This window comes from Schistocerca piceifrons, chromosome 1, assembly GCF_021461385.2.
Source record: "Schistocerca piceifrons isolate TAMUIC-IGC-003096 chromosome 1, iqSchPice1.1, whole genome shotgun sequence".
NCBI lineage: Eukaryota > Metazoa > Arthropoda > Insecta > Orthoptera > Acrididae > Schistocerca > Schistocerca piceifrons.
The window spans coordinates 398,494,415-398,634,398 of NC_060138.1; the positions used below are offsets into that span (position 1 = coordinate 398,494,415).

Here is a 139,984-nt window from a genome sequence, read left to right on the forward strand (position 1 = left end):
GTGTGATCATTGCTTGTACAGCCCTCTCGCAGTGTCCTGAGCAAGTATGGTGGGTCTGACACACCGGTGTCAATGTGTTCTTTTTTCCATTTCCAGGAGTGTGTGATCAGAAGATGGGCAGCTAGCCTGAAACCGGTCATTGAAAATAAAAAATAGCGATCAAAGATTGAAATGCCATATTTTTATTTAAAGAACGATCGCGAAAATCCCATTAAGACAATCATGTCTAGTTTTGATACAGTTAAAAACAATCGCACAACCCGCTTGCTCCTGTCCAGAGGTTAACACGCAGCGCCCCCATCCCCATGCACACCGCCAGCGCCGACATAAAGAGGTTAGTGGACGCGCATGTATGCCAGAGTGCACTACCCGCGGCCATGGAGGGCATCCGGGGATGAATGCAGTGGTAAGGATTCGGATGCTTTCAGTACGTCCAGTGGAAATGTCAATCATATTGAATCTTCTCTCACGTAACACACATATGTCTGCTTCTGTCACGCTCATTCAGCACACTGGTCACTTCGCCAGCTCTCGTTCCTGAGGGCAAGATCAGATAGGTAAGAACATTCTTTGTACACGTCAAAGGCTGAGGTTACTTCCGGTTGCCGACTCCTCATGATCGCCCTTTCAGGGAGCTGTGGTGCAGTGCGAAACAAGCAGCTGCAACTTGGGCGTATACAAGCACAGTAGTTGTAAACTATTCCACCCTAACATAAACCCACCAGTTTAGAAAATGTACGAGTAGTTTACCCAATCCGAGGCAACGATGTTATTGACCATAGACCTTGAATTTCTCACGCGAAAACTAGAATCCTCCCGGTTATACGAGTTATCTTTGAAGTTAGAAGAAATCAGACCAAACACTCGTGTTCACGTTGCTAAAGTATCGTTACTTGTCTAAAAAATCCCGTAGAGGACTGTGACAGAGACTAAGTATTCTTTCATCAAGTAGACAAATATCTTTCCTTATCTGCCATGTCATGTATCACAGGACTAGAATATCAAACTCATTTTTGGCTCATGGCAGAGTGCTAAGAACTACCAGTGTTACAGGATGCCCCCTCACTTTCGAACTCTCTCTTAAGGTGACCAAATGTCTCGCCACATACGTTGTCTCCTAAGGTAACAGCACAGAGCAGTTGTAAATATAAGTTTTATACTACGTATCACTTCATGAATTCGGTAGCACATCTCATTTTATTGCGATGGTAGCCTCTCCCTGAATAGATTGACGACTGAAGTATCATTAAAACATATCGCCGAAAAAAAAAGCCACAAGTGAAGAATCATATAGATGATGTCCTAGCCATCACCCACAACCGCTAGGCGATATGTCACTGATATCAGATTGATGGGCTAAATAATTAAATTGATCATGAGAATGAACTTGCTTGGAGAGAAATTTTTCTTCATCAGTAGTCGGACCACAAACAGGGTAGGACAAATGGGAATCCCTGGACGGAAGACGTTTTCGAGGACCACGGATTAGAACCGCCATTTGAAGCTGACCACAGAAGGATTCTACTGCTGGCAACATATATAAAACATAACGACCACGTCATTAGAAACACGATCACAGCGACTATGTTACCGTTACCCTGTATAAAAACCGGTCTTGGTTCTACTGGTATACACGGGAGTCTCTGTCAGTGTAACGCTTCCTGGTAGAAATGCTGTGTGAGATTTGGTAACAAGTCTTTCCATTCAACAACATACCTGCGTTGGATGCTACAGAGATGTCTTTTAATGATTAGAGCCACTAGTGAATCATATTAGTGGCACTCTCATGTCTCATAATTTGGCACATTTTTCGAACCTATCTGCCAAAAAACTCCAACGTGGTTTTAGGTAGTGCCCACGCATCTTGTAACTGTTTCTGAGTCTCTCCCCGCCACCACTACAGCTTTGCACTTGTGATCGTTCCCGTTTACGTCGGAACTGAGCAAAAGTCAGAGAACATTATACCCACCACTTTCTGCAATTCGTGTACAAACAGGGTACGTTGAGTTAATGCAACAGGATTGTGTTTGGACCACTCGATGGAAATGGGAACATGTTATCATAGCTTCGCCAAAGATGTACGATGTCAAAGGTCCGCGCCAAAACAAAGCTTTCTCCTGCAACGGGAAGTAGTACAAAAGAAAGTCGAACCGTTACAGTGTTGTTTCTTAACGGAAATATTAGGATCACTCCAAATCATATAAGCATGGCAGTCCAAAGCCGATCTGCGTCCCTCAGGGGCCTTTCGCGTCTATCACCTAAACATTCTATCATCGTTATTTTGTACCATCGAACAGAGAAAAACAATAAACTACAAATGCTCTGCTAACTTCATCCAACAGAGGACCCGATAAGATTTTTACCACAACTCTCTCTTTCGATATATCGAAAACAAATACCGCCTGTGTGCTGGCATCGAGCATACGTCGTGATCCTATTAAATGCACAGGTATTGATCCACTCAGTAATCGAAGTCGCCTGCACAGACCAGTGTAAAGTTTCATTGTCTGTACTGTCGGAGGACCATATCCCACATACTATCAATTGCAAGGAAGGGACCCCGTTTTGTTGTTTGATACATTGCTTTTTTCTGCTGTAACACGCTTTGTACACCACCATACATTTTGCTTTTTCTGACACAACTTCAGGTATGTATCAGGCTGTAAACTGACATTAAAACGTTTATGTCCATTGGCTCTCACAGAAACCTGGACATAGCATGGTGTAAATCTTGTTGCTGCTGCTCCCACAGCTCACACACACACACAGTCACAACATAAGGAAACTGGAAGAGTTTTTCAGCATTGTGGAGAGTTTCCAAACTGCTGTCCTAAGGTGATTGACGACCTCTAAATTTAGACTTATATTTCACTGTGACACGATAGCTGATGGCTCGGTGTTCCTAACACAGCAACATTGCTCTCCTTTGATGTAGGAAGTATGTATAGTTGCATCTCTGTTAATGATACCACAAAAATAATTGAAGAAAACCTGAAAACACACAACCAGCTACCTCATGATCACACAGATGAAACCATAAAAATTATTACAGTTAATAACACAAAAAATTATTTTGAATTCAATCAAGAATACTACATACAAGAAGAAGGGTTACCCATGGGTTCACATTTCTTAGGAACATAGCCAAAATTTTCATGAATCACGTTGTTGTTGTTGTGGTCTTCAGTCCTGAGACTGGTTTGATGCAGCTCTCCATGCTACTCTATCCTGTGCAAGCTTTTTTATCTCCCAGTACCTACTGCAACCTACATCCTTCTGAATCTGCTTAGTGTATTCATCTCTTGGTCTCCCTCTACGATTTTTACCCTCCACGCTGCCCGCCAATACTAAATTGGTGATCCCTTGATGCCTCAGAACATGTCCTACCAACCGATCCCTTCTTCTGGTCAAGTTGTGCCACAAACTTCTCTCCTCTCCAATCCTATTCAATACCTCCTCATTAGTTATGTGATCTACCCATCTAATCTTCAGCATTCTTCTGTAGCACCACATTTCGAAAGCTTCTATTCTCTTCTTGTCCAAACTATTTATCGTCCATGTTTCACTTCCATACATGGCTACACTCCATACAAATACTTTCAGAAATGACTTCCTGACACTTAAATCAATACTGGATGTTAACAAATTTCTCTTCTTCAGAAACGCTTTCCTTGCCGTTGCCAGCCTACATTTTATATCCTCTCTACTTCGACCATCATCAGTTATTTTGCTCCCCAAATAGCAAAACTCCTTTACTACTTTAAGTGCCTCATTTCCTAATCTAATTCCCTCAGCATCACCCGACTTAATTAGACTACATTCCATTATCCTTGTTTTGCTTTTGTTGATGTTCATCTTATATCCTCCTTTCAAGACACTGTCCATTCCATTCAACTGCTCTTCCAAGTCCTTTGCTGTCTCTGACAGAATTACAATGTCATCGGCGAACCTCAAAGTTTTTATTTCTTCTCCATGAATTTTAATACCTACCCGGAATTTTTCTTTTGTTTCATGTAGAAAAACTAATATTTGAAGAAATAATAACAAAAAATAAGCTACAACGTCATCTACTGGTACAGATACATAGATGACATAATACAGACGGTAGATGAACCAAAAAACAAAATACAACAACTAGACAGACATAAATACTAAACACAAGAACATAAAGTTCACAATAGAAGAAGAACAAGGAAACACTCACAACTTTTTAGACTTAACCATAAGAAAAGACAATAATAAACACACATTCGACATATACTGAAACCAAGTGACATTGTCTTAAATGAAACTTCAAACCACCCACAGAATCAAAAATAAGAAGCAATCAGATACATGTTAAACTGGCTGAAGAGGATCCCCATAAACACTTATAATTACCAAAAAGAGTTAGCCATTATGAAAAAGATAGCATTAAAAATGGACACAAAGAAACAATGGTAGACAAGCTACACAGAAAAATAAAGGAACAAACAAGGAAGAAAACTAGCCAAACCACACTAATTCGTACAACTTGCACTACAACAAAAAAGGCATACAATGACCTACCACAACAAATTCACTCATAAAATAGGAAACATATTCAAAAAATAAGGCATAAACATTGCTTACAAAACAAACAATTCCATATAAAAGCACATCCCAAAACTAAAATCAAAACTAATCAGATACAAACAATGTGGTATCTATCAGCTCAGTTGCAGAGTTTGTGAGAAGATATACATTGCAATGACTGGCAGGACATTTGACACAAGAAATAAAGAACACACCACAGCATTCAAATATGGTACAAGTCATTCAACATTTGCAGATCACCTAAAAGAAGATCACTATCGATCAAGCAATATTGAAAACGATATGAATATCATAAAAGTCAGTAAAGACAGACACCGCCTTCCTTTCCATGAAAATTTCCACATACAAAAAGCATTAACTCAAAACAAACAATTGCTCAATGACCAGATAAATATTGGAAACCAGACTCTGTATAAAATAATTGATGAAATCACATGAAAAAGAAAAGAGCCTTTGCCATCCTTCACCCCCTCCCACTCTCCCACAACCCCCCCCCCCCCCCTCAGTCTCACAGTTACATTTTTACATTTCACCTTTCGCTCCTCACCTTGTCCTCTAACGACACTCCATCACATTGCTTGGGCGCTAATGACCACTGTAGTTGTGCGCCCTAAAACCACAACAAAAAAAACACATTGCTTTATACTTATGCCCATTGATCATGGTTTCTCCTGCCAAAAAAAAAAAAAAAAAATATCTCCATCGCTATTCCTTCTCTACTCTTACACAGTATATAAATACATATAAACATACTTAAATAGAATTACACACACAATAATCTAATTTAAAAAACAATATTTGTAGGTCAAAGACAAAGTAGTGGAAAGGTTATATTGGCAACACTACAAAACACAAACATCAACACATAATGAATAGTGCTGCAGAACATCTAAAAAGGAGACGAAAATTATCAGTGTCTAACACAGACAACAACAATGTGCTAGCAAACGGCATTTCCCAGTGTAAGCGAGAAAGCAGTCGAAACATCACCATAAGTACAAACCAACCTATTCTTAACGAACTGTTTTTCGATCTAAAAAGCAAATCATAATGGAAATCAACTTAATTACAGACCAATGGTGATGCTTTTCCTCAATAAAGCGAAACGCGTCTGATGAAAAAATCACGCATTTTTGTAGTTGCAACGACAGATCCAAAATACCCTCATGAATGAAAAGAGACATACTCTGTATGACTTTCATTTTTTATTATGATATATATATATATATATATATATATATATATATATATATATGTGTGTGTGTGTGTGTGTGTAACTAAAGCATTCTTCATATTCATGTTAACTGCACACCTTTCAGAACACATTCACCTTGATTTATTTTTTTATTTAAATGTGACTTATAACATGATTCATGTATTTATATATGTTTAGTCTTAAACACTGACATGCTTTTAACAGAAACACTTGCATGCTCATTTGCGAATAAGCATCACAAATAAAATTATGTGTTTCATGACATGCTATTGAACAATGCCTGTGACATGTTTCTGCTAGTGAATTTTTTAGAATTTTGTTTAATAATGAAGGTAGTAATCAGTAACATTTTCAGTCAGGTATATCCTCACACGAGGTTTGCTATATTTTCTATTTTATTGACTTTTATCATTAATTTTCCTTATTGGGGGATGTGTCTATATTTTCTTTGCTTGTATTTTAACATATATAATTGCTAAAGTCAGTTTCATATTTTATTGTGTTTTGTCCTAAGGAAGTGTGCATGATCTCAGTCCAAGTGACTGAATGTATGGTAGGTTGCGAGTGAGATAGCGCTCACAATTATATGTACTGAGTATGACTGCATTTTGCCTTTTATGTTTAATTATTAATGGATAGAATGAATGGGTAATTCACAGGAACCACTAATGAGATATACAGATGAGTGAAAGGTGAATAAATGTCAAAACTGGTGTAAAGGCTTGAGGGAATGTATGATCAGGACGAACTTACATTGTAAATACCATTTTAATGTGTCATGAATGAGTTTTGTACCCAGGGTATATTCATGGAATCAACTGCTTAGTTTTGTCAATGTGATGAGAAACAAGACAAGTTACACGGAAATACTTTTATAACGCTCCTCTCTAGAGCCTATGTGTTGGGAGAATAGCCCACGCGTGCACAGTGGTCTGAAGCGGGTTCAGTCGAGTATGTAGTTCTAATTTTCATCGACCAGAGTAGAGTAGCGGACAGAGACATTCAAGAAGCAGGTCAAGAGACTGTTTTGTGAACTGTTCTGTTTATTTCCTGGAGGCTTTTTTTGTTTATTTGTGTTTGTACAGTTTAGTATGTGTTTTTAGTAATGTGAGTGATGCGTGAGTGTGGTCTAAAGTAAATATGTACTTCATTGTTATACTGACAAATGCTGTATGAACTAGCTTGAGAAAATTTTAAGGCATCGTGAATACAGACGATGGGTAATTTTGTATCATAACACGTTAAGTAAGTTTATGGTAAAAGGAAAGCTAATTCGAGTGCAAATGAAAACATTTAATAACTAAAGTGTACATAAAATACCAGAATGTTACATATTTATTTCGGGAAAAAGTACAGTTCGAAAGTGTGTTATTTGTTGATCAGTTAGTCATGAAAAGTGTGGACTAACGCGGAAGAATAATGATTTTCTATTGGCCTTAAAGAGAACTGACCAATTAGAATGGAGTATTCTTCGCACGTCTTTCCTTTTGGACATGCAGAATGCTTCCAGCAGGCTAAAGTAGTAGGAGCACAGCCTTTCAGTGGTGTAGTGTGAGCTCTGAAGAAAGTTATAGTTTGCTGGGTTTAGTTGTGCCGCATTCTTGAAAAGTGCTTCAAAGTGAAGGCATATTTATTCCGGTGGTTCCTTTTTATATTTTTTTATTTTATTTTTATTTTTGAATGTAGAGATTTTTTAAGTAATTTTGTGTATAAGAAAAAACAGTAATTCCGCATGTCATATTGAGCAGATCGGTGACCAGAAACTTGAATGCATTAGACACCGATAAACTTAATACTGAGGTGAGCATTTTCATTTAAGAAGAATGTGTGTTTAGTAGCTGTTCAGATTTCGGGAAATACGTTACCATAAACCTGCTAACGTGAATGAAAGGGTTTGTGCATTCAAAATTAAGACACTTTCCCGATTCTTAGAATAGTTACGTTGTATGCAGCCTGGTGCGAGTCGCAGTACGGTGGGTTTCTGCTCGGCTTCACTACCGGGGATCTGCTGCAACTAGTTCACAGGTAGGTGCAGGTAAAATCCCAAAAAAGAACTGGAGAACAGGGGAAAGAAAGATTGAGATTAGGTTTCTATAGGTTACCAAAGAAATCATGTTTCCTTTTCAAATCATGTCCAACTTTAAGCTTACCTGAAAAAATTTATTGTTGGTGTCATGCCGAAATCCTTAGTCTAACATCAACCACACAAATTTTTGAATATAGTCAGCGTGTGATCAAAAGTGTCATGCTGTTCTCAGCCTAACACTTTTCATTCACATCTGACACCTGTCAAAGTCATGTGTAGGCCGATCAGCTCGTTATATTATATTCAAATGACGAGGATTATGATAGTGATTGTGTAGGTCAAGTCACCTTTATTATCCTGTCTTCTGTCTGGTAATTGGGATCAGTGCATAATGTTTTTGCTTACAGGCTGAGACTGTAAATAGCCATTGCTAAGTGAAGGGCAGTAACCGGCACACCCTGCCATGCAGCTACCAAGGGGCCCTTGGAGCGGCTCAAAAGTGGGACGCTGACTGAGGGCAGAAACTGACTGAGGGCAGAAACACTCGTGGCTGTTCAAGGCAGGCACTCTGAGACCTACATTACCCTTCTGGTGCTACCTTGACAGATTCAGAAATCTTCCCACGACGAATATGTAAAGCGCAGAACAGCACGTGCATGTAGCGTATAGGCTAAAAGAGATAGCCCATGACTACTCGCCTCCCTCAGTAATGGATGTTTTACAATGTGTCTCTTCCGCCAATGGGCTGTCTGCGGAGGGCATTATGTATTGACCAGCAAGTTCACGAAAGGTGGGTGGGATGATAGAAAACTTTCCTATTGCATTATAGCGAAAGCAAAGACTAGGGTGTTCTGAAAATCACAGCAAGGAAAACGTAAAAAACAGACAATCGACTAGCGCCAAGCCAACTATCGCTCATTACTGTGCGACGTTTTTCGAAGGAGTCTCTGAGGAAATCAAGCGCAGGAGATATATACATACTCGTAGAAGACCACATACTAGTGGCTGGGATGTTTAGCAGATGGCACTTGGACAGCAGACTCCGATAGTCAAGTGGAGTTCATTTCCTGAACAGACTGAGGCAAGACAGAGAGAGAAAGGCAGATTGCTTTCAGATGTTGCATTGCTGCCGTGGAGACTCATGGAAAGGGCGAGCTTCAGCGACATCCACCTGCAACGGTCTTTGTTCTCGTGCACAAACAAATAATGGTGAGAATATCTAGCGGCATCGGCTGGTTATTACGGGATGAAATTAGATTAGATTAGATTTACTTTCATTCCAATTGATCTGTAGTGAGGAGGTCCTCCAGGATGTAGAACATGTCAGAAAAACAACAATACATGACAAATATTTACAACTAAAACAAATAAGCTAATGTACCATTCCGCAGGTCCCAGTTGGAATGATCGTCATTTTTTAATGAACACTATATGAAAGAGTCATTTTACAAATACTAATGCACTGAATTTAAAATAAAAAAGTTATTTATAAGGTAATAAACGTGTAATACAACTACTATAATACTTATTTACAATGAATACATTACACACACACACACACACACACACACACACACACACATATATATATATATATATATATATACATATATATATATATATATATATATATATATATATATATATTTAAAATGAACTCATTACTGCACTGAAATTGTTCAGAAGTTATATTGTACTTTATATATATACAAATCAGTTGGTTTTACTGAGAAATTCATCAATGGAGTAGAAGGAGTTAGACGCCAATAAATCCTTTAGGTTTCTCTTAAACTGAATTTCATTGGTTGTTAAGATTTTTATGGCTGCTGGCAAGTTATTGAAAATGTGTGTTCCTGAATAATGCACACCTTTTTGTGCAAGACTAAGTGACTTTAAATCCTTGTGGAGATTATTCTTATTTCTAGTATTGATTCCACGAATTGAGCTGTTGGTTTGAAAAAGTGATATATTTTAATGACAAATTTCATTAAGGAATAAATATATTGGGAAGCAGTAGTTAGTATCCCCAGTTCCATAAACAGGCTTCTGCAGGGTGTTCTTGAGTTCACACCACATATAACTCTTACTGCACGTTTTTGTGACTGGAAAACTGTAGCTTGGCTTGAGGAATTACCATAAAAAATAATCCCATGTGATATTATGGAATGAAAGTAAGCATAGTATACCAGCTTTTTCATTTTTATACCCCCTATGTCTGACACAATTCGCATTGCAAATAGAGATTTGTTAAGACGCTTCAGCACTTCTGTAGTGTGCTCCTCCCAGCTGAATGTATTGTCAAGCAGTAATCCCAAGAACTTAACACTGTCCACTTCTTCTATCTGCTTGTCATCATATGTTAGGCATATACTCGTGGGACACCCCTTACAAGTTCTGAACTGCATGTAGTGCGTTTTTTTCCAAGTTTAGTGACAAAGAATCAGCTAGGAACCAGTGATAAATGTCCACAAATATTTTATTAGCTGATCTTTCTAAGACTACACTTGATTTGCTATTTATTGCGATGTTTGTATCATCAGCAAACAAAACAAACTTGGCATCTGATAAAATTACTAATGAAAGGTCATTGATATACACAAGAAAAAGTAAGGGCCCCAAAATGGAACCTTGTGGGACCCCACATGTAATTAGTTCCCAGTTGGATGATGCCTGATAGCTTGATAAATGTTTCTTTCCTATTAATATCCTTTGTTTCCTGCCAGAGATATAAGATTTGAACCATTTTGCAGCATTTCCTGTTACACTATAATATTCCAATTTATTTAAAAGGATATTGTGATTTACACAGTCAAACGCCTTTGACAGATGACAAAATATACCAGTTGCCTGAAATTTTTTCTCTAATGAATTAAGCACACTTTCACTGTAAGTGTAGATAGCCTTCTCAATATCAGAACCCTTTAGAAATCCAAACTGTGACTTTGACAGAATGTTATTTGTGATAAGATGATTATAAAGCCGACTGCACATTAATTTTTCTAAAATTTTTGAGAATGCTGGCAACAGTGAAATTGGACGGAAATTTGATGCTATTTCTTTATCAACCTTCTTAATCAGTGGCTTAACTTCAGCATATTTCAACCATTCAGGAAATATTCCACTGATAAACGACTGGTTACATAGATAGCTTAATATTTTACTTAGCTCAGAATCACATTCTTTAATCAACTTTGTTGATATTTCATCATAACCACTAGATGTTTTTGATTTTGAAGATTTTATGATGGACATTATTTCTGCCAGAGTAGTGAGGGTCAAATTCATATTGTGGAAGTTACTTGAAATGTCTGGTCTGAGGAATTCCATAGCAGCATCTGCCGAAGCTGACAACCCCTTCTTTTCAGTAACAGTTGTAAAATGTTTGTTAAACAGTTCTGCAGCACTATACACATCTGTCACCAATGTATCATTTACTCTTGGTACTATTTGTTCCTCTTCATGTCTGGTTCTACTGGTCTCCTCCTTCGCTATATCCCATATTGTCTTTATTTTGTTATCTGATATGATTATCTTTTCCTTGTAATATATTTGCTTTGATGTCTGTTTTACAGTCTTTAATATTTTGCAGTATTTCTTGTAATGTGCTATAGCATCAACATCGGAACTGTTTCGGATTAATAGATAGAGTTTTCTTTTTGTTTTACAAGATACCCTATTTCTTGGGTAATCCATGGCTTCTTTGTAGACTTTGCTCTAACCTTGGTAAGTTTTGGGGGAAAACAGTGTTCGAATGATGTAAGCACTTTATTAGCGAAAGTGTTATATTTTTCATTCATGCCATGAGCACTGTAAACATCAGTCCAGTGAATGTCTCTGAGGAGTGTCCTAAAATAATCAATTTTTGGCATATTGATTACCATCTTGAGCTCAGATTTAACAGAATTTATATCCTGTTCAGTATTAACATTTAACAGAAGGAACTGCATGTCATGGTCTGAGAGGCCATTGACTATTAGTTTTGTGATATAATTTTGTTCATTGGACTCTTCTATAAAGATATTATCAATGGCTGTTTGTGAGCAATTGCCTACCCTAGTATGGAACTTTACAGTGGGAATTAAGTTGAATGATAGTGTTACTAACTCAAATAAGTTCTTATTGGGAGAGTCTTTAAGGAAATCTACCTTGAAATCACCAGCAACCACTATTTCTTTGTTGTTGGTTGTTAAATGGGCCAGTACAGTTTCAAGGTTGTTTACGAACAGATTAAAGTTACCTGCAGGTGCTAGGTATACACTTAATATTATGAAGGATTTTTTGTGAAATTCTACTTCTGTTGCACATGCTTCCATATGCTGTTCTAGGCAAAGTTCATGAATGTCTATGTTCTTAAATTTATGACAGTTCCTGGTGAATATGGCAAATCCTCTTTTCTCCATTTCTGATCTACAAAAGTGAGATGCTAACCTAAACCCTGTAACACTTAAAAGTTCTATACCAGTGGTCACATGATGTTCAGAGAGGCAGATTATGTCAGCTGGGTTTGAAGACTCTAATTCATCTATACAGATAGTTAATTCATTAATTTTATTTCTCAGTCCTCGAATATTTTGATACAATAAAGATAGCTGACTTTAAAATTGGGTAGAGTTAAAATATTTGCTGACTGTTGAAAATTCTTAACCAATAGCTGTTTACGCTGATGTAATAAGCTAGAATTATGTTTTTTGGTTTCTTTCTCAAACTGAAGGTTTGTCTAAGTTCTAACATCTCTTAAAATTTGGTTTCTTTCTGTCCTCCCTACCCTATAAAAGGGTCTTTTCTGAACCCTATAACCACTGGTATTTTACCACTCATGATAGTGCCTCCCCCCTTTAACTTTCCTGCTATTTTCCCAGCCAATTTACCCTTCCCCTTCCTGTTGAGGTGAAGGCCATACCTAGTATAACCGTTTGTGGATGGTTCAGTAAATTCAAGCTGGCTTTTCATGACTAGGTGGACAGGATCACTTGCATGTAATCTCAGTTTCTCTTTCCGGCACGATTATGCAATCACTGGTTTCATTCCGTGGCTGTGTTGTATAGTATTAATACACTGGGGTGACAAAAGTCATGTGATAGCTATATGCACTTGTGCAAACAGCGGTAGCATTTCATACTCAGGGAATGAAATGGCGGTAGATTGGGTGAGCTGTAATATTTTATACTCAGGAGATTGATGGTGAGAAAGCTTCCGACGTGATTATTGCCGCACTACGGGAATTAACCAACTCTGATAGCGGAATGGTAGTTAGAGCTTCGCGCATGGGTCAAATAATGTGCCGAGAACACCAATTTTCAGGCATTACCTTTCACCACTGACAACGCATGGTCGACGGCGTTAACTTAACGGCCGAGGGCGACGGCGTTTGCATAGAGAAGCAACATCGCGTGAAACAACCTCAGAAATCAATGTGGGGCGTACAACGAACGTATTCGTTAGGACAATGCGGTGAAATTTGGCGTTAATGGGCTATGGCAGCAGACGACAGACTTAGGTGATCTTCCTAACAGGACGGCTTCGCCTGCAGTTTGTCTCCTCGGCTCGTGACTGTATCTGTTGGACCTTAGACGAGTGCAAAACCATGTACTGGTAAGACGAGTATCGATTTCAGTTGGTAAGAGCAAGTGTGGCGCAGACTTCGCGAAACTAACTACCCAATCTGTCAACAAAGCACTGTGAAGCTCCATAATGGCGTGGGATGTGTTTCCATGGAATTGACTGAGTCCTCTGGTCCAATTGAACCGGTCAACGACTGGAAATGGTTATGTTTGGCTACCTGGAGACCATTTGCAGCCAATCATGGACTTAATGTTCCCAAACAACAATGTTATGTTGCCAGACCACAAATGTCCACGATTGGTTTGAGGAACGTTCTGGACAATTGGAGTGAATGATTTGGCTACCCAGATCGCCTCACTTGAATCCCATCGAACATTAATCGAGAGATCACTTTGTGCACAACATACCATACTGGATCACTTTCACAATTATGGACGGCTGTAAAAGGATAATGGCTCAATAATTCTGCAGGGGACTTCCAAGGATTTATTGAGTCCATACCACGTCGAGAAGTTGCACTACGCTTGGCAATAGGAAGGCCGACACGATGTTGGAAGGTATCTCATGACTTTTGTCACCTCGTTATATAACACGAAAGGAAGTTGATCTGTGCAAACCATCATTATCTGTTAAGTTAGCTTTGCCAACCATACCAGCGCATATTATTACACAATTTCATGCCTCATTTTGATGTTTTTGTCCACTCCATTTAGAATTTTGTAATAAATATTCTAATTTTCCTGAACCAAGAGTTTGATTTATTAATTAGTAAATCCATTTTGTGAATTTAGCTACTAGTAAGTTAAATAAATACTGGTACCTGGAATTCAATGGTAGGGCATTCTTTTAAATCAGTTGCGTTGATTAGATTCATTGCATAACTAATATTAAGAATTTGAAGTTCTGGCGAGCGATGTGTCTGCTGCAGACATAACTAAATGGAGATCAACTTAGGTGGTGGTGGTGGTGGTTGTTGGGATGTTTAAGGGGGACTAAACAGCGAAGGTCATCAGTCCCCCATTCCAAAATCAGGCGAGCCGAAAATCTACAGAGCAGATAAAAACCAAAGGGGGAGGAGACGTCCCCCCAGGCGCTAAAAGAACACAAATGCAGCAAGAAACACTACAGACAAGAACAGGACAGAGGAACACCAGACAGAAAGAAACAGAAGAAAGGAGGATGGCCGGAGACTGGTTGACTGACCACGAGAAAAAAAAAAAGGGAAAGAGTCAACCATCTGACGGCACACCAGAACAGCAACAGACACAAGGACAAAAGACACAGAAAGGGAAAGGCGCAGGACCTCCCTAAATCGAACCATAAAAAGGACTACTACGGATAAAATGTAAAACATTGTCAGCCATGGAGGCTTCGTCGGATAAAACCAAAGCCAAAGTGCCCGGGAGATTAAAAGATTGTCGGAGTGTGCGCAGTCGAGGACACTCCAGCAAAATGTGGCCGACCGTCAGCCGGGTCCCACACCGACACAAGGGGGGATCCTCCTGACGCAACAGATGGCCGTGCGTCAGGTATGTATGGCCGATGCGCAGCCGACACAGAACTACCGAGTCCCTGCGAGAAGCCCGCAGGGAGGAACGCCACACATCGGTCGTCCCCTTGACAGCCCGCAGTTTATTCGGGGCTGTCATGCCACGCCACTCAGCAGCCCACATCCCAATCAGCTTACGGCGCAACACCAGCTGCTGGTCGCGAGCCGTAAGGCCGACCTCCAAAGCCGGGGCGTCGATCGCCCCTTTGACCAGCCTGTCTACACGTTCGTTCCCTGGGATGCCAACATGACCGGGCGTCCAAACCAAGACCACCGAACGACCAGAACGGGCAATGGCGGAAACAGACTCCTGAATGGAGGACACCAGAGGAGAGGAGGGATAGCAGCGGTCGATGGCCTGAAGGCTGCTCAGGGAGTCACTGCAGATGACGATGGACCTACCTGAGCAGAAACTCATATGCTCAAGAGCGCGCAAGATGGCCACCAGCTCTGCAGTAAAAATACTGCAGCCAGCTGGCAAGGAGCGTTGCTCAACATGGGCAGAGTGAGCAAAGGTGTAGGCAGTGCGACCATCAACCAGGGAACCATCAGTGTAGACAGGCTCACAGCCCGGAAATGATTCGAGGAGCGCAAGAAAACGGCGACGGAGGGCCACAGGCGGAACCGAGTCCTTAGGGCCCTGTGCCAAATCCAGACGGACAGACGGCCAGGACAAACACCAGGGAGGCGTAGGTGTACGGACCCGGAAGGGAGGCAGAAGAGGGAATGACCCCAGTTCTGACAGCAGGGACTGGACACGGACAGCGACGGAAAGCCCAGACCTAGGTCGCCGTTCGGGCAGATGGAGGACCATGGCAGGGAAAAGCAGGCGACGATTGGGATGGCCTGGCGAGCAATGCACGTGGACAGCATAGTCGGCGAGCAGTCGATGGCGGCGAATCCGCAGCGGGGGAACCCCGGCCTCCACCAGTAGACTATCCACGGGGCTTGTACGAAAAGCGCCAGTTGCAAGCCGGACCCCACAGTGGTGTATGGGGTCTAACAACTTCAACACTGAGGGTGATGCAGACCCATAGGCCAGGCTCCCATAATCAAGCCGAGACTGCACAAGAGCTCTGTACAATCACAGCAGCGTGCAGCGATCCGCACCCCAAGATGTGTGGCTAAGGCAGCGGAGGGCGTTGAGGTGCCGCCAGCATTTTTGCTTCAGCTGAGTAATATGAGGAACCCATGTGAGCCGGGCATCAAACACGAGTCCCAAGAAGCGGCAAGTGCCCACCACTTCAAGCAGGTGGCCGTCGAGGTAAAGTTCAGGATGAGGGTGGACCATCCGACGCCTGCAGAAGTGCATAACTCGAGTCTTGGCTGCAGAGAACTGAAAACCGTGAGTCAGAGCCCATGATGCTGCCTTCCGAACGGCTACCTGCAGCCTGCGTTCGGCGACTCCCGTAGTCGTGGAGCTAAATGAGATGCAGAAGTCGTCGGCATGCAAAGAAGGAGACACCGACGACCCCACGGCTGCAGCCAGACCATTAATGGCCACTAGAAATAAGGACACACTCAACACCGAGCCCTGTGGGACCCCATTTTCCTGTGTATAAGAAGAACTAGAGGCGGCACCGACTTGCACCCGGAAAGAGCGGTGCAATAGAAAGGTTTGAAGAAAAGCCGGGAGCCGACCACGAAGACCCCACCCATACAACGTGGCGAGGATGTGATGCCTCCATGTGGTGTCATACGCCTTCCGCAGATCGAAAAATACAGCAACGAGATGCTGACGTCGGGCAAAAGCCGTACGGACAGCAGATTCCAGCCGCACCAAATTGTCCACTGCAGACCGGCCCTGACGGAAGCCACCCTGGGATGGAGCGAGGAGACCGTGCGACTCAAGGACCCAACACAAACGCCGCCCCACCATACGTTCGAGCAATTTGCACAAAACATTGGTGAGGGTAATGGGACGATAGCTGTCCACCGCCAGTGGGTCCACACCGGGCTTCAAGATGGGGACAATAACACCCTCTCGCCATTGCGACGGGAACACGCCTTCGCTCCAAATGCGATTAAATATCGCGAGAATGTGTCTCTGGCAGTCCCTGGAGAGATACTTCAGCATCTGCGCGTGGATGCAGTCCGGGCCTGGTGCTGTATCAGGGCAATCGGCGAGGGCAGCGAGGAATTCCCTCTCGCTGAAAGGAGCATTGTATGTTTCAGAACGACGCGTGTGGAATGAGAACGGCGTCCGCTCGGCTCGCTCCTTTAGAGAGCGAAAGGCCGGGGGATAGGAGGCAGTCGCAGAGCTCTGAGCAAAGTGCGCGGCAAGCCGTTCAGCAATGGCGGCAGCGTCCGTGCAGACAGCGCCGTCCAAGGAGAGCCCAGGGACACCCATAGGGGTCTGGTATCCATAACTCCGCCGGATCCGGGACCACACGAGTGAGGGGGAGACATGGGAGCCCAAGGATGAGACATACCTCTCCCAGCACTCCTGCTTACGCCGTGCAATAAGACGACGGGCCAAGGCACGGAGCCTCTTAAAGGCGATGAGGGTCTCGAGAGACGGGTGCCGCCTATGCCGCTGGAGAGCCCGCCGATGGTCGCGAATAGCCTCAGCAATCTCCGGCGACCACCAGGGTACAGCCTTCCTCCGAGGGAGGCCAGAAGATCGGGGGATGGCAGCCTCGGCCGCTGAAATGATGGATGTGGTTAAAACACGGACCACCTCGTCAATGTCACCCTGTGGGGGAGACTCAGAAGTAAAAGCCGGCCAGTCTGCCCTGTGGAGAGCCCAGCGGGGCAGGCGCCCAGAAGAACGACTCTGGGGTAGTGACAAATAGATGGGAAAATGGTCACTACCGCACAGGTCAGGGTGCACCCTCCAGTGGAGGGATGGGACAAGTCCGGGGCTGCAAAGAGAGAGATCGATGGCCGAGAACGAGCCATGGGCAACACTGAAATGCGTGGGAGCACCGGTGTTCAAGAGGCTAAGGTCGAGCTGAACCAACAAATGCTCCACGGCCCGACCGTGGTCATCAGAGACAGTCCCACCCCATAGAGGGTTGTGGGCATTGAAATCGCCCAGAAGCAGCAATGGTGGCGGGAGTTGAGCCAGCAGTGCAGCCAAGACATGTCGGGGGAGCTCCCCATCCGGAGGAATGTAAACAGAGCAAACAGTAATAGCCGGCCCTGGCAGCAACTGCCTCTAAAGGCGTCTGAAGGGGTACTGGCGAACTACAGACAGAGTGGTGAACAAAGAGGCAAACCCCACCTGACGCTCGATGACAGGCAGCACGGTTCTTATAGTATCCCTGATAACCGCGAAGGGCGGGGGTCCGTAGTGCAGGAAACCAAGTTTCCTGCAGAGCAATGCAGAGAACAGGGGAATCACTCAGAAGCATCCGGAGCTCAGGCAGGTGGCGGAAATAACCGCCGCAGTTCCATTGGAGAATGGAATCAGGAAGAGACTGGGAGGGCGTGAATGCGACTAAGAGGCAGACAGCGCTTCAGAGCCAACTGCCGCCACTGGGGGAGAGTCAGCTGAGTCCATAGGAGAGGCCCCCAAGGGTTCCGTGAGGGCGAGATCCGCGGCAGAGGGGAGGATTTCCACCTCATCCCCGGAGCCAGGATTATGTACAACAGGCAGTGCTGAAACCGCCGGAACGTCCTTCTTCTTGGACACATTCCGTTCCTTCTTCTCGCATCTGCCCTTAGGGTGAGAGGGCTGGGAGAGCTTCTCTGAAGAAGCGTCGGAGGCTGACGACGACGCAGAAGCCCTACGATCAGCAGGTGGCGGAACCTTCAGCCACTGGCTGACATCTGGCTGGGAAGGAGAAGAAACGGAGGAAGGGAGAGCCCCGAGGGACCCCTTCCGCGAGAGAGGAACCGGCGGAGGCAACGCCGCCGGAGAAGGAGGGGGAGGAAACGAGCCTCCCGGGTGTGGAGCAGATGTCACTCCCGAAGTAAGCTTGGGGGGAGTGACAGAAGAGGGTTTGCCCCCAACTGCTAAGGGGGCAACAGAGGAAGGCTTGCCCCCAGGCACGAGGGGGGCAGACAGAGATACAAGGCCCCGAGGGCCCACTGAAGGCGGCACAGATGAGGCGACAACCGTCGCTCGCGTGGGCGACGATAACGTGGCTGCAGCATAAGATGGTCGAAGGGAAGCAGGATACAACCTTTCATATTTCAGTTTTGCCTCTCGATAAGTAAGCCGGTCCAGGGTCTTAAATTCCATGATCTTCCGCTCCTTATGAAGAACGGGGCAATCCGGCGAGCATGGAGAGTGGTGCTCCCCACAGTTGACACATACAGGCGGGGGCGCACATGGAGAATCGGGATGAGAGGGGCGTCCACAATCTCGACATGTAGCGCTGGATGGGCAACGGGAGGACATATGCCCAAACTTCCAGCACTGGAAGCACCGCATCGGGTGAGGGACGTATGGCTTCACGTCGCAACGGTAAACCATTACCTTGACCTTCTCGGGCAAGACATCACCCTCGAAGGCCAAGATAAAGGCACCGGTGGCCACCCTGTTTGTCTTGGGCCCTCTATGCACACGACGGACAAAATGGACGCCACGTCGTTCCAAGTCGGCTCTCAGCTCGTCATCGGATTGTAACAAGAGGTCACGATGATAAATAATCCCCTGGACCATATTTAAGCTACTGTGGGGAGTGACGGTAACAGGGACGTCATCCAGCTTATCGCACAAGAGCAACGCTCGTGACTGGGCTGGGGAGGACGTCTTGAGGAGGATGGACCCATTCCTCATTTTAGACAACCCCGCCACTTCCCCAAACTTACCCTCCAGGTGTTCCACAAAAAACAGAGGCTTCGTCATAAGAAAGGAGTCACCATCAGTCCTGCTGCAGACAAGGTATTGCGGTACGTAAGGCTACTGCTTGGCACTAGATCGGCGTCCCTCCCATGGCGCAGCCAACGAGGGGAACGACTGAGGGTCATATTGTGCAGCATCAAAGTCGACTCTACCACGCTTAGAGACGCTGGTGGCCGTGCGACCACCAGCTTGGTGTGATTTATTGCGCTTCATTGCGCCACATCCGCCCAGATGCCACCTACTCCGAACGAGGGCTCTCCCCAAGGGCGTCACCCAGCCAAAGCAACGGGTACCTGGCCGATATCCCGTTGCCTGGAGTCCCCGTGCCCCAGACAAGATGGGCACATACTCCTTGGCATGCATGGGGAGGAAACAGCTCTGGCATCTGTAGTGCGATCCCTGCGTGGTCAGGGGGCTACCATCAAGAGGGTACATGACGACCCCACCACAACGGACTGGCTACCGTGCTGGATTTTAGGTGTTCAAAGGGTCCACAGTTGTCGTAGGCGCTAAGAAGAAGAGTGCGCACAAGGCGAGAAGGAGACAACCCAGAAGATGTTGGGCGTAGTCCCCCCCCCACACGACAATAGGTAACATGCAAGGTGGTGGAGCATGATGGACCAATAGAAAAAACACCACGTAAGGTGTCCTTCCCCAAATGGCACGCACTAACAACAGAAATTTGGAAAAAAAAAAAACGCAGGTCAAACCCAAGAGGGGACCATCACAGAAGGCCGAAACGGTTGAGACTCCTTTTAGACGCCTCTTACGACAGGCAGGAATACCGCGGGCCTATTCTTACGCCGAATCCGCAGGGGGCATCAACTTAGGTCTCACACTGGCAATTTGCAAAATGAAACTTAGTGGTTCAGCTATTGCAATGTCAAAGAGTGAGACATAGCAGTTCATACGTTACTCACTTGTTATTGAGCTTTGCAGTACTTGGAGAAGAAGAAAATATTTTCCACTCGTTTTGGGACATAGGATACTTTAATGCCTAGAATACTTACCTAATGTGTTGTATGAAAGCGGCAACAAAAAAAGTAACGGTTGATTTCACTTCTTTTAAACATGACCAATTGTCACAAATTGACTGTACCTTGTTCTGCTTCACATTTCTTTGTTTCACAGCTGTCCAAAGAAGACTACAAATCAAATTTCATCTAGAGCTGTGACATTTTCATACAGTGTGAAAGTAAATGGAATGGAAGTCATGATTTGCAGCGAGCATTCCTCATGGTTCATGGCTTACAGAATCACACAAGAAGATTGAGGAATTTGCAACAGCAAATGAAGCTGGGTCGCGCATTTCCAAAAGAAGATAGGAGAGGTTTGTATATTACATTTTACTATAAGGTATCCATTTTAACCAAATAAAATAATGTTGAAATATAATAATAACACAATGTAATGTATTAAATCATGTGCTCTTTTCTTTCAGGCAAACATGGCAATCAATCACATGAATTTCAAGACGAAGCTGTGCAAGGTGTCAGAGACTTCCTCAGTGGGACTGATGACCTTCGCTGTTTAGTCCCCCTTAAACATCCAACAACCACCACTTCCTCAGTGCCATACATAATGTGATCTCACAATTGCATCCTTATTTCTGGACAAATACTCTGAATACAGCAAGGAAAAGGGTGTCTCTACTGTATCAAAAACCAAATTCAGGGCAATTCGTATGTCCGAATTTAACAAAATGCTTCACACTGCCGAAAAACAACACCTGTTCAACATGCGATGCCTTTCTAACGGCGACGAGTAACCCAGAATTGTGTGCAGAAGAAATTACACAAAGGAAACAACATTAGTTACATCTAAATGTGGGCAAAATATGATCATTTCTTTGACTTCTCTGGCTAAAGAGAATGTGAAAGAGCAGCACATAACAGCAATGAACATGCAACAAAAGTTTCCCATGCCAAAACTAACAATTGGCCCAGAATTCTAAAAGAGAAAAATATGGGCGTATAACTATGGTATCCACGATTGTAGCTCAAATAAGGGATACAAGGGAGTGAGAAGAACGGAGGAAGGGGTGCAGATGAAGTTGGGAGCTGTTTATTAATATACTTGGAGCTAACGAACACTCAAGCCAAAAATTCCACATAATCACAGATAATTGTAAGGGTCAGGCAAAGAATTGGTCTCTTATTAACCTGGAAAAACTTCTCGTTGCCACCAAAATATTTGAATCTGTACAGCACTATTTCTCTGTGGTATGGCATAATAGACTTCCTTGCGATCGTGATTTTGGTCGCATTGAAATTTATGCGAGAAACAGACGGCCAATAGTATACACGCCAGATGAATGGGCAGAAGTAGTCAAATCTGCTAGTCCAAAAAATTTCATTGTGACTAAAATTCACAGAAAAGACTGCAGAAGCTTGGGTGATCTGAAGTCATTAATCTCGATACCCATCCTATTCACATCTGGAGATCACAATCGCTTTAGTAAAGCGACTCAATTTATGTTTGAGTATAAAGATCCCTTCACACTAAGTGTGAAGCACTGTTAGATATAGGAACCTTCATGACAGTGGATCTACATAGCAAGAGGAAAGGAAGACCTGCTGAACCAGATCTATTCCAGCTGCCAATAAAATATAGAAAGCCACTTAAAATTAATCAAAAACAGACTGATGACATACTGTCTCTTATGGCATACATACCTGCAGCATATCAGAACTTTTTTCGTTCATGTGCTGGAAATATGTGAGGGAAATGTTCGCTGATGATGTAGAAGAACTTCCTTGATTGCACGTTTACAGTGTAAAACATAGTATTAGACTGACTTATCTGTTATGTATGTGTGTACGTGAAAGTACAAAAATTGTTAAAATTACTACTTGTTACATAATTCTCAAAGTAAAAGATTAAAAACATATTGTATGTCCTAAATTATTTTCAGGGAGACAGTCATAATCCAGTTTCGACCATAACATAATTAAAATGAATCTCAAATTAATATTACATAACAGAAAGAAGATTGTGTATTTTACAGAAGGTTCACAATGTATTAAAGTATAATTAAAAGCAAAAAGGAAGTGCCTATTTTATTTTCAACATTTTTTTTATACTTCCATGAAACTAAAGTCGCTGTATCTCAAAACTAGTTGAATGTGGCTTATGACTATATCTCTCCGACCCCTTTAATTATTTTTTTCAGAAATTGGCTCCAGGCAATATTTATGTGGCATTAATCCAGTGCACGTAACAAAATTTTGCACAGGTCTTGGATGGTTCTATGAAAGCAACTGCGATCATCGGCCACCTATTCCCATGGAATACATGCAGCACAATAGGCAAAATCCCATACAATTATTCTGTGAGCAGGCTCACATTTTTTCTACTAACTACACTTTCTTCTTGTTTCTGTTGTTATTTATTTTGTTATTATTATCTTTTTACTAGATGAAGCAGAATGTGTATTCATTATCTATGGCCTCTTACTGATCACTACAAAATCCGAGATGGTAGTACCTGCTGCGGCAGATGATTGATATCAAATACACCAATGATATGACAAATCACGATCATGTGTAACTCCAACTGAAGTGGTAACAGATGAACCATTCACGTTGTTTGTTTGAGGGAGAGAGATTGTCATTCTTGAGTACCATTACATTCCCTGTTGCATAATCCTACTATCGAATTTTAGTACAGCGCCATATTATACCATCTGTGTTATTCGCTCCACTGCCGCACATGTAAGGGTATCACATACATGTACAGTGATTCCAGAATGAAATTTTCACTCTGCAGCAGAGTGTGCGCTGATTTGAAACTTCCTGGCTGTGGCTAAGCCATGTCTCCACAATATCCTTTCTTCCAGTAGTGCTAGTCCTGCAAGTTTCACAGGAGAACTTCTGTGAAGTTTGGAAGGTAGGGTTGGTAGAGCACTTGCCCACGAAAGGCAAAGGTCCCGAGTTCGAGTCTCGGTCCGGCACATACTTTTAATCTGCTAGAAAGTTTCAAATCAGCGCACACTCCGCTGCAGAGTGAAAATTTCATTCTGGAAACATCCCCCAACCTGTGGCTAAGCCATGTCTCCGCAATATTCTGTCTTTCAGGAGTGCTAGTTCTGCAGGGTTTGCAGGAGAGCTTCTGAAAAGTTCGGAAGGCAGGTGACGAGATACTGGCAGAAATAAGGCTGTGAGGACGGGGCGTGAGTCGTGCTTGGGTAGCTCAGTTGGTAGAGCACTTGCCCGGGAAAGGCAAAGGTCTGGAGTTCGAGTCTCGGTCCGGCACACAGTTTTAATCTGCCAGGAAGTTTCAAGTACAGTGCTGTATGATGTACATCCTGCAGGGGTGAAACACTGCCTTATCGAACGGGGCCTTGCAGGTGGTTTGATGGCTGATGGACCGGCTGTGAACGTCACGTCCACACATCATGAAGAGACCCTCCCTTGCATGGTATTTGTTTAAACAAAGACATGAACGTCTCTATCCAATTCCTACTACACAGTACGCAGTTTTCAACTTAGGGCAAGTCAGCTGCAAGCTTTGAGTGGCAACCATAAAAGCTGTGTAAATGATTTCAGAAGGTTGACAGGATATTGTTCAAAATTTTGATAAGCTGGACAGGTAACATTTTAAACTTATTTTAGGTAGACTGAAATATCATAGAAAAACGTGATTTTTTAAAATTTGCCATTCTATACTTAGGGCTGGATTATAAACCTAGAACACATGAAATCTAAGAAACAAGCTGATTGCACCATCATCTTAGAGTCCACTATCTGGAATTTTAACATCATAGGGTTGAGAAAACTCAGGAAATCTGACAACCATGCACACTGCACCAGTATATCAGGGTCTTCGATCTTGAATTATGACATCATTGGTTTGAGGAAAACCCAGGATATCAGATAACCATGCAAGCTACACAAATATCCCTGTGTCAACCATCTTGGATTTTCAACAAATAAGATAACTGCACAACTCAGGTTTCTTAACTTCCCATCATTTTTGAATTTGCCATTGTTTTATATATAAGGAAATTGGGCTATTTTCAATTATCTGCCGAATTTTGAATTTCACGCCATTTTATTCATAGAGCAATTGGTCATTGTCAAAAAGGTTTGCGGGAGAGGAATTGGAATGGGGGGGGGGGGGAGGGATGAAACCTGGCATAGTTCCATCGTGATACCATAGGAAATCTGACGACAATGCACATTGCAGCAGAACGATTCTTGCCATATTACCTGGAACTGCATGCAGTGGATATTTGGAGTGGAGTACCTTGTGAAAGGGCACTGCTCACAGCAGCACAGCCTGAAGGAGCCAAACAACACAGAAAGCGGGCAGCAGCTGCAGGAGACATATTGCGTGGTCCCCCACTCAGTGATGGCATAGTTCAGCCTGGAGGTGGTTCCATGATGTTTTGGGGATGTTTACCGTGCCATGACATGGGTCAATTCATTTAGGTTACTACGAACGTGAACGAGGATGTTTATTATTACATAGTATGTGACCAACTGCTGTCCTTTCTTCTACATCTTCATGATGAGTATGCTGTGAATACACTTGTCTTTCGCCATAAAAACAGCAGTGGTCACAGGACTGCACACATACGTCCCTGACTTGGAGAACAAAGAAGCCCCCTACCGCACTTCGAGTGGCCCTTTAAATCATCTGACCTTGAACACACAGTTAATTACGGGGACTATCCGAAAAAGCAGTGAAACAAAGCAGTCCACATCCCTGCAATTTGGTAGCTCTCAGGAATCTGATAATCAGTTAGTGGCTTCCGCTAGATATGGCATACAAGAAGAAATCGTTGGACTGTCTTCCTCGCCGAATTGAGGACATTATCAAGTTTGGAGGTGGTGTTAGCGTGGTGTCTCCTGGGAGTGAGTAATGTTTTGTCCATCCTGCTCACCGGAGTGCCAGTCTTCTGCGTCTGCCAGGCGCGCGGTGCGCGGTGTCACGAGGCATTATGTGTCAGGCTGATGTCTCGGCAAGTCTCCGGAGCTACTGGTTTGGCGCCGGAAGCATTTGTGGCGGCGGCCCGCGGAGCGCCTGCAGCGAGCAGTGCGCATTTAACGGAGCGTTCCGTCGCGGGCCGCCACTGCGCCTCCGGAGCCTGCAGTGCAGCCATGGCCAGGCGCCGACCATCATTCGCCTACAGCGCGTGCGCAGTCGCCGTCTTCGCAGCCATAGCAAGCGCCGGTGAGTACACACAGCCGTTGTTTCGTTCACAGTGGCGTGGTCCCCCCGTTCAGCTGGGAACTATGCCGTACTTTCTTGCTGTACAATACACTCGGCGTACTGCTAGTAATTTGCCTTGGGAAACTGGATCTTGATGTAAACAAAGCTTAAATAAGAAAGTAGGTACGCAAACCGATGCAACTGTGGTCATACGTATTATTACGCCGTATACGATAATTTAAATTTACACTCAACAAAGTGACTGTGAGGGCCGAAACATTCGAATAGTTGTCCTCTAGTATCGTGAAACCATTTTTAGAATTTACTGTAGTTATTATTTTTTTATTATGAAATGATCGTATGGCATTGTTGGCCGAGAGGCCCCATGCGGGGAAGTTCGGCCTCCGTATTGCTAGTCCTTTTTAGTTGACGCCACTTCGGCGACTTGCGAGTCAATGAAGATGAAATGATGATGAAGAAAACACGACACCCAGTCATCACGAGGTAGAGAAAATCCCTGGCCCTCCCGGGAATCGAACCCGGGACCCCGTGCGCAGGAAGCGAGAACGCTACCACAAGACCTCGAGCTGCGGACATTTTTGATTATTATGTTACCCTTTGTGTACTTGTCCAAAGTGTTTTTAAATAATGATTCTCACTGTTCTGGACTACTGTACGTATAGCAACGAAAGCGTTACGCTTTGAGGCATGTTTATTTGAATCTGCTGGATGCCAGGACTGCTGTTGGTTCAAAGTACAGCTCACACACAACGAAATTTATGTCTTTAACCTTGTTTTCAGTTCCATGCTAAATGACCTTCTTACGGGAGAAAAATAAACATAGAAAAACATTTCAACTGTAGCTAATTCTTTAGCCACTATAATACTACAGGCCAGACGCTATTGTACCTTGCAGACGTTGCGACATTTATACTCTTTTAATCATCATCCGCATAAAACTTAGCTTAACACGGCGCAGGATCTATGCGTAAAATGGAAGTATTACGCAGTACACTTGTGGTTGGTTTCCTCGAATTCATTTATAAGTGTTCTAGGCAAGCCAACAGTTGACCTTATGCGTGCAATTTCTTACACAATAATTTGTATAATGAACACGAAAAACGCTTCACATGTTAGACATTTAGCGATTTGAACCAAGTCGTCTTTACTGTAACACTATTTCAAATATATGTCTGAGCTGATGACAGGGACAGATTTGTTGCATCTCCTTCGACTGAAGAGGCTCTAAACATATGATGTTCTTCCTTCTTATGATTTCAGGTGATTGCGCATTTTTTTTCCTTTCTATATGTTTTGCATTATATCGAAAGTAAAATAAGGTGTAATGAACTTTTCTAATGGTGCGAACAATTCACGAAACTGATTAACACCAGAAAAAAGTTGTAGTAACGAAGTTACCTGCTTGAGAAGAAAAAGGTTATCCATAGGTAAAGTGAACAATCACCATCTGAACTACTGACGTCTTTAGCCAGTAAATGCATTCTGCAGCAGTCTGTTATCCATATCCATATCTATATCCACACGGAGGTGGACTGGAATAATGTGGCAATTGGAGTGTTTTACAGCGCAGATAAATATTCGTTTTGTATAGCAGGCGCAGAAAAAGATACATTTTATCTAAGCTGCATATCTTGCCCCCAATCGGTTGGAGTGACAGCTGTCTGCCAGGTTGACGATCGAAGGAACACTCGTGAAATCATTTACCTTTAATCGTTCAGAAGGCTGCTACTGAAATAAGATTAAAATGATTCAAATGGCTCTGAGCACTATGGGACTTAACATCTATGGTCATCAGTCCCCTAGAACTTCGAACTACTTAAACCTAACTAACCAAAGGATAGCACACAACACCCAGTCATCACGATGCAGAGAAAATCCCTGACCCCGCCGGGAATCGAACCCGGGAACCCGGGCTGAAATAAGACTGAAGGAAAAGTCTAACTAAAACATCTATCCATTATGGATGTGGAACACTACGAATGTGATGCTAAAGGTTCCCTGAAAGTACTGCAACCTGCCCCTTTTGTTTTGTTCTTCAGTTTTTATTGTTTATTAACGGATTAGAATCGCCTAGCGATTCATTATCAACTGTTACATATTTATTGCATGTTTGCAGCACTGTGGGAGTCGTGTAGAGTTATTTGTCTCTGTTAGTTTGTTCTTGGTGCACATACTGTTTTGGAAAACATAACGTATGTTTTATAGTGATGTTAATTTTACAGCACTTTACAAATTTAGCCACAGGTAGCAACCTCCACATGCTTTACAAAACGTAAATAAACCAAAGACCAAAACTAAATACGCTCAAAGTGCTGTAAACATGCAATAAATAAGTACCATTTGATGTCGAATCGCTGGGCGATTCGAAATCGGTAATGGAAAATAAAAATTGAATGATAAAACAAAAGGCAACTCGTTGCAGTAATTTTTTGGAACCTGAAATCTAAATAGGCTAATCAATGTAAGTTGAAATCAACCAACGTGTAGAAATAATTTCAAAGCTGATACCAAATCAAAACATCCTGTGCGAAAACTACCAACTACTAATTTGAAGATGCTGATATTCGCACAGTTTGATGAGTTTTTAGAGCAACGTATTCTTTCTTCCTGTTATCTTTTTCACCTAAGGTTCTATATGATGCCCTTTGATAGTTCAGAAATGCGAATAAAGTTTTCAGTTATAATGAAGTAGAATGTCTAAATACAGTAAGTAGCTGCAGATGGATAATTAACGCTACAAGGCTGGAAACCAGCATATCTCATTTAAAATGCATTCGTGAGGTTTCCCATCTGAACTATATGGGAACCCAAAACAGTCTTTAGAATAGAGATATTTATTTTCAGTCTAAGATGTCTATTTGGTGGGCCGCGGACTCGCAGTTTGGTGCACTCTTGTTTTCTACTAAGCATCTTTGTTTCGGCAGACTTGTGAGCCTTCCAGAGCATTGAAAGCATTTACTTTTTAAAGACGCATATAACTTCAGTGTTCAGTGTTCAGCATGAACTCGTAAAACGTAAGTCAATGTGTTAGCACAGAAGAGTTATACACAGCTGAAATAGTAGCATACGCTACCAGAGTTAACGGTAGACGTCAATTCGGGAGTAACAGTTTCCGTTGCTTGCAGATATGAAGACATCCACACGGAAAAGTAGTGGCGACTGAACCGTTACAGAACAGGATAGCACAAACGATGTGCATTTCTCAACAGCTCTGCTAGGCAACATTTGAATACACAGTGTTCGTTCAATCTGTATAAATATTTCGATAAATCGATCAGAACGTTATCACCAAATATCGCTACGGTTTTTAACCATAATGGCAACCATATACAAAGGCAAGAGGACACATTTTTTATTTCTGTTAAGTTCTTGCTGCCTTTACATCACTCTCATATAAACATTGAGCTAAAATAATTTGTTTTACATACGTATCAGGATGACAGACGAAAGCGGGAAAATTGCCCGTGAAAAGGCATGCCGCTAAGCTCAAGTTTCAGTTATATTGTACTTGTAGCCTGTAGTAGCACATCACATCAGGATTTTCCTTCACGTCGAGGAAAGACCAGTGATTAAATACGTGGATAATTTGGCTGCTCATCATTTCTATATATTCGCAATTTTACTACCTTAATAAATACAGAGTGTTCGGGAATTCCCATTAAAAACTTCTAGGACTTGTACAGGAGAGCGCGTACATTATATTTTGAATAGGAAGCCATGTTCGGAAACTTACCGTTTTCGTTCTACGATGGTTTTCATTCAGGTGTTTGACTCATCCACTTCTGCTTGATGAATTGAATTATCCATGATGCAACACAACTAAAAGGTAACATTTCGAAAGGAAATATAACGAAGCTTCCATTTATCACTTAAGCACATTTTTTGTTAAAACTTAAACATTTCGAGTTTACATTATTCGAAAACAAAAACAATCCAGCATACCGTACGTATAGAACGGCACCGATGCGTTACAGCAGCGACTCGATGTGAAGACCACCAACGTTTTTACAGACATTGTATCTACGAAGCATGTTCTGGTAGACACTCTCCATCCCACCAGGTGTCTCTTTAGTTTCTGGGGCAGCGGCCAGAACTCATCCCAGCGGATCTTCCTCGTTTCTACAGAAGTCTCGCAAATTAAACTTTGCCTACGACGTTAAGTGACACCAAGTGACTGACTGACTGACGTAGTACACGTCATACTGTCTACCATGCTGCATACCACGACAAGAAACTGAGATTTTTCTGCTGCCCTCAGCAGACGTGGACGCGTTACACGTCTGAACTGAAACTGTCGTTGAATGGAAACGGTACCTTTCCGGACATGGGTTCTTATTCAAAATACTATGTACTCACTTTCGTCTACAAGTCCTAGATGTTTGTAATGGAAATGTTCGAACACCTTGTATATCTTTCCTTATTCAGATGCAAAGGCTTGTTGACCGGAGCATAAATTCCTCTTGTAATTGATAAGTGTTTCTCTTTCCCACTGCAGTTTGTTACCGTGTCTGTTAAGAAGCGGACGAATGGCACACTGCACTCCGACCGTGCTGAATGTTTTCATGTAAATGTATATACTGAAAGCCATATAAAAGCAAGTGGTTCAGTTCGCGCGAGAATGCGAGCAGCAGAAGACAGATATCAGAGTAGGTTCGCTTATATATAACCAATAACGAATGATAGACACGTGAGTGCAACCAAGTTAAAAGCTATTGTTCATTTTTATAAGTAAATGCACTGATAGCCAAGTGCATCTATGTTCGTCAAAATCAGTACAGTCTTTTCAAGTAATCGTCTCAAGAGGGTTCTGTGGTTTCCGTTCCGTTGGCAGCCGCTATTGTCCCTATTCCTGGTGCATTCACTCTGTACATCTTATGCTTGCACTACGTGAGCTGATCACAAATTTTCTACTGCTTTTATTTCTATACCAAATATCGAAAGTAAGATCAGCAATGTTAATTCTCTGGACTTGCGAAAGAACTTGCCCCCTTCTAACAGACGTGTACCGCAAGTCTCTCGAGGAACGGAAGGTTCCAAATGATTGGAAAAGGGCACGGGTAGTTCCAGTTTTCGAGAAGGGTCGTCGAAAAGATGCGCAAAACTTTAGGCCTATATCTCTCACATCGATCTGTTCTAGAATTTTAAAACATGTTTTTTGCTTGCGTATCATGTCATTTCTGGAAACCCAGAATCTGTGCTGTAGGAATCAACATGGATTCCGGAAACAGCGATCGTGTGAGACCCAACTCGCTTTATTTGTTCATGAGACCCAGAAAATATTAAATACAGGCTCCCAGGTAGATACCATTTTCCTTGACTCCAGGAAGGCGTTCGATACAGTTCCACACTGTCGCCTAATAAACAAAGTAAGAGCCTACGGAATATCAGACTAGCTGTGTGGCTGGATTGAAGAGTTTTTAGCAAACAGAACATAGCATGTTGTTCTCAATGGAGAGACGTCTGCAGACGTTAAAGTAACCTCTGGCGTGCCACAGGGGAGTGTTATGGGACCATTGCTTTTCACAATATATATAAATGACCTAGTAGATAGTGTCGGAAGTTCCATGCGGCTTTTCGCGGATGATGCTGTAGTATACAGAGAAGTTGCAGCATTAGAAAATTGCAGCGAAATGCAGGAAGATCTGCAGCGGATAGGCACTTGGTGCAGGGAGTGGAAACTGACCCTTAACGTAGACAAATGTAATGTATTGCGAATACATAGAAAGAAGGATCCTTTATTGTATGATTATATGATAGCGGAACAAACACTGGTAACAGTTACTTAAGTAAAATATCTGGGAGTATGCCTACGGAACGATTTGAAGTGGAATGATCATATAAAATTAGTTGTTGGTAAGGCGGGTGCCAGGTTGAGATTCATTGGGAGAGTCCTTAGAAACTGTAGTCCATCAACAAAGGAGGCGGCTTACAAGACACTCGTTCGACCTATACTTGAGTATTGCTCATCAGTGTGGGATCCGTACCAGGTCTGGTTGACAGAGGAGATAGAGAAGATCCAACGATGAGCTGCGCTTTCGTCTCAGGGTTATTTGGTAAGCGTGATAGCGTTACGGAGATGTTTAGCAAAGTGGAAGACTCTGCAAGAGAGGTGCTCTGCATCGAGGTGTAGCTTGCTGTCTAGGTTTCGAGAGGGTGCGTTTCTAGATGAGGTATCGAATATATTGCTTCCCCCTACTTATACTTCCCGAGGAGATCACGAATGTAAAATTAGAGAGATTCGAGCGCGCGCGGAGGCTTTCCGGCAATCGTTCTTCCCGCGAACCATACGCGAGTGGAACAGGAAAGGGAGGTAATGACAGTGGCACGTAAAGTGCCCTCCGCCACACACCGTTGGGTGGCTTGCGGAGTATAAATGTAGATGTAGATGTTAACAGGATTATTTTTTCCTGAGCAGGGCGATTGGTATCAGTGTTAGAGAATATTGTTGCACATACTGTGATATAGAGCCACATAATTAGATCGTTATAATTGACTAACCTGGCAGTCCTTGATGAAACACTGTATGTTGTATTAACTGAATGAAAGACAGTTTTACCATTGTTTCGTAAACTTGATTACGTTTCTTACGTTTATTCAAAGTTACTGGAAACGCTATCTCAATTAATTTGATAAAATACGTATGTAACTATGTCAAAATTGTCTACAGGGATAACTTTCATACTTTAAAACAAGAATCGATAGACTAAGAAATTGACGTATTTTTCTTTGCTTGGTTCCCATCCATAGAATCTGTTGTTACTGCGAAATGAGCTTATAACCCGAAACATAGGTCGTACAGTAACAACAGAGTTTGTGAAACAATTCTAAAGAGATTTACGGTTTAGTCAATACAGTTACATAATTTAAATTAGCAGAAATATAGTCAAAAGCAATGGAGCTATCCTTTGCTAACTACTAGTACGAGAAGGATGATTCCAATGCACTGAGAGGAAAAAGACACAACAAATAAAAGAAGATTTTACTCTAAAGGAAAATAGCACAGCAGCCAATTCCCTTACATGGCACGAGTTTCAAGCATTATTTCTAGATAAATATTTAGCGTTCGAAGGTTATTACTTTAATCACATTCCGACATTCAGTGTCTACGCCTAAAACATTTTAAATGAGCAGCAAACACACAAAGAAATTTGAGTCTCATTTCTTCTCACACAGTGAAGCCACATTGGCATCTCTCGGCAGTACACGACGTGCGACTCAGAGTCGGTATCTCCGCTTTAGCAGGCTGTCTGCTTCGTTATCACCGGTGCTTCGCTTCGCAGTTTCCGTTCAGTGCTGTCACATGTTTTCAAAACGCGTTTATCGTGTGTCGTTTCTTGCCTCACACGTATGTCCGGGATGTGAGTCTCTTCCACTGAAGTTAACTCACTTTTTACTACACGCTGACAGCCACCATACGATGTAATGCTAACACAGAAACAATAGCAGTAAATACAGACTGTTACAAAGAGGTACGGCTAAACTTTCAGGAAACATTCCTCACACACAAAGAAAGAAAATATGTTATGTGGACATGTGTCCGGAAACGCTTACTTTCCATGTTAGAGCTCATTTTAATACTTCTCTTCAAATCACATTAATCATGGAATGGAAACGCACAGCAACAGAACGTACCAGCGTGACTTCAAACGCTTTGTTGCAGGAAATGTTCATAACGTCTTCCGTTAGAGAGGATACATGCATCCACCCTCCGTCGCATGGAATCCCTGATGCGCTGATGCAGCCCTGGAGAATGGCGTATGGTATCACAGCCGTCCACAATACGAGCACGAAGAGTCTCTACATTTGATACCGGGGTTGCGTAGACAAGAGCTTTCAAATGCCCCCATAAATGAAAGTCAAGAGGGTTGAGGTCAGGAGAGCGTGGAGGCCATGGAATTGGTCCGCCTCTACCAATCCATCGGTCGCCGAATCTGCTGTTGAGAAGCGTACGAACACTTCGATTGAAATGTGCAGGAGCTCCATCGTGCATGAACCATATGTTGTGTCGTACTTGGAAAGGCACATGTTCTAGCAACACAGGTAGAGTATCCCGTATGAAATCAAGATAACGTGCTCCATTGAGCGTAGGTGGAAGAACATGGGGACCAATCAAGACATCACCAACAATGCCTGCCAAACGTTCACAGAAAATCTGTGTTGATGACGTGATTGCACAATTGCGTGCGGATTCTCGTCAGCCCACACATGTTGATTGTGAAAATTTACAATTTGATCACGTTGGAATGAAGCCTCATCCGTAAAGAGAACATTTGCACTGAAATGAGGATTGACACACTGTTGGATGAACCATTCGCAGAAGTGTACCCGTGGGGGCCAATCAGATGCTCATAGTGCCTGCACACGCCGTACATGGTACGGAAACAACTGGTTCTCCCGTAGCACTCTCCATACAGTGACGTGGTCAACGTTACCTTGTACAGCAGCAACTTCTCTGACGCTGACATTAGGGTTATCGTCAACTGCACGAAGAATTGCCTCGTCCATTGCAGGTGTCCTCATCGTTCTAGGTATTCCCTAGTCGCGAGTCATAGGCTGGAATGTTCCGTGCTCCCTAAGACGCCGATCAATTGCTTCGAACGTCTACCTGTCGGGACACCTTCGTGCTGGAAATCTGTCTCGATACAAACGTACCGCGCCACGGCTATTGCCCCGTGCTAATCCATACATAAAATGGGCATCTGCCAACTCCGCATTTGTAAACATTGCACTGACTGCAAAACACGTTCGTGATGAACACTAACCTGTTGATGCTACGTACTGATGTGCTTGATGCTAGTACTGCAGAGCAATGAGTCGCATGTCAACACAATCACCGAAGTCAACATTACCTTCCTTCAATGGGGCCAACTGGCGGTGAATCGAGGAAGTACAGTACATACTGACGAAACTAAAATGAGCTCTAACATGGAAATTAAGCGTTTCCGGACACATGTCCACAAAATATCTTTTCTTTATATGTGTGTGAGTAATGTTTCCTGAAAGTTTGGCCGTACCTTTTTGTAACACCCTGTATAAACTATATCGATAGATAGATAGCTGAAAGTACAATAGTTTAGTGTACCCCGTGTACTGTCTGCTATTCCAACTGAGTTCATTTATTGTAAACTATCTCCCTTTGAGGGCCAAAAAAAGATGACTTCACTGCCCGAAAGCATGAGACATCTGATACACATCTTGCGGCGCAGAGATGGAATGATGTGTTATATTGGAGCCCCTCCCCCTTTCCAATAAGAAACCTTGGTTGCCATGTAACTGTTTGTAGCGTTGCCCGAGTTCTAGTTACGTCGGAAGATGATATTGTGGTTGTCAGTTGTAAAGCCAACAAATTTTAGTTTCGGCGTAGTAACAGACTGATCTGTAGCATAACTTAAATATTTATGTTCGCACCATATTAACTCACTCTGCCATATTTCATGCTCGTTTCGTTGTAAAACTAAAATTGCAAGATAAATTCAGAAAATCTGGGTTTGATAATGGACAAGTGTGTGTAACATGTATGTACCGTGCATAAATGACTAAAAAAAAAACGCAGGGGGATCCACTACATAACTTTTATCCAGTGATGGGTTTTATAGCTTTCCTATCAGCTAAGAAATATTACACCTTTATCCTTTCATTCGCCCCATGCACAGTAAAATGGAACGGATACAACGTGATTAAAATAAAAGATGCGAAAAATTTATTTCTGTACAGGAAGACTGTCTCCGGTTATTCTAGAAACAGCAACAATATAAGGAATGTCCCCGAAAAAAGGGAAAACCGTCTAGTGATAATGTAACTCTGGGACAAACGGCAACCAATAACTTTATTATGCTTGAAACGCTTATTTATCCAGTAGATAATATTATGAGCTTGTGGACTTTTGAAAGCTAGTTAATGAGTACATATTTCACATACACAGTGCAGACTGCCAAAAGACGGTGCAAGCTCTTTGTTTACAAATGAGCGAAACTTCGACAGGAAGTGCAGTGAGGTTTCGTGATAAATGCGTCAGTGGTGAGTCTCCTGAAGTAGTTTAGATATTCCTGGTACTATCTTTTCACCATTAGGCAGCAAACGCAGAATACAGCAGAACTCGTGTCGCTTTTCTATCACATACAGCTTCGGAAACGACGTGAAGTTCTTGTACAGACAGACGAGGTGTTAGTTTCTCATTTATCGTAGGTCCAAATATAGTTGAGTTTCCTTGTGACACAGTATCATTTTGGTACGCAGGTACACAGCGTAAATAGTCAAAATACATTATTTAAAAGCATCTGCAATTGTGGTGGAACTGAGGCCCACGAAGATAACTTCAGAAGAACGCGGGGTCCGGGGCTCGATTCTCAGCCAGGTTGGCGATTTTCTCTGCCCGGGGACTGAGTGTGTATTGTTCGCATCATTTCATGATCATCATCATTCAGGACAGTGGCTAGATTGGACTGTGCAAAAATTGGAGTGCGAAAAAACTGGGAATTTGTACGGTGGCTGATGAGCACTCCACAAACCACAAACCAATCATCATCAGCATAATCATCATCATTCAGAAGAAAGTGCTCGCGCTAATGAATCTTCGTTCTCTTCGCACACGACAAGAACCAGAGCACACGACGACCACCGCACAAAGTAAGGGACTTACTAAGTTTGATAACCACAAATAAAGATATACTAGCTCTTTTTAGCAGATTTCATGCACTGTGTACGTAAATTGTACCTCAGAGCAAAAACGTTGAATAATGCTATTATCTGGACACGTAGTGTTAAGTTCTTACAACAGAACATAGAAGCAACTCTTGTAGGCTCTAAGAGCACGGAGCATAAGTAGACGGCAGATAAAGTCGAGACATATACGCCACTTTATAATAGCAAACTAGGAACTGAAATGAGTCAAATAATTCTTAATTTTGTGTAGTAGCACCAACGTTGTGTTAACTTGTAAACATGTGGTGACAAATTGTAAGGTGTGCTGGAATCATTGGCAAGTTTCTCATCTCAAGTGTTTTCGACTCATAACTACACTCATGCTCATAAATTAGGAATAATGCTGATACATGGTGAAACAATGCTCTGGTGGGTGGTTTGCGGGTTTAAATCACCTCGAGGTGTGACCATGCGATGCATTTGACCTAAGGTCGTTGCACGGTGGCGCTGGCAGCAGTCCCCATAGGCAGAGGTGTGTTGGTGCATGTCACAGTAAGGTGCAGCGAGTAAGTGTACAGATATTTTCAGACGTGCTAATGGTGACTGTGTGTTGAAAATGGCTCAAAGAACACACATTGATGACGTTATGAGGGGTGGAATACTAGGACAAGTGGAGGCTGGTCAAACACAGCAGGTCGTAGCAAAGGCCCTCCGTGTGCCACAAAGTGTTATCTCAAGATTATGGCAACGATTACAGCAGACAGAAAACGTGTCCAGGCGCTACAGTACGGGACGTCCACAGTGTACAACACCACAAGAAGACCGATATTTCACCATCAGCGCCCGTAGACGGCCACAGAGTACTGCAGGTAGCCTTGCTCGGGACCTTACCGTGGCCAATGGAACAGTTGTCTGCAGACACACTGTCTACAGACGACTGAACAGACATGGTTTATTCGGCCGGAGACCTGCAAGGTGCATTCCACTGACGCCTGGTCACAAGAGAGCCCGTTAAGGCTCGTGTCAAGAACACAGTACATTGACTTTGGAACAGTGGTCCCAGGTTATGTTCACGTACGAGTCCAGGTATAGTCTGAACAGTGATTCTCGCCGGGTTTTCATCTGGCGTGAACGAGGAACCATATACCAACCCCTTAATGTCCTTGAAAGGGACCTGTATGGAGGTCGTGGTTTGACGGTGTGGGGTGGGATTATGATTGGTGCACGTACACCCCTACATGTCTTTGACAGAGGAACTGTAACAGGTCAGGTGTATCGGGACGTCATTTTGCACCAGTATGTCCGCCTTTTCATGGTTTCAGTGGCTCCACCTTCCTCCTGATGGATAATAACGCACAGACCCAACGAGCTGCCATCGTGGAGGAATTTCTTGAAACAGAAGATATCAGGCGAATGGAGCGGCCTGACCGTTCTCCAGGTCTAAACCCCATCGAGCACGTCTGGGATGCTCTCGGTCGACGTAGCGCTGCACGTCTTCAAACCCCTACGACACTTCAGGATCTCCGACAGGCACTGGTGCAAGAATGGGAGACTATACCTAAGCTGCTGCTGGACTACCTGATCCAGAGTATGCCAACCCGTTGTGCGGCCTATGTACGTGTGCACGGTGATCATATCCCATACAGATGTCGGGGTACATGCGCAGGAGACAGTGGCGTTTTGTAGCACATGTGTTTCGGGACTGTTTTCCCAACTTATCACCAATACCGGGGACTTACAGATCTGTGTCGTGTGCGTTCCCTATGGGCCTATGCTATTAGCGCCATCGGGCATGGGTGTGTGTGTTTGTCCTTAGGATAATTTAGGTTAAGTAGTGTGTAAGCTTAGGGACTGATGACCTTAGCAGTTAAGTCCCATAGGATTTCACACACATTAAACATTATTAGCGCCAGTTTTGTGTAGTGCCATGTTGTGTGGCACCACATTCTGCAATTATCCTTAAATTATGAGCATGGGTGTACATTACACATACAGTGGTAGTTGTTTGTTTGGCCAGGTAGTATATAATCTTTGCGATAAGTTCTAGAATGACAAGTTGTCAGCTATAGTTGACTCTTGCAGTCTAGTGACAATTACATCTAAAGCAACACTTCGACTAACATCTAAATTGTGATAGAGCATCCATTGGCTGATTCATACTGACTCTTTTAGGAACCATAGCTAGTTCTGCAATTCTCCATTGACATCTAGTCCCACAGGACCTATACAGTGAAGCTGTCATTATACCACTTAGATCATCACTTCTTTCTTGTTCTATGAAGTTAAATTAATAGTTAATTCGAGTAATTATTACTCACCCATGAAGCTTGTAACTCGTTACAGGGTGGCTTTGATAATGTTTTCAATTATACAGGACAATTCGATAAATAATTCAACACTTTCGTGACTAACAGTGAAACTCGAATCTGGAGGTAGGCGTCTCTAACGTTGCAGATTTAAGATTTTAAACGTTGACCAACTCTAAAGCAACTGATAAATAAACGAACTGCTGTGAAGCAGCAGTTACTACTTCTTCTAAGAAAAAGGCTTTTGGTGTGACGTGTGTGGTATCACTGATTATGACCGCACCAACTCAAATCGACAATTTCAAGAATAACATGATGTTTTGCGTTTTTAATCCATTCATCAATATATTACGTACCTCATGTGATGTAATTCTAATTTAAATGTCGAAAAGTATTTATTGACGTTGAGAAACGGTTATGCACTTAACCAATCCATCGCTTCACAACTTCCATTGTCATCCTCAGATTCTAGTACGCATAAAGAACAAAACTTTGAAGTAGCAGATTGACTGCACTATACTGTGCTTTCAGTGACAGATTATTACTGCTATATGTGGTACCGTATATGACACGACTCTTGCTGTACCTATAGTTTCTCTTCTTGCTCTTATCGTTTAGTAATTAGTTTTAATGGTTTCCTACATTTCACAATCAACGTCACCGCCGGCCGAAGTGGCCGCGCGGTTCTGGCGCTGCAGTCTGGAACCGCGAGAACGCTACGGTCGCAGGTTCGAATCCTGCCTCGGGCATGGATGTGTGTGATGTCCTTAGGTTAGTTAGGTTTAACTAGTTCTAAGTTCTAGGGGACTAATGACCTCAGCAGTTGAGTCCCATGGTGCTCAGAGCCATTTGAACCACCATCAACGTCATCCCGGTGCTAAACTGTTACCTTGAGCTGTCGCGGTAAGCATATATCTGACTTGTAACTTATATACATAGCGAAGAGTTTTTGCAGTTAATTTCACATGTTCTGATATGCAAATGTCCCATCATCAGAAAAGCTCCTTTATGTACAAGAATATAAAACCTCTGGAGAAACTTGAGATTACTTGATGATATAATAGTTCTGGTCTCGAGAATAATGTGGGTAAAAGTCCTCTATATACCTGTCGTAGTACACACTGAAGAACAGCCAAAGTGCGTATACTAGTTATGTAGATTCTGACCAGTAACGAGACAATTGACCATCACAGAATGTATTCAAAATAACCAAAGACAGCCGCAATGCACGCTTCCCCTCTGGTATGGAACGACTGCTGCATACGTGCTAGCATTTCAGCAGAGATTTCCGAGCAGACTGCTGTAATACGTCGTTGCATATTATCGATTGTAGTTAGTATATAATTTTAGACAGCGTCTTTCAGCTTTCGCCACAGAAAAGTGTCTATAGGCGTCAAATCCGTGGACCAGGCCAGTCAAGTTACAGGTCCACTGCGTCAATTCCAAAGATCCGGAAACAATTCGTGAAGACATGCTGTAGTACTTTGTACACTACGAGCTGAACAGCCATCACGCAGAGGAACGTCGTCTAACATCCGTCGGATATGGTCTGTTAGGAAGCTTCGATAGTTTTTCGCGTTCAATGTTACGTCTATGAAAAGTCGGCCTTTGAGCTCATGGTTCACTATCTCACACCACATGTTTACACTCCATGGACGTTGACGTTCCACCTGACGAAGCCAACGGAAATTGTCAATAAACCAATAGTGTATGTTTCAGCGGTTTAGTTGGCCATAGTTGGTACATATGACTTCATCAGGAAACAAGGTACATGAAACATCTGAAGTATCCTGACGTACAGAAGTTAACACGATTCTCGTAATGGTTTCCATGCAGCTCTTGATAGAGATGTGATTCGGATGGAACCTATGTATGCATGAGACACTTTGCTGCCTATTGCCACTTCTTCGTCCAATTGCGATGGACCTGACATGTGGATCAACCGCAACAGCCGCAAGAACATTAATTTCCCCCTCTTCTGTCGTCGTTTGTTTACTTCTGTTACGTAGTCTAGGTGTTACACTAGCACTTACACGTAACTAGTTGAAGAGATTGATAAATAATTGACAACATCGTTGACATTTATTGGGGTATCCTGCTGCATACACCGTACAAGAACGAACTGCATTCTTCCTACACTCTCCACACCCCATGAGCGTGTTGGTTCCTTCTACACTGCTAAATTCCATTGCCACCCTAAGACCCCCTGCTTGGACTGTCACACACCAAGTAAATAGCAAATAGCAATGCACCCAAGGAGTACACTAGCATACTGCAAGCAAACATAACAACATCCTACCTTGCAACTACGCAGTTTGAATGGAACAAAGAAGTATCGGTATTGGAAATTTCCAAAATACGATATCTCATAAATGACTCGCACTAGACGCCTGCAAAAAACCCTACTTTTAGTTTGTTAATGTCAACAGCCATTGTTACAATTAAAGAGAGTATTTTTGCCAAAACAACACCCTTTCTTATTATTATTACTCTCTGGTGATTTGCTAACAATATGAGCCCTTGACTACCGATCAATTCTGTGAAAACCGCATATCGATAGCACATTCCATTTCCGCAACATTTGCGGTGCTAGTTTTAGGTTATTCACCTTTATATAAAAAATAAATGGAAAGCAGTGTGAAATAACAGCTCACTTTCACTTTTCGCGTCCGAAGCCAGCTTGTACACAATGTGTGTGCGCCAGTCATTTTAAAAAGCGTGGTCAAAATTTGCCAAGACTTCGAAAAGCTTTGCTATGGAAATTCGGAGCTTCCTTTATGGCTGATTTTGTGAGCAATGTTTTAAGTTTTTTCTACAACTCCGCAGAAACCCTCACCAAAAAGCCAGGCTAGTTCTGTACAAAAACCCTAAGACTCAATTTTTATCACATAGGCAGAAAGTTCAAAAGAGAATTACTCTGAAAGTTGTACTGCCTGACCCGCCAGCGTAAGCACGAGTACGCAGAAACCATAGATAACCATCGCTCTCAAATCATTAATGGGCATGTGCGTTATCTCTCCCCCCCCTTTCTCTCTCACTGTCACACACACACACACACACACACACACACACACACACACAGTTCGTAAGTGGGGTATTACTGGAGAGGAGAAAGTGTGTGTTATTAACCACGCAGGCACAGTCTACTGTGCACTACTACCTGTTGCACAGGCAGCAGTGAGGGTGACAGACACTGACGTAGGGCAGCAGCTGAAGCGTCTAGAGATCGACCTACATATACAGGGTGTTACAAAAGGGTACGGCCAAACATTCAGGAAACATTACTCACACACAAATAAAGAAAAGATGTTATGTGGACATGTGTCCGAAAACGCTTAATTTCCATGTTAGAGCTCATTTTAGTTTCGTCAGTATGTACTGTACTTCCTCGATTCACCGCCAGTTGGCCCCATTGAAGGAAGGTAATGTTGACTTCGGTGCTTGTGTTGACATGCGACTCATTGCTCTGCAGTACTAGCATCAAGCACATCAGTACGTAGCATCAACAGGTTAGTGTTCATCACGAACGTGATTTTGCAGTCAATGCAATGTTTACAAATGCGGAGTTGGCAGATGCCCATTTTATGTATGGATTAGCACGGGGCAATAGCCGTGGCGCGGTACGTTTGTATCGAGACAGATTTCCAGAACGAAGGTGTCCCGACAGGAACACGTTCGAAGCAATTGATCGGCGTCTTAGGGAGCACGGAACATTCCAGCCTATGACTCGCGACTGGGGAAGACCGAGAACGACGAGTACACCTGCAATGGACGAGGCAATTCTTCGTGCAGTTGACGATAACCCTAATGTCAACGTCAGAGAAGTTGCTGCTGTACAAGATAACGTTGACCACGTCACTTTATGGAGAGTGCTACGGGAGAACCAGTTGTTTCCGTACCATGTACGGCGTGTGCAGGCACTATGAGCATCTGATTGGCCTCCACGTGTACACTTCTGCGAATGGTTCATCCAACAATGTGTCAATCCTCATTTCAGTGCAAATGTTCTCTTTACGGATGAGGCTTCATTCCAACGTGATCAAATTGTAAATTTTCACAATCAACATGTGTGGGCTGACGAGAATCCGCACGCAATTGTGCAATCACGTCATCAACACAGATTTTCTGTGAACGTTTGGGCAGGCATTGTTGGTGATGTCTTGACTGGGCCCCATGTTCTCCCACCTACGCTCAATGGAGCACGTTATCATGATTTCATACGGGATACTGGACCTGTGCTGCTAGAACATGGGCCTTTCCAAGTACGATACAACATATGGTTCATGCACGATGGAGCTCCTGCACATTTCAGTCGAAGTGTTCATACGCTTCTCAACAACAGATTCGGCGACCGATGGATTGGTAGAGGCGGACCAATTCCATGGCCTCCACGCTCTCCTGACCTCAACCCTCTTGACTTTCATTTATGGGGCATTTGAAAGATCTTGTCTACGCAACCCCGGTATCAAATGTAGAGACTCTTCGTGCTCGTATTGTGGACGGTTGTGATATCATACGCCATTCTCCAGGGCTGCATCAGCGCATCAGGGATTCCATGCGACGGAGGGTGGATGCATGTATCCTCTCTAACGGAGGACGTTATGAACATTTGCTGTAACAAAGTCTTTGAAGTCACGCTGGTACGTTCTGTTGCTGTGTGTTCCATTCCATGATTAATGTGATTTGAAGAGAAGTAATAAAATGAGCTGTAACATGGAAAGTAAGCGTTTCCGGACACATGTCCACATAACATATTTTCTTTCTTTGTGTGTGAGGAATCTTTCCTGAAAGTTTGGCCGTACCTTTTTGTAACACCCTGTATGCAACTGTTGCGAAGCAAACAGGTAAACAAAGGATTTGAAACAATGGTGTTCAACAGACAACAGCTAGTATTCTGTTCTGCAAAATTCACGTCGTAAGTAACCAATAAGTAGGCCCATGAATTATACCGTTGGCCACACCTCGACGTTGTCAGAACCCATATTGACATCGTTTAAGAATTAATCATGTTACGACCACAGAGAAGAATTTCCCGCATCCATCGGTGACAGTACTTGAGAAATACAAATTTTCCATACGAGGATGGTAAAAGGGATCGAAACGGAAAAGTTTTCACAGTAAAATACAACGAAAACCCTAGAATCAAAAGATAAATGGTTTCTCAACGGCGTCTTTCAGTTGGGTGAATTTTTTTGAGTGGAGAACCACTAACATGTCAGGGCTTATATGTGTAGCAAGTCGGTAATTACAAGCGTGATAGAAGACGGAAAATTCTGTATTAACTACTTCCTCATGTAAAGTTGTTTTAGTTTGAAAAGAAGAAATCTGGTAATTCTTCACAAAATTGTTTAGAAATTTACAAGAAAACTCATGCTATCGTTAGTGTGTCGATGTTGAACTTGCGTATTTTGTTTGCTCGAAGGGTATGGCATTTTATGTTGATGACACCAGATGAAGACGATAACAACAGACAGCTGAAGAAAGGTCAAGAACCTTAGGTGCACGGTTTTCGTGGAACCGTTTCCTGTAGCCGGCCACGCGAGGAAAAACAGCTCCGTGCGGCCAACTTGTACGAGCCAACCATCCAGCTTGCGGATGCGCGCCTGCCGCAGCTGAAACGGAAGTCGGAAGACCGCATCATTCCGCTCCGAGCACGCAACTACCGCGTTGTAACAAAAACTTAAAAAAAATTAAATTAGCCCAGCAGCCAAAGGATGATGGTCTGGCGACATCTAAATCTACATCTACATCTACATCTACATCATACTCCGCAAGCCACCTAATGGTGTGTGGCGAAGGGTACTTTCCGTACCACTGTCTGATCTCTCCAACGCTGTTCCACTCGCGTATAGTGCGTGGGAAGAATGATTGTCGGTAAGCCTCTGTACTGGCTCTAATTTCTCGCATTTTCTCCTCATTGTCAATACATGAGATGTATATGGGGAGGAGTGGGGAGTAATATGTTGTCTGACTCCTACTGAAAAGTGCTGTCTTGAAATTTCAGTAGTAAATGTCTCCGTGACGTACAACGTCTCTCTTGTAACGTCTGCCTGTGGAGTTTGTTTAGCACCTCTGTAACGCTCTCTCGCCAGCTAAAGGATCCCGTGACAAAACGCTCCGCTCTTCGTTGGACCTTCTCTATCTCCTCTATGAGTCCTACCTGATAGGGGTGCCAGACAGACGAACAATACTCAAGAATGGGGCGATCAAGCGTCTTAGAAGCAGCTTCCTTCGTAGGTGAGTTACATTTACGATGAATCTGAGTCTTGTGTCTGCTTTTCCCACTATATGTTTTATGTGGTCATTCCACTAAAGGTCCCTCTCGATGGTTACGCTGTCTCCAACTGTTTGTCATCAATAGTGTAGCTGCACAGTAGTGGACTTCTTTTCCTATGTATGCGCAATATATTCAGCATTTTCACACATGTCATTGCGAAAAGTTAAAGAAGCGATAAGTGGGACAACAATTTCAGGACTCAATAAATATTGAATCCCAAACTTCTGAATTTTTAGTTTGAAACATGCCCACTTATCCACAGATCCCAAAATTCTGTGGTCATCACCTTAGCAACAGATAAACAGTCTCGTCTTCATAGGAGTATTCTCTCCGACCTTCTTCTGTTTTGAGTTTTACTTGGAGTTTTGAGCGTGATGATGTATCCATGTTTCCTCTTCCTAATAAGTTCAGCTCTGAAATATTCATGGTTACTATTTTGTCATTAATCAGCAAATGAATGGTTCAGATTTTCCGTGTATCTGAGATACATTCGTCTTGTGATCGTCAGTTACCTTATGAATATTTTCAGTGGTTTACTTTCTAGTTGTCTCGATTCATCGGCCAGAAACCATAGGTATAGTTCTTTCCTAGAAATTCGTCTGATTATAGAATCAGTCGTCCTATGTAATAACACTAAGTACAAGGGACGAATCGTGCTAATTTTGCCTCAGGGTGTAATGCATATATTTCTCTAATAATATGCTTGGAAGTAACTGTGACACAGTTCGGGATGAGCCAGTGCTGTGTTGCGTACTGTTTATGATATTAGTACAATATCAGCAGCATACAGTGAAGTTAAAACGTCAAAAGCTGCTGCTCTGCACATATATACACTCCTGGAAATGGAAAAAAGAACACATTGACACCGGTGTGTCAGACCCACCATACTTGCTCCGGACACTGCGAGAGGGCTGTACAAGCAATGATCACACGCACGGCACAGCGGACACACCAGGAACCGCGGTGTTGGCCGTCGAATGGTGCTAGCTGCGCAGCATTTGTGCACCGCTGCCGTCAGTGTCAGCCAGTTTGCCGTGGCATACGGAGCTCCATCGCAGTCTTTAACACTGGTAGCATGCCGCGACAGCGTGGACGTGAACCGTATGTGCAGTTGACGGACTTTGAGCGAGGGCGTATAGTGGGCATGCGGGAGGCCGGGTGGACGTACCGCCGAATTGCGTCTCCACAGTACATCGATGTTGTCGCCAGTGGTCGGCGGAAGGTGCACGTGCCCGTCGACCTGGGACCGGACCGCAGCGACGCACGGATGAACGCCAAGACCGTAGGATCCTACGCAGTGCCGTAGGGGACCGCACCGCCACTTCCCAGCAAATTAGGGACACTGTTGCTCCTGGGGTATCGGCGAGGACCATTCGCAACCGTCTCCATGAAGCTGGGCTACGGTCCCGCACACCGTTAGGCCGTCTTCCGCTCACGCCCCAACATCGTGCAGCCCGCCTCCAGTGGTGTCGCGACAGGCGTGAATGGAGGGACGAATGGAGACGTGTCGTCTTCAGCGATGAGAGTCGCTTCTGCCTTGGTGCCAATGATGGTCGTATGCGTGTTTGGCGCCGTGCAGGTGAGCGCCACAATCAGGACTGCATACGACCGAGGCACACAGGGCCAACACCCGGCATCATGGTGTGGGGAGCGATCTCCTACACTGGCCATACACCACTGATGATCGTCGAGGGGACACTGAATAGTGCACGGTACATCCAAACCGTCATCGAACCCATCGTTCTACCATTCCTAGACCGGCAAGGGAACTTGCTGTTCCAACAGGACAATGCACGTCCGCATGTATCCCGTGCCACCCAACGTGCTCTAGAAGGTGTAAGTCAACGACCCTGGCCAGCAAGATCTCCGGATCTGTCCCCCATTGAGCATGTTTGGGACTGGATGAAGCGTCGTCTCACGCGGTCTGCACGTCCAGCACGAACGCTGGTCCAACTGAGGCGCCAGGTGGAAATGGCATGGCAAGCCGTTCCACAGGACTACATCCAGCATCTCTACGATCGTCTCCATGGGAGAATAGCAGCCTGCATTACTGTGAAAGGTGGATATACGCTGTACTAGTGCCGACATTGTGCATGCTCTGTTGCCTGTGTCTATGTGCCTGTGGTTCTGTCAGTGTGATCATGTGATGTATCTGACCCCAGGAATGTGTCAATAAAGTTTCCCCTTCCTGGGACAATGAATTCACGGTGTTCTTATTTCTATTTCCAGGAGTGTATATCTGTCGAGATTTTCGATTTCAGTGCGTTGGTTAGTGAGATGCATATTGATGATAGTACTTTTTTTGCAAGTATAACTGACAGTGACAAATGCTAAGATGACACACTACAGTACGCAATGAATGAAACTAAAAGCTGTTTATAGCCCAGACAAAGTATAACGGTATGGACCAGGTATAACGCGAAATTCACTTCCTTTGGTGCATATTTAGTTGATACAATATTCGTTGATTTCAGCATAAAATTTACTTGATGATTCAATGCGGCAATTACTATTCCGCATGTATCCAACCTTGTTAGCAAATAATATTGCCGCGGTTGGTTGCCACACGGTTTTACAAACATAGTATCTGAACTGCTGTGTCACTGCACAAGTGTGATCCCCCCCACCCCAAGATGATGACTGTGCATCTTAACTTTTATATTTATTTTTAATTTCCTTGCAGAACGTATACGAAGATTATAGACAATTTTCAACTGACGTGAATTCTTAATTATTCGCCGTTTTTCAGTGTGGGCTGTAGTACTGGTGTTTGTGCGTTTTCAGATTTCACTACCATTTCATCTTACGTCACGCAAGTTGCGACTACAGAGTTCTCATAAGCAGTGTACTAGTGGCAGGTATCAGAACTACCATTCTGCTGTTCGCATTAGACAGCTGAATTGCTGGAATGTGTGCAGTGTCTCTGAATCCCCAGCTGTCACCAGCAGAGGGTGGGGCCACGCAAGGTTGAGTGAGAGAAGGTGCTCATGCCTTGGTATGGTTGAGCACTGATCGCATCTGGCTGCCATCGACCGACGGGTGCGTAGGTTGGGCCAGTGTCCCAGATTGGCTTTTTGGATGTTTTTGAATTTGCGCTAGCAGGCCAATGCCCCAATTTTTATTATTTAATGTCGCAAAAATCCGTGCTGAGAGCAGCAGGCCTACTACTACAGTGTAAACAGAAAAACAATTACAGTCACTTAGTAGTGGAAAGCGTCAGGACCAGATGAGATGCCTCTAAGATTCTACAAAGATTATGCAAAATGATTTATTCCCCTTCTAGCAGTAATTTATCGTAGATCGATTGAGCAACGAAGTGGACCTAGTGGCTGAAAGGAAACGCGGGTCATTCCAGTTTTTAAGAGGGGCCGTAGGACAGATACACACAGTTAGACAATTATAGACCTATGTCGTTGACGTCAATCCGTTGTATAATTAAATTATGGAACGTGTTTTATGCTCAAGAATTGACGTTTCTGGAGAATGAAACTCTCCTCTATAAAAATCGGTATGGCTCGCTCTGTTGCTCCATGAGATCCACAGCGCCGTCGACATTGGCGCTCAGATTACCGCCATGTTCCTTGATTTCAGGAAGACATTCGACAGCGTCCGGCACTTCCATTTAATGACAAAAATAAGAGCTTGTCGAGTATCGGAGCAGATTTACGACTGGGTTCAAGACTTCCTGCCAGGTAGACCTCTACACGTCGCCCTTAATGGAACAAAATCGACAGATGTAAAGGTAATTTCCGGACTATCCGAAGGAAATGTCACTCGTCTGATGCAGCTAAAGTATATAAATGATGTAGTAGAAAGCGTTGGATGCTCTTTAAGGCTGTTTGTAGGTGATGTAGTTGTCTATAACAAAATAGCAACGACAGAAGATAGTAACATTTGTACAATGCCCTCTAGAGAACAGATGAATCGTGCAGGCTCTGGCAGTTCACCCTGAACTTAAATAACTGTAACATATTGCACATACATAGAAACACAGATCCACTACTGTACAGCTACACTGGATGACAAACCGCTGGGAACAGTATCTATCGTAAAATGACTATAAGTAACTATCCAGAACGATCTTAAGTGGGATGACCAAATTAAACAAGTAGTGGGAAAAGCAGATGACAGACTCAGATTCATAGGAAGAATCTTAAGGAAATGTAACTCATCCAAGAAGGAAGTGGCTTACAAGGCGCTTGTTCGACCGATACTTGGGTACTTTTCATTTATATGGACTCCCTACCACGTCGGACTGACTGATAGAAGGAGAGAGAGAGAGAGAGAGAGAGAGAGAGAGAGAGAGAGAGAGAGAGACAGAGAGAGTGAGGGAAAACCCAATGAAGTGCGGCTCGTTTCGTTACAGGATCATTTAGCAGGCGCAAGAGCGTTACAGAAATGCTCAACAAATTCCATTGTCAGACGTTGGAAGCGAGGCGTTGTGAATCACAGAGATCTGCTATTGACATTTCGAGAAAGCAGTTTTCGGGAAGGGTCGGACAAGATATTTTTTCCCACCACATACGTCTTTTGTAGTGACCACAAGCAGAAAATTCGAGAAATTAGAGCCAATACAGAGGCTTACCGACAATCGTCGTTCCCACGCTCTATTCGCGAGTGGAACAGGATTGGAGGGCTCTGTTAGAGGTACGATAAGTACCCTCCACCACACACCATTAGGTGCCTTGCGGATTATCGTGTAGATGTAGATGTGATATTATAGGAGTTGCGAAACCCTTGTAGCACAACTGAGATATTTTGAATTTCTCACCAAACTTTGAATTTTCCAAAAGCTTCTGAATTTCCCGCCATTTTATATGTAGGGCAATTGACCTATGTGTAAAAGAGGGAGATTGGGGGAAATCTGACAACAGCGCATCATGTCATAGAAGAAGGTATAAATATTACAGCAGTGTAGATTGCAACGGAACTGTCACTGCCTACTTCCTCGTGTCTGCTAAAGAGATTGGCTACAGTGTACTTGTCTGTACTCTTCTGCAATATTGGTGTTCAGTGTGGTATCCATATCTGATACGACTGACAGAGGATATTGAACGAGTTCAAAGAAGGTTAGTCGATTTTGTACTACTGTGAAGTAGGGGAGATAGTGCCATGGATATGATACATGAGTTGGGGTGGCATTCATTGAAACAAAGGCATTTCTTTTTGCAATGAGTTATCTTGAAACATCATCCACCAACTTTCTCCTTTCAATGTGTAAATGTTTATTGGCAAGCACCTGCATAAGGGGAAATGATCATCAGTAACAAAATAAGTGAAATCAAAGCTTGCATGGGAAGATTTCTAGTGTTCATTTATTCCACTTGCTGTTCAAGAGTGGAGTGGTAGAGAAATATCTTGGAGGAGGTTTGATGAGCGCACTGCCAGACGTTTAACAGTGAATTGCAGAGTAGTCACGTAGATACAGAAGTAGATCCAAAAATTAACATGCCGAGCCCATTCAGATAAGGCACAAAGACCAGGAAAAAGAAAATAAAGAATCTTGGTAAATTTCAGTTCAGTCTGGCTCTTGCATCTTGATCATTGGCACTGGATGTTTCTTCATGTAACAATAGCATATGTTCTCCTATGCTACTGTCAGAAATAACAGCTGTCTGAACAGGTCCTTATGGGGAGCATGGTTACTACTTTTAGATATTATTATAATGACCTTTTCCTGTAGTTTGAAACAGTGTTCATTTTATGTATATGAAACCCCCAAAAACAATTATGTAGCTAAACATGGAGTGGATATAGGAGTGATATGTATATTATTAAGATATCCAAAGTGGCATGTGGTGCTACAGTGTGGCCCATGCTCGCAGGGTTGTGCGAGTCGCCGTGCGTGCGGGTGTCAGAGTGCAGCTGGCTGGTGCAACTGCTGCACTGTAAGCCACGGCCCACAGGCCTCGCTGAGCTGATGCAGAGCCTCATATGTGGCAGGGACGGCTACTATATTTTCGTCAGTTGTGGGCCACCACCGGTACAGCTGCAGCCACACCTGCCGCCACCGCCGCAGCCAGAGCCGCAGCCGCAGCCAGAGGGTCCCATCTGGCGTCACCCCAACCTGTGGCTCCTGCCCATGTGAGTCACGCTGTCTCTTGCCCGTCTCTGATCTTGTTTTTCCTTACAGTGGCCAGTTATTACTACATACAAGGTGAATCCCAAATCTGTCGCCAAAAGTTTGGAGGTTACTCTGCCTAATTTTGTGTGTGTCTTCTTTTAAAGGACCCACACTCTCCAGGGGCTTGTTACAAAGCAATAACATACATATGATATACTATGCTTCCTACTACTAATTAACTTTGATTCTGTGGTAATACCATCAGAATGGTGAAAAACCTGTAATACAAGATCACCAAAATGTACAAAAGAAAAACAAGAAAGTGATATAAATCTCAAATGTGAGAGTACCACTACGAATATTAATTTATTTATCAGGATCCGTCGGACTGTGCGAGCAAGACCTACTTGGTTATGGAACGAATCAGTACGTAGTTTACAGAATGCTTTGCAAACAAAGGAATTAAAGAATTAATAAAACACGAAAAATTTGTGACATAACATGCATAAAAAACTGAAATTACGTAGAAAATTTCGGAACTAAAGTGAGGAACTCCTGCATACAATAGGAGGAGTGTGTCAAAAGGAAACCTGTTAACTTAGGTTTGATAGAAATTATAACTCTGCTGAAAGCCTAGTGAAAACGAAATATGCTGAACAGCGCGCGTCTTTCTGTATACTGCGAAGAAGGTATTATCCAAGAGCAAATAGTCTTTTCCTCTAGGCTTCACTGCACGATTACAGTTTCTTCTGAATGAGTCATTATTGTCTACAACAAATTCCTGATGAAATGTAGGTACATAAATGCCAGCTTTAGAATTGCAAGGCACGTGAAGAATGATGTACATCAGCATTGTGAAGTGACACAGCAGGTCAGTCTGTAACTGTTTCCAGTGCTAAGTATATTGTTGGTGAATGCAGAGTTGACATTTCCCATAGTTGGTGGAGAAGCTCATCACAGCACTCTTCAACTGCTTTCAGCGAATCCATACATGTCATACATACAGACCAACCCTTCATAGCTGCAGTTACCAATTCTGTTGTGTATCACTGTTAAGGTACAACTATCACAGCCTGAATGGGAAATCCCAGGTATTTCTGAGTACAAGTTTCAAGGCAGAGTAATGTGAGCATTCCTTTCGTCAAAAACAGATATCATGAGTGAATGGAAAAAGTTTGTTTTCAAATAATACACATAGTACTTACCTTATTTGCTGTGTGATACAAACGTAAATGTAGTGGGCCGAGGAGGGCACAGAGGGGTCGAAAATCAAACAAAATGTAACTACTCTCTAATAAGCCAACAGAGACTACACATCCATTGTACTCTATTAGATAATGCCCCTGAACAATCTCTGAAATTTTCTCAGTGGAGTTCAGCTTATCTTCTACAGAACTGAAAAACTTATATCGCCACCACCATCACAGGCACAGTATTTTTTCATCAGAATTCTCTTTCTCAATCTGATTTTGGTCGTAGGAAATCGCTACATATAGCTAGTTTTGTAATAACAGTTAAAGTAAGCAGGCATAATGAGGTCTGTTTAGAAGAGAGCGGATGTTGTCCAGTCGGGAAAGGGACAATGCCGAGCATGTTGTTTTAACAATGGACTACAGCTTTTAAAGTGATATGGGATAATAACTTAATGTGAATTAAGGAGAATGGCTCTAAGGCAGTTACCTTTCTGGTCCGAGTTGATAAATAGGATATCTATCACCTGACGATGTGGCTTCAGTTGACACAAAACTGGTCATCACTTTGAATAAAAGTATTTTCAAGTCAGTGAGGATTATTTCATTCAGGAAGCGATAATGCTGTCTGTGTACTCTGTTCTATCCATGAAAGTGTCAAGAATTGTTTAATTGTAAATCTTGCACACACAGTGACTTCACCAAAAGAAGGCTGCCTGGCTTTGGAACACAACCATAAGAATCACGCCATCGAAATCCGTTCACTTACAAAAAACCAGTAAATTCCTTTTAGTAATCGAATTTTCATGTATAAATCGGCTACAATCTTCTGATTACTTTATACCTTAGATTTGAGAAACATGTGAACAAGAAGAAGGTTAGATAAGATTTGAGAATATGTGTAAGGTATGTTGCATGTGACTGAGTGACCATATTCTCAAATGTTGGGTGAACATAGTTGGGAATTTGCGCATGGGGTGTTAAGCTATCTTCAGATATACACACAGTATTATCTGCAATACTTGTCTTGCTGCATTTACCTTTCATGTAAGGGTGTAACTACTAAGTGAGTACATTGAGGACACTGGGAGACATTTCGTTAATGTCTTCTAAAGCACCCACAAACTGAAAGAAAAAAACCGGAAAAATTGAATTAAAAACTAAACATAGTGAAATTTGCTATTGTTATTACTAAGTTTCTTCATTCCCTTATATCTGTGTTTAATATTTCCATCTTCAAAAAATTTACAATCCCAACCACTAATTAATTCCAGGTATCAATGTGTCAAAATAATTTTAAATTTAGTATCAAACTCCACACAAATTTTTCACCATGTCTTGTTTTTAATATTCATAGCCAGCAATCTAATATAAATTATTTACTTCATACTAATCTTTTTAAACGAATTAGATGCATTATTGAGCATCTTCAGTAGAACCTCCATTTATATAAATTAAAGATTTAGTAAGATTAGAAAGTTTCACTTAAAATTATATGCTGAGTATCAAAATGTTAAATTTTTCTTGCCGTACATGACTACATACATAAGTGTATCATTCAGAATTTTGTCACTGAATGTGGTACACAGCTTCATTGTTGTTTTTGAGTAGTTACAGCATTCATTCTCTTAGACACACTTATAACATAGTTGGGCAATTTTCAATAACTTTGAAGGGACTTACATTGATATAATTACTGAATTATGTTAAAATACTTGAGTACTCAGCTTTGCTGATAACATTGGCTATTTTATTTTCTAAGTTTTGGCAGCAACTGCCAGAATAACCACTTATTAGATCTTTTAAAGATACTAATTGTCACATTCAGTCGCTTTATAAATGCCACATAATTCAATTGCATGTCTATCTTAAAATGTAGAAAAGTGTCATGTACTTTCAAATAATTATTTGGTGGATCTAGATTCCACTTTGTTAGAGAAAAAATTTCATTTCTTCCATTATTTACATAGATATTCTATAATTTGATGTGATCAAACAAAGAAGGGTCAGTCAACTGATTATTCTTCCTTTTTTCCGGAAAACAACAAAGATAAAATAAGGCACATCAGATTCTGCAGAATTACAGTAATAGGTGACTTCTAGTTCAAAATTTCTCTTTCCATTCATTCCAGCAATCTCTATGGTTTGTGGTTCAAAAAAAGAGAAGCGAATTTCTAATTCTTTAGTGTTTTCTTTGTCTAGCTCAAGTCAATATTATGGTTCATATCTAAGCACAGGACATGGATTTCTATTGTTTCCACAGTAATTTTATCTTCCTTAGGAAGTGTGGTCACATCTTCAACACAAACTTGATGCCATCGAAAATTGGCATCTCCAGCACTTGAATCTCCAGCACAGCAGTTGAATTTCCTTGAACAAGATTTCTATGTAATCATTGAAAAATCCACCAGATATTTCTAACGGACAAAGTATTTAATTTTTCTCACTTCTTATCTTCCTATTGTTGAGGGTATGATGCACTATAGTTAACTCAGTGGCTAGAGACAGAGTAAATCACCAAAAGGACACAAAAGGAAATGAAAGGACGTTCCATTCTAGATAAAATATTGCTATTTATTTGTGGTGATAACCTCGAACGGCTTTGCCAAACAGTTGTCAAGCGATTTTTATTGAATTTTACAAGATATGTTGGATAATCTCAACAACCTGCTCAAGAAATACTAATCCTCATGTATAGCTGAGTATGAGTAGGATGAATGCAACCACTCCCAATACTTATATTGATCTCTATGGTGTTGTTGGCAGATTTAGGTTATTTGAAATCTTTTCATTAACAGGAAATGAGCAAATCTGATAGCTCTCTATTTTGTTCACTATTTATTAAAGATAAAAATTTATTAAACCATTTGTGGAACAGCTGTTACAGTAGCACCACTGAAGTCAATCAAATGATTATTTTTATCAGTTACAGTTATCTCTAAATCCTGAATAGGACCAAAAATTGTAATGTATACATGATAATGTGTTTCATGAATTAGCGGTACACCAACTTCAGCATTAGGCTTGTTTAAAGCAGTAAGATTAGCTTCTTGATGAAAATGATCAGTATTCTTTAAAGACATTTCATAAGTTAAATTAAGCTTCTATTAATTTCAGTGGAATAAAGTTAGATATGCCATTAGCAACAGCTTTTTATTAACTTCAATTGTTTCACCACTAAATCCAAGCATGCTTCTAATACAGCCTGTTATATCCATATATATTTTAATGTTGCTCTATTTAAAATTTCATCTACTTTGCTGTAAAAATTTGGCTTTTGTGCATGAAAAATTTTTTTAAACTTTTTAAACTCTGTTGACCTACCAAAATTTCTGTTGTTTCTCCATCACAATATAATTCATTTTCCTTTTTGTGTAATATTTGGAGCTACCAATGTTGTATAAAAACTGACTAGTGCAACATTGCTATAAGTATCCCATATCGGAACAGTCGATCTTGTTTTGAGAACACCTGATGTACCACTCAACTGAAATAAGGGACTCATTTAATATTAATAAAATATTTAATTAAATGAAACACATTGGTATCCTAAGATACGATTTGTGTTTGATGTGCAATAATAGAACAAAGTGCTTGTGGAAATGCAAAATTAATGATTGAGAATTATATTTTTGCTCCAACATGGTTGAACTGAAATAAACCAGTCATTGGATATTTATTGAAACGATGTAGATCGACGAAAATAGTCAAAGATATAAAAAGATGCAAAAAATGTAAGTTAAAAATAACAAAACAGCTACTTCTATTGGAAATAGTGATGAAATTATACTAGTAGATAAGTTTGAAGAAAATCAGTTTTTATATTAGACAATTTCATTCTAGGAAATCAAGATGTATTTAGAGAATATTTTACCAGAGGCAGACATATGGAAATAGACTATTTTTATTTACCTCAGACATATTCAAAAATACCAAAACAATTAGTAAGGGGTAATCCAAATATTTTAAACATTTTTAGACAGGAAGACACAAATTTAAGTCACATCTATCACGACTTTTTTGGTGACGTTTCAAAATTCGACAATTTTAGAGAGAAATGTAGTAAATGTTGGAATGAAGACAGATTCGATTTTTTTACAACAGATATGACTACAACCCCTAAAGAAGGAAACTGCAGACATAAGATAACAAATTTCTTAACCAACTAAAATTACTTTTACTAATGTTTTTTATCTTTAATAAATGTTTGCAAAATATGACACAGTGGTTGTTAAAAAAAGGAGGACAAAAAAGGGTGATAAAGGCATAATTAAAAGAATAATTTAAAAATGGAAGAAACAACCTAGAACAGAGTATCAAACAAGTAACAAAGATGATCAACCTGTCATTAACACAACTAGCAAAGAGGAGATATAGTTTTCAAAGCTGTTGAATAAAACAGATGGTTACTCATCAACACCACTTCTATTTTGATGAATGCCACAATATACCACCAATCAAACAATATGAAAGTCTGCAGTATCGCTATACTCTAAGTGAATCACCAAATACAAGATGTATTGAGAACATATGAAGAAGAGGATAAAGAAAGAGAAGTCACAGGGCTATTAAAAAAAGAGGATGGTAATATTGGAAGAATATCTATAAGTAAAAGAACACCAGAATATATCAAACATAGTGAAGATAAAGTTTTTGGATGAAGACCCTTTGGTAAATTTAAATTTGTTGGTAAATTACCGGTAAAACGTGATGAAGATATACACTACTGGCCATTAAAATTGCTACACCACGAAGATGACATGCTACAGACGCGATATTTAACCAAAAGGAAGAAGATTCTATGATATGAAAATGATTAGCTTTTCAGAGCATTCACACAAGGTTGGCAACCCATGACGACACCTACAACGTGCTGACATGAGGAAAGTTGCAAACCAATTTCTCATACACAAACAGAAGTTGACCGGCGTTGCCTGGTGAAACCTCATGTAAGGAGGAGATATGCGTTCCATCACGTTTCCGACTTTCATAAAGGTTGGATTGTAGCATATTGCAATTACGGTTTATCGTATCGCGACATTGCTGCTCGCATTGGTCAAGATCCAATAACTGTTACCAGGATATGGAATCAGTGGGTTCAGGAGGGTAATGCGGAATGCCGTGCTGGATCCCAACAGCCTCGTATCACTAGCAATCGAGATGACAGGCATCTTATCTGTATGGCTGTAACGGATCGTCCAGCCACGTCTCCATCCCTGAGTCAGCAGATGGGGACGTTTGCAAGACAAAAACCATCTACACGAACAGTTCGACGACATTTGCAACAGCATGGACTATCAGCTCAGAGTTGCAGTTACCTTTGACGCTGCATCACAGACAGGTGCGCCTGCGATGGTGTACTCAACAACAAACCTGGGTGCATGCATGCTAAAACGTTATTTTTTCGGATGAATGCAGGTTCTGTTTACAGCATCATGATGGTCGCATCCATGTTTGGCGATATCGCGATGAACGCACATTGGAAGCGTGTATTCGTCATCGCCATACTGTCATATCACAAGGTGTGATGGTATGGGGTACCATTGGTTAAATGTCTCGGTCACCTCTTGTTCGCATTGACAGCACTTTGAACAGTGGACGTTACATTTCAGATGTGTTATGACCTGTGGCTCTACCCTTCATTCGATCCCTGCGAAACCCTACATTTCAGTTGGATAACACATGACTGCATGTTGCAGGTCCTGTACGGGGTTTTCTGGATAAAGGAAATGTTCGACTGCTGCCCTGGCCAGTACTATCTCCAGATCTCTGACCAATTTAAAATGTCTGGTCAATGGTGGCCGAGCAACTGGCTCATCACAATACGCCAGTCACTACTCTCGATGAACTGTGGTGTCGTGTTGAAGCTGTATGGGCAGCTGTACCTGTACATGCCATCCAAGCTCTGACTCACTGCCCAGGCGTATCAAGGCCGTTTTTACGCCAAGAGTTTGTTATTCTGGATATTGTTTTCTCAGGATCTATGTACCCAAATTGGGTGAAAACGTAATCACATGTCAGTACTAGTATAATATATTTGTCCAGTGAATACTCGTTTATTATCTGCATTTCTTCTTGGTGTAGCAATTTTAATGACCAGTAGTGTATTAACAGTTGGTAATAGGACACATGAGAGTACAAATGTACTGATGCTTATTTTAACTAAAGAAGGATTACTATGGAAGATATGAAAACAAAATTTGATGCTGTTGATTTATAAAATATGCAGATTTTTGTACCACTCAGGTGCATTATATTCTGAAAAGAATCCAAATAAAATAGTCAAGTAAAAACATGAAATAAAAAAAATATTGCTGATGTCTATTTACCAAAATGAGTTGCACATTTAAAGTCAAGTGGAGATGAGAAAATAGGTGAAGGTTTAATTTTAAAAAATACAGCAAAACCAGTTGTGTATATTGACATGAATAACACACTCCAGTAATTTGGTGGATTATCTGGAAATAAAAATTATTAGAATGGAAAAGCTGGAATAATCCAAATATCAACAAATAAATTTATCGTTTTTACTGTCAGTAATCCAAAAGTAATTCCATGTTTAATCAGAGTCAATTTACCACATGCATTTTGGTAAAATTAGGAATATGGAAAAGGGTTTGTCAATTGCACTTTGAATCATTTACCATTGCCAGAGATACATCTAACAATGTTTTTCTACTGCAAACCTTGTATTAAACCACAAGAAAGACTAGCTTGTGGTGATAAAGTTATCAATGCACTAGATGAAGCCGATAAAGAACTTTTCTAAGCTACAAACGAGAGAGAGTATGCTTAAGATGCATCACTTGTCGAAAAATTAACAGCAACAACAATTAGAGGAATAATGAGTGTAAAACAATAATCAGGTATGCATGTTCATGAAAATACTTGGGATTTATAAAAATATTAAACCTTATAAAATTTTTAAACTATACAAATGAGTAATTTCAACATTGAATATATTGAAAGCAATTAAAAAAGAAATCAATAACCGTCAGTTACATGGTATTGATAACTTTAAACTAACACACAAAAAAGGAAGACAGATCAAAAATCTCTGGCAATTTCCTCATAACACTATATATTCCTGTTGTGAAAAAATACTTGAGATCTAACAAAAAAGAAAGAAGGTTCAGGACTAACAAAAGATAAAGGTGATATTCCTCCATTATTTTTGGTAGCATTACCATACCTATCAACTATTGGTTCACAAGCTGGTGGAGCAGCTAGTATTGCAAAAGCAATAATGGTGAAGAAAAACGTTGATGACAAATTAGAAGAACAACACAGACACAATTTAGCACTGAAGAAATGACATCCAACAAAACAATTTCCAAAAAGTAATTGATACATATCCTAATGCCTTAAGTAATTCTGGCATACAAAAGCTTGTTAAGCATTCAAAACGTAAACAGCTTAAACACTTTCATGGTGTATTTATGCTTCATTAACTACCATACAAATGAAAACATACTGACTGTGGAATAGTTAATCTGGATACATCTGATCATCTTGGTAATCACTGGATATGCTATTATAAAAATAATGATAAAAATTTGTGATTGATTTATTTGCCGGCACTGTACTAAAACAACTAGTTAACTGTTTGGGAAAAAGTTACCTTACTCCAATAATTAGAGAATATAAAATTTTAATAAAATAATATACAGTTGTTTGTGTATATTTCTGGTAAATCTATTGCCAGATAACTATAGTTTTAATGGAATTTTAAATCCAGTGAATGGAAATTTTTGAAAATAAGGTGCATCTTGAAGGGAGTATAAATAATGGAAAATAAAGTAAAATCAATTATTAGCAAGAAATGATTTGGAAATGGGAAGCTTAATGAAAGAGTTTTATAAGGAATTGTGTGGCATTTTTAAAGCAACTAAAAGTTGATGATTAGTATCTTTAAAAGATCTAATAAGTGTTTATGCTGGCAGTTACTAAACAGTATGTAGAAAATGATTTAGCCAATCTTATCAGTGAAACTGAGTACTGAAGTATTTTAACATAATTCAGTAATTATATCACTACAAAAGAACTTAATTCAAAAATTATGCAGATTCATCACGATAAATATACTAACACATGTTGATGAAAAGCTTGAATACAAATCTTATATTTACTTTATATAGGAGTAATAGACCAGAAAATATAGTACATGATAAACAAGTAACTGAATTTAATTTTATGATGATAAATGAACAAAAAGTCCTCAATTTAGATGATGACCTCAGCTAAAAAGATTTGTTGTTGTTGGCAACAATATAAACAAAGATTTGAAATTTGTTATTTTAATATTGAGTGGCAGTATCTGATAAGCTATATTTAGTAAATAACAACAATAAATCAATAACACCACTATAAGATTAAAAAATACAGTTGCAACTGAATCAGTAGATTTAAAGTTAATTATATAAGTTAAAATTTAATAAATTTTTAATCTATGTAAATGAATAAACATATGTGGTACTTGAATTGCAGAACAGATATTGAAAGAAGTAATCCTCACCCTGCAACAATAAAAAATGGTTGACAGAGGACTTTAGATCTTTACACCAAGTACATGACTAAAGAAAGTAAATGTGTTAATAATTTTCTGTAGATGATGGTCTGTATATTTGTCAAGAAATTATTAATGTATTATTAATGTATTATGTAAACCAATGAGAAAAAATTTTGAAAGAGGAAGTATTGTATATTTGATATAGATGAAGTATGGCAAGCAGATCAAATAGAAATGAGTTATGGTAACTTGAAGGAAATATCCAAAATAAATGAGGGATGTAAATATTTATTAATTATAATTGTGGTTTCATTTGAAAATGAGCTTCAGCTGTTCCACTTAAAGGTAAAGCAAATGAAAATATAGCTGATGCTTTGAAAGAATATTTAAAGTATGAAAACAAAGAAATGTACAAACAAATAATGGAAAAGAATTCTACAATAAAAAGTTTAAAGAACTCATTAAAAAATTTTACATCAAGGATTGCTTAACTTTTTCAGAAATTAAAGCATCTGCTGCATAAAGATTTTATAGAACACTCAAAGAAACATGTTGAAAAATTTGACTTGTAAGGATTACAAATGAATAGACATAGTCTAAAAAATAGTTAATGAATAATATAACACAAAACATTCAACAATAAAAAATGAAGCGAATAAAAGTTAATGCTAAAAATTATAAGCCCACAGTTATTGTATCTAATAATAAATCCAAATTTAAAACAAGTGAAATTAAGTAAATTTGAAGGAATTTTTGGAAAAGGATAAACAGCTGATTTGCCTGAGAAATTTTTGAAATTGAGAGTGGTATTCATTCTATTCCAATCAGATATAAATTAAAGGCACTGGACAGAGAAGAACCACAGATGACAAGATATCTTGATGTCTATCTTGTGGGGAAGGTCTTGCTGAAGAAATGACTTAAGGCTTATATTAAATGCTTGCGTTTTCATAATTCACATAATAGTTGGGTAGATAAAAATGAAATTCATTCATAAAATTTTTTATGGACTTGAATAAATGGAGTTATTGAAAATTGTGAAAACTCTTTGATATTGATTACCATATTAGTTATGCATATTGTTTTATTAATGAAGGTACAATATATTTTAAAATAAAAGTAAACACAAATGGTCTGAAGTCAGAACGATTTTAGAATTTGGAATTTGAGTTGATTGAATCAAATGATAGATTTAGTAAGTTTTCTTATTAGATGCGACAAGAATTGTTATGAAAGTTACACAAAATGTAAATATGAAGAAAGTTTTTGACGTTCCACTTTTATTGATGAAAACGCATCATGTCAGTAATCAATTCTTGTGTGTAATCATTCATAAGATAAAATAATTATGCTATCAAATAATATTCAATCTCTCTCTAGTACAAGTCTACTAAGTTGGGATCATATTTAAGTCTTACCATAACTGCGAATTTTGGATGATTACCTCTAGTATTGTTTCATTGTTTTTTTCCAAAGTACTTTTATGTATGCTAATGTTATTATAATTACACTCACTGTTATTACTGATTAATCTTAACGAATGAAATCCAATCTTAAATTTTGATTTCTTGTCTCAGGTACATCATGTGATAATAATCTATCTGTTTCTCTGCTTCGACCGTTTATTGTCTGTACAGCAATATTAACTATTTTTCTCAAATTTTCTCTTTGTCTGTCCTCCAATTTGATTACTTCTTTGATATTTTTGTTTATTTCTTGCAGTCGTTCTATAACATAATCTCTGTGTTCTATTTGGTTTCTGTAGGAATTTATAATTTCTTCTCTCATTCTCCATGTTCCCAAACTGATGGTAAAAACTGTTCAGTTATGAAATTGTTCAGCTAATTTAATGTTGAATTCGTAAGTAATGAATGTAAAACTACTTCACTGATAAAGTTTGTATCTCAATGAAGGTTAGCTATTTGTGGTCCTTCAAACCTTTTTTTATATTTTTCTGTAATGTGATGGTAAATAGCTTGATTTCTAATTCTATATTTTAATATTTCAGCTAAATCTCTAGCTTTAAACCAAGGAATATTATTTTCATCAATAATCATATATATGTGATTACCATTGTAAGTAAGTTTGTTGTTGACGAGCTCCAAAACTGACTCCATTTACAAAGAGTAACAACATTAGTTAAAATATTTTTAAGCAAATTCTGCAACAGATTTAGTTAATTTTTCATCACAAACATTTTTCCTCTTCTAATGTCTTTCAGCAACTATATCATTGAATTGGTCACGCAATTTTTCAACAAAAAAGATAGAATGGTCAAGTGAACAGCGTACATATCTTTGGTTTTATCGACTCTGTGTATACCAAAACAAATATTAACTATATGTTCTGTGATATTCCTTGCTGCGGCCGCCACTAGTTTATTTTTCAATGCAGCTTGATACATATGAAGTAGCATATGGTACAAAAGTGGAGTGAGGTATTAGTGACAGATGGTACAGTATCTACCAGTCCTCTGTGAGAGTCTACCAACTGTATTAATTTTGCTTCTGATTGGTCAGCACATTTGGGTGCTATGCACCAAAACGCCTAAATTCTATTATTAATTACCTATATATTTTATATACTTTAAACCCAGTTTTTAGTATGACGACCTCTAATGGTTACTTTACGAGTGTATCGTTTTTGTTTATTATATTTCACTTCTTTTGACAAAGGTAAGAGTAACAATATTGCAACCAAAGTGCTTTGGACACATTCAGGTTGCTTTGGCATGCCTGGGAGACAAAGTACTTTGTTTGTGCTAGTCACTCGGATTTGGACATTCTTCAGAGGCAGACATGTATCTCTGTTTTGGGTGTTCTTCAGAGCTGGACATGTATCTCTGTTTCGGGTGTACTTCAGAACCATACATGTAACTCTGTTTCAGGCGGATGTGTCATACTCTATATCGGAAGTGAAAAGAAAAGTTAACAATTAAGTAAGCTATATCAAGTGTTGTAAAAAACAATGTAAATGTGTGAATATTTAAATAATAACCAAACAGGAAACATTAATGAGAAGTGTCGCCTACCTTTATTGTAAGTACAACAGATCTTGCCCTCTGTAGATAGAGAGACTAACTTGGGGCGAGTGGCAACCCCATAAAAAGCACAATCACAGGTTCAGATTAATGGCTTAGCAGCCTCCGCCCTCGAAGACCCAACGACTGACGAGCTGTCTTCTGCACTGAGCACACAACTTTAGAAGCTGACATGTTGGTGGAAAGAACAGTTAGAGACTCTCATTCAATCTCTCGAGATCTCTCCTATTTCCAGATCAGACTTGTAGAAGGACATATTATTTATAGTTCAACCATTTTATAATCTGCACATTCACATTTTCTGATGAAATATTTTATCTTCTTCAGATTTCCCATATTAAAACCAGATAATCTTCTGAATGGCGATTTTCAGACAATATACCACCAACAATTTGTTGTTATAAGGATGGGATGTGTAAATGTAAATAATTTGTTCTTTTTTCGTCTATACTACATAAGAAATTCTTTTTCTTAGTTGTAGACATTCTTTATCCTTATCTTTTAACTGTTGCAATTTCTGATTTTCTTTATCTTTTAATTTTATAGTTTCTTGTAGGTTCCATTCAGAATATTTTGTGATGCATGGTAAAACTTCATGTGTAACCCAATTATTAGTTAATTTTGGTTTTTCCTTCTTAGATGATAAAGTTAAAGAATATAAACCACATTAATTTATCAACATAGATCTTTATTTGTTACATGTTAGCCCTGCCACAGAAGAGGATCTCTAATTTTGCCATAGTTTGTTTTGCCTCCATCATCGCCATTACTGCCTTATCTGTATAGTTCAAAATTTAAACAACATCCTGAGCTTTAAATCAAGGATTTCTCTCTTTATGAATATTCATTAGAACTTCTTTATCATTATATTTAAGTTTGTTGTAGATGAGGTCTAAAATCGACTCCATTGAATATAATGTAATTTTTTAAATGTCTTTAAATGGTGATTAAATTCTATGAATGTTTCTCCCTGTTTAAAAATCCAGCAGTCATTTTCTTCATCCACTGATAAATCACAGTAAATCTGATGCAATTAATTTCTCTTTCTTATCTTTCTTGACTCCATTTAATATAAAAGTTAAGACTTTTAAATAACCTAGTGTTGTAATTTCCTTAAGACTGCGTCTAAAGCTGTTTGATTGCAGATTTGAATTTCTTCCTCGTGAAACATGTATTGTACTAACAGCTCATAAATGATATAAAAATATGTCGTAAAAACGCTAGTAAAAGTAAAGAAATTAAGAGTGTAAATATTTTATCTGTACAGTTATCTAGTGTACAGCAAGAAGAAAGACGATTAATTTATTTACACAAATTTTCATTTAGAATATGATAAAATGAGTTACATTTACCTGATACTAGTGAATTAATTTAAATGTAATAAAAGTTGTTTTTTAGTAAATGAAGGCTTCCAAAATCTGTAAGAAAAGGTGAGGTGGGGAAGTCAGTTGGTAATTTGTATTCACACATGTACACAAAGGATAAGCAATTACATATTTGTACAGAATGTGGCTGAAAAATGCCACAAAAATATGAATAATGATAAACAATTTGTGTATGTGGAAAATATATTTCAGCTAACTATTACAAGAACGATTTAAAAATAGTTTCCAAAGAAGATCATTCCAACATGTTGCTATGAATGAAAAATGATGAATGTCATGATTTAACCAAGAACTTTACTAGTTGTCAAGAAATTAAAGATTTCGGTTGTTTTTACTTAAATCCTCCATCTAGGAACAAACTCCCAGATAGACACAAGATTTGTCTTCAAGATTGCTACATACAAAGATGGAACTTACATAAAATTAATAAAAATGAAAATTAATTAATCACTACATTTAGTATTTCATGAAGGAACTCAAATTTATCCCACATATTATTCATATGCGTCCTTACTTAGAAGATTAATAATTTTTCAGCTCAATTAATTTGTAGTCTATATAAATTGATGCTCTACCAGAAAGGCTCAGTAATGCAAATATTTCTAATTTGTTTAAAAAGATTGGTGAGTTAGAGGCAAATTATTTGTGTTACATTCCTGGGTAAGAATATTTAGAAACTAGATTTGCTTAAAAAACTTGTATGGGCCTTGATCATAAATTTAAAATTTTTTGCCAAACAGATTTGTGGAATTTTCAGTGTTTTGAAGATGGTAGTATTAAATTGAGATACAATAGGATTAAGAAATTTAAAAATAATGATAATAAGTTTCATGACATTCAGTTTTTAATTATTTTTTCAGATATTTTAAATACATATATAAAATTTTATTTTTCTTATATCTTGTGTGTGCCTGATAGGAATGTTAATAATGCAACTGCCAGGTGGATTCAACATTCCCACTAAATAGTACTATAGCTCTTAATGAGTAGACTGCAACAGCTTTTTAAATTTATAAATTTGGTCAATACTTATATAAAATATAGAAATTCAAATTATTTCTGTTCCTGGAAGTTGTTAAATAGCCTACCTGCCACTGGATCCATGCACCATACACTGTTTACATGGTTAGCCATGTAGTAATATTGGTGATTCATTCGATTGATGGAAAGAAATAATTGCTTCCTCAGTCTATCTTTAATTGTAGAAATTGCGAAATCCTTTACGAATATGTCTGTTGTTGTCTGTAGTTATTTGTCAGTTTCTAAATCCACGAAGGTATTTATCATGATTATGTTATTCAAAAGTGGAAGAATATGTGTTGTCACTACAAATGTTTCTACTTGCCTCCGACAGGAAAGCTAATGTGCTAATGCATTGCAGGGCCACATGTGGATTGGACGACTCTGACCGCATCACCAATGGCAACTTGACTGTTGTCAACCAGTATCCTTGGATGGCACTGCTTGGCTACTCATCACGTAAGTTGCATGTTCACTCTTATTAATCTCAACATAGTCATTATCATTGGCAGTAGCTATTACTTTTCTATTTACCACTGACAAGGTGAATGAATTCCCGTGTTCTGCAGACATAGTTTATCTCGATAACATATTTGAATAATATTCTCTCTGATTATTTTTAAGTAATAATTGAAGCACTTAATACCTCGCCCAGCCTCATTGTCAGGAACCATCAGTGGCAACATATGCCAATTTCTCTACCTCCTGCATGAAGTCATCACGACATATTTGGTTATGTGTAACACATTCAGTACCACAACAACATAACTTAAAAATAACCAGTTCCAGTGATGACAGTGAAGTTATCATTGAGACTTACAGCATCAAGAAACAGTGCAAGTTCCAACGATCTCTGAGTTAAACTTGCGGGTAGTACAAGGAATCGATCAGCTGTTGTCAATTATTTTTCCAGCGTTTTATTTGAAATCTAAATTGCACTGGGAACCAAACGTCTACAGGCAACTATGTGGCATCTACACTAGTACACTACATTCAAAATTAATTATAACATAATACCAAATATTATCTAAATTAGTCCAAGCAGGGTATTCAACTTAAGTTGGTGTGTACGATTTTCGATTCAAGTCCTAACAGCCTAGTAACTCATAGCAATAACTACAGACCTATACTTCCTATCTTGAAAACATTAACATATGACTACAACTGCAATAATTGTCATATCCTTGTGGTCAAATGATTTTGACCTTTGGTCACTTGATAATAGCTATATAGCTTCAACATGGCTAGTAGTTTACAAACATTGTTCAACGTCACTCAGAACAATCGTATTTCGTAACTATGGGTACCGTTTTTGTAACATACTTTCACTTGAGAATGAAGTTATTTTCAAGACATAATGTGTGAAACGTAATCTTGCTCTAGTGTTATTTGTTAATACGTTCAGATGAATGCAGCTCTAACTGCCAACCTTCCAATGGCTAGTGATGTCTATGCAATACCTCGTATTACAAGCAACGTAATTGTAATTTCGATATTATGGCCCATGTAGGATACAGTGGCCAATGTGCAGTGGGCAATTTTTGTCCAAAGGACAGAGCGAAATCATTCATTTGCCTGGAAGGGGAGGCCGACATTGTTTGACCGCTTTCGGCTGGTCGGCGATGCACTGCGATGACAGAATCGAGAAGCTAGCCTGGTAATCTTTCTCAAACGAGTTTCAGAACTATTCCACAAACGAATTTCATTTTTGCGTTGCTTATGTCAGCTTCATGATGATGTGCTAATCATCTTATTAATGGTCACAGTTACTGTGCGAAATTAAAAAATAAATTGTTATGAAAGATGGCGGTTGCTACGATTTTCCATATGGTGGATACTACTTAATATGTTGTTGCATATGCAAATTAGCTAAGATATTGAATTTTTCTTTGGACTTGGATGGAGGTCTCTGCCTGTCACCAATCTCTAGAAATTTGATGTGGCACACTCATTTGTGATCCTGCATGCACGCAATAAAACAAGTGTGAAATATCCACAACATCCCTCATATTTCAAAAACAGTTTGAAATATCGAGATGAGATTTTGACAAATGATAGCACACAAAGAGTAGAGTATTTTGCCATATCGTTAACATTCAAAACTTATCTATCGTATTATTCCACAAACTACAGACCTTTTCGGAGAAAGAATCTACTTTTTAAGGGCCATCGATAGCTGTTGAAATGGGAAACGTTGTGGGTTTAGGAATAGCAATATTTTTCTGTTGAGGATGGGCTTTTTCATAAGCTACTGAGCTAACTTCCTCACTTGCTAACTTAACAAACCAAGACTGCGTATGTACAACAAGTTAGTGAGGTGATACTATGTGAACTCCGTTGTGTTTCGACAACAGAAGCAAATTTTAACATGGCTACAAGAGAAATGAAGGTTTTACTCAAAATGCCACCCATTACACTTCTTTGATAGTTACAAATGATTAAATAACTAGGTTAAAACAAATTGCTGCTTTTGTTGTATTTCCAACGGAATTCTTTCTGAATACTTACCAAACTAGAGGTGACAATCGATCTTTCTGAACGGTCATCAACAAATGTGTGCATGGAAAGACTCCACTTGATGATTACAAAAACTGTGAGTATAGCCTTCAGTTTAGAGCCGCACTTCCCTTCCAGTGTTCGTCATGACCCCTACACTGCCTACCTTCAAAAACCATTACAACCACTCGTCCTATGTGTGTCCTACTGATTTCACTTCTACAGTGCAAGTTATTCAACGTGCACTCTACAGTGTGGCTATAATTAGAGTGCAGTTATACTCATGGCGTGGACTGTAGTTATTGTATGGCAATGAAACAGCGTAGATATTCTATTGTGTTAATTTGGAACCGATTGATGTTGGAAAAAAATTAGTCCCAATTTAGGCCACCAGTGCAAATCTGGCAATGTGAATGTAAGAAAAATTTATAGGAATGTTCCCATGTGTATTGGATTAGGAACAGCACGTCGCAGAAACGGTTAAACAAGTGAGAAAGGCATAAAGATGATTTCATTATTAAACTGCGCTTATGCGGTTTGTTGAGTATGAGCAACAGAGTCGTCGACGACATGCTGCATCCGTAAAATGATATGATCAACAATTGCTCACAGCAATCCCGGTGGAATCTGAGCAATGTGTTCCTGTATACTGATCATCACACCAGGTACAGACCACAAGTGTTTGTGCTAAATAAGTTCTGTTACGCATTCCCAGAGCCAAAACTCACATGGATGCAGATCAGTTTATCTTCTAGGTCGTACATGTGATAAAAATCTGGAGATAACACTTTCGTGGAAGGTTTCATTAAGCAAATCTTTCATTGGGCCACAGACATGAGATATTGCTCCATCTTGCATACAAACAGTGATTTCCACACAGGTCCACGCCTTCAAAGCAGTAATCACATGCTGTCAAAGAAAGTTTCGTTAACATGAAGACATCAAGGTGCACCTGACAGGCCCACTGTATGTATTCTCTTCAACGAAGAATGGACCAAGACTAAAGGTGCTTGTGAATCCACACCAAACGGTCATATATGCCTGTTCAGTGGATCTTCATGTACAACATGCAATTTAACAGTGCTCCAGATTTGGCAATTCTGTGTATTCACTTCACCCTGTAGTGTGAAATGTGTCTCCTCACTCAATAGAATATTGCCCATCCACATGTCATCAGCTTAGATCCGCAATAGAAATCGAAAAGCATATTCAGAATGTTGCCACAGATTGTCAGGTTTCAGTTGCTGCAGCATCTGGATCTTGTATAGGTTCCAAAGCTAAATAAACAGCAAAACTTTCCTTGCTGTTGACCATGGGATGAACAATTCTTTTGACACTGTTCAAGCACTAGAACTACTCAGGGCACGCACATGCTATATGGTCAGTTATGGCAATAGCAACCTCATCAATAGCTCGCACCAGGATAGGATTTCACTATCATCTTCTTTAAACCATTCCATAGTATTTGGCTTCTCCTCAGACTCTCTCAGTCGAGGATAATCGCTGCTTTTCACATAAGACAGTTTCACCAACAGCACATGGTCTCTCTTCTCGATAGCCATGCTGTTCACCCATGCTATGGCCTATCCAAGGACATCGTGTATGTCATACCATCATACAAAAAGTGTACAGCTCCAGATTTTTACCTGGTTGCCAAAATTGGAACTAATTTTTTCCATCACAAATTGGTCCTATATTTATGCATTAGTGTATATATAGCAAGTTTTGCTGCCACACCATAATTACAGCTCTCGCTGGACCTCCACCTGCGCTTTAATTATTACCACCCGGTACTAGATATGACTGTGCAAGCTGTAATACACTATTAAAGTAAAAAAAAAAAAAGTTAAAGCTGCCATCAACCCATAGGCTGGTTTCAACACAACAGTGCTTTACTAGCGGACCATTGCCACCTAAAGTCTCTGAAAAACGCAGCAACTCGGCATTTTTCACATTGAAAAACGTTTTCGAAGCTCATATAAATGTTAAGCGACAGGTAAGACTCTTAGAAGTGAGCAAGAATCTAATTTGAGAACTTTGGATTCCTAGTTAGAAATTCACCACTGACCTGGATCTGAAAAAAGGGTTCTTTCGTAATGTGTAGCAGTACTGTAGAATTTAAGACCATCTGCTACACATCGGCATATCTTAATTGGATAATTTAAGTCCCTGTAACACCTTGGTAGGAGTAGCACCTTTAATAGGAAACCACCAAATAATGTCTTGAGCTATATATCTTAACGAAATAATTTATAGATGTTTTGTGGTTTAGTAGGCCTATTCTGTCGTTGACTGTGGGGCTTAACGAGTGTGCGCCCATCTGCAGGTGGCAGTCCACAAGAGTTCCGGTGCGGCGGCTCGCTCATAACCAGCCGCTACGTGCTGACCGCCTCGCACTGCGTCAACGGCAGGAAGCTCGGCTCCTACAGGCTGTGAGTACACCTCTCCATACTGGCTCCCAGCAGCGTGTCGCCATCGGAAGCGCTTAAACTCGGCAGCTATAGCAGCTTTTGATGTCTTGATGGGGCTGTACTATTCTCTGTGATGATGAAGGCATATTCTACAGCGCTCTGTACTCGACTTTGGTTGACTGCCTGTTTTATGGAAGATCTGTGTAAAGGCGGCTCGTTGGATGATCGCCCTGCATATGCTGTGGCAGTTTGAAGCGCTGTGTATTCTTCTATTGGGTAGGATGGAAATGAGAGCGGTACAATGTGGAGCGTTCCAGATGAAATAGTTGACAATTTATCATTAAGCTAATGCATGTATGACAAACATCAGTCCAGCAAAAGTCAATAAAAAGTCAGATTCAGGGTCATCAACAAGTTAATTTAGGTACAGGTAGCTACCATACTTCCTCACAAGCGATCGATGTAAGCCCCTTCATATAAATATGAAAACTACACGGTCTTCTATGCCCTGCTTGAACGAATAAAGTTATGCATGTAAAAATCAGTCAGTGCAGCACATTGTTTTGTATTTTTCAAATCCTCACACGACCTGTATTTTCCTGTGGCAGTGAAGGTTCTGAGATGGCGTTTCCAAAAATGGCTGATAAACTTGAAACTGTTTAGACGTCATTCAGTGGTAAGATACGGTGGTACATAACATGGACTTAATGTAGGATTACTAAACCCACAATTATTCATAAATTTGTGCATCAGGCTTACTAAGTACTCATAAAATCAGGCGTCCATAAAACTTTGCTCATCCCCTGTGAGAGGTTCTTCTTGGAAAGAGAGTGCCCTTGTGATCTGATGGTGATTGTTCTTAGAGTGTGTATCACAACCTCTCTGGACAAGCCTGGACAGATAGTATGTAATTCTGCGAGTCTAAAGCCTAGAGCTGTTTTAGCTGGAAATGAGATTTCAACCTTGTGGCGCTCCTGGGCAACTGCCTAGTATGGTGTGCAATGGCGGGCAAATCATTCCACAAAAGCGGTTCTGTCTTGTCATTTTATGGGCTTCGCGTCATGCAGGTGCACTCCCAGAAACATGACCAGAAAAATCTACCTACAAAACAATTTACTAATATTTCATGACAGTTTGATACCGTTTTTATTACTACTGTTAAAGGTCTACTGAACTGGTTCGTTAAGAAATTACTTTTATACCATTTATAAAGAACTCGCTAACTTGTAAAGCAGAATTTTGAGAGTATTATACGTCCAAGACCAAGTAAATCAACAAAAAAAGCAACTCTGTGCCGCTAATGTCATAGGTAGCTATGACCATAAATGTGAAACAACTTCACAAGAATATGTAACTTCAAAGAATTTTACAGACATTGTTGTAGACTGTACAAATAGTTGACAATATTCAAAGATCTTGTTCAGCGATGCTACTAACATATGAAGTGTAAATGAAGCAAAAAGTTAACAAATCCCTGTGTAATGTGAAAACATCTTCGAGGAACTCTGCAGTTTTCGAGTTGCAACTGTTTTGATACATATTGCTACTAGCATGTAATTTGTATCCATTTCTAAAGAGATGAGTTGTCATCTGCCTTGTGATGTGGACAACAAAAACACCGTAATCCATATTTCTCTTTCAGAGTTTTGTTTGAAGATATAGGGAATGGATATAACCTTTTAGCTTTAAGGATGTGTGTATGCCTTACTGAAATGATCAGCGTGATATTATAAGGCGATGGTAAAGAAATTCGAGGCTGTATAAAACTTTCCATGTGAGTAGCTCAAATTTTCATGTCTTATAAGTATGTAACTAAAACAGTATACGTAAGAAAATAGGAAACAATGGCAATTGGTGCACGACAATATTTTTGCCTTGAGAGATAATAAAGACATAGGCACCAGCAGAAAGAGCGAGAGTCTTAGATATGCAACAGAAAGGTAGAAAAATGCAGGGCGTTTGCACTGAGGGGACAAAAGTCGTGAGATACCTCCCAATACCGAGTCGCACCGACTTTTGCCTACCGTAGCGCAGCTATTCGTCGCGGCATGGACCCAACAAGTCGATGGAAGTCTCCTGCAGAAATATTGAGCCATGCCGTCTCTACTGCGGGAACTTTGTCGGAGCAGGATTATGTCGCATAAATGTTCGATAGGATTCATGTCGGGCGATCTGAGTGGCTCAATCATTGACTCGAATTGTTCAGGAAGTTCTTAAAACCAGTCGAAAATAATTGTGGTCCACTGACATGGCGAATTGTCATCCATAAAAGTTTCGTCGTCGTTTGGGAACATGAATACCACGAATGGCTGCAAATGGTTTTCCGATCGGCGAACATCCACAGGACCCAGTCCATTCCAGCCCTCACTGTTACAGATCCAACACCCGCTTGCATAGTGCTTTGTTGACAACTTGGGCACATGGCTTCGTGAGGACTGGGCCACATTCGAACCCTACACTTAGCTCTTACCCACTGAAATCGTGAACCATCTGACCAGATCATGTTTTTCCAGTCATCTGGGGTTGAACCGATATGGCTACAAGCCAGGAGAGGCGCTGCAAGTGATGCCGTGTTGTTAGCAAAGGCACTCACGTCGGTTTGCTGCCAAGTTTCTCGGCTCTGTCCTAACGGGTACGTTCCCCATACATCCCACATTGACTTCTGTAGTTATTTAACGCAGTGTTGCTTCTCTGTTAGCACTGACAAGTTAATGCAAGTGCCGCTGCTCTCGGTCGTTAAGTGAAGGCCGTCGGCCACCACGTTGTCACTTGTGAGAGGTAATGCCCGAAATTTTGTATTTCGACACACTATTGACACCGTGGATCTCGGAACACTGAATTCCCTAACGATTTCCGAAATGAAATGTCCCATGTTTCTAGCTTCAACTACCACTCCACGTTCATAGTCTGTTAATTCCTGTGGTGCAGGTATAATAACGTCCAAAACCTTTTCACATGTATCACCTGAGTGCAAAAGACAGCTCTGCCAATGGACTTCCCTTTTATACCTTGTGTATGCAATACCACCGCCATCTGTGTATCTGCATATCGCTATCCCATGATTTTCGCCAATTCAGTGTATGTCTGATATTTCGTTTTAATAGTGGCAATGACTGGCACTTTGTTTTCCTTTTTATTTCCTTTCTGCGTTGCAGTGTGGGCGTGCGGCTGGGCGAGTGGGACCAGCGTACGGACGTGGACTGTTACGGCGAGATCTGCGCGCCGCCGGCCGAGGACTACGGCATCGAGGAGGTCATCCCGCACCCAGACTTCAGGCCACAGGCCACCAGCAACGTCGACAACGACATCGCGCTGCTGAGGCTCGACCGCGACGCGCCCGATAACTGTGAGTGTCGTGCTGCCGGCTGCTCTTTCTCAAAACACCACGGTAGCTACACCGCCCAGGTCAATTAGAGAATACGTTTCGTATCAGACTGGTACAGTATATCCAAAATAAAGGCAGCCCCTCATGAATTGCCAGTAGTTGCTGCAAAAACAGGTATACCCTGAAGTGAATATCACACCAAATTAACTTGGGGCCGCTCCATCGATTGGGATCATATACGCAAGTCTCGGGCTACATATTGTTTCCAGTAAGAACCAGAAAGTATATTTTTATTGTTCGATCGGACTATTGATGATCAAACACTGACAACATAGTTGGCTGGCTTCAAAGTTCAACACACATGTTGCATACAAAACTCTCTACAATCGAAGATGGTGTCCTTCATATCAATAATATTTTTTATTTTTTCCAAGTCGATATGGACTGAGAACTAATGCAAATCAATCGTCAGTTACATCAGTGGAACAAATAACTTTCTGCAGTGTTTAAGTTTGTGTTTCCACCAAACTGATAAACTGAGATGCCGTACTGCCATAACATTCTTTTTTGTCTCTTTACTGTTAATTCGAATCAACCAATGCTGGTGAGGGATTGAAAAGAGTTTTCTTATTCATTCGAAACATTACAAATAAGAGTGGGTGAATTCAAACGTAAGTAATTTTTCATGAAGATGGCTTGCTTGAAGTACATTCCACAACTTGTTCACTGTGAGCGACTTCACGCTGTTGTCCTGTGTGCAAGGCTTCCTGTGGTTTTAATTTTGTTTCTGGAACTCGGATATGGACTCTTATAACCTGATAGGCCTCAGTAGATTTCATTTCCATCTGACGTATTCCATCTTTTTGATTTTGTAATGTGTGAAAAAAGACAGTTACTGTTTACAGCAATAAGGTATTCCTTATCTTGTCCCTCTGTCAGTACTGTCGTTAAATTTTGTTTAAGTTGTTAATGTTTGTCCTGACATTTACCTTTTTACTAAGTGGTATGCATAAATTCATGAACATATATTTCGTGTTTGCAACTAAATGAAAGGCAGTTCTTTTTTGCCCCACACATTTCCCTTCTTTTGTTTCCCAAGCATCTACAGTGGCCATTTTGATATTGCTAATCCAGGTGTGTCGATCTGGAAATGTATTTTGTCAGTCTGCATACAACAGACGGCCTATTTTCGGCATTTACTCGACTAAATTCACCATTTCACTTACATTTCCCTCTGTGTGTTGAATTTCTGTGTTTTCAGGCAGATTCAATCACCGGTAAAGGTGGAAGTGAAGTAATGAAATAAATTTGGTTGAGAAAACCGGCCATCTGAAATATGCAGCTCGACTAAATACATCTCCAGGACGATACACGTAGATTAACAACACCAGAACTGACCACCGAAGTTGATTTAAAAATACAAGAAGCAAAACAAGTATGACAAAAAAACAAACTACCATTTATTTTGTTGCAAAAACGGAATACACCTCCATGAATTCTGAAGCGATCCATGGAAAACGAATAAAATGATTAATGTAGATAAAATTTAGAAATATACATTAAGAATGCGAATATCTGGAATATTTGATAAAAAATTATTGTAAATTTTGTTGTATTCCAGCTTTCATCAGACCAATCTGTCTGCCAGTTAGTACTGAGATGAGGCAGGCGACGTTCGTCGGGAAGAATCTTGTTGTTGCTGGATGGGGTACAACAGAATATGGTAAGCCTCTCCACGTATCAACAACTTCACTAAGGAATAATGCTCTTATTTTGGGGTATTGAAGATAATCATTAGTCTCAAACATCATTCGTTGACCGAATAAGGAAAGGGCTTGTATTTTGTGTTGTCGATTTAAAGAATGACAACAAATGCTCCAAGCTTAAAACGATTCTCAACCATGTAGAATGTTTACTATCTCTCTTTTTCCCATTGGCACCACCGTTAAGAATAAAGGTGTACTCAGAAAACATCGCTAAGTTATCGTTTTCAAGATACGGCTAAACGAATTTTTTTTTTCAGACCAGCTCAATCTTCTAAACTCGTGACGAGATTTTTAAGTCCAGCATTTTTTATGTTTCCGGTTTTCATTGGTACTGTCCTGGTTTGAGAAATCTAAGTGTGCAAGCAGCTTGAGGAGGTTCGTTATGTGTTAAATAACACTGTGTTTGGATTGTGAATTAGGGTCAATCAATCTATGGTCGTTCTCGTCAAGTAAATGTACCATATATATTACCAACAAATATTATGTTCTGGAAGTTGTAATTTGTTCAAAAGTCTCATAAATTCGTTGAAAGTAGTACATACGTACACACTAGCTCTTTACTGATAGGATATGATAGGATACCACTTCTCACGGGCATTATTTCACCTATTCAAGTATTTATATGCTGTAAAATGCGCCTTTAAAATATTTATCTTGCTGGACATTTTCAGAGGGTGAGGATCACAGATTTGTTTTGATCGAAAAACCGAGCATGTTAGCACTCTAGACATATATTCGGGAGGACGACGGTTAAAACCCACGTCCAGTCACCATGATTTAGATTTCCAGTGATTTCCCTGAATCGCTTAAGGCGAATGTCGGGATGGTTCCTTCAAAAGGGCATAGCCGCTGCCCTTCTCCATCCTTCCCTGATTCAAGCTTGTGCTCCGTCTCTAATGACCTAATTGTCTACTGGACGTTAAACAATTATCTGCTCCTCCTCTTCCCGATCCAAAACAAGGAAATGTAGAAATTAGTGAAGACCATTCCTCCAGCTGCTGTTATATTTCTTCTTTCTTTCATGACATGAAAGATCCTACTTGGAGTGAGAGTTTTGAATCATTCAACTTCTATACGTATGCTGATCGTTATATTTGGTGCTGTTTCGATACTCTTCATGTGGTCCTTAGGAGGCTGAGTGCCCACTGTTCTAGTCCTCTAATGAGGAAAAATCCGGGCAGTACAAGGAATTAACGCTCTACGTGCCAGTTAGCCATTCTAACTTCAGTGCTAATTCACATACACCCTCTACAAATTTCTGAACATTTACCAATTTAATACATTTATGTCGGCTTTCATGAATACGTCAGTTTTGTTTCATAAAGTTCAGCAGATGATTTAGTTAAATTAGGTGTTTCATTGGACCAGAAATCACGTGGATGCTAAAACAAAATCTGTGGAAAACTTTTTCATAACAAATCAAGAAATGGAAGCACACGTGGTATCGTCTATATACTTCATTTAAATAGCGTATTCGTGGATAACGACTTTTTGTATTTCTCTAAACTTAGTTTCTTCCATTTGGTTTCCTGTCGATCTTACATTAGGAAATAGGTGATGGCGAAAAAATTTAATTCTTCTATGCAACACAACATAGAATTTAATGTCAGTGTATGCATTAGATGAAAACTATAATAAATTTGGTCACATAGAACCACATTTTTCATCTAACTGGTGAATTCAAGGTGTGAAGCAGTGATTACATGTACACATTATCACTTGCAGTCTCTTCTTCTAAGGCGGGCACTATAAGTGAAATACCTAAGGGAGGCCTGCCCAAACCGCAATTTGCGAGCGCGAGCAGCCAGGGTCCTACCCAGCGAGTGAGTTGAAGGATGAGGAGGAAGAGGAAAATGGAGACTGCAGCTCGACAACTCTACAGCGATGTATTCGTCTTATCAGACATCAGGCTGTTCGCTGAAATTACTATTTGTGTTAAACTTGATTTCGTTCTGCATTAGGAATACTATGGCGTCAATGTCCCTGCCGAAAAAAAAAAGTGAAGAAACCACAGCAATTTTATCACCCATAGGCCAAGCGAGGTGCTTAATAAGGCATCGCACTATTGTGAGCTGGAAAAACACTCAATGAAACGTCATTATAACACCGGGCAGAAAGCCGGCCGGTGTGGCCGAGCTGTTCTAGGCGCTTCGACCGGGAACCACGCGACCGCTACGGTCGCAGGTTAGAATCCTGCCTCGGGCATGGATGTGTGTGATGCCCTTAGGTTAGTTAGGTTTAAGTAGTTCTAAGTTCTAGGGGACTGATGACCTCAAATGTTAAGTCCCATAGTGTTCAGAGCCATTTGAACCGGGCAGAAATGCACTTGTATTCTGAAGAACGGCAGTGGATGCTGAATGAAGGCGTACATTAGGGAAAAAAGAGAGTTAATGATAAGTATAGTGGTGACATAATCTTTTATGGAAGACATCCTGACGTATTTGAATTCGTTAAGTGTCTTAATGCAAGGGGAGAATCATTTGGTAACAGATATGGCGAACAAGATTGATGCTACGAGTATATGGAAAAATCGGCTTCCAGTTCATGACATGGAACATTTCCCGTGGCTCAAGCTAGTCGTTTGTGGACCAGACATGACTGATTACGTTTGAGGAACGAGGATATTTCAACACGAGTTTTGTATTTTTATTTTACACGTCTAGTTCAGTAGGACCTAATTGAGGAGCAAATGACGAAGCTCATGCAACGTGTAAGTACATGAAATTACGACATAAATTAATAACAGATAAAATAAAAAGTTAATGAACCCAAAAAAGACAAGCCATAAGTTTATGTAAACACAATCAACAGCATAACACAAGAAGCACCTTAATTTTTCAAGGAACTCCTCGACAGAATTGAACGAGTGATCCATGAGGAAATTTCTCAGTTTCGATTTAAAGCGCGGGGATTACTGCTAAGTTTTTAACTTGTTGTGGTAATTATTGAAAATGGATGCAGTAGTATACTGCACAGCTTTCTGCACAGGAGTCAAGGAAGTGTGATCAAAATGCAGATTTGATTTCTGTTTGGTGTCAACTCAGTCAAAGCTGCTAAGTCTTGGAAATAAGCTGATATTGTTAACAAGAAACGACAGTAAAGAATGAATATATATTGAGAGGCCAATATCAGAATACCAACGCTAATCAACAGGGGTCGGCAAGAGGTTCGCGACTTATACCACTTGTTGCCTGAACTGCCCGTTTCTGAGCCAAAAATATCTTTTCAGAATGGGAAGAACTACCCCAGATACAATACCATATGTCATAAGAGAATGAAAGTAAGCAAAGTAGACTACTTTTCGTGTCGAGCTGTAACTTACTTCAGATACCATTCGAACAGTAAAAGTGGCAGCATTAAGTCTTTGAACAAAATCCTGAACGTGGGTTTTCCACGACAGATTACTGTCTATCTGAACACATAGAAATTTGAACTGTTATATTTCACTAAGCATATGTCCATTCTGTGAAATTAAAACGTTGGGTTTTGTTGAACTGTGTGTTAGGAACAGTAAAAACTGAGTCTTCCTGTGATTTAGCGTTAGTTTGTTTTCTACAAGAGATGAACATATGTCATGAACTGCACTGTTTGAAAGAGTGCCAACGTTGCACACAACATCCTTTATCCTTTACTACCAAGCTAGTGTCAACAGCAAACACAAATATTTTAGAATCACATGTAGTACTAGAGGACGTATCATTTACATAAATAAAGAATATGGGTGGCCCCAGCACTTTTCCCTTGGGAATCCCCCATTTAACTGTGCCCGCTCAGACAGTCTCAACACTGTGCATAATGACGTTTTGCTGCCTGTTGTTAAAGTAAGATGTCAACCAATTTGGAGCTACTTCTCGTATTCCATAATGGTCCAACTTCTGGAGCAATATTTTGTGGTCAACACAATCAAAGGCCTTAGTTAAATCAAAAAAGTTGCCTTTCTGGTTAGTCAATCCAGTACCTCACAGAGAAAAGAGAATATAGCATTTTCAGTTGTTAACTTCTAAAACCGAGCTGTAGATTTGACAGTGATTGTGTGAAATAAAATGATCAATTATCCTTACATACACAGCCTTTTCAATAATTTTGGCAAATACTCATGGCATAGAAATAGAACAAAAATTGTCTACATTATCCGTTTCTCCCTTTTTATAAAGTAGCTTTACTACTGAGTACTTTAATTGTTCAGGAAACTGACCTTTCTTAAAGGAAAAATTACAAAGTGCAAATTACATTTACAGGACTAACATGTCCAGCACAGTACGTCAATATTCAGCCAAGCACTCCATCATATCCGTGAGAATCCGTAGTCTTGATTCATTTATTCACTGAGTCAATGTCCCCCTTGTCAGTAGCACAGAAGAGTATTTCAGACATCAGTCTCGGAAAGGCATTTTCCGAGGTAGTTACATGATTCCCTGTGGGATCTAACTTTTTATTTAATTCACCAGCAGAAAGTGATTGTTAAGTACTGTACATATATCTGAGTTCTCAGTACCGGAAATATTTTTACTACGAATTGACTTATATTGTCGACCTTGTGCTGCTGACGAGACATTTGCTTCATGACTGACCATTTGGTTTTAATTTTATCCTGTGAATTAGCTTCTCTAGTTGTGTACCACACGGTCCTTGTCTCCGTAATAACATTTTTAAGCACTTTACAATACTGTTTGTAATGGGCTACTGCAGCTCGATTGTGACTACTACTAACATTTTGATGTAATTCCCACTTTGTTCTACATGATGTCCTTATCCCACTAGGTAGCCACCCAGGCTGCCTTTTACTACTAGTACCCTGTTCAGAATGTTCTAATGGAAAGCAACTTTCAAGAGCATGAGAAATGTGTTAAGGAAAGCATTATATATGTCATCTATATTATCGGCACTATAAACATCTTGCCACTCTTGTTCCTTAACGAGGCTTAAAAAACTCTCTGTTGCCGTTGGCTTAACTTTTCTACATAACTTGTAATTTTATGCAACATTAATTATATACAACATTGGTTTGAGTACAAAAACCTTTTAGTGTTAAAATGCATGCCTCATGGTCTGAAAGGCCAATCACCGCTTCACTTATAGCATGCCCATCTAGTAAGGAAGAAAGAATAAAGATATGGTCAATGGCTGTGCTACTGTTCCCTTGCACCCTGGTTAGAAAAAATCGCTGTCTGCATCAGATCTTATGAATTTAGGAGATCTTCCAATTTTCTTTTTCTTACTCAATCAAATATAAAATTAATATTGAAGTCACTACATTCTGAAGTCAGAGTCAGGAGAACTGTAAATAACAGAAATTACAAGTTTAGTTTCATTAAATTCTACTACCCCTGCACAACATTCTGATACATTTTCAGTGCAGTACAATGATACATCTAGGACTCAAATGGAATACTGTTTTGTACATACACAGCCACTCCCAACTCAGCAAAGAACTCCTTGAAAAACAACCAGCTAATTTTTAACCTGGTAATGGAAGCCTCTGAATTGTCAAATTGTTTATGTAATGCTCCAATACACCAACACCGTCACAGTCAACATCTATAAGCAGTTCGCTAACTTTATCTCTAATACCTCTTATATTTTGATTAAATATGGTAATTCCTTCAGTACTTGGATATTGACCTCCTTTGAAGGTGATTCCTTTGTTAGAAGGACTCCTTTTAAGCAGGGATATCTATCAGCTGACTTCAGTATAAAAAGGTGCAGCTCTAACACCAACTACTACACGAATTTTCCCATTGATCCATCACCGCCCACTACACTATCACCTATAAGCACTTCCAGCCTCTCCTTTCTATGCCTATTAAGCTGCAGGCCAGGCCTAGTGAAACTCAATCTGTTGATGGATTCTACTGGCACCACTACAATGTGAGTCATGCCCTTCGCCATCAGCACCTTCTCCAGCCCATGCTAACACACCTAACAGCAGCATTAAGAAGAGGCCTTTCATGACGCTGAAACAGTTGCACGAAGTGAGCCTTAGTGCCACCAATTTGAGTAGCTATCTTTACCAGGTCACCACCTACATCATACTCCCTGTCCCTATCGAGAATATTTGCAACTCCACCCACAATCACTACCTGATCCTCTTTCGTAAAATTCCTGCATAACTTGCCTATGCTAACAGTCACTGAGCCAACCCTGCACTAGGCGTCACAATGTTGGTGACCTGGTACTCACTCCCCAACACTTCCTGCAACTATTGGCCCTTACCTCTGCCATGTGAACTACCTAGCAGCAGAATCTTCTTCCTTCCATTAGAATTTGCAACTGACTTAGGCTACCTATCTGCTGAGGACTGCTGCATATTTCCTGCACTTACAGCTACAAGGGGCTCCTCTCCACTAAATTCTGTCTCTTGGTCAAATCTGTCGGTTATACACAAAATGCAACTGTCTGAATATCCCTACTCCTAGCTGCCTTCCTACCAACTGCCAGTTCCCATTCCCCAGTGCCCTTTGCCCTCCTCAAACTATCTAGTTCCTCCTTGCACTTGAAGGGCACAGATCTTACCCTCCTGCTACTCTATCAGTTTATTTCTGCCACAAATTCTGCATTTCCAGGAGAGGGAAAGCCAGTGGGCTAGAATGCCCTCTAGTTTCCGCAGTGGATTGCCCTCAGTGAAAATACTTTGAACAAATCTGACACTGCAACCCACTACTCACAAAGCTATGGCAAAACCCAAACTTCTGCTCCTTTAAAAATAATGTTAACAGTTAATGAAAAAACTAAATGTCTACGTTACCTAAGTTCAATTTCAACAGTAGAACTATTTAAAGAACTAACAATAGTTATCTAGAATGTCGCACTCTACTAAGGAAGCAAATACTTTTATTAATACTACTAAGCTATAACTAATACCAATACCACAAAATTTCTTATGTAAAACCAAAAATTCAAGCGATCACTGGAACACTCAACAAAATTGAAAAAAGTGAACGAGAGTTTTCCTGAAATATTTCACTACAAACAAAAAACCGTCTGTCGAAAACTGGCGTACTAAATTTAATAAATGACTTCGACACACAAACAACTATATAAAAAATAGTGGGCGAAAGTTTCAGAAAGCTTATTAAGTCGTTATTTCACCATAAACAGCACTATGCACCGTTGAAAACAACTACATTTAATAACCGAAAAACAGCACACAAGTAATTTTGTTAGTACTTAGCTTTAGAGCCGCGAAATGTATAGATACTGCTGAGACTTCGATGAACGATATAAACACTCGAATCCGAATAACAGACCACTCGAACCAATAACAAAAAGATTGATTAAGTTGAATGAAAATCCACTAATAAGTTACTTTTAAAGCAAATATTAACACCAATAATCTTTGAAATAAGTATCTGAAGTCTAAAGCCTTATAAAGTATAGGAGAGCAATTTGAACAGCAGTCCAGCACATGTGATGCCACACCAAAGAGGCTCCAAGACATTGCTCGAATAACGACGGATTTCGATTATCTGTCAGACCATTCTCGCTTTTGCCTGCTAATATATCTCATTACTTCCAAATTGAGCTCATAGACGTAACCAGCTCACTGGCCTGTTTATCCAGTCTAGAAATTTACAAGAATGTTACTCCAAGAGCAATATCCTCGACTGCACAGAGAAGCCTGTAAAGTTTATTTAGTAATTGTTTCAACACACGTGTCAAAATGTTTTTTTTTTCTTCTCTCGTGAAATTGAGAGTCCCACTAACGTTCGAATTTTTCAGATTCCGAATATTTCACTGTATCTCGAACCATAGGACTAGATATATTACATATTCTAAAATCGGATCTATTACATATTCTAAAATAGAAATGTGTAAATTGTATAAACATTTCCACTTAATGTTGAACACCTGTATCTGAAGTTTCTTGTTGTATTACGCACCGTAATAGCACTATCTATTGTACTTCTGTACTAGAGTAACAAAATTTGCTGCTTTGACAAAAAAAAAAAAAAAACTAAAATTAAAAATAAACACCCATGACAAAATCTTCTTTATAGGAGTATGGTGCAATATTCCCCTGTTATAAGTAGTTTCAATGTGGTGCAAAAATATTTTCTTAAGTTTCCCATGCATGCAGCCTTGTGAATCTTGGCAAGGCCTGATCAAAGGAGATGGTAAAACCCACCATGTCACATTTGATGCACAATCAATGTAAAACAACAACAAATTGGTTTGATTGTATAGGTGCACTTTATTTAATACTGTAGAATTTTCACTCTGAGGCATAGTTTATACTGGAGAAATTACCTTTTCTGTCCAAAGTTGTTTCTGAGGAAACCATAAGTAATACAGGGATTATTCTAATTACTTTGTAAACTAAGGTTTTTGCTAAATGTTCCACTGCACGTTTTATGCAGAAGAGGTGTTCTTCACACATCCATATGGACTCATGAACGTGTGACTAGTCCAGAAATTGAAACAAATCAACATTTAACCAGTTTCTGACATTTTAATATGGTCTTACAAAAATCATCATTATATATATATATATATATATATATATATATATATATATATATATATATATATATATACCAAAAGACTGATATCAGCAGCACTTAATCTTGCACGAAATCCAAGTCCTTTCAGTTTTCTGCATTTCTTGGTAAGATGTCTCTTCATTCAGATCCATCTGTATGAAATACATTTTTCTATTTCTGTCTCTTTTATCTTCTATTTTACCGTCAATGATAACTTTACGTTTATTTGGAGATTTTTGGAGATTTACTTCTTATTGCCTTTTTCTTTCGAACCCTTAATAGTTCCTTTACCACTCTACCAATTTACTTTCCCCAATTCTTCCCCACAGTCAGATTTCAAAGCTTTCAAGACATTTCTCGTCTTACTTCCGTAATGTCATCTTTTCTGTGCCAACTCTAACAAGATCCCAAATAAAGTGGTTTGCTCTTGTTGTAAGCAGTCCTTATATCTTTTTAAATGCTTCCTTTCAATGTTCGAACCCATGTGTGAAACAACAAAATACAGCATGCAAATCATAGGGACTGACGACTACTTCTAGGTTACGCTTTCGGCAGCAAACATGGGTATGTATATCTATAACGCTGTGATAGGTGTGGATGCATTCGATGTTGTCTAACGATTTCACTAGTGGCAGATCTAAGAAATCGCACTGTGGACGATTCCACTTGCGTCCATCGCAGCAGAACACGCATTACCTGCAGAATTGGTGGCCTGATTGGACCAGTAATTTCTAATTTCTGTAGCAACATTAGCGTACTGGGCATGGGTACTTATTGTCAAAGTATTTCTCAAGATGCTCTCTACACCCCTCGAAGTCTGGCGGTGTCGTTTTATTAGTCCCTGTATATTCGCTCTTCCACAGCAACTTTTAGATGTATATAACATTTTTAAAATCTCAATCTTACGCGAAATCACTCAATGACACAATTAAAACTATATCAATCCATAGAATGAAGTTTCGTATGTGTAGTTCTGGCATCTCAGCCTGGCCATTTTGGAAGCCCACCAGAATGCACGGACCTAGACGACAGTTAGGTGCCGCTCCTAAAATTTGCGAGCGCTGCTGAGAACAGTCGTTAGCAGACTGCAGCGGAGCACTGTGCCAAATACTGCCCAGAAACCTAGGAATACGGAATTTGCCTGTAGCCCTTCATCCACGATTCAACGGTGTTGTGCAAGAAAAGGGCAAGCTGAGTTTCTATACTCATATCTGTGCTGATCAGTCAAAAGAAATATTCTGTCTCAATGAAATTTATTATATACCCATGTTTTGGTTAATACGCGCGTGTTTGTGTTTTGCAGGTGACACCAGCCCAGTGAAACTGTACGTCGGGGTGCCGGTGGTGGACGAGCAGACGTGCCAACAGCGGTACTCGCGCTGGAACCGACGCATCGTGACGTCGCAGATATGCGCCGGTGGTAAGAAAGGCAAGGACTCCTGCTCCGGCGACAGCGGCGGCCCGCTCATGGCCTTCAAAGGCCGGCCACCTAGGGGTATCCTCGTTGGCCTCGTGTCATTTGGCCCCCGAAACTGCGGCATGGTGGGCTATCCCGCTGTCTACACCCGTGTCTCCTCCTTCCTCACCTGGATACTGGACACCATTCGACCTTAACATCAATCACACGACTTACATCCCACCAAATCATTGTGGCCGACCACCATGAATATCATTCGACTGGATGCATCCAGACAAATTACATCAACTCTCAGACACTAATGTTCACGTTACTGCAATGAATATCAAAGACATTATATCTTAAGAGGTGTTAACGTAAAGCAGTGTCTCCTCTCACGCCATTTGCACCATCAGCTTTAAGATATTGATTATTTCATAATTAAATTTTCCCTTGTCCTTATCTTTTTTGTGTATTACACACAAAATTTTGCAACAAATTATCATTAAAGAAAAAACTTAAATACGTTACTGTTACGTACTGTACATATGTGGAACGAGCGAAGAAGGTGCTTATGATGAAAAAAATTGAGAAAATTTTAATAAAATTCGTTTTGTGAACAGTAAAATTTCGTGAGGCTCTCACACATAGAAACAGGGAAGGTAAGTACAACTGAGAACAACAGGATTTCAGAGGATTAATCTTGACAAACAATTGATTCATTGCAAATGATGTGATAACATGGTACTACTAACAATTACCTCACCATCTGACACAGAATACTATCCTGTGTAGTAACAAACCTAAATTATCCTTGTTTCTTGTGTCTCCTTGTTCCCTAGTTTCAAGAATTAAAGGTTGTGTATATGTTCATCAAAAAGGCAATTGCTTTGATCACTTTCTCGTCGCTCGTTATCTCATTTACAGTAGTTATTAATAATTTATGCAAATTTTTTGGTATGTCCACCTCCGCAAATGAGTGACCAGTATAGAATGCTGATATGTAGAAGATCCGCATTCGTTTCACTTCACTGCAAACTCATTTTCCTTGGTGCGAGAGCTGTGACGTGACGCCAGTTGCGGAGCTACTTGAATAAGAAGTAGCGAACCCAAGCTCTAGAAAGTCAGCAAAACGGCTGGGAGGGCGGGTTGCTGACCACATGACCTCCACTCCACATCCACGCAACCCCGATTGGTAGTGGATGATCGTGTTTTATTGCAGAGAAATTGATTTCGAGCCGTGAAACCATGCTGTTTACTAAGTGAATTTTGTGAACTGTAATTTATTTTGTTGTCCTTGTGCATCATGGGAGTGAGCTGGATCATTAATAGATTGTTATTTTTGTTAATTACTATTTATAAATAAACGTTTTAAAATACATATTGTTTCATTGCTGAAGTTCATGTAAAATGGAATCATAGTCTAAGCAAACCCTGGTTATGACTGAGCTTAAGGATTCCTTGCCAAGTACCTCAGTTGTTCCTGATGCACATAAAAAGTCAATCAAATGAAAGCCAGTTCTATGTAGGCAGCTCAGGGTTTGACACCTGGTGTACCTACATTGTGAGTGTGCCAGGCAGTGGGTAAAGTTGTGAAGTCTTTTATTTAGTTTCTACGTTGTAATGCTTGATAGTCTTGCGTGAAATTAATTTTGGAAACCACACTCTTCTATAAGGGACTGAAAGCTATATGTGCAAACAGCCAGAAACCGATGGAGGATATACTGTTCATAGTCTTTTGTCCACTGATCCACAATTCATCTCGTTGAGACAAAAGTGAAATATCGTAACTCTCTATGAATAATGCAAAGTATTTGAGAATTAGGGCGACAAATGAGTTTATTGTCATTTAAAAGAACAGCATATTATAATGAATACTTACATGCACAAGAGTAATTAATTTTTGCGAATATTTAAAACTTGTTCTGTCAGCATTGAGCACTTGACACAGTTCTGAGACGATTTATACTCTATGTTCATAATTGTCTAAGTTTAGTTACTAGCCTTAAAAGTAGAGAATAATCTAAGCCACTTGCCAAACGGCTTGCTATGATACAGCGATCAGTACATGAAACGAAACATTGAAAACGTAACGTGGGCTTTCCAGTTCATTACTACAACCACGAAAGTCGGCTTTTAAGTATTTGCTCTAAATAAGCGGGATATCTCAGTCAACCTAAAAACATTCATATCAATACTTGTTAATGCCATTTAAGGCTTAAGCAGACACTGTCACGGAAAGATTCATGGAACATTCTGCAACATGGTGAGACTCAACACATATGACTCACGGGGATCGAATAACTTCCGGTTGTAAACATCGCGTTCTTTATACATGCTCGATGCGGACGGTGAACGAAGCATTCGCTCGAAAATCGCTTCCCGCATTGACAGCGGCTCCCAATCAGTACCCCTCAAGACTAAGTAAAACTGTACTTTATTTATATTCTATAACACCGTTATCCAGATAAATCACAAATTTTGAACTCCTGAACATTTAAAACGGAACCGAGTATAGTTAAGGGCTCTGAACTGACTGTTTTACTTTCTATACCTTTGTAAAAATACCATATAAAGATCAGGCACGGTACAGATTCATTATTACACATAATAAGTACAGTGCTTTAATCTTGGCTTTATAGATTCATAACAAATATCAGTAAATCTAACTCGCATTACAAAATTTAGATACGAAAATTCGTTTTATCTTAATAATTCAAAACGTATATTAGGTTCTAACTTGCAAACTTCTACCACTTTTTTATGATAAACTGAACCTAATTCCAGAAGCAGAACACTCTAACTTTAATGTTATGTTCTTCAAAAATTTCGAAAATACTGGAATGATTGAAAAAGTGAAAGAGGCAGCTTAATCGGAACTTCTACCTCCTTTTGTCGACTCCTCATTCGGGAGAAATTATCAGTACATTTGAAATGATAATAAAACTTACCAAGTTTTAAAAAAAATTGTGGTAAATTCACATTTTGAAATATTTGATTGATTTGATATAATATTTAAATACTCAGCAGCCTGTAACAATTTGAACCGACGTTTTATTCATACTAGTTTATAATTCAGTGAAGTTCATTGGTTTGACACCTAAGTTGGGAGACAGTGGAACATGATTCTCTGCTTGAATAAATAATCAATGAGGTGGAAACACAGTCCAAGTGGTGTCACATCGAAACAGTTCCTCCAGACATACAGAACCATACAATACTGCTATCATTGTTAAGCTTAGATACGCCCATCAAAGTTGTGCTGTTCTCTGTTCACATGCTCTGAGATTATACCACTTATGATAACCATCAAAACGATGTCTGTTGTCTACACACTATTTCACCACATGAAAGTAAAATTCGAAACAAATCATAACTTGACTGTAAATTTTTCTTGTCACATCGATAATATAAACTGCTATACACTGAAAATAATATTTCATCACATCAAATTCTAAAATCAGGTAAATCAAAGTGACTAGTTAACTGACATGACCATCTATGTGAATGACATAAGACTTCACCTCATTAATTATTCATAAATGAGCGGAAAATTTTATTTTCTGCATAGCAGGACACATGCCTATAAGAATTAATACAGAAGATAATGCTCAATGGCCAGTTAAAAACTTATGATATACTTACGAAATTTCTCACATTAAACTAAGCTATTCTTGGACCATTACTCTCAAGCATTACTCTCAAGGGAATCTCCCCATCACCCCCCCCCCCCCCCCCTCAGATTTAGAGGGAAAATGAATCAGTGGATAGCCCATCAAAGACTGAACACAGATTAAGCATGAAACCGGACGGAGGTGTACTGAACTTTGAAAAAAGAAGCAAAATAGAAACAGTGAACGGTCCAAGCTCAAGCTATGCAACATCGAGAGAACTGCAAGAACCACAGCGCGTGGTTGTGTGGTCACAGTGTGGGACTGCGAAGTGGGAGATCTGTGTTGAAATCTATCTCGTGCCCCAGATTTTTTTTCTTCTCCACAACATTATGAACTTTCCACCCACCCACTGACGTGTCTGTTCTCCTTCTGTAGTCTTGGAAATTGTGATACTATCCATTGGTTATAGAATTTGAGTCATGTGGTAAGAATATATTATGTCACAAGTAAATATGATGAATATTGGGAGCAGGCGAGATGCCGCATAGACCTGTCACAGAAATGAAAACAACAAATAAACAGGTGAGAACTATACTACATTTTGGACCTTAGTATTTGCGACCCTTTTGTAGATGCCCAAGTACCACAGGAGTTCCAACCAACCAATTTTGCAACACAGGATAAAATGATTACAACAATGAAAGAAAAGCTGTTTATTGACAATCATGGTCATCACTACTGCGTGCCCAGAGAGATTATATGAGTGGAAGAAATGGCGAGGCCATTTAAAAATTCCAAATAGCAGAAACTTAAGCAAACACCAACATTATTGCCCACCTGACAAAGTAGGCGTGCAGATTGAACAACTAAAATATAACTGCACGAATAAAAGACGATGTTTATTGTCCAAACTTTTAAATAGAAATTTCAAGATTTGAAAGATAAAAGTTTAGATTTCTTCAGAAGTATGCCAAATTATAAGAAGGTGCTGTATAAATACTGTGCTGATACATCCATACGTTATGCATGTTCCTTTGTACAACTATTTCATAATTTCAAAGGTATTCGGACGAGTACATGTAAATGATACTTTTTCAATACTTTACTACGAGCATGGTTTATTTTTTGTTTTCTTTTCTAACAGAAAATTCGAAAAACGATTACAGAGGCAAATCCAGGTTTGTCAACTAGTTATTAGCTAAAATTAAAAATTTAAAATGTTCTCACAACCCACTTATTGAGATTTATAATCTTACATTAAGTCAAGTACACTCCTGGAAATGGAAAAAAGAACACATTGACACCGGTGTGTCAGACCCACCATACTTGTTCCGGACACTGCGAGAGGGCTGTACAAGCAATGATCACACGCACGGTACAGCGGACACACCAGGAACCGCGGTGTTGGCCGTCGAATGGCGATAGCTGCGCAGCATTTGTGCACCGCCGCCGTCAGTGTCAGCCAGTTTGCCGTGGCATACGGAGCTCCATCGCAGTCTTTAACACTGGTAGCATGCCGCGACAGCGTGGACGTGAACCGTATGTGCAGTTGACGGACTTTGAGCGAGGGCGTATAGTGGGCATGCGGGAGGCCGAGTGGACGTACCGCCGAATTGCTCAACACGTGGGGCGTGAGGTCTCCACAGTACATCGATGTTGTCGCCAGTGGTCGGCGGAAGGTGCACGTGCCCGTCGACCTGGGACCGGACCGCAGCGACGCACGGATGCACGCCAAGACCGTAGGATCCTACGCAGTGCCGTAGGGGACCACACCGCCACTTCCCAGCAAATTAGGGACACTGTTGCTCCTGGGGTATCGGCGAGGACCATTCGCAACCGTCTCCATGAAGCTGGGCTACGGTCCCGCACACCGTTAGGCTGTCTTCCGCACACGCCCCAACATCGTGCAGCCCGCCTCCAGTGGTGTCGCGACAGGCGTGAATGGAGGGACGAATGGAGACGTGTCGTCTTCAGCGATGAGAGTCGCTTCTGCCTTGGTGCCAATGATGGTCGTATGCGTGTTTGGCGCCGTGCAGGTGAGCGCCACAATCAGGACTGCATACGACCGAGGCACACAGGGCCAACACCCGGCATCATGGTGTGGGGAGCGATCTCCTACACTGGCCGTACACCACTGGTGATCGTCGAGGGGACACTGAATAGTGCACGGTACATCCAAACCGTCATCGAACCCATCGTTCTACCATTCCTAGACCGGCAAGGGAACTTGCTGTTCCAACAGGACAATGCACGTCCGCATGTATCCCATGCCACCCAACGTGCTCTAGAAGGTGTAAGTCAACTACCATGGCCAGCAAGATCTCCGGATCTGTCCCCCATTGAGCATGTTTGGGACTGGATGAAGCATCGTCTCACGCGGTCTGCATGTCCAGCACGAACGCTGGTCCAACTGAGGCGCCAGGTGGAAATGGTATGGCAAGCCGTTCCACAGGACTACATCCAGCATCTCTACGATCGTCTCCATGGGAGAATAGCAGCCTGCATTGCTGCGAAAGGTGGATATACACTGTACTAGTGCCGACATTGTGCATGCTCTGTTGCCTGTGTCTATGTGCCTGTGGTTCTGTCAGTGTGATCATGTGATGTATCTGACCCCAGGAATGTGTCAATAAAGTTTCCCCTTCCTGGGACAATGAATTCACGGTGTTCTTATTTCAATTTCCAGGAGTGTATTATAGGAACTGTATATACATATTGATGCATGACAAATCATGATATGCAAATTACCCAGACTGTATTTAACCATTATTTGAGAATGATCGCTTTCTACATTTTAGATTTTCATGCAGTGGAATTAGTGTGACAGTTAATTCAGTCATCAGATATTTCAAGGTGTACTAATTTTTTAGTTATTTTCGACTGACACTCTAATGTTATGTTTTAACTAACTCTTAGATTATTAATGGTAATAACTTAATAAATAAGTTCACTGAAGATCTTTCAATTATAATTGGCATAAATTAATTATTTGCTTCACAAATTTCTGAGCACTGACTGAAAAATAATTGAGGACAATTTATTGCAAATACTCCTTGGTTTAATCGGACAGATGTGGCATGAGTTTTAATTCCTAATGCAGTACTACCCATGGATGAAGAACATCTGAGGCTCTTGTTAGTATTTTTACTTCTGTATTTATAAGTAAAATTGTTCAATTATCTACATCTAGTAATCAGAATCTGTCATTTTCTAGCTCTTATTCTGGAGCTATGTAACTGTCAAATTCTATATCTATGAAGTCTGAATATTCATATCCTGATTATCATTGTTGTCCAATTGTTTAATTTGGAATTATTGCATCTACTGAACCAACAAGTAAGTATAATAGATGTATGCAATGCAATACAAATTAGAGTAATAGCTGGTAATGCTCTTCCAATGGCTTCAATCAAGTGTGTGTGAAGAATACTTCGATTTGTGTAGGCAATGTATAGTATACCTCAGAGTGTAGCCTACAGTTACTGCAATTAATAATGGTACAACTATGGTATGATCGTGGAAGAATGATAATTCCTCTATTAGTGGTGAAGCTCTGTCTTAAAGTGATAAATTTGATCATGTTGCCATTAAAAACTTTTCAAATAAAACTTCAAAACTTTATTTGTAGAGCTTAAATCTACTGCACTAATCTACCATACTAGAGTCTAGAAATTAGTGGTAGTTCTGAACAACTGTGTTCTGCAGGAGGCTTTTTTTGTAGTCATTCAGTTGATTTACTTATGTTAGCTCTCAGTATAAGTGCTCGATTTGTAACCACTCATTCTTATGTAATTACAATGAATATAATGATTCCCACAATTGTCATTTTTGTTCCAATTCTTGATACTACATTTCATGATGTATATGAGTCTGGGTAGTCAGAATAATGTTGTGGTATTAATATTAAATCTGGGAAATTTTAAGGAAACAAGGTTAGGTTCAATCCAATTAATATAATTTTGAATTGGATTTTTAATCATGTATTATTTATAGTTATACCTGTAAATAATGGATATATTGAATGACACCTCCTATAATTACAAATACTGCTCCTATAGATAATATATAGTGGAAGTGTGCTACTACTTAATAATTGTCCTGTAATATAATATCAAGAGATGAATTTGCTAATATTAGTCCTGTTAACCTTCCAATTGTGAATAGAAAAATCAATCCTAGATCTCATAGTAATGGTGAGTGAACTTTATTCCATATAATGTTGCTAATCATGTGAATACCTTAATTCCTGTTAGTACAACAATAATTATTTTTGTGATGTAAAGTATGCACAAGTATCAACATCCATTTCTGCTGTAAATATATGGCGTGCTCATGCAGCAAATTCTATTATTCTAGTTGATAATATATCATAAATTATACCTAGTGTTCTAAATTATTCAATTTTTCATCATTCTTGACGTATGATATGTGAGATAATACCAAGCCTTGGTAAAATTAAAATATAAACCTCTGTGGCTCAAAGAATCAGAATAAGTTTTGATATAGAGTAGAGTCCCCCACCCCCCATCCTGCAGAGTAAAAAATGGTGTATTTAGGTTTTGGTCGGTTAATAGAATAGTAATCATACATGCCAAAACAGGAAGTGAAAGGAGAAGAAGAAGGGCTGTAATAGTGACACATCAAACAAATAATGGTGCCTGAACTACAGTTATTCTTTCTGTTTGTATATTAATTGCTGTTGTAATGAAATTTACTTCTCCAAGAATATATGAAACACCTGCTAGGTGTAATGAGAAAACAGCTAGCTCTACTGATGTTTCTCTGTGAGCGATAGCACCTGCTAGTGAGGGCTCAACTGTTATCCTGTACCAGCAAAATTATCTATTAGATAAGATGTAAGAAGAAGGGCTGATGGAAGTGATAGTAATCAAAAACTTACATTAGTTATTTGGGGAAATGCTATATCTGGTGCCACAACTATTAATGGTACAAGTCAATTACCAAATGCGCCAATCATAATAGGTATTACTACGAAGAAAATTATTACAAATGCGTGGACTGTAATAATATTATAGACCTGGTCATCACCAATTAAGGATCTGTGCTGTTCTAATTCTGCACGAATAAGTATTCCTATTGATGTTCCTACTATTCCTGCTTGTGCTCTGAATAGAAAGTATAATGTACCGATGTCCTTATGGTTTGCTGAAAATAACCATTTTTGAAATAAGATGGCTGATGTTATAGGTGGTAGACTGTAAATCTACTTAGGAGACATTTTCTCTCTTATCGTTATTGGTCTTGTATTCAGTTTTGATTCTATACTGCAATTGTAGTGGTGTAAATTTTTGCCAAGACCTAAGAGATTATGCTTTTAATTATAGATGAAAGTTGTTAGTTTAATTAATTTGAGTCCTTAGTATAGTGAGATTAGGTTGATGTCCTGAATCCTATAGTTGAAGATATAACTATTAAAGGAAGAATAAATCTTGATTTTTGAAGCTTGATTTTTATTGATCATGAGCTCTCAGTGTATAATATGAGTGCTGAAAATCTAATACGTATATAATAATAAATTGTAATGGTAGTTAGTACTACTATGACTGTTATAAGGGTTGTTATGTTTTTTCTGTAAGTGATTGTGTAATAATTCATTTTGGTAAGAATCCAAGGAATGGGGGTAAACACCCATTGATAGCCTCCTCATCACCCATGTTAGGCTTGCCGCAGATTGCATGCTTCAATGGACGAAACGGATAGAATCTGGACGGTGCGAGATCTCGGTTGTAGGATGGATGAGGAACAACAGCCCAATAAAGTTTTGTGGGCTCCTCTCGGTTGCGCGTACTCGTTTGAGGTCTTGCATTGCTTGGACAAGGGGAAGTTCATTTCCATTTCTTTGTCGGCAAACTCGCTAAAGTAGTTTGTTCAGTTTCCTGAGGCTGTGTGGTACCGACACCCACACGGGAGATCGGATAGGTTTGCGCGACCTTGTTGCGATGATGAAACCTGCCTCTCCTAATGACTCGACGAGCTTTTGTTCACTGCCAGGTCTCCGTAGACGTTCTCCAAGCGAATATGAATATCTGCAATGCTTTGGTTTACCGCCGCAAGGAACTCCATGTCAACTATCTGCTTGGAGCACACCTTCGCTACAGACGCCATTTTGATGACTACGTACAGCGTGGCCAGGTATAGGAACCTCACGAAACAATAGGAATTGAAGCGATAATATTCCTCGATGTCCTACAACAAATTCTAGATTTTTGAACAGAAATTGTCCGAGAAAAAATTTGTTGTATTACGCATTGAAAGCCCTTCATATAAGTATTTGCTATTTGAACTGTGTGCCGGCCGCGGTGGCCGTGCGGTTCTAGGCGCTGCAGTCCGGAACCTCGGGACTGCTACTGTCGCAGGTTCGAATCCTGCCTTGGGCATGGATGTGTGTGATGTCCTTAGGTTAGTTAGGTTTAAGTAGTTCTAAGTTCTAGGGGACTGATGATCTAAAGATGTTAAGTCCCATAGTGCTCAGAGCCATTTGAACCATTTGAACTGTGTTCCGAGGTCAGCTGCTAATATTTGAAACACAATCTTTATTTATTGGGGAACCATTTCTCTCAAAATGGAATTTGTATTTAATCTTATTAATATGAGCTCTTATTCACTATTAGTCGCATGCATAAATATTACATAAAATATTTTATATTGAAAGTGTAGTACGCTGTTCATGAGCTTTGTCTGTAATAAGACGTTTGCACGTTATTCACATTGACATGTACCTTCTTCAGGAGTTAAGTGGGTACAAGTTCGATTTTATACTGTGTAGTGGTTTTCATTAAATATTCCGAGTCGTAAAATATGATAAACCCAATACTCGTACTCCTTTGTCGCCCCATAACTATAAGTTGTGGAGCGATAAAGGAGTTACGGTTTCCGCGTTTCAGATTTCGTTGTTATACTTTCACAACAGCAAAATAAATAAACAAGCCAATGATGAGGTAATAAGTGTAATTAACATTTTCTTTTGTCATAAACAGCACGGACATGATTGTCCAACTTAAGAAGAACGGTACGTTCTGCGAAAAGAATTTACAAGGATCACTGACAAAATCGTCAGTTACGTATAGAGAATTAACGCCCGATGAAACGTGAGTTCAAAGACAGAAATACTAACCAAAAGCAAATACGCTCAGAAGTTAAGCAACGTACACAATTAAGCTACAAAATCTGCGAACAGTCATAAAAAAATGTTATCTGAAATTATTTTGACTGTACCAAGAGATGACTGGCGCACAGGTAGGGATTGGGGGTTGTAAGCGGAGCACCTAGCGACGAACTTCTCAGGATGACATCGCTATTAAAGACAACGCCAGTCATATTTTTCTTCACAGCCTGATACTTATTAAATATAATAACAATAGTGTTGTGCTTCCTTTTGCAGATGATAAAGCAGCCTAAGCCCTATATGAGATGAAGAGAAGCTCCAAGTCTCGACATTCATTTCTCCAGAAACCTTATAGTCTCACATAGCATGACCTTTTTAACATCCGTTTGTAATGACACCTCATACTAACAAGCATTTTGGAGATCCAGGAAACAGAAGAGGTCGTAATCATAGAACGAAAGAAAATGAGAAAGACATGCCAGATCAAAGAGCTGAAGACCGACATGCATCGTAACTACCCTCTTTGAATTCCAGGAGACGATCCCGTGTGATTGCCTTCAGACACACAGATCGTTACGCGGACTACACTAATCAGTTTGGATTCATAAGGGAAATTCTGGTTAGGTTGTTTGGGGAAGGAGACCAGACAGCGAGGTCATCGGTCTCATCGGATTAGGGAAGGACGGGGAAGGAAGTCGGCCGTGCCCTTTCAAAGGAACCATCCCGGCATTTGCCTGGAGCGATTTAGGGAAATCACGGAAAACCTAAATCAGGATGGCCGGACGCGGGATTGAACCGTCGTCCTCCCGAATGCGAGTCCAGTGTCTAACCACTGCGCCACCTCACTCGGTCGGGAAATTCTGCTGAAGAAAGACTGGTTGACGACATTTCTAAGAAATATACCGTTGCTATAACAGCAGACATCGCAGACAGTAGACAGCCTCTTGTGGTCTTCAGTGTTCTCAAACAGTTTAGAGACATTCAAGATGCCTAAAAGGTTTTACAACTTTCCAGTGGCCTACTACAAAAGGACGAACTGTTCAGTGACAAGCAGGGCAGGTGAAGGTGAAAAACGCACTTACTGAAAACAATAGGTACACGAAGTCGCTCGATTCTTTATTCAGTTGTTTCTTTGGTCACTAATGTAGAGAAGCTCAATTTTTCATGTAGATGGTAAGGATGTCCTCTGAAGATTTTAAAGTCGGTTAAAATCCGTTTTCTGTACGATGTGTACATGTTAAAAAAGGATAAAATAAAGACAACTACTTTCAAATTTTGATTCATTTCTCAGTCAATTTTAAGAAAACAACAAACAGGAATTACATATCTTTAAAAACCATTAAGTAAAGATGGTTTTTTGGAAACATATTCTGGAGCTATGAGCGTAAATGCAATTCCATGGGCGAAATACGTTCCAGTGTTGTTAAGGATGAAGTTGATAAAAACTAAAAACAACCAGTTGAGCAAACTTCGGTTGCGTTAACTGTAATGTATGTGGCCCTGACTCTTTCTTTGAAAGTGCGTATATTAGTTGAAATTTTATTAGGTACTTGAGAGAATCAACAAAGTACACCTATGACCACGACAATGGGCCTGGGCAACACTCGTAGATTTTCGGCTAAAATTCATCATAGCTTCGAAGCCAGCAACCATGGAATTCAGGTTACAAATTCAGTTGCATTTTGTATTGTAAAATACTGCGGCTTACTGCTTCATAGGGATTAAGATTAAGCGTTCTGATTTCGCACGTGAGCATGAATGTTTTGTATTAACTGGGGAATTTTTAATTTTATAACTAACTGCACAAGACACTAGAATAATGTATGTAAATATTTATGGCCGTACTTCACAAGCTCGTGATTTACAACGACCGCCATGGACTTTTCCAGGAAACCTGTCAGAATAGGCTTCCCCCCCAAGTTTGCAATCGTTCTGGTCATGTATCAATTTCGGACGGATGTAGCGTATTACATCCTACAGAAGATCAGAAACCCATTTTCATAACTGGGGCAGGTAAATTAGCTCATTGTACTAGGGGGACTGCAATACGCAATGATAAGTTGTTCAAGTACGCCATTGAACTACCAACAAGATTATCCATTTTCAACGCAGATTCTTAACTACAACGAAACACAGTATGTAATATGGCTTCATGTTGGTAAGTATGAAAAGATTCTGACAATCTCGAAGGCAAAGTGGCAGCCCAAAAAAACTTATTACCAAGTGTTTTCTACAACTTAAACATGAGTCCTTCGCAGGTGATGTTACCCGTAAAATCCTTCACGTGTGTGGATGATGTTGAAACACAACTCTCATATATGCCCTTGTGAAGTTCTACAAACACGGCGTAAGGAATCAGATACATAGTAGTTGTAACTAATAACTGTTAACACGTTCGAGAATAGGCACTTAACTTCCTACTTAGTACTTGAATAACATCAAACAGCTACATTTGCTGTTATATTTTTCTGCATGTGTAGAGTGCATTTACGCAAGAGAGAAAACCATTCTCCTTGATTCAATAAGCGCTTACCTTCGTCCCGTGGTCCGTCCCCCCTTCTTCCATGTTTACAGTTCCAACACCGTATGATAAGCATAACTGGTGCTCAGGTGTTCGTGGGCGTCGTATAGTTCTTCGCTTGTAACTATCGTAAATTACGGCAATGGCGACCAGAATCGCTACAGTACTCGCAGTTCAAATGAGTATGTTCATAACCTGGTTACGCTGTTTCTCCCGGCACTACTGGATATGTTGCGACATCTGTTCTGCGAAATCCGGCCTTTTTGATGCTCTTAGCTCGTCTCCATGAACCATGGACCTTGCCGCTGTTGGGGAGGCTTGCGTGCCTCAGCGATACAGATAGCCGTACCGTAGGTGCAACCACAACGGAGAGGGATCTGTTGAGAGGCCAGACAAGCATGTGGTCCCTGAAGAGGGGCAGCAGCCTTTTCAATAGTTGCAGGTGCAACAGTCTCGATGATTGACTGATCTGGCTTTGTAACACTAACCAAAACGGCCTTGCTGTGCTGGTACTGCGAACGTCTGAAAGCAAGGGGAAACTACAGCCGAGGGCATGCAGCTTTACTGTATGGTTAAATGATGATGGCATCCTCTTGGGTAAAATATTCCGGAGGTAAAATAGCCCCCAATTCGGATCTCCGGGCGGGGACTACTCAGGAGGACGTTGTTATCAGAAGAAAGAAAACTGGCGTTCTACGGATCGGAGCGTGGAATGTCAGATCCCTTAATCGGGCAGGTAGGTTAGAAAATTTAAAAAGGGAAATGGATAGGTTAAAGTTAGATGTAGTGGGAATTAGTGAAGTTCGGTGGCAGGAGGAAAAATCCTTCTGGTCAGGTGAATACAGGGTTATAAATATAAAATCAAATAGGGGTAATGCAGAAGTAGGTTTATTAATTAATAAAAAAATAGGAATGCGGGAAAGCTACTACAAACAGCATAGTTAACGCATTATTGTGGCCAAGGTAGATACGAAGCCCACGCCTACCACAGTAGTACAAGTTTATATACCAACTAGCTCTGCAGATGACGAAGAGATTGAAGAAATGTATCATGAGATAAAAGAAATTATTCAGATAGTGAAGGGAGACGAAAATTTGATAATCGTGGGTGACTGGAACTCGACAGTAGGAAAAGGAAGAGAAGGAAACGTAGTATGTGAATATAGAATGGGAGTAAGGAATGAAAGAGTAAGCCGCCTGGTAGAATTCTCCACAGAGCATAGATAACACTTGGTTCAAGAATCATGAAAGAAGGTTGTATACATGGAAGAAGCCTGGAGATACTGGAAGGTTTCATATAGATTATATATTGGTAAGACAGAGATTCAGGAACCAGATTTCAAATTGTAAAACATTTCAGGGGCAGGTGTGGACTCTGACCACAATCTATTGGTTATGAACTGTAGATTAAAACTGAAGAAACTTCAAACAGGTGGAAATTTGAGGGGATGGCACCTGGGTAAACTGAAAGAACCAGAGGTTGTAGAGAGTTTCAGGAAGAGCATTAGGGGACGACTGACAAGAATGGGGGAAAGAAATACAGTAGAAGAAGAATGGGTAGCTTTGAGAGATGAAATAATGAAGGCGACAGAGGATCACGTAGATAAAAAGACGAGGGTTAGTAGAAATCCTTGGGTAACAGAAGATGTATTGAATTTAACTGATGAAAGGAGAAAACATAAAAATGCAGTAAATGAAGCAGGCAAAAAGGAGTACAAACATCTCAAAAACGAGATCGACAGAAAGTGCAAAATGGCTAAGCAGGGATGGCTAGAGGACAAATGTAAGGATGTAGAGGCGCATATCGCTAGGGGTAAGATAGATACTGCCTACAGGAAAATTAAAGACACCTTTGGAGAAAAGAGAACCACTTGCATGAATATCAAAAGCTGAAATGGGAACCCTGTTCTAAGCAAAGAAGGGAAAGCAGAAAGGTGGAAGGAGTATATAGAGGGTCTATACAAGAGCGATGTTCTTGAGGACAATATTATGGAAATGGAAGAGAATGTAGATGAAGATTAAATAGGAGATATGATACTGCTTGAAGAGTTTGACAGAGCACTGAAAGACCTAAGTCGAAACAAGGCCCCAGGAGTAGACAACATTCCATTAGAACTACTGAAAGCCTTCGGAGAGCCAGGCCTAACAAACCTCTACCATCTGGTGAGCAAGATGTATGAGACAGGCGAAATACCCTCAGACTACAGGAAGAATATAATAATGCCAATCCCAAAGAAAGCAGGTGTTGACAGATGAAAAAATTAGCGAACTATCAGATTAATAAGCCACAGCTGCAAAATACTAACACGAATTCTTTACAGACGAATGGAAAAACTGGTTGAAGCCGACCTCGGGGAAGATGAGTTTGGATTCCGTAGAAATGCTGGAATACTTGAGGCAATACTGACCCTACGATTTGTCACAGAAAATAGATTAAGGAAAGGCAAATCTATGTTTCTAGCTTTTGTAGACTTAGAGAAAGCTTTTGACAATGTTGATTGGAACACTCTCTTTCAAATTCTGAAAGTGGCATGGGTAAAATACAGGGAGCGAAAGGCTATTTACAATTTGTACAGAAACCAGAAGGCAGCTACAAGAGTCGAGGGACATGAAATTGAAGCAGTGGTTGGGTATGGAGTGAGACAGGGTTATAGCCTATCCCCGATGTTATTCGATCTATATATTGAGCAAGCAGTAAAGGAAACAAAAGAAAAATTCGGAGTGGGAATTAAAATCCATGGAGAAGAAATAAAAACTTTGAGGTTCGCCGATGACATTGTAATTCTGTCAGAGACAGGAAAGGAGCTGGAAGAGCAGTTGAACGGAATGGACAGTGTCTTGAAAGAAGGGTGTAAGATGAACATCAACAAAAACAAAACGATGATAATGGAATGTAGTCGAAGTAAATCGTGTGATGCTGAGGGAGTTAGATTAGGATATGAGACGCTTAAAGTAGTAAATGAGTTTTGCTATTTTGGGAGCAAAATAACAGATGATGGTCGAAGTAGGATATAAAAAGTAGACTGGCAATGGTGAGCAAAGCGTTTCTGAAGAAGAGAAATTTGTTAACACCGAGTATAGATTTAAGTGTCAGGAAGTCGTTTCTGAAAGTATTTGTATGGAGTGTAGCCATGTATGGAAGTGAAACGTGGACGATAAATAGTTTAGACAAGAAGCTTTCGAAATGTGGTGCTACAGAAGAATTCTGAAGATTAGATTGGTAGATCACATAACTAATGAGGAGGTACTGAATAGAATTGGAGAGAAGAGAAATTTGTGGCACAACTTGATTAGAGGAAGGGATCAGTTATTAGGGCATATTCTGAGGCATCAAGGAATCACCAATTTGGTATTGGAGGGCAGCGTGGAGGGTAAAAGTCGTATAGGAAGACCAAGAGATGAATACACTAAGCAGATTCAGAAGGATATAGGTTGCAGTTGGTACTGGGAGATGAAGAAGCTTGCACAGGATAGAGTAGCATGGAGAGCTGCATCAAACCAGTCTCTGGACTGAAGACCACAACAACAACAGGTCGTCTAATGAGAGAAAGATATCCGAATTTAGGGTATCACTTAGAAACGTTAGGTTTTGGTCTGGCAGTACCTCTTAGTGGCTTATATGGCCAAAACTGCAAGGGATTTATTAACTCCATCATTGTCGCTCCCGTAACTGTGGCTGGAAGGCGAATTATTGTCTTGGTATGTCGCAAACCATTCCATTTATTTGAATTCCGCAGTATTTTAGCTCCATCTTAGTCATACCCTGTGGCTTTCTTTTTTCTGTAACAATTCAGAATTATAATCTATGGATTGTATACCGAATATATCCAATGCGCGCACGTTCATCGAAAATGTATATAGGCGTTAATCTTCCCTCCAACACTGCTGCGTCAGATTTCCCCAGAACAACTGCACCGTACATGCCTGTGTGATAGTCCCCACTACTTGGTCTCGATAGACCGTGATAGTATCTATTGATCACCCTATAACTCTCCCTTGGACATCAGTGCGTATGTTTATCTTGTTTTTGAAATTAATAGTACTTCGTTAGTGCATTCATGTACCAATTTCCATAATGCGCCCCGTTTCACCAGGTAAGGGTGTACAATTATTTAATAGCAATATACAGTTACTTTTCTTAACATTTTACATTTTTGCATATTCATTTACCGATTTCACTCTTTTACTGCACATTTCTGTGTGAAATCGTTCACAGGCTCCGTTACACAGTTCACACACACATTTTGTGGTTGGGTCGTGATAAATTTTGTTTTTCAAATTAGATGATGAAATCCATGAACAGATAATCTAGATACGACATGCCGCAGTTCGAAGTGCGGTGCTCTCCATGAGCGGTTCATCATTGCCATACTTTATCTCGTTTATCCTCTATGACCTTCAGATGATTTCTGGAAGCTTTGGTGTGTGTGGCATCATATATCGATGTTTGATGTCTTCGATTACAAATGTCTCTCTCGCTAGGAGGTATACTAGTCTAGATATTGTTCTCTTTGAGAGACCTAGCGTTCTTTTTATATAAGTCGATTTTACCTTTTCTAATTTGAACAGTTCTCGGGTATCCGACAGGGTAGCGTTGTAATTTCTACTGAATATTTTGGCAGACGTACACGCTGGCATCTTCAGGTGGTTCCTGACGAATGCTGTGCTGTTCCTCTCGGCGCCCTATATATACTAGCCGTTACCCCCTCCACCGTTCCTCTCCTGGTGTCTTTGGTGCGGTCGGCGCGGCGGCTACTGGAGGTGGTGGGGGAAGCGGCGCCTGGGTCTGAACTGGGGTCTGCAGTCTCCCTGCTGCCGCCGTCGGGGGCGGTCCTCGATGTCTGGGACCGCATCTTTCTCTCCAGGCTGAGTGTAGGGTACCAAGCCTGACTAAGTTGAAAGCCGCTGTCTTTATTTATTAGATCGTCCTGTAGTCGGATCTCGATAGCCTCTTTAGTAACGCAGTCCCAGAAGTAGGAGGATTGACAGAGTATTTTTGTTTTTTCATAGTCCATAGTATGGCCAGTATTTATACAATGGTCAGCTACGGCTGGTTTAGTGGCCTGGCGTAATTGGGTATGGCGCTTGTGTTCGCGGCACCTCTCTTCTACAGTGTGGACTGTCTCCCCAATGTATGATTTTCCGCACTGACAGGAAATTTCATAAACGCCTGGTTTTCGAAGGCCTAGGTAATCTTTCACTGAACCCAGTAGAGCCAAGGTTTTTGCAGGGGGTCGGAATACACATTTCACACTGTGTTTCCCCAGGATTCTGCCGATTTTTGTTGAGGCGTTGCCGACAAACGGAATGCACGCCAATGAATTGTGTTCTTCTGTTTCTTCTTCTTGTTCTCTTGGCGCAGTCTGTCTGAGTGCGTGTCTTATTTGCTTCCGGTTGTACCCATTTTTCCGAAATGTTGTCGCGAGGTGCTGCAGTTCTGCTGGAAGGCTCTCCTGATCGCAGATCGATCGTGCCCTGTGAACAAGTGTGTGCAAAGCGCCTTCACGCTGGGAGTTGTGGTGGCAACTGAAGGCATTTAGGTACAAATAAGTGTGTCTAGGTTTTCTGTATACACTGCGTCCCAGCTCGCCGTCAGGTTTCCGTTTCACCACGACGTCAGGAAACGGTAGGGCAACATCCTGCTCCACCTCCATCGTGAACTGTATGTACGTTGGTGCAGCGAGTTCAGGTGTTCGAGAAATTCATTTAAGCTATCACAATTGAAGGTATGATAAATATAGGAAAAATTATAAAGACGTCTATGTAAGACAATAGTAGCACGGAGCTTAACACAAGGGAAAGAGAATTCATTAATGCAGAAGTTGAAAATTTATGCATTTCAGAATGTGATCTAGAATCGCACTTTGAAAGCGATGCAAACAGTTTAATTGATGATCGTTAATGTAATGTTGATGTTCATGCAGATAATCCTTGCTGTGAGGTAAATGCTTAACCCGATGAGGCTTCGTGTGAAGTAAATATTCCAGTGGATGGTATTTAACAAGAAATGAATGTGTAAATTAGTACACTGTCCACAGAACCCATTACACGTTACAAAGTTTTCATGCGATGTAAAAAAGTACAAAAATGAAATTTGCAGCATAACACTACAGTTATAAAAACAACCACTCAACAGAAAATAATCTCAGAAGCACTGAACAAGCAATCTAATGACTCAGTAAAATTGAATACTAATTTCACCAAATTGTCAGTGCAGTATAATACTTTAGCAAGTGATGCATCACTATTAATGAAAGCTTATAGTAGTCTTCCGGATGCCATGGAGACATCTAAAACAATAAAAAGACACCGTTGTACAGTTCGAAAATAAAGTAGATACTTTCAAGGAAGACCTAACTGCGAAGGTTCATAAACAGTTTAATGATCAGTGCAAGTACATTGTTAACGATTTTTCACATCGGCTGTTGCACAAAGATGTAGAAATAAATGACGAACTAAGTTGGGAATTAGAACGTGTCGTAAACGAATCAGTCAAAGCTGTGATGTCCCCAAGACCATGAAGAACCATGATTTTTGAATACGAAAAGTACCAGTTGTGGAGATGAGCACTTCTATAAGTTCTGTTCATAACAGACCGTCGAAACTGTTCGTAAGATGATTTTTTCAGGGAACTTCGAAACTTCATTAGATATCATTATCCGTCACCAACATCCTGCGCTTCAAAGTTACCGTACGAAGCATAAATGTGGTTGTAAACAAACGGCAAAGGTTATACGGACATGGCAAGCGTTCTGAGGTCACCAAGCTATGTTTGTAGTAGCCATTTTTTCACCATATAATTTAATGATGCGCTGTCTCTGTAATGGACATCTAACGCCAATAGTGGTACTGCAGTGACAAAATCGGCTGAAAAGGATCTTAACATGCCTGAAAAATCTTAAAATGACTGCCAAAAATTATGTGAAACTGGAAAGACTGTGAAGTCAGTTAAATATTTCCAACAACATTTTCACTCATTTAAGACACAAATCATAAGTCAGGCGTTTTCAGTGAATTGAAATCGATGTGCAAAGTATCCAGCAAAAATGTAAAGCAAACGACTTCTTGTTAACATTATATTATGCATATTTATTTGTTATTTATATGTGTCAAAGTAAACGTGTGTCAAAGTATGTAAATAAACTACCAAACCTTTAGTGATATATAGAATTTGTTTTATATAATACACACAGAGTGCTTTAGCACTGAAAAGAAGGGAACGAGCAGCAAAATGCTACTCTAGAGCACAAAAAAGTCGACTGTGTTCCTCTTTAAAATACTGTGGTATAGAAGTGGCCTGCTGAATCAATCCTCATTCCTCCTTCCTCCCCAAAAAATAATCTATGCAGACACATTTGTGCTTTTTTGTGGTGAAAGAGAGTAGCAGAGAGACACTTACAGTTGAGGAGAGAGGCTAAAATGCCAGTGGGAGAGAAAGAGACAGTAGACAGTGATGGTGGGAGACAGAAAGTGGCAATGAAAGAGAATGAGAGATGAATGAAGACAACAGCTGTGAGAGCTAAAGAGAGAGGGCGATATTAGTCATCAGTGAGAGACAGTGGCAGTAAAAGATAAATAGAAATAGATGAAGATTGAAGAAGTCTGAGAAAGAGAGAGATGAGACAGTGGCAATCAAAAATATGCATACATGCCTCCTTTTGTCTTTGTATGGTCTCCACTATCCCCTAACCCCCTCCCCCCACCCCCCAACCCCCTTACGACTGTTGAGCTGCTGAGGTATGGTGGAGACAGTGGCAGTGGGAAAGAAAACCAAAATAAGGCAGTGTAAGTGAGACAGAAAACAGTGGCAGTGGGATACACTGCAAATCAATGGGAGAAAAAGGAGATAGTGGGGGAGGTACGTGTATAGACAGAGGCAGTGACAGGGAGATGTTGATCTTCACGACAAAGAGAGACGGGGTACGAGAATTTAGTGTGTTATGTGCTGAAAGAGTGAAAATATATTCGCAGGCCAAAATTTTTGGTGAGAAAGGCGGAATGAGGATTGAGGCAGCTGATCCCCACTTTTCTGTCTTAGTCTTTCAAAGAGTAACATATCTGTCTTTTTTGTGCTCTAACAGGAGCTGTTTTACGCTGGTTGGTGTATGTTTTCAGGCTAACCTGGCCGAAGTCAATTTCCACAAGATTCTTCTGAACTGTAGCCTGCGTTGTACTGTAAAACACTGAATTAGCATTCTGGCCAATACGGAATGTCAGCTTCATCTGGATAATTACACAATTTATAAATAATCGTCCATAAATGAATGGAATATGTTCCTGACATCATAACAACACAAAAAATCCATAAGACTTTGTGTCCGAAAATCTTTCTTAGGGAATGACACCGTTTTACTACATTGTCACATCAGATACATTTAACGATATACGTTTAGAAAAATTGCTGAAAGTGACCTACTCTATCTTCGATGCACACCCTGAGTCTACGTTCCATACTTTGCCGTTCTTTGTTTAAAATTCCTGGAGAGTGTCATATTTGGTCAGATTCAGTATGGATGCACTCCCTCAGAACATCGATATTAGGTACAGAAGTCAAATACACCAAGGATTTTAAATGTCACCACAGGCAAAAATCCATTGTATTCAAGTCTAAAATGAGAAGGGCATGCTATGCAATGGATCCCTTATACCAACCTATAGATTTGGAAATCGGTTGATACCAGAAAATGATTAAAATGAGGTAGACCACAAATGTACGTAAACCACATCCGTAAGATGACGTCTACACGTACATTACCAACTACTTGAAGAACTTCATTTCCGAGTAAGATGTATGTTAATCCAGAATGAGATTGTGGGAAGAAATTTGGACCAGAAATGTGATCATTACGGATTCGAACTCAAACGTTGATTCTGAACAAAATACAACCAGTCAAATTTAAAATAAAGGAAAAGGCCATCTGTAAAGGAGAATATAAGTAAACATACACGTTTGAGGTGTATTGTGCTACCAGAGTTCACTGCAGTGAAAGCGAATTCCTTCCATAATGCAATATTGAAGGAGTTTTGAACAATTGTTCATACTAACTTTGATTAATCTTTTACTATCAGTAACATACGGCTACATTCGCTGACACCAATTAATAAACACGATGTACATTAATTATAATGAGGGTCACTAGCAGCAGTGGCCACAATGTTTTGTAATCGTTTTACAGTAAGGCGTGGGATACATATCATTCCCAGATTCATAGATTCACAGATTCGAGTTTCATGCACATTCCGTATTCCAATAACAACCAAAATTTTCGTTCCTATGTACATGATTCACCAATTTGCAATCTCATTAAGCAAATTGAGGAAACGGCCGTCATGTTTTCGTTTGGTATAGGGGAGGTCCTACTAACGATGTTTTAAGTACTCTGAGTGACGTTCAAAGCTCCGGCACATTTATAGAGGAAGACACACCAGTTTTACTTGGAAGGAAGAGAACTGCAGGATGACGAAGTGAGAAAGACTGTCGGATCGGTTTCCTTGCATTCTATACAATACTACGAGACAGAATAAATATGTTACTTACTGGAGAAGCTTTCTGGCTTACGGGCTGCGTAATATTACTCTGGGAAAGTGACGTATCGCTTAACGGGACATTCTCTGCAATCTGCAGTAAAAATATTGAGATAGAACAACGAGACTGCTGACTTCATAGATATCCCGCATGAGACAGGAAGGTGTAACGTACCTCAGGTGTGACTTCTGTCACCATGAAGGAAACATGACGCAACTGTTTGCTGCACGTCTGAGATCGCAGCAGTTTAATTTACACCAGAAAATGAACAGAACGTTCCTTTTCAGAACATATTTCTTTTATTACACATCTAAGATTGTGTTTACATTTCTTGGAACCACGGAGGATTTTGCTGCACTAAGACAACGTGGAAGTTCCTCTTTGCGTCTTATTTGTACTTTTCAGAATCTGTTCCTGAGTCGTGCAACAGGTATTTCGATCGATGCTTTTCACAGACTCTTTTAGTGTCGGTGACTTCCGGGATGAAAGACAAGATGTCTGTCACAACTTGTAGTAAAATATCTCTCAGTATTTTCTTCTTAACGATTACGCTCTAGGACAAAGATAATGACGAGCCACAAAGGAATCAGACGGAACTCAGTACATATGATGTACATGTAGAGAAAAACAAAATGTTGCAATTTCGGAAAAACAGGATGATTTATTCAAAAGGAAGATCTTCAGAAATTGAGCAAGTTAACAACGCGTTGGTCCACCTCTGGCCCTTAGGCAATCAGTTATTGGGCTGGGCATTAATTGACAGAGTTGTTACATGTCCTCCTGAGTGATATCATGCCACATTTCAGTCCAAATGGCGCGTTGAATCGTCAAAATTCCGAGCTGGTTGGAGGTCCCTGTCCATAATGCTCCAAACGTTCTTAACTGGGGAGAGATCCGGATATCTTGCAGGCAGACGTGGGGCTTAGCAAGCATGAAGTCAAACGGTACAAACTCTCGCTTGTTGTGGTTGGACATTATTTTGCTGAAATGTAAGGCAAGGATGGATTGCCATTAATGGCAGTGAAACAGGGCGTACAATACAGTCGATGTAGTTGTCCTGTAAATGTGTCGCGGATGACAAATATGGGGGTTCTGCTATGAAATGAAAGGGCACCCCAGACCATCACTCCTGCTTGTCGGGCTGTATGGCGGGCGACAGTCAGGATGAAATCCCACTGCTGTTCGGGCGCCTCCAGACGTCTTTCCTGGTTAACGGTGCTCTGTTCTTCACTGAAGACAGTTCTACTGCAGCCAATGACATTCCAGGCAGAAGGCATGTCTGGAGACTCCCAGACAGCGGTGGAATACCAACCTGACTGTCGCTTGCTATACACCCGAAAGTCAGGACTGATGGTCTGGGGTACCATGTCTTTTATGGCAGGACACTTTTGGTTGTGATCCGCGGCACTCTTACAGCACAGCGGTTCGTCGATGGTATTCTATGCATCATTTTGTTGTCTCTTTTGGCAAACCATCCTGGGTTTACATTTCAGCAAGATAATGGCATGTACACGGCGAGAGCTACTACTGCTTGTCTTCATACTTGCGAAAACCCTACCTTGACCAGCGCGATAACTGAGAACATTTAGAGCTTTATGGGCAGGCCCCGCCAACCAGCTCGGGATTTTCACGATTTAATGCTCCAAATTAATAGAATTTACCACAATATCCAATAACTGTATGAATCAATGCCACGCCAAATAACTGCTTGCATAAGGGCCAGAAGTGGACCAACGCATTATTGACTTGCTCAGTTTGTGAAGCTCTTTCTCTTGAATAACTCATTCAATGTTTCTGAAATGATGTACATCACTATGTGGGCAAACGTGAGCAAAAGTACGCCAGAAGTGGACTAAGAGTCTGGTATAACCACTCTCTTTAGTAGACCTGTTGCATTTTCTAAATGTTCTGCCGATAAACCGCAGTCTTTCATTCGCTTTCTCCATAAAATTATCTATGTGATCGTTCAAGTTTAACATGTTCGTAATAGTAATCCCTAAGTATTTAGCTGAATTTACAGCCTTCAGATTTGTGTGATTTATCGTCTAACTGAAATCTTTTGAAACTCATGTTGATGACTTGACACGTTTTATTATTTAGAGTCAATTCCCACTTTTTGCACACATAATTTTCCATTGGTTTTGAACGTCTGATGACTTTACAAGACACTATACAACAGCATCATCTGCAAGCAGTCTAATATTATTGTGACAAAGCAGGTTTGCCCCCGTCAGCCTACTTTGCCTGTTACATTCCTAATCACAATAGCTGGGATCTACACTACTTTTTTATCCTTTCTTACTGTTACTCTTCCCATAACTTCTGATGAAAGAATTCGCCATCTCAGCACATATTACACGAATTTACAAACTAATGTAAATCATTTTCCCTTATGAAACCTATTTATCCAGATTACGCAATTCACAGCTCTGAACTTTTTGTATTAATTAGTTTTGCTGGAAATGATGTATTTCCAAAGTTATTGTTATTTTATTTCAAAGTTATGGATCTAGAAGCCATCCACAAAAATATAGTGAGTTAAAAACTAGTGTCAGAAAAATAGATTATCTCTAAACTGATGACCTACTTTTGCTCATTCCCAAGACATTTTTATTTTAGTTCAAATAGAATTAATTCAGAAGCTACAATTAATTAAAGATTTCAATCAGCCAATACCTTCAGCTTAAATTGTGACCAAACCACTACACATTTCTGGAACATATTAACATACTATTGATGGAGTATACCTTTTCTGAAGCCAACGACACGAGTAATATACAGGGTGTTACTAAAAGGTACGGCCAAACTTTCAGGAAACATTCCTCACACACAAAGAGAGAAAATATGTTATGTGCACATGTGTCCGGAAACGCTTACTTTCCATGTTAGAGCTCATTTTATTACTTCTCTTCAAATCACATTAATCATGGAATGGAAATACACAGCAACAAAACGTACCAGCGTGACTTCAAACACTTTGTTACAGGAAATGTTCAAAATGTCCTCCGTTAGCGAGGATACATGCATCAACCCTCCGTCGCATGGAATCCCTGATGCGCTGATGCAGCCCTGGAGAATGGCGTATTGTATCACAGCCGTCCACAATACGAGCACGAAGAGTCTCTACGTTTGGTACCGGGGTTGCGTAGACAAGAGCTTTCAAATGCCCCCATAAATGAAAGTCAAGAGGGTTGAGGTCAGGAGAGCGTGGAGGCCATGGAATTGGTCCGCTGCGGCTGGTCCCGGCGGAGGTTCGAGTCCTCCCTCGGGCATGGGTGTGTGTATTTGTCCTTAGGATAATTTAGGTTAAGAAGTGTGTAAGCTTAGGGACTGATGACCTTAGCAGTTAAGTCCCATAAGTTTTCACACAGACAATTGGTCCGCCTCTACCAATCAATCGGTCACCGAATCTGTTGTTGAGAAGCGTACGAACACTTCGACTGAAATGTGCAGGAGCTCCATCTTGCATGAACCACATGTTGTGTCGTACTTGTAAAGGCACATGTTCTAGCAGCACAGGTAGAGTATCACGTATGAAATCATGGCGGTGAATCGAGGAAGTACAGTACATACTGCCGAAACTAAAATGAGCTCTAACATGGAAATTAAGCGTTTCCGGACACATGTCCACATAACATCTTTTCTTTATTTGTGTGTGAGGAATGTTTCCTGATAGTTTGGGCGTACCCTTTTGTAACACCCTGTATATGTAATTGCCATAAGTAAGAACTGCTTAATTTTTATATCCAAATTTTAATAATCAATATGGATGCCATACTTAAAAGTCAGACTGCGAGTTTTCTGCATTTTCTACACTTTGTCCACTAGTTCTGTTGTCTGAACTATCCTCGGGATTATTCGAGGATATAAGCAGTAACTGTTTGAATCAATGATAGATTTAACAAGTAACATTTGTCAGCATCCCACTGTGCCCTTTTTTTCAGTTATCACTCTTCTGAGTGGTTTGATGTGGCTCGCCACGAATTCCTCTTCTATGCCAACTATTCATGACAGAGTAGCACTCGCAAACTACGTCCTCAATTATTTGCTGGATGTATTCCAGTCTCTGTCTTCCTCTACAGTTTTTGCCCTCTACAGGTCCCTCTTGTGAGGTAGCAGGCGAGTCATGGCGCCTTGTAAATATTCTAAGTTCGGTGTTGGCGTGGTCCAGCTGTGGCCTCTCGGCAGGTCGCGGACCGGCAGCAACCACGTGGTGCCGAACGTTAGCTTAGCATTCGCGTGATGCAGCACAATGGCCAGTCCAGCTGCGTGGCTGGGAATTCCATGGTGACGCTGTGTTGATGAAGGAGACAAGCCGGGAGTGCCAAAGATGGTGGTCTTTGTGAAACCTTAAGGCTGATATTTCACAGTTTGTATAGAAATTGATAGTAGCCAGGTGAATCATGATACCTCAAAAAGAAACATGTACATTACTATTATTTGCACGACGATTCTGATGGTGTAATCAGATTTTCAATATCTTTATTAGTTTAAAGTTCAGTATCTGACAGTAAATTATGCAACAACACCCAGCAACGAATTTCTAAAATCTAAGCGCTTCTTCCGATTTCGTCAATCGACATGTCTTTAGATAGCTATTAGTGTAAACCTAAATTGGTATAAATTACAGGCATGTAATTTGAATAGTACATGAGTTATCGGAGTTCAAGCTACACGAAAAAACGGTAGTAGCATGCTTATAAATATATTTATTCATCTATGTCTTTGTTTATATCCGATATATACTATTCATGAAGAAATTGGTAAAATATTTACTGTGTTTTCGAAAGCACAGAGACATTAGGCTACTGGCCTACCCTTTCTTCTATTCCTTTGATATATGTTTATTTAATTTGTTTATGTATCTAATAATGTGTGTTAGAGCCTGTTTATGGTCCAGTAGTAGGAACATTTATTTAATTTCAAGTTATTTGAATGTAAATCCAGTACTTCGAATGTGTTTCATTATGTTTGTGTGGGTGCGGTGGTTTGAAGACAAGGCGCGAGCGCTCTAGCCAATCACAGCACTCGTGAATGGGGAGACTGGATGGAAGTGAAGACAGAGGAATACGCCATAGGGGACGGCAAGTGCTGGACGGTACGGCGCGACGGACGCAAAGTCGGTGGAAAGACTTGGACAGTGGAGCAGTTTGCGCGTGGTCGCGGTAGATAGAAATATTTCGGAGTGCCGACCTGTGCACTTGTGTGATTTCCGTAGCTTCTGCAGTGAAGACGTAGAATGCGTTCAGAAGTGAATATCTTGCGAGCTAAGTTGTTGTTCATAACCAATTATGTGAAGTAGGTATCTATTGTTTCCCTGTTATTCAACATATATTTTATTTAATTGCTGGACCATCGATACCAATAAGTGATTTGCAGAAATATAACGCATTCTCAAGAGTACTTCTACTATCGTAATCATCATTTAAAGTCGTTAAGATAGCACCTGCAGATTTTATTTATTTAAATCTTTCATTTATGAATCTATATGTTACATTCATAATTTTCAATTGCCGACCATTCGATTCATGTGTGTATTCTTATCGTATACCGTAGACTCATCAGTATATGGCCTGTAATGCGGCAACTACGTATCCCAGCCCCTAGACAACGAAACCAGCCAAAACTCTTAATATTTCAACGTTGGGTCAGAGGGTACGTAGTTTAGAGTCACCTCATTTCATCACACCACATCTATTTGAAAGCCCGCACTCTTGTACCATGGAAGTCATTTCCTGATATCTTAACAGATATCCTACCATCCTGTCCCTCCTCCTTGTCAGTGTTTTCCACACATTCCTTTCCTCTCGGATTCTGCGCTGAACCTCCTCATTCCTTAGCTTATCGATCCACCTAATTTTCTGCATTCGTCTGTATCACCACATCTCAAATGCTTCGATTCTCTTCTGTTTCGATTTTCCCACAGTTCACGTTTCACTACCATACAATGCTGCGCTCCGAACGTACATCCTCAGAAATTTCTTCCTCAAATTAAGACCTATGTTTGATGCTAGTTGACTTCTCTTGACCAGGAATGCCCATTTTGCCACTGCTACCCTGCTTTCGATGTCCTCTTTCTCCATTCGCCACTCGCTATTTTGCTGCCTAGGTAATAGAATTCCTTAACATCATCTACTTCGTGACCATCAATCCTGATGTTAAGCTTCTCGCTGTTCTCATTTCTGCTAATTCTCATTACTTTCGTTTTTCTTCGATTTACTCTCAATCCTTATTCTCATCTCATTACACTGTTCTTTCCATTCAGCAGATCATGTAATTCTCCTTCAGTTTCACTCAGGATGGCAATGCCACCAACGAATCGTATCAGTGATATCCTTTCATCTTGAATTTTAATTCCATTCCTGAAACTTTCTTTTATTTCCATCATTGCTCCTTCGATGTACAGACTGAACAGTAGTGGCAAAACACTATATCCTTTCTAACACCTTTTTTAATCCGAGTACTTTGCTCTTGATCGTCCACTGTTATGATTCCCTCTCGGCTCTTGTACATGTTGTATATTAACCGTCTGTTCCTATAGCTTAGCCCTGTTTTTCTCAGAATTTCGGTCATCTTGCACTATTTTCAGATCGACAAATCCTACGAACGTTGGTCGTGCGGTAGCGTTCTCGCTTCCCACGCCCGGGTTCCCGGGTTCGATTCCCGGCGGGGTCAGGGGTTTTCTCTGCCTCGTGATGGCTGGGTGTTGTGTGCTGTCCTTAGGTTAGTTAGGTTTAAGTAGTTCTAAGTTCTAGGGGACTGATGACCATAGATGTTAAGTCCCATAGTGCTCAGAGCCATTTGAACCATTTTTGAACCTACGAACGTGTCCTGACTTTTATTTTGCTTTCAGGATCAAGCGGAAAATCAGAATTACCTCTTCAGTGCCTTTACCTTTCCTAAAGCCAAACTGATCGCCATCTAACTCATCCTCAATTTTGTTTCTCATTCTTCTGTATGTTAGTCTTGTAAGCAACTTGCACTCTTTCCACCTATCCGCTCTCTTCTCTCCATTTATCAGTGGAATTTAGGTTGCACTCTTAATGTTATCACCCTTGCTTTTAATTTCACCAGAGGATGTTTTGACTTTTCTATATGCTGAGTCAGTCTTTCCGACAATCATTTCTTTTTCGATTTCTTCACATTTTTGATGCACCCATTTCATTTTAGTTCTCTACACTTCCTGTTTATTTCAATCCTCAGTGAATTGTATTTCTATATTCCTGAATTTCACAACATTTTTAACATCCTTCTTCCATAGATTAATTGAAGTATTTCTTCCATTACCCATTGCTTCTACGCAGTTAACTTCTTTGTACCTATGTTTTTCTGTCCAACTTCTATGATTGCCCGTTTTAGAGATGTCCATTCCTCTTCAACTATACTGCCTACTCAGCTATTCCTTATTGCTGTATCTATGGCCTTAGAGAACTTCAATCGTATCTCGTCATCCTTAATACTTCCATGTTAGCGAGCTACTGTCGTCATTTTGTGTGCCTTTTAGACAGTTTGTTGATCAGCTGTACTTTATTTTGTGTGACAATTAATTCATCATTGTCATCCTTTTGGCGGAATGTAACTGAACGTTATCCGCCAAGTGTGAGTACATGCAGACCTGCATAAACATTTTTGATCTGTAATGATGCGCGAAGGTTACACCTGAGGTGCAGGGGTAGCGTCTTTGATTAGTAATCGGAAGGTCCGCCCCTGGTAGCTGAGTGGTCAGCGCGACCGATTGTCATACCTAACGGCCCGAGTTCGATTCCCGGCTGGGTCGGAAAATTTCTCCGCTCAGGGACTGGGTGTTGTGTTGTCCTTATCATCATTACATCCTCATCGACACGCAAGTCACCGAAGAACTCGGAAGACTTGCACCAGGCGAACGGTGTACCCGACGGGAGGCCCTAGCCACACGGCATTTACATTTTAGTAATCAAAACGTCCTATGTCCCAGGTTCGAAACCAGCAATTGCTTAAATTATGATTAGTAATCAGCACTGTCGGCTGAAGACTTCCGGCATAAGAAGTCACCCTAATTCTGCCAACGGCCTTATCAAGGAGGGTGGAGGAGCGGACAGGGGTTCACGACACACTCTTGTCCTTGGGATGGGTAACTGCGCCTAAAGACGGAAGAATCAGCAATGATCAACGGCATGAAGATACAGAAGACAGTAGAAACCACCGCATTAAAGACACATAACGTGTATCCACAGGACATGTAACATGTAACTGAAAAGATGTCATGATGATCTCTCCATTGGCAAAAGATTCCGGAATTGTCCTGCATTTGGATCTCCTGGAGAGGACCGTGAAGGAAGAGGTAACTATGAGAAAAAAACTCAATAGTCAACGAAAGGAGTCGGAGCGTGGGATGTCAGAAGTTTGAACGTGGTAGGGAAGCTATAAAATCTGAGAAAGCAAATTCTGAGGCGTCAGTGAAGTGAAATGGAAAGAAGACAAAGATTTCTGGTCAGATGAATATACGGTAATATCAACAGGTGCAGAAAATGGTGTTACGGGAGTGCTGTTCGACACCGTCAAATAGGAAAGATTTTCGAAATTCTGAGAAAAATAGGGACGAGCTGTAAGGACAGACGGTTAATATACAATATGTACAAGAGCCAAGAGGGAATCATAAGAGTGGACAACCAAGAACGAAGAACCAGGTTAAAAAGGATGTAAGACAGGGATATAGTCTTTCGCCCTTACTGTTCAGTCTGTACATCGAAGAAGGAATGGTAGAAATAAATGAAGGATCAGGAATGGAATTAAAATTCAAGGTGAAAGGATATCAATGACACAATTCGCTGATGACATTGCTATCCTGAGCAAAAATGAAGACGAATTACATGATCTGCTGAATGGAAAGAACAGTCTAATGAGTTCAGAGTATGGATTGAGAGAAAAAGGAAGAAAGACGAAAGCAATGAGAAGTAACAGAAATAAGAGCAGCGAGTAGCTTAACATCAGTCACGAAATAAATAGGCAGTAAAATAACGAATGGCGGACGAAGCAAGGAGGACATCTAAAGCAGAGTAGAACTGGCGAAATGGGCACTCCTGTTCAAGAGAAGTCTACTAGTGTCAAACATAAGCCTTATTTTGAGGAAGAAATTTCTGAGGATATACGTTTAGAGCATAGAATTGCGTGGTAGTTAAACATGGACAGTGGGAAAACCGGAACAGAATAGAATCGAAGCATTTGAGATATGGTGCTACAGAAGAATGTTGAAAATTTGGTGGACTGGTAAGCTAAGGAATGATGAGGTTTCTGCGCAGAATCCAAGAGGAAAAGAATATGTACAAGACACTGGCAAGAAATGGCGACAGGATGATAATACATCTGTTAAGACATGATGGAATGACTTCCCTAGTACTAAAGGGAGCTATAGAGGGCAAAAACTGAAGAGGAAGACCGAGATTGGAATACATCCAGCAAATAATTGAGGATGCTGTTGCGTGTGCTACTCTGAGATGACGAGGTTGGTACAGGAGGGGAATTCGTGGTGTTCCGCATCAAAACAGTTAGAAGACTAATAATTAAAAAAAAAAAAAAAAGAAGGGGCTTGGTCTGTAGCGATAAGACTTAAATTCCGTAAATAAACATGTGAAGTGATTTCATGTGAACATTTGAAAAAAAAAACCACTGCACTTCTTTTTTTATTTATTAATAGATACAATCCTGCCACGGAAATTTTCAGTTTAAGGACCACCGGCGCACCCAACGAGAGGCAAGAAGAACCCACAGGCTGCCCAGACTGTCGCCTACGTCCCTTGTGCAGATCAGGAACAGCAGAGGGCCTATAACATAACACTTCCTTTGGGAACGCCAGATATTATTTCTGTTTTATTCGATGAGTTCCCGTTAAGTATTACGAACAGGAATCTTTCTGGCAAGAAATCATTAATTCAGTATAACAACTGAGGCAATACTACATAGCCACGCAATCTGATTAGAAGTCGCTTGTGAGGAACGGTCTCAAAAGCCATCTGGCAATCTAAAAATATGAAATCCATTTGGCGTCCCCTGTCGATAGCACTCATTACTTCGCGAGAAGAAAGAGCTATTTGTGTTTCACAAGAATGATATTTTGTTATTCTATGTTATCTATTTGTCAGTAAATCTTTGTCTTCTAGATAATTCATAATATTCGAACACAGTATACGTTCCAAAATTCTACTGCTAATCGGCTTTAGCGATATGGGTCTGTAATTTAGTGGATTACTCCTATTTCCGTCCTTAGGGTTTGTATGCCTTGTTCAGTCTTTATGAATGTATTTTCGACGAGCGAGCGCTTGTACATAATTACTAGATGTAGAGCTACTGTAGCAACATACTCTGAAACGAAACTGACTGGTATCCAATCTGACCAGGCAGACTTGCTATTATTAAGTGATTTACGGAGGCTCACTACTTCCAGAATATCTACTTCTAAGTTGCTCATATTGTCAGTTCTTCTGTATTCGAATTCTGGACTATTTACTTCCTCTTCTTTGGTGAAGGAATTTCGGGGGGGGGGGCTGTTTAATAACTACGGTGATGACAGTGTCATCAATGACATGAACATTGTTACCTAGCAGTGGCGGCATTGATTGCGTCTTGCCGCTTGCGTAATTGCGTCTTGCCGCTTGCGTAGTATACATTGAACCAGAATCTCTTAGGGTTTTCTATCACATTTAGAGGCAAGGTTTCATTGTGGGAACCATTAAAAGCATCTCGCATTGAAGTTCGCGCTAAATTTCGAGCGTCTTTAAAATTTTGCCAATTTTGGGGATTTTGCGTTATTTTAAATTTGGAATGCTATTTTCGTTGATTCTGTAACAGTATTCTAAACTGCTTAGTGTGGTATGGGGGATCAGTGCCGTCTCTTATTAATTTGTTTCGTATATATTTCTCAGTTACCGTCGATACTGTTTCTCTGAAATTAGACCGCATGTGTTCTACGCTTACATAGTCAGATCGGAAGGAGTGGAGACTTTCCCTTCGAAAGACATCAACCTATTTTTTATCTTCTTTTTTAAACAGATATACTTTTCGTTTATTTTTGGTGGATTTGAATGTTGCAGTTTTCAGTCTCGCTACGGCAACCGTGTGGTTGGTGATCCCTGTAACCGTTATGATGCTCCCCATCTGTTCACGATTGTTTGTTATATTGGTCTGTTAACGATTATTTGTTGGTAAGAGGTCAAGTTTGTTTTTGCAGCCAATTACACTTAGAGTGAGCTACTGAACTAACTGTTGAAAATAATTTTCTGTGAAAGCATGAATAATGTTTTAGCCTGTGTGCCTTTCGGAGCAGTAGCCTACCGTGTCTGCGGCGTCTGCAGTGCGTCGCGTGAGATTAATCCTTATGGCCGCTGTCTGGGGGAGTCCGGGGAGCTATTTATTGGTTTGGTGTCGGAATCGCGGGCGACGATGCGTGCGGTGCGTGTCAGCGGGCTGCGATCGTCGCTCATTTATAACGGAGCTCTGCGCCGTGGGCCGCCAGTGCGTGTGCAGAGCCCACAGCGCAGCCATGGCCAGACGAGGAGACCGACTTGCCTACCGCGCGTGCGCCGTCGCCGTCTTGGCAGCTTTCGCGGCAGCAGCAGCGGTAGGCGCCCGTGAGTACACTGCCGCCGCCTACTAAGGGTGGCGTGGTCTTCGTATTTCAGCTCGAAACTACGCCACTCTTGACCGATGCCCAGTGTGTTCCATCTGCTGTTTGTAAAGGCTTTCTGTAGCTGTAATTTGATGTTAGCAAACCGTAGAAAAGCGCACGGGAACTGCCCAAGTTTCTTATCTAGTGTCCATGCCGTAAGAACGCAAACAAAAGCGTCTGTTATGCCTATGACTACGACGCATATACGATGTTTCAAGTTTACCCTCTACAACAATGTGGCTATGGGGACTGAACCATTCGAATAATTGTTTTTTAATATCGTGAAACTGTTCTTTTTAGTTCAAATGCTCTGAGCACTATGGGACTTCACATCTGAGGTCATCAGTCCCCTAGAACTCAGAATTACTTAAACCTAACTAACCCAAGAACGTCACATATGTCCATGCCCTAGGCAGGATTCGAACCTGCGACCGTAGCGGTCGCGCGGTTCCAGACTGAAGCGCCTAGAACCGCTAGGCCACACCGGCCGGCGTTCTTTTTAGTTACTGCGGTTAATATTTTTGAGTCTTGTATTACCACTTGTGAACCTACGAATAATGATTTTAATTATTCCTTCCCACTCTTCTGCAAAACTGTTTCTTATTTACTTCAAATTCGTCGAGGCATGTTCCGTCTTTGCAGCTGAATGAAAGGCAATTTGTCTTTTGCCGTACGCGTTTCGCTTCTTTTATTTATTTAGCATATTCAGTGGCCTGTAATACATGTTTCTTTTAATACACGTAATAAACGTAGTATATAATAGTTTATTGTCATATTTTTCTCTTGTTTTTCAAACTGAAAACAACTTTTGTAGCACAAAGTTCTTGAGGTTCAACTATCGTTCGGTGTAAAGATTTCCCAGTGTCGTTAGTACTTGTATGTGATACTGGAGATGTGTTCATTCGGTTCCCATGTTCCACGTGGCCCATTTCCCCCACATTTATCACAATACATCACTTGAACTTACCATTTTGTGATCAACATGTGTGTGTTTACAATGTTTAGTGTTACCAACAGCCACTATGTGTTTATCTTTCGTCTTTTTTGGAAAATTTGTGGAAATTTATGAGACCAAACTGCCGAGGTCATCGGTCCTTGAGCTTACACACTAGTTAATCTAACTTAAACTTACGCTAAGGAAAACACACACACACACACACACACACACACGAGAGAGAGAGAGAGAGAGTGGGGGAGGGGGGAGGGGGACAGCGAGAGAAGTTCTTATGAGACCAAACTGCCGAGGTCATCGGTCCCTGAGCTTACACACTAGTTAATCTAACTTAAACTTACGCTAAGGAAAACACACACACACACACACACACGCACACACACACACACACACACACATACACGCATTCCAGAGAGGACTGACTACTCGAATCTCCGACGGGGGCAGCCGCACGACCCGTGACCCGTCTTTCATCTTTTGTTTGTGCTGTGTGTGATCCGATCTTTTACATTTGTTTGTGTGGGTGTGTGTGTGTGTGTGTGTGTGTGTGTGACAGAGAGAGAGAGAGAGAGAGAGAGAGAGAGAGAGAGAGAGAGAGGAGAGAGAGAGAGAGAAAGTGGGGGAGGGGGGAGGGGGACAGGGAGAGAAGGGTAGGAAGATTCCTTAATTATTTACTCTGGTTATGTTTCAGATTTCCGAACATGATCAGTGAGTTATTTCTTTTATTGATTTGGCCACTGATTACTTTCGATTTCATTGGAAGGGTTCTTTGTAAGTGAAAGTATTCTTGTAATGTCAGGAGTCTTTTGTTGTGATCGTTCACTCTAATAATTTTCATGTCCCTGTTTCATCGGGTGTTCGGCAAACGTAGAATGCTTATTTTCATACTTCGAGCTTCTTATGTGTTCTTTATATCTACTTTAAAAGTTCTCTCTGTCATCCCAAGATATATTGATTCACATTCTTGGCATTCTAACTGGTATATACGTCCTCCTTGGTATTTATCTAGTTTCTCTGTTGTTTGTGTTTGTAAATTTGACTGGTGTGTGTTTCTTGTTCTGTAAGCAATGTGTAATCCCTGTTTCATTAATATACATGCTATAGTATGTGCTGATTTGTGTTTGTATAGGAAAGTGCACCATTTCTTTCGGTTTCTGTTAGTGTTTTATGTTTTCGTATGTGCTATAGCGTCTGTTGTTTTCTTTTCATTTTTTTTTTTTTTTTTTTTTTTTTTTTTGTATTTGCGTTATCTGCTTGTTTTGGTTGAGTCTTTGTAATACATGGGTGTTGTAAGCATTGTTTGTGGCTATGACTTGTCTTGTTTGTTAAGGTTTGGGAGGGGAGGGGGTTTGATTGGACCTGAAGGTCCTGGTCCAAAGTGCAGCTCACTCGCAATGAATTTTATCTTTTAATAATATTGTTGGCGAAAGTCTAGATCAGGGCCAGTGGCACTCACGGCGGTACTCATCTACTGCTCATAAATTGGCAATGCGTCAGTTTGTAGGTAATGGGATAATACTTTCAAATAACAAGTGAGAGGCGAGGATAAAGCAATGTATTTCTAGCACCGAAGTTGAAACCATTGTCCTGTTCGTTGTTTTTCTGTGCGTTAACGAGTTTAGAGTCGTATTCCGTGATTGTCAGCGAATGGTAAGAAGTGGAGTGGTTTAACAGATTTAATTATACATGGAGACGACGCTCGTTGGTGTATGGGTCACGGATTAATTGCAGAGACATGGAAGTGTATTAAATGTGGGAGTGAAATGATTCTTGAGGAGTGTAAGGTTTGTACTGATGGAGTCTGAAGTGTACCAAAAGCAGCCACTTGTCGAAGTGTTGTATTAGAAAGAATTCCGGCTTTCCGTTTAGTGAGCTACAAATTGGCATGATTTTGCCATTCACGTACTTATGGGTTTATGAAAGCCAATATAAATTTATAACTCGAGAATTAGATTTAACGAAGCAAACTCTGGTCGACTGGCGACAATTCTCTTGAGAAGTTTGCGTGCAGATTTGTCACAGACAAAGTGACAAACTAGGTGGCGAAGGAGATATTGTCGAGATCGAAGAATCACATTTCGGAAAGAAGTTTGACGGAGGAAACAAGAAAACACGTCGATGGATGTCTGGAGCTATACAGCGAAGTATGTACGAGGTTTTTTTTTCTCGAGTTGTGCCAAGACACTCAAAAGCAGTTATTTCGAAACTTATTAAAGAAAATATTTTGCCAGGACAGTAGTTACTTCCGACTGTTTTTCGACGAACAGATGCTTCAAAAATGAAGGTTTCCTACACCTTCAGATGAATCATAAACTGTTTCAAGGATCCCGGGACAAGTGCCCATATAAATACGATAGAAGGTACATGCGTCTCCACTGAAGAGTCCCTCCATGGCGCGAGGTAGTGCAAAACTTTCTTTGACAGCTACTTCTTTGGGTATGTGTGGAGAAAGCAGAATCAACAAGAGCCACAGTTGGTTTATGTCCTTGCGGGCTGATACATTAGTCTGCAATCCATATGAATAAAATTTGTTGCACTTACAGTTTTTTCTGTCTACTTATTCGCAGCATTCAAACAACATGCAATTACATTTCTTGATCCTACTTCATGGCAGTCCTCCCACGATTTACTGAAAAAGTATTGATCCACATATCTCCTCCCATTATTTAATTCAAAACCATTGATCCACTTACTCAGTGCGCTTGCGCAGATCAATTGCGTAGCAGCAGAGGGCAGAGAAGTATTTCAGTGTTTTTTGAACACATCATGGATTGCGACACTGTCTTTCCATCGCATTTGTAATCACGTTTACAGCAATATTTAAATTTCTATTCCGAATGTATTCAAAATACATCGTCTGTTTGCTGTTCTTTCGTTTTCTGCGTAACACAAACAGCTTACACATTTTACTTTGTTCCCTCATACCGCACGGCACGCGGTGGCAACAGTCCTGAGCGGAACACGTAAGTACCCACTGGCCCTATTCTAGTCACTTACCAATACTGTTTTCAGTTTTTCATGCTTCAGGGGACATAGCCGGGGATGGGGGGGGGGGAGGGGTCATCTAAAGTTATCCCCCAAATTTAATAGTAGAATCTGCACATCACCTTGATCACTGTGCGTGAAGTATCTTATTCACAATCCGTTGTAATGGTCACGAGAAACGCTGTACATACTAGACACATAGCGATCAGCGCCCCAGCAAGGTCCAAAAAGTCTTTGTGTATATCCATTTCGAATGGTGCGGACTAGCCATCGAAAGGATGAAATATCAGAAAAGAAGTTGCTCTAGGTAAGTTTCCTGAAAGAGCAAAAAAGAAAGGAAACGATAAATTTATCCGCAGCAGTCTTTACATTCATGTCGTTCAAAGCTAGAAGATGAAACTCCCTGCCACGTAGAATTATATTACAGGGAGCAATACGATACAGACACAGATTCTTTCAGCATCGTAAACGAAGAAAGAGATTCAGTTCATCCTACATGCACGTCTTGCATCCAGTGAGTGAACGCTGTTTCCTAGGTTAAATATCGTCGGAATACGCCAGGAATCCTTTACCTTTCACCTTCCAGGAGGTTGCTACTGAAATAAAATTGGTGGACAAGTTCGTATATGCTATCTAATGAAAGCCGAAAGATGATGAATTTGGCAAATCAACCAACGCGCACAAATAATTTCGAAACTGTTTCGTAAATGATGCTGCAGGGAAAACCCTTGTGGAAAACCTAGGAATTGGTAATCTTAAAATACTGAAATTAGTTCTCGTCTAATTGCATGATGTCTCTGTGTGGCAGCATCTCACAAAATGTTGTTTGACATCCACAAAATCTTTCCAGTCGTTCACGAATAGTGGAAAAATGCCGTCGCCACGTTTGTTAGTGTTAATATCTGAATTTTTTATACAGGGTGTATCATAATCAATGGCGTAAACGCATACAGTTAAAAGGACACGATACTAGAGGCAAAAAAGTCTCAGTAAACGTAGGGTCGAAAATGCATATCTTACGAGCTACGAGCAATTTTTCGTCTTCGATACTGTGATACAAATCTCTTCTACTGCAATTTCTTTGCTTTCCGTATTTTGGGAACTGGTAGCATGGACCAAAACAATAAAAGAAGTCCAGAAAACATGTGCTCTAAAATGCATTCCTTAGGAGCTATGAGCACTTGTTCATCTTTGCTACTTTGAAACACAACTCTTCTAATGATCAAGTGCTCGTAATTTTTAAGTTATGCGTTTTAGAGTACATGTTTCCTGGACATTTTTTCCTTATTTCGGTCAATACTACTACTTCCCAAAATATAGAAAGCAAAGTACTTGCAGTAGAAGAGATTTGTTTCACAGTATCGAAGATGAGAAATTGCTAGTAGCTCTTAAGGTATGCATTTTCGACCCTATGTTTACTGAGACTTTTTTGCTTCTAGTGTCGTGTACTTTCAACTGTATGCGTTTACGCCATTTATTATGATACACCCAGTATAAATGACGCTGCCACAGAGACACCAGCAGTTTCCGTTTCCCAAAACAGCCAGGTGGATGCTTGATGAGTTTTTAGAGCAACGTATTTATTCCTACTGCTGCCTTTTCAATATAGGGTTTCATGTGATAGCCCTCGACTGTTCATAAACGCTCTGCAAAGTTTTAAGTTATAATGAAGCAGATTGTCCAACAACTGGAAACTATCACAGGCGGATAATTCACTCTGGAGGGCTAGGGAAGCGCATATGAACTTTAAATGGATCAGAGAGTTTTCCAGTCTGCTTTTCAAAACTATATGTGAACCTAATCTAACACGCACATTTTCTGGGCAACACACTCGAAACTGGCGACCTGCTATTTCCTCCTAAGTATCCTTGTCATGGCGGACTTACAAGCCTTTGAAAGAAGTGAAAGTAGCCACATATTACATACATACACAAATTCATTGTATAAGTGCGTTAGCGACAATGATTAAAGCAGCAAGTACTTGTAAACTGGAGAAGAGTGTGTTGGGACAGAAGATTTCTACGTAACTGAAACGGCATAGGTTTCCCGATAACGGTAGACGTCACTGCAAGCGTAACAGTTTTCCCGCCCGAGATACGGAAACATCCACCTCAAAAACTAGCAGCAGTAAAGCGTTACGGTACAGGGTGGCACAAGCGTCGTGCATTTCTCAAGAACTCTAAAGGACAGCCTGTGAGCGCACAGTGTTCATCCTATCTCTATGAATATTTTGCTAAATCGATGAGAACTTAATCTCTAGATATCGCTATAGTATTTAATGTTATTAGTCAGGAGTTAAAAAAGCTCTTGTCGACATAAGTAAAGACTAGGAGACATTCCTTGCAATAGTTTCGTATGTTTATCATGTCGGTGTAGTTCCTCCTGTCCTTACATCACTATAATATAAATAATAGTTAAAAGTAATATGTTTTTGTATACATTTCAGGATGACAGAAGAAACCGGGCAAATTGGCTGTGAAAACATGCCGGTAGTGTCACATTTACAGCGCCTTGTGCACGTAGCCTGCAACGGCACATGTCATCAGTATGATCCTTCACGTCAAGTTAAGACCACGCTGGGATTTTTGCGGCCCACCAGGACGATGTATTACAGTTTTACCACATGAATTATTGTTATTATTACTATTATTATTATTTATTAATTGCAGAGTGACCGTCCAAAAATGACTCTAAGCACTATGGGACTTAACTTCTGAGGTCATCAGTCCCCTAGAACTCAGAACGACTTAAACCTAACTAACCTAAGGACATCACACATCCATGCCCGAGGTAGAATTCTAACCTGCGACCGTAGCGGTCACTCGGTTCCAGACTGTAGCGCCTAGAACCGCACGGCCACTCCGGCCGGGCGTACACGAATCTGGTGATGTTGGAGTTACATGTCATCTGTGTCTATACTTTCAACTGTTACCATACCAGTGTTTGGATATCTGTTGTCCCACGCATCATGTTGCGGTGTAGGATGTGTTTTGGGTAGTGATCTTGTATATGGTTGTTGCTGTCTATAAGTCGTGTGTAGCGCTTTCGGTATTTCATCAGTGATGCGGTTAAGCATGCTCTGGATCTCTTAAAGCTTGTCCTGTGTCTTCGATTTCTGAGGTCGGCGGCCTTATATGTGAGTGACACATTTCAGTTTTGTGTGTTCGGGGGATCCACGTTGCTCACATTCACACGTATCACTTTGACTAAGGCCACAGCGGTGCAGGTGTGTAGGGTAGGGGCCACGGCCATGGCCCGCCCGCGACTTGGGTCAACGTGTCTGAGCGTCAACCATTCCTGGATATTCAGGAAGGAGGAGAAAACCCGACGGTCCTTGTCAGATGATTCCCAGTCCTTTCGCCATGTTTCGGCCTTCCAAATATTTAATTGGCGTTTTTCTATAATATGCTTCCCTGGTATCTCACATACCTCATCCAGTCTTCCCCTTTAAGCCAGTATGCTGGTGCTCTGTGGCTAATTGTTATTCAATAGGGTATGTTGCAAGTACAATGCGTAGGGCTTCCACAGACGTGGTGCCAAATGCCCCTGACATTCTGGCAATACACATCTTTGTCCTCGCCTCACGATGGTTTCTCAGGTCGTGAGTGACTGTCAATGTGTTCAGGAATTCACTGCGAAACACATTATAGATTCAAAGACGGCTGTATGATACATTTGCAGTGTCAGCAATAGCAATCTGTAATGAGTTCAGTTTAGTCTGGCGAGTTTGTGCATTAGTCTTGTCACTTTCTCTTGTAAGTCTTACGTGCTCGTTGAATGTCAGTCGTCCGTCGAGGTGCATGCCTAGGTATCTTGTTATTTTCCTATGTGTGCTAATGTTGTTCAGTCTAATGGTGGGGTTCTATGCAGGGCACCTTTGATCAGTAAATATACAGGGCTATTACAAATGATTGAAGCGATTTCATAAACTCACTGTAGCTCCATTCATTGACATATGGTCACGACACACTACAGATACGTAGAAAAACTCATAAAGTTTTGTTCGGCTGAAGCCGCACTTCAGGTTTCTGCCGCCAGAGCGCTCGCGAGCGCAGTGAGACAAAATGGCGACTGGAGCCGAGAAAGCGTATGTCGTGCTTGAAATGCACTCACGTCAGTCAGTCATAAAAGTGCAACGACACTTCAGGACGAAGTTCAACAAAGATCCACCAACTGCTAACTCCACTCGGCGATGGTATGCGCAGTTTAAAGCTTCTGGATGCCTCTGTAAGGGGAAATCAACGGGTCGGCCTGCAGTGAGCGAAGAAACCGTTGAACGCGTGCGGACAAGTTTCACGCGTAGCTCGCGGGAGTCGACGAATAAAGCAAGCAGGGAGCTAAACGTACCACAGGATGGTGCTCCACCGCACTTCCATCATGATGTTCGGCATTTCTTAAACAGGAGATTGGAAAACCGATGGATCGGTCATGGTGGAGATCATGATCAGCAATTCATGTCATGGCCTCCACACTCTCCCGACTTAACCCCATGCGATTTCTTTCTGTGCGGTTATGTGAAAGATTCAGTGTTTAAACCTCCTCTACCAAGAAACGTGCCAGAACTGCGAGCTCGCATCAACGATGCTTTCGAACTCATTGATGGGGACATGCTGCGCCGAGTGTGGGAGGAACTTTATTATCGGCTTGATGTCTGCCGAATCACTAAAGGGGCACATATCGAACATTTGTGAATGCCTAAAAAAACTTTTTGAGTTTTTGTATGTGTGTGCAAAGCATTGTGAAAATATCTCAAATAATAAAGTTATTGTAGAGCTGTGAAATCGCTTCAATCATTTGTAATAACCCTGTACTGTTGTGTTTGCCGCAGTTGTGAGCTTTTTATGGCTGAACCAGTCACTTATTTTTATAAGGAGTGCAGCCTTGCTTTAGAGTCCCGTTCTCGAGTTTGCAGTTACTACTACCAGCAAGTCATCACCATAGGCTACTATACCCTTCACCCTATCAACTTCGTGCAGGTTGTTTAGGAGGGGTTCAATAGCAATATCCCAGAAAACTGACCCGCAGATTGAGCCTTGTCGGCATTCTTTTGTTATTTTTTGACAACCTTTTGCGTTCCTGCTAGCCACACACCACCCTATCTTTGAAGAACCGAGTAATCTCTTGCATAAGACTGTTGGTGTCTGCATCTCTCGTAGCGGTGCGAACAAGACAGGCCACAAGAGATTGTCGAAGGTGCCTGCTATATCTATTGCTTTTACTACTGCGTATTTTTCTTATGTGTCCTGTATTATTTCCAGAATGCTGTTAACGGCATAGTCTATTGAGCCTTCTGGCCTAAAACTATTCTGATTGGACTAAGGCAGAAGAACGTCCTGTGTAACGGTCGTCGATTACACAGGAGCCTCTCCTGCTCCTTAGCCAAAGTGTTCAAGAGGCAGATAGACCTGTTAGTTTTTGGGTCGTTGGGGTCGCGATCCTCTGATATTTTGGGGAGATGGCAAAGACTCTACCTTGTAGCGGTGCTTCATACAATAACTCTGCGGCAATAACTCTGTGACATGCGCAACGGTATTTTTTAGTGTTTCTGAGTGTACGCCATGTCGGTCGGGACTTCTATTCTTTAATTGTTTTATTGCTAACGCTACCTCTTCTTGGGGGAATGGGACAGTAATGGGGCCATTTGTGTAGGTATCCTTCATTTGTCTTCGTAAGTCTGTGTGATGTTGCTGGTCATTCGCCTTTTCGTCATCAGGGAGAAGCTTGTTCAGCAGGTACTGTGTTGGACATTTCCAGCCCCTTATAGTTGAGCCGTCTGTGGGCCTAAGAGTTGCCGGCGTCTTTACCTAATCTGTTAAAAGTTTAAATGGTTCCCCCATGTATTGTTTTGTAGCGGAGTTTTGTCAAAATTGTACCAGTGATCCTGTCAGGTCTTGTCTAATTTCTTTTTATGGTTTTGCTTTGCATCACGATATAGTTCCAATCTTACCACCCTCTTTCGTGCTGTTTTTGCTTTTTGGTAATGTTTCCTTTTGTCTCCAGCGTCATTCCTTAGTTTTTTATCTCAGTTGACCAGTGGAGTTTCGGTATCGGTGCACAGTCGTTCTTTGGGATAACTAATCGTTGTGCTTTTTGAAGCAGGTCCGTCAGAATGTGACCCTTATAGTCCAAACAACCATTGACTGGATGGAGGGAAAATTCTTCAAATACACTCCTGGAAATGGAAAAAAGAACACATTGACACCGGTGTGTCAGACCCACCATACTTGCTCCGGACACTGCGAGAGGGCTGTACAAGCAATGATCACACGCACAGCACAGCGGACACACCAGGAACCGCGGTGTTGGCCGTCAAATGGCGCTAGCTGCGCAGCATTTGTGCACCGCCGCCGTCAGTGTCAGCCAGTTTGCCGTGGCATACGGAGCTCCATCGCAGTCTTTAACACTGGTAGCATGCCGCGACAGCGTGGACGTGAACCGTATGTGCAGTTGACGGACTTTGAGCGAGGGCGTATAGTGGGCATGCGGGAGGCCGGGTGGACGTACCGCCGAATTGCTCAACACGTGGGGCGTGAGGTCTCCACAGTACATCGATGTTGTCGCCAGTGGTCGGCGGAAGGTGCACGTGCCCGTCGACCTGGGACCGGACCGCAGCGATGCACGGATGCACGCCAAGACCGTAGGATCCTACGCAGTGCCGTAGGGGACCGCACCGCCACTTCCCAGCAAATTAGGGACGCTGTTGCTCCTGGGGTATCGGCGAGGACCATTCGCAACCGTCTTCATGAAGCTGGGCTACGGTCCCGCACACCGTTAGGCCGTCTTCCGCTCACGCCCCAACATCGTGCAGCCCGCCTCGTGGTGTCGCGACAGGCGTGAATGGAGGGACGAATGGAGACGCGTCGTCTTCAGCGATGAGAGTCGCTTCTGCCTTGGTGCCAATGATGGTCGTATGCGTGTTTGGTGCCGTGCAGGTGAGCGCCACAATCAGGACTGCATACGACCGAGGCACACAGGGCCAACACCCGGCATCATTGTGTGGGGAGCGATCTCCTACACTGGCCGTACACCACTGGTGATCGTCGAGGGGACACTGAATAGTGCACGGTACATCCAAACCGTCATCGAACCCATCGTTCTACCATTCCTAGACCGGCAAGGGAACTTGCTGTTCCAACAGGACAATGCACGTCCGCATGTATCCCGTGCTACCCAACGTGCTCTAGAAGGTGTAAGTCAACTACCCTGGCCAGCAAGATCTCCGGATCTATCCCCCATTGAGCATGTTTGGGACTGGATGAAGCGTCGTCTCACGCGGTCTGCACGTCCAGCACGAACGCTGGTCCAACTGAGGCGCCAGGTGGAAATGGCATAGCAAGCCGTTCCACAGGACTACATCCAGCATCTCTACGATCGTCTCCATGGGAGAATAGCAGCCTGCATTGCTGCGAAAGGTGGATATACACTGTACTAGTGCCGACATTGTGCATGCTCTGTTGCCTGTGTCTATGTGCCTGTGGTTCTGTCAGTGTGATCATGTGATGTATCTGACCCCAGGAATGTGTCAATAAAGTTTCCCCTTCCTGGGACAATGAATTCACGGTGTTCTTATTTCAATTTCCAGGAGTGTACGTCCCTTAATTTTTACCAGTCAGCCTTGTTTAGAAGAAGTCGTTGCTTTTGTTCTTGTGAAGATTGTGTCTCCATGTATGTGTTTGTGTGGGTCAGTATGGCTTTGCGGTCACTGCATGTGACATTTTCTAGTCTTCCCATTTGTTACGTATTTTATGGACTTCGCATTTACTAGTGACATGTCAACATTGCTGGATCCTCCTCCATTAAGTAAGTAGGTGTTTGTCCTGCTATGTTTAAAACAAAGATGCTGCTTTCATTTATTGTATCAACTACTATTTGTCCCCTACTGTCTGTTCTACCTGCGTCCCATAGAGTCGACCGTACATTGATGTCACTAAGTATGAGTAATATTTTGTTCGTAGAAATCTTGTTTATTGGAGCATAAATTCCTTTTGCAATTGATAACTGTTTTTTCTTGCACTCTGTCTTGAAATGCGAGCGAATGATCCATTCTACTCCTCACATCTGCATGTTTCCATATGATCTTAGATGTTGAAAACCATTTTAAAAGCAACTGGATCATTTTGCGGGAGAATGCGAAGTACCGAAGAGACATATCAGAGTAGGCTACGTCCGCAGCTCGTGGTCGTGCGGTAGCGTTCTCGCTTCCTGCGCCAGGGTTCCCGAGTTCGATTCCCGGCGGGGTCAGAGATTTTCCCTGCCTCGTCATGACTGTTGTGTGCTGTCCTGAGGTTAGTTAGGTTTAAGTAGTTCTAAGTTCTAGGGGACTGATGACCATGGATGTTAAGTCCCATAGTACTCAGAGCCATTTGAGCCATTTTTTACAGTAGGCTAGCTTACGTTTATCCGATAAGCAATAATAGGCCCAGAAGAGAAACCGTGTTAAGAATGTTAATTTTTAGAGCAGGACAGACTGTCTGCCATTTCATCTATGTTCATCAATATCAATAAAATTCTTTTAAGCTTTTTAATATTTTTTTCGGTACACATGGTATCCACGACTTCAAGTAATTGGTTCAACTGGGTGTTTACGTTGCCATAATTGTCCCGATCCCTAGTACAGATGAGTCACTTTGTCTGCCCATCTTATGTCTGCACTGTATACAAGAAATCTGTCCAGATAATTTATGCTGTTTACATTTGTGTTCGAAGCGGCTACGCCAGATACCGAGAAGAAGATCAGCGTTGCTAAATCTCTGGAAGCAACGTGATGATTGCTGTTTACTTATTCATTTTTTTTTTTTGCTTGATACTAGTTTGCAGATGTAACTAAGTGTAAAATATGAGCAAGTTGTTGTTCGGCCAGTGATGCAGCGAGACCTAAATAACTATATCATTGACTTCGGTAGGAATATAGTCGAAAGTAAAGCAGGCATTATAATATATGAATACATGGTTTTGCGTCCACATGTATTGATAAAAACCTCTCGAACTTTCAGCCGCTTCAAGTGGTTTAAAATCCAGTGGATTTTAAACCGCTTAACGCGTCTGGAAGCTCGACAAAATTTTATAAGGCATACATCCTTTGTTAACAATTAACATCTTCAGGATGAGTTCACTACAGACAGGGAAATGAAATAACAAACAGAATAGGAAGAATTTATACTACATGAAAACAGGACTCCAACCAACTCCTTTATATGGCTTATGTTTCAGATTTTTTTAGGAAAAATCAACCGTTTTGAACGTAATCGCTTGAATCAAATTCCAACACTCGGTGTACAGACATGAAAGACATAAAATCAATATTCGAATTTAACGGATATGACTTAACATGTGCCTGTAGCCCAAGTGTACTTCCTTTCACTAGTAGTCAAAACGCTCTGGGTCCCGGGTTCGAAACTTCTGGCATAAGAACTCACCGTCGTTCTGCCAAAGGTCGTGTTAAAGAGGGCGGAGGAGCGGGCACAGGTTCTGCAGGTCTCTTGCCTTCGGGATGGGAAACTGCCACTAAAAGACGGAAGAACCGACGATAAGCAACGGTATTAGGATCCAGAAGGCAATGGAAACCACCGCATTAAAGACACATAACGTGTATCCATAGGGCATGTGACCTGTCACTGAAAAAGTGTTACGATGGTCTCTCCATTGGTAAGAGAATCCATTCGGATCTCCGGGAGGGCCTGCCAAGGAGAAGGTAACCATGACAAAAAGAATCAATAACGCACAGGAGTATAACGTTCTACGAGTTTGGGCGTCGAATATCAGAAATTTGAAAGTGGTAGGAAAGCCAGAAAATCTAGGCTCAATCTAGATATATTGCGGGTCAATGAAGTTAAATGGAACGAATACAAGGACATCTGGTCAGATGAGTATAGGGTAAAATAAACAGCAGCATAAAATTACATAACGGGAGTAGGGTTCGTTATGAATAGGAAGGCAGGGCAGAGTGTCAATTACTGTGAAGAGTTGAGTGATAGCGTTGTTCTCATCAGAATCGAAATGAAACAGTATCGACAATAATAGTCCAGATAATCCTCCCGACGTCGCAAACAGAAGATAGAGATGGGGAATGTATGTGAAGACATTGAACGGATAATTCAGTGCTTAAAGGGAAATGAAAACCTAACAGGCATGGCACAGTGGTTTGCGATTGTAGGATAAGGAATGGAAGAAAGAATTACGGGAGAATAAGGCTTGGTATTAGGAACCGGAGATGAGAAAGACTAAATGACATCTGCAATAAATTTCAGCTAGTAACAACGAATATTCTGTTCAGGAATCACAAGATGAGGTGGTGTACTTAGAAAACGCCGATAGATATGGAAGGACTTCCGTCAGGTTACATCATGAGATTCCGAAATCAGATACTGGACTGTAAGGCGTATCTAATAATGCTGAAGAGTATGGTGAATTTTAAGAGATTAGTCAGGAAGAATCAGTGCGCAAAGAAGTAGGACGCAGAAGTACTACGGAGGGAGGAGGTACACTTGAAGTTCTCTCAGGCTATAGATATTGCGATAATGAACAGATTGGTTGCAGTTCACTTAAACAGCCAGTGGTTAGACACTGGACTCGCATTCGGGAGGACGACGGTTCAATCTCGCGTCCGGCCATCCTGATTTAGGTTTTCCGTGATTTCCCTAAATCACTCCAGGCAAATGCCGGGATGGTTCCTCTGAAAGGGCACGGCCGACTTCCTTTCCCATCCTTCCCTAATCCGCTGAGACCGATGACCACGCTGTCTGGTCTCCTTCCCCAAACCAACCAACCAACCAACTTGAACAGGAATGGACATCTCTAAAATGGACCACCATAGGATTTGGAAAGAAAACCATAGGTACAAGGAAAGTAACTGCAAAGAAACCATTAGCTACTGAAAAAAATACTTCAGTTGATCGACGAAAGAAGAAGGAGACAAAATATTCATCGAAACTACCACTGCTCGCCTAACACCGGTCGGCACCATCACTGCCCGGGAGCTGAGGCGAAATGCCTGCATGCAAAACGTGAAGAAATCGAAAAAGAAATGGTTGCTGGAAGGACGGACTCAGCATACAGAAAAATCCAAACAACATTCGATGAAATTGAAATTAAAGGCGAGGGCAGTAACATCCCAAGTTCAATGGGAATCCACTACTAAATGTAGACGTGAGAGCAGATAGTTGGAAGGAATACAGTGAAGGCATTTATAAGGGCGATGACTTGTCTGATGGCATGATAAAAGAAGAAATAGGAGTCAACAGGGAAGAGATATGGGATCCAGTATTGGAAGCATAATTTGAACAGCTCTGGAAGATTTAAAATCTAATAAGGCTAGAAGGATGAATACCGTTCCATCGGTGTTTCTAACATCACTGGGGATAGCAACAAAAAGATTATTCACGATGGCGTGAAGAATGTATGAGACTGTGAGAATGGCGACATACCATCAGACTTTCGGAGGAACATCACCTACACAATTCCGAGGAGAGCAAGAGGCGACAAGTCGAGAACTATCATACAGTCAGCGTAACAGCTCATGCAACTAAATCGCTGTCAAGAGCAATATACAGAATCATAGAATAGAAAAGAAAATTGCGAAATGGCTAGACGACGATGAGTTTGACTTCAGGAAAGGTAAAGGCACAAGAGATGCAGTTTTGACATTGCGGTTGATAATGGAAGCAAGGCCTAAGAAAAATCAGGACACGTTCATAGAAGTTGTCGGTCGGGAAAAAGCGGTTGACAATGTAAAATAGTACAAGATGTTCGAAATTGAGAGAAAAAAAGGATCAAAGTACAGGGGAAAACGGTTAATACACAATGTGTACAAGGACCAAGACGGAACAATAAGACTGGAAGACCGAGAACGAAGTGCTAGGATTGAATCGAAGAAGTAACAACGGAATTAAAAGAAACGTTCAAGAGTGGGATTAAAATTCAAGATGAAAGGATAGCAAAAATACAGTTCTCATTTCAAACTTGTATCTTCGGTGTATTTCGTTGGATGGAATGAACAATATAATGAATACGGTGTATGGACTCAGAGTAAACCGGAAAAAGACATAGGTAATGAGAAGAAGCAGAAATGGGAATAGCGAGAAACTTAACATCAGAATTGGGAATTATGAAGTGGGCGAAATTAAGAAATTCTAGACAGCAGAATAAAACATGACGATCGGAAGCAGGCTAGTACGTGCAAATAGAGCATTCCTGGACAAGAGAGGTATACTAGTATCATAGGCCTTAATGTGAGGACGAAATTTCTGAGAATGTACGTTTGGAGCACACTATTTTGCGGTAGTGAAACATGGACTGTCGGAAAAACGGAACAGAAGAGAACCGAGGCACTTGAGATGTGGTGCTACAGAAGAATGTTGAAAATTAGATGGAATGATAAGATAAGGAGTGTGGAGGTTATCCGCAGAATCGGCGAGGAAAGGAATGTATGGAAAACACTGACAAAAAGACGGGATAGGATGATAGGACATGTGTTAAGGCGTAAGGGAATAACTTCCATGGTACTAGACGGAACTGTATAGGATAAAAACTGCACAGGTAGACAGAGATTTGAATATATCTAGCAAATAATTTAACTGAGGATGTAGAGAGGAACTCGTGGCGGGCCGCGTCAAAGCGGTCAGAATACTGAAGACGGAAAAATAAAATGATTTTTTGGCACGATGTGTACATGCACCAAAAATTGTCGCCTAGTTCACATCACAAAATAATAGCCCAGTTAACAAATACTAAAAAAGTGGAATCAGCATGTAATTGCAAATTTTTGTACAGTGGTAGAAGAACGTAGCATGAACCATATACTAAAAATCCTGCCCGGTGGGGTGTGTGCGATGGATTTGGGGGCGGGACGGCGAGGACGGGGGTAGGGGGGGATAGGAGGGGATGTTTTAAAGGCCACCTGTTAAGTTTTTGTTGAACAAACCGATATCTGCAGCTTCTAGCAAAAACATTTTCCAATAAAAATTGAACTAAATTAAATTCTCCACTGCCGATTTTTTCCTCTAGGACTAATAGTTTTCATGTTGCAGAGGATGCAGAATCGCGTGTTGTCAAAAACAGTATTTTAATCGTATAAAATTGATGTTTATTGTTAAATCAAGTGGGTTAAATAGAGATGGGGCCCCTCCACGCCCGCACCAACGTGGTGACCAAACCAAAAGTTCTACTGTCACCTCCGTAAACATGTTAGTTGTCTAGTAAGTGGATCACAGGATGCTGGGCTGTGATGTTGTCCGTGCGTCTGGGTAAGACTACGCATTAACACGGTCCACCAGGTGATAGATAGTGGACGAAACGCGAGTGAGGGTAGCGATTTGAAGAGCAGAGGGAAAAAAGTGCCATGGCTCGTGCCGTGGGAAAAAAACCTCTGCGACAGTGGGATGGGTAGTAAGAGCAGTAGTGGCTTACTAGCTGTGATAGCTCATGCAAGGTTGGATTTGTTAGTATAGGTATCATGCATCATTACCATGACAAGCGATGGCGATGTGTCCCAGTTGCTGCTGCTGCTGCATTCCTGGAACAATCAAGATCGTTATACAGTAGTGGGAGATCGGCCATAGATCATCTCACTGTGTGGGGGATGTGTGAGCTTGTTTGCATACAGTGTACGGTACGGCTTCCCTGTGTGGTGCCAGTTATTCGGCAGTGTATTCCAGCTGGATATCCAGTAATGGCGTCTGATTAACATGGGCTCGCCTGTGCCGTTATGTTTGCGTATGCTTGGCCATAGATGTTATGTCCTTACAAGTATGTCTTTTGGTCTTTTATGTTTCCATCTATGGTTGTGGTCGTAGTTCCCCAGATTCAGAATAAACGGGTTCTGTGAATGTCTGGAGTTTCTGTTTAGTCTTGTGGTGAGTTTGTGGATTACCTCCGTGAGAGTCTCAAGTCGGTATTCCCGGTGAAGGTCCGCGATGCGTGTGTATCGTGGAGCATTGCTTATGATTTTGAGTACTTTGTTTTGTATGAGCTGCAGACGGCGCAGGCGTGTAGGCGCAGCGTATCCCCAGACAGGAGCTGCGTACGTCATCAGGGGTCTGATAAGTGTCATGTACATGGACCTCGACACCCTTCTGTTCAGTGTGCTACGCCTGTTGAGCATAGGATAGAGCTGTTTGAGCCTCGCGCTAGCTCGGTTGGTCATGTGTTGTATGTGGTCCCCCCAGAGTAATTTCCGGTCCAGCCAGATACCGAGGTATTTGACTTTCTCGCGGAAACGTATTGGACGTGCATGTAGAGTTATTGGTCTGCAGTAGCGGTGTTTGCGCAGTTGCTTCGGTCTTCTAGTGAACAGAACGGCTTCGCACTTGTCGACGTTTACTCTAACACGCCATTTCTCCAACCAAGGCTCGGCCACTCTGAGTGCAGTGTGTAGGCGTGACGTAATGTTTGATGGTTTCCAATCTTGCGCAAGGATGGCTGTGTCATCCGCGTAGATTGCCATCATTGTGTTGTGTGTGGTTGGGAGATCGTTTATGTAGAGGTTAAACAGTAGGGGCCCTAGGATGCTTCCCTGGGGTACTCCCGCGTGTATACCGTGTTGTGTTGATTGTTTTCCCTGCACGTCAGTCTGTGAGGTATGAGTGTGTTAGACGCAGCAGCCCGCCAGGGAATCCCGCGTCGCTGAGTTTGCGGATGAGGCCGTTGTGCCATAGACGGTCGAAAGCCTTTTCGATGTCCAGGAACACTGCCCCTGTAGCTTTGTTTATGTTGAAGCCATGTGTCATATGTTCAACGACCCGTAGGAGTTGTTGTATTGTGGAGTGGTGATTCCTGAAACCGAATTGCTCCGGTCTCAGGATGTCATTTGTTATGCAGTGCCTAGTGATGCGTTTGAGAATCACCTTCTCAACAATCTTACTGAGCGAACTCAGAAGGCTGATGGGTCGGTAATTTTGTGGGAGGCTGTGGTCTTTCCCCGGCTTCCTGAACATCAGGACCTTGGCCGTCTTCCAAAAGGCGGGGAAGTCAAGTGGGTTAATAGCATATTAAATGTGTGTATCACATGTAAGTACACTAGAACCTTGTTAACGGCAGTGTGGAGGGGGCTCTACGGTAGATGTGCGAGGGAAGGTAGGTCGCCGCCCGGAGTGGCCGAGCGGTTCTAGGCGCTACAGTCTGGAACCACGCGATCGCTACGGTCGCTGGTTCGAATCCTGCCTCGGGCATGGATGCGTGTGATGTCCTTAGGTTAGTTAGGTATAAGTAGTTCTAAGTTCTAGGGGACTGATGACCTCAGATGTTAAGTCCCATAGTACTCAGAGCCATTTTAACCTTTTTTTTTTTTTTTTTTTACTGTGTAACATTTTCACTAGAATGTGCTGCCTTCCAGTTATCAAGAAAAACACAGAAAGGTGCCATTCAAAAAACACCACGCATCCCACTCCCCACATGTCCCAAAGCTTACATCCCGCCGC

The 139,984-nt window shown here is 41.0% G+C and overlaps 1 protein-coding gene across 1 annotated transcript; it reads left to right on the top strand.

Moving 5' to 3' along the window:
• The first annotated feature begins 25,779 nt into the window (after positions 1-25,779).
• Positions 25,780-87,530, top strand: LOC124791171 (serine protease easter-like). The gene is made up of 7 exons (XM_047257839.1): positions 25,780-25,900; positions 50,950-51,208; positions 66,694-66,791; positions 71,155-71,260; positions 74,395-74,585; positions 76,186-76,287; positions 86,114-87,530. Exons 1-7 carry the CDS (start codon positions 25,828-25,830, stop codon positions 86,422-86,424), a joined length of 1,140 nt encoding a protein of 379 aa, XP_047113795.1. The 5' UTR covers positions 25,780-25,827; the 3' UTR covers positions 86,425-87,530.
• Positions 87,531-139,984: the final 52,454 nt, after the last annotated feature.

What these genes read in the sequence shown, in the direction of transcription:
- LOC124791171 (XM_047257839.1), top strand. Translation starts at nt 25,828, where the DNA reads ATGGCCAGGCGCCGACCATCATTCGCCTACAGCGCGTGCGCAGTCGCC. An exon ending in AAGCTCGGCTCCTACAGGCT is followed by an intron (nt 71,261 to 74,394) that starts GTGAGTACACCT and finishes TCTGCGTTGCAG; the next exon opens with TGTGGGCGTGCGGCTGGGCG. An exon ending in ATGGGGTACAACAGAATATG is followed by an intron (nt 76,288 to 86,113) that starts GTAAGCCTCTCC and finishes TGTGTTTTGCAG; the next exon opens with GTGACACCAGCCCAGTGAAA.